The sequence below is a fragment of the Salvelinus sp. IW2-2015 genome, linkage group LG18 (assembly GCF_002910315.2).
Source record: "Salvelinus sp. IW2-2015 linkage group LG18, ASM291031v2, whole genome shotgun sequence".
Lineage (NCBI taxonomy): Eukaryota > Metazoa > Chordata > Actinopteri > Salmoniformes > Salmonidae > Salvelinus > Salvelinus sp. IW2-2015.
The window spans coordinates 32,287,107-32,400,603 of NC_036858.1; the positions used below are offsets into that span (position 1 = coordinate 32,287,107).

The window sequence follows — 113,497 nt, forward strand, 5'->3', positions numbered from 1 at the left end:
GAAGTGAGCTTCATGATTTTGGTTTACAAGCCTTCAACAAAGTGACATGAAATCAGTAAAAAGACAAAACATGTACTTACAGTATGTAGAACATATATTCATAATACGTCATATGTATGAAATCTCTACAAAAACCTTGATTCATAACAATTTTTGAGAAACCATTGAGAGACAGCAAAGTGGGAATCATAACTATATATTTTCTTATACTTTGACGGCACCTTAGATGTGCAGTTTGACCGTCTCAGACTTTGGCGAGTGTGTTTAAGTACTCTTCCAGGGTGCCTTCAACCTCCTCCTCATTGTAGTCTCGCACCCGGAACAGGGACCCGTCATCGGCCCCTCTGATCATGCCACTGGACATGAAGATAGAAGACATATCATACAAGGTCAAATCAACATAAAGTTGTGACTGTTTCAAATGTGTGATTGTTTAACTGTTTACAGCTTGCCGTGATATTTATTATGGAATTAAATTACACTTATGATGCTAATTTTAAAATCAATGACGCACCAAATACTAATCGTTACTGGTTACTAGGTATTTTTTCTCAAAGTCTTACTGTAATCTTACATTTTCCAGAAGGCGGGTCGGGCAAAGACAGAGGATCTTCTTGTGCATGTCCAGTGCCCTTCCCAGCTCGTACCCGACTCCAAGAGAGGGCTGTGTCACTTCAGCTATTATCACTCACATCAGAGAAGAGTGAAGTTTAGCTGGCTTTGAACCATTTACTTGTAACTGAATGATAGAGCCAAACTTCGCTATTCTGAAATAAATCTCTTGAAATTAATACTGACAAGAGTAGATCACTAATGCATGCACATTCAATTTAAAAAAAAGACAAGACATTTAATCATTTTCATTTTAGGCAAACTTGTCCTCACCACCAGACATCACAAGCCATTCCATATCTTGTTGTGGATCAACTTCTCTCCGTCCTACACAGCATCCTCAGTTAGGACAATCTGGGCGCAAGGTTCAAACCAATGTTGACAAGTTCATAACCACCACAGTACACAGTTTAGTCATAATGCAATAAATTAGTCAAAAAATGCTTAACTGTCCAGAAAACAACAAGCAAGTTGAGCTCAAGCTGGTAGCAAACTACACAAATTCTTACAGGAAAATAAAGAACACATTTCTGTCAGACATTTGTGGCATAGATAATTAAGATGTCTTATCTACATAATATGCTTAGATGATTGAACTGTTGAACTCTTGTTATTAGAATGTATCCCTTTGGACTCTGGCGTTGGCAGTTGCACTTCCTCCCTCATATGGGCCTCAGTCACCTGGGGCCCAGAGAGGGRAGAAGTCAGGCTTGTCTATCACATGTCCCTGGTGCTATGCAGAATATCAGAAAGAGAAGAGGACAGGAGGTAACATTGTCTTCATATGTGAATGTGTCTTTACCTATTTTAAACCATTTGATTCATGGGGAACCAATTACTTGTCTCCACAATGTCTGTGCGCCATTCACTCCCTCCTTTGGACTTCGGGGAGAAGTGGTGGTTAATTTCTTTACTATCAAAATAGGAGAGACAAAAGTCAGAGTTAGCCCCGAGACAAAAGTACAAAGGCATTTTATAGCCAAGATACACCCCTTTCAACCTACATGACGAACAACAGATGTATAGAATGGGTCACAAGGTTAAGATTTGTATGAAAGATACTTATAATTCACAGCAGACAGTATCTGCTGTGTCAACAGTTTTCTTTCAATGTTCAGACCAGGGTATGGCCCTGGGGTCATCTCTCCCTGGTACCATAGAGAACAGAAACAGTAACTCATGCTCTGGAATGCGGTCTCTTTAGGTTTTATCACCCAAAAGACATTGTAAATCTCCTGTCAGTGTTATCTCCCAGAGGCCCATCCTCAGTAGAGCACACACACAGATGAGCGTTCTAACAACCCCTTATTCTGTTGCATAAAGCAACCATTTGATGCAATAAAAGTATTATAACATAATTTTGCAATTTTCCACCATAGAGATCAATTCTGAGACAAGATGTGTGGGGGAGTGTCTGGAACCATTGTACGTAATCTCGGATGTTGCACCTATCCTGGGATAGTGTATTTTTATCTCATCCGTATATTTATATATTCTTACTCCATTCCTTTACTTAGATTTGTGTGTATTAGGGTTCTGTTGTGGAATTGTTAGATTACTTGTTAGATACTGCTGCACTGTCGGAACCAGAAGCATAATAATTTTGCTACACTCGCAATAACATCTGCTAACCATGTGTATGTGACCAATACAATTTCACGACTGCCTTGGTGTGTTTGGAGGAACAAGGAACTAAAAACTCTCGACCCGCTCCACTACAACCCCGTCGATGTTAAATGGGGGCCTGTTTGGCCCGCCTTTTCCTGTAGTCCACGATCAGCTCCTTTGTCTTGCTCACATTGAGGGAGAGGCTGTTGTCCTTGCACCACTTGCCATGTCTCTGACCTACTCCCTATAGGCTGTCTCATCGTTGTCGGTGATCAGGCCTAGAACTGTTGTGTCGTCTGCAAACTTAATGATGGTGTTGGAGTCGTGTTTGGCCACGCAGTCGTGGGTGAACAGCGGGTACAGGAGGGGACTAAACACACACCCCTGAGGGGCCCCAGTGTTGAGGATCAGCGTGGCACACGTGTTGTTGCCTACTCTTACCACCTGGGGGGCAGCCCGTCAGGAAGTCCAGGATCCAGTTGCAGAGGGAGGTGTTAAGTCCCAGGGTCCTTAGCTTACGGATGAGCTTTGTGGGCACTATTGTGTTGAACGCTGAGCTGTAGTCAATGAACAGCATTCTCACATAGGTGTTTCTTTTGTCCAGGTGGGAAAGGGCAGTGTGGAGTGCGATTGAGATTCCGTCATCTGTGGATCTGTTGGTGCGTATGTATGCGAATTGGAGTGGGTCTCGGGCATCCAGGATGATGCTGTTGATGTGAGCCATGACCAGCTTTTCAAAGCACTTCATGGCTGCCGACGTGAGTGCTACGGGGCGGTAATCATTTAGGCAGGTTACCTTCACCTCCTTGGGCACAGGGACTATGGTGGTCTGCTTGAAACATGTAGGTACTACAGACTCGGTCAGGGAGAGGTTGAAAATGTCAGTGAAGACACTTGCCAGTTGGTCTGCGCATGCTTTGAGTACACGTCCTGATAAACCCTTCTGGCACCGCAGCTTTGTGAATGTTGACCTGTTTAAAGGTCTAGCTGACATCGACTACCGAGAGCCTCGAAGCGAGCATAAAAGGCCTTTAGCTCATCTGGTAGGCTCGCGTCACTGGGCAGCTCGCAGCTGGGTTTCCCTGTGTAGTCTAATGGTTTGCAAGCCCTGCCACATCTGACGAGCGTTAGAGCCGATGTAGTACGATTCAATCTTAGTCCTGTATTGACGCGTTGCCCGTTTGATTGTCCATCGGAGGGCATAGCGCAATTTCTTATAATCTTCCAGGTTAGAGTCCCGCTCCTTGAAAGTGGCAGCTCTACCCTTTAGCTCAGTGCGTATGTTGCCTGTAATCCATGGCTTCTGGTTGGGGTATGTACGTACGGTCACTGTGGGGACGACGTCCTCGATGCACTTATTGATGAAGCCAGTGACTGATGTGGTGTACTCCTCCATCAGAAGAATCCCGGAACATATTCCAGTCTGTGCTAGCAAAACAGTCCTGTAGCTTAACATCTGCTTCACCTGACCACTTTCTTATTGACTGAGCCACTGGTGCTTCCTGCTTTAGTTGTTTGTTTGTAAGCAGGAATCAGGAGGATAGAATTATGGTCAGATTTGCCAAATGGAGGGCGAGGGAGAGCTTTGTACGCGTCTCTGTGTGTGGAGTAAAGATGGTCTAGAGTTGTTTTCCCTCTGGTTGCACATTTAACATGCTGGTAGAAAAACAGATGAGTTTTCCTGCATTAAGGTCCCCGGGCACTAGGAGCGCCGCCTCTAGGTGAGCATTTTTCTGTTTACTTATGGCCATATACTGCTCATTGAGTGCGGTCTTAGTGCCAGCATCGGTTTGTGGTGGTATGTAGACAGCTCAGAAAAATACAGATGAAAACTCTCTTGGTAAATAGTGTGGTCTACAGCTTATCATGAGATACTCTACCTCAGGCGAGCAAAGCCTTGAGACTTCCTTAGATTTTGTGCACCTGCTGTTGTTTACAAATATACATAGACCGCCACCCCTTGTCTTACCAGAGGCCGCTGTTCTGTCCTGCCGAAAAAGCTTAAAACCCGCTAGCCGTATGTTTTTGTTGTCGTCTTTCAGCCACGACTTGGTGAAACATAAGATACAGTTTTTTAATGTCCTGTTGGTAGTATATACACGTGATCATAGTTCGTCTATTTTATTATCGATTGATTGTACATTGGCTAATAGGACGGATGGTGAAGGTAGATTACCATCTCGGCGGCGGATACTAACAAGGCACCTGGATCTTCGTCCACGATACCTCCGTCTCTTTCTCCTGCGAATTACGGGGATGAGGGCCTTGTGGGGTGTCTGAAGTAAATCATTCTCGTCAGACTTGTTGAAGAAAAAGTATTCCTCCAGTATTGGGTGAGTAATCGCTGTTTTGATATCTAGAAGCTCTTTTTGGTCATAAGACACAGTGGCAGAAACATTATGTACAAAATAACTTACAAATAATGCAAAAAAACATACACAACCGCACAATTGGTTATGGGATCGTAAAACGGCAGCCATCTCCTTCGGCGCCATTTTGTGTCACAAAGGGTGATAAAAAAAAAACTCTCGACCAGTTAAATAGGTCCTAAAACAATTTAGAACTGGACCGCGGAGGCCAACCCACCTCTCCAGTCTGTCCAGAAGCACATCATGGTCAACAGTGTTGAATGCGGCACTTAAATCCAAGAGTACAAGGACAGAGATTTGTTTGGCATCTGTGTTGGCTCGAAGATCATTTACCACTTTAACTAAGGCTGTCTCTGTGCTGTGGTGGGCCAGAAAACCATATTGGAATTTTTCAACAACAAAAAATTCAAATACAGTTGGCACTTAAATCATTTTGCAGTTTGAAAACAAATTTCTCCAGAATTTTGCTTAAGAATGTAAGGTTGGAGATGAAAATTGACAAGAGCTGAAGAATCTAGGTTTCTTTTCTTCAGAAGGGGTTTCACCATAGCAGTTTTTAGGAAGTGATTAAAAATAGCTTGCACTTTTTCAGATATGCAATTAAAAACTGTTTTGAAGAAGGTGGTGGGGATAGGATTGAGAAGGCAGGTTGAAAGCTCAAGTTATGATATCACTTTCCTCAGCATGTCTGTATCAACCAGGGAAAATAAATCCATAGTGCCTTTGCGTGGTAGGCTAGGGTACATATCAAACTTCTCATCAGGTCTTGCCTGACTGATAACCCGCCTAATGTTTGTTATTTTATCTCTGAAATATGCCGCAAACTTAAAAGTTCACATAGGTTTGTGGGGGTAGGATTTATCAGGTCATTTATCAGGCTTTTTGTACCGTGAAGACCTCTATCTAGTCTGTTGTCCCCTGCAGAAATTGGACAGTTTGATGAGCTGAGCTGGTGATCCCTCTTCTCTGCATCTGGGKGCATGGTGTAAACAGGGCACATATCATCAGCCTGAGGTAGGAGGAGAATATGGTCAGAGGGAGAGTTACTGGGTGAAAAGGGGTTTCTCTAGCCAATTGTGTCAAAATATATTGGATGGGAATTATGACCAGACTACGCCATTGTAAGTCAAACGCTTGTGCAACTAGAGAGATATAAAACATGCATACATTCACTCTGTTTACCTTCTGAGCTGCCTTGTGGAGAGGGTTGAAGGCTCACTTGTCTGTGGCATTCACACATTTGTTGAACTTGATCAGGAGGCCATGTGCTGTCGAAGAGACAGAGAAGAGAGAACAGAAGAGACAGGAGAGGAGTGACAGAGAGGAGAGGAGCGAGAGAGAGAGAGGACATGACACTCACSCCAATGAGGAAGTATGGTAAAAATCATCCCTCTTTGCAGGGCTTCCTCCTGGACGGCATCCTACCGTTGTCTTTGTTTCCTCCATTCTTATTGCAGATAAGATACCAACCAATTAAAGGTCGCCAGGTGGGTAGGGCTGACATGCTGCGTCTGAGTCAGATCACCTGAATATATATCAAACCGCAGCACACCCAGTGCCACACAATAACATTAATACTGGAGCAGTATTCATAGTTCAATTCACACTCAATGTCCAATTACTACTCATGTTGAATAGTTATGTTGCAGCTGCGACAGTCACAYCATACAGTAAGTAGTCCTGCAGAAGGGAGAGGGAAAGGGCACACACACAGGTGGTTATCTGAGCATTTTAAAGAGATGATAAATGAATGGTCTTGTCTTGGTTTGAAGCCCACTCACCACGTCAAGGTAGTAGACAAAAACAAAATGTTAGTTAAGAACCACAAGAGGTTGGTGAGGGGAGGACGGCTCAAAATAATGGCTGGAATGGAGTAAATAGAATGGTATCGAACACATGGAAACCATGTGTGTGATGTGTTTGATACCATTCCATTCATTTAACTCCAGCCATTACGAGGAGCCCATCCTCCCAATTAAAGGTGCCACCGGCCTCCTGTGTTAAGAACATTGATGCGTTAAAGCGATTCACCAAATCAAATGTTTCCAGTTTGTCTCCTACTGACCTCAAGTTACACTTGAGTGTTCTGGGTGATTCCATCACAGTGTAGTTGTGTTCAGGAACATAAAGGGTGTCCTGAACGGCATAACCATGATCGATAGTCTGACACCACACTTTACTCACATATGTCCACCTTCACAGCTATATCATTGTGATGTAGGCCTACATCTGTATTTAATAGGCTAGAAAAGGAAGCAATCCTTTTTCTTATTAGTGGCATAGCCGTTTCAAATTATACTAAACATTTCACAAAGAAAGTCCAAACTCCCTGGTGACAAATTAAACAAACAGTGAAATGGTTACCAGTAGAAGTACAGTGTCTTCCRAAAGTATTCATAGCCCTTGATTTATTCAAAATTTTGTTGTGTTACAGCCTGAATTCAAAATGGATTACATAGATTTTGTCTCACCCATTTACACACAATACCTCATAGTTAAAAGGTGACGGCATGTTTTTAGAAATGTTTGCAAAACCCCCAATCTCATTTACATAAGTATTCACACAAAATCAAATCAAATTGTATTGGTCACACACACATTTAGCAGACGTTTTTGCAGGTGTAGCGAAATGCTTGTGTTCATAGCTCCAACAATGAAGCAGTATCTAACAATTCACACAAATCTAAAAGTAAAAGAATAGAATTAAGTAATATATAAATATTAGATTGCTCAATGTCGGAATGGCATTGACAAATGCAGTAGAATAGAATACAGTATATACATATGAGATGACTAAAGCAGTATGTAACCATTATCCAAGTGACTAGTGTTCCATTATTAAAGTGGCCAGTGATTCTAATTATATGTATATAGGGCAGCAGCCTCTAATGTGCTAGTGATGGCTATTTAACAGTCTGATGGCCTTGAGATAGAAGCTGTTTTTCAGTCTCTCGGTCCCAGCTTTGATGCACCTGTACTGACCTCGCCTTCTGGATGATAGCGGGGTGAACAGGCCGTGGCTCGGGTGGTTGATGTCCTTGATGATCCTTTTGGCCTTCCTGTGACATCGGATGCTGTAGGTAGTGGGCAGGTAGTTTACCCCCTGTGATGCGTTTGGCAGACTGCACTACCCTCTGGTGAGCCCTGCGGTTGCGGGCGATGCAGTTGTTGTATCAGGCGGTGATACAGCCCCACAGGATGCTCTCAATTGTGCATTTGTAAAAGTTTGTGAGGGTTTTAGGGGCCAAGACAAATTTCTTTAGCCTCCTAAGATTGAAGAGGCGCTGTTGCACCTTCTTCACCTCACTGTCTGTGTGGGTGGACCCTTTCAGATCGTCAGTGATGTGTACGCTGAGGAACTTAAGCTTTCCACCTTCTCCACTGCGGTCCCATCGATGTGGATAGGGGCGTGCTCCCTCTGCTGTTTCCTGAAGTCCACGATCGGCTCCTTTTGTTTTGTTGACGTTGAGTGTGAGGTTATTTTCCTGGCACCATTCTCCCAGGGCCCTCATCTCCTCCATGTAGGCCGTCTGGTCATTGTTGGTCATCAGGCCTACTACTGTTGTGTCGTCTGCACACTTGATGATTGAGTTGGAGGTGTGCGTGTCCAYGCAGTCATGGGTGAACAGGGAGTCCTGGAGGGGGCTGAGCACACACCCTTGTGGGGCCCCAGTGTTGAGGGTCAGCGAAGTGTAGTTGTTATTTCCTACTTTCACCACCTGGGGGCAGCCCATCAGGAAATCCAGGACCCAGTTGCACATGGTGGGGTTCAGATCCAGGGCCCCAAGCTTAATGATGAGCTTGAAGGGTACTATGGTGTTGAATGCTAAGCTATAGWCAATGAACAGCATTCTTACATAGGTTTTCCTCTTGTCCAGATGTGATAGAGCCGTGTGCAGTGCGATGACGATTGCATCGTCTGTGAATCTATTGGGGCTGTAAACAAATTGAAGTGGACCTAGGGTGTCAGGTAAGGTAGAGGTAATATGATCCTTAACTAGCCTCTCAAAACACTTCATGATGACAAAAGTGAGTGCTACAGGGCGATAGTCATTTAGTTCAGTTACCTTTGCTTTCTTGTGTACAGGAACAATGGTGGACATCTTGAAGCAAGTGGGGACAGCAGACTGAGATAGGGAGAGATTGAATATGTCGGTAAACACTCCAGCCAGCTAGTCTGCACATGCTCTGAGGACGCGACTAGGGATGCCGTCTAGGCCAGCAGCCTTGCGAGGGTTAACACGCTTAAAAGTCTTACTTACATCAGCCACAGAGAAGGAGAGCCCACAGTTCTTGGTAGCGTGCCACGTCGGTGGCACTGTGTTATCCTCAAAGAAGGTGTTTAGCTTGTCCGGAAGCAAGACATCAGTGTCCGCGACGTGGCTGGTTTTCCCTTTGTGATTGTCTGTAGACCCTGCCACATGCGTCTCGTGTCTGAGCTGTTGAATTGCGACTCTACTGTCTCTGTACTGACACTTTGCCTTTTTGGTTGCCTTATGGGGGGAATAACTACACCGTTTGTATTCGGCCATATTCCCTGTCACCTTGCCCTGGTTAAATGCGATAGTTCGCACTTTCAGTTTTGGGCGAATGCTGCCATCTATCCATGGTTTCTGGTTTGAGTCAATACAATAGTCCTGAGTCAATACATGTTAGCGATTTACAGCTGTGAGTCTTTCTGAGTACGTCTCCAAGGGCTTTGTACACCTGGATTGTACAATATTTGCACATTCTTTTAAATATTCTTCCAGCTGATAGTTGATCATTGCTATACAACAATTTTCAAGCGGTCAAAACAGTAACTAGGCCACTCAGAAACATTCAATGTCTTGGTAAGCAACTCCAGTGTATATTTGGACTTCTGTTTTAGGTTATTGTTCTGCTGAAAGGTGAATTTGTCTCCCAGTCTCTGTTGGAAAGCAGACAGAACCAGGTTTTCCTCTAGGATTTTGTTTGTGCTTAGCTCTTTTCCATTTATTTCTACCCCCCCCCCCCCAAAAAAAAAAACGCTGTAGTTCTTGCCGATGACAAGCATACCCATAACATGATGCAGCCATAACTATGCTTGAAAATACGAAGAGTGGTATTCAGTGATGTGTTGGATTTTCCCCAAACATAACGCTTTGTATTCAGCACATAAAACACTTTTTTAGACAATTTTTTTGCAGTATTACTTTAGTGCCTTATTGCAAACAGGATGCATGTTTTAGAATATTTATATTCTGTACAGGCTTCCTTCTTTTCTCTGTCAATTAGGTTAGTAATTACAATGTTGTTGATTTAACCTCCGTTATTAAAGTCACCATTGGCCTCATGGTGAAATCCCTAAGCGGTGTCCTTCTGATTTAGGAAGGACACCTGTATCTTTGTAGTGGCTGGGTGTATTTTTACACCATTCAATGTGTAATTAATAATTTCACAATGCTCAAAGGGATATTCAATGTCTGTTTTTTTATTTTGTTTTCTCCCACGATCTATCAATAGTTGCCCTTCTTTGCGAGGCATTGAAAATCTACCTGGTCTTTGTGGTTGAATCTGTGTTTGAAATTCACTGCTCGACTGAGGAACCTTATAGATAATTGTATGTCTGGGATACAGAGATGGAAAGAATGTTAAACTCAATTATTACACAGAGTGAGTCCATGCAACGTATTATGTGACTTGTTAAGCCAATTATTACTCCTGAACTTATTTAGGCTTGCCATAACAAAGGGGTTGAATACTTATTGAAGCAAGACAATTCTAAAACAATTTCACTTTGAAATTAGGGGGTATTGTGTATATGCCAGTAACACAAAATCTTAATATAAATCTATTTTAAATTCAKTCTGTAACTAGGGCTGGGCGATATATGGAATTAATTCTAATTTATGTTTTTGTCCTATATTCCAAATTACTGTATCGCAAACTTGTGGGCAAACTTTGTAATTAACYTGGCATTCTCTGGATTGATGGTGCTTTCAAGACAACTGGGAACTTGTAAAAAACAAGATTGAATCATGACATCAGCGATCTTCATGTCGGCGCTCTAGAAAAGAGGCCCGAGTTCCCAACCTGGAATTCYGAGTTGGATGACCGTTCTAACCGTTCAGTACGAGCTTGTTTTTTCCCAAGTTCCCAGTTGTCTTGAACTCACTGAAGTCTGAGATTTCCCAGTTCCGAGTTTCCAGTTGTTTTGAACACAGCAGAAGTCATGCTGGATTGACAGCATGGCCAATGTATAAAATATTTTCTGGCCCATGGTGTTGTGTGTAAATGTTTATACTTTTAAGCTTGGAAAAGAGAGACCCCTTCAGACAGATGGTTTAAATCCTTAAACCCAGACTTGGACCACACTGCTTCTCCACCGAATAGCAGGCAGGGGAAGAAAAATAGTGATTGCTTTGCGGCTTGCAGGTAGTCATCGATTCCTTCCAAACCACTCATTGTTGAATTAGCGATTTCCGACTTGTTGTGTAATGTTTATGTCCAATGGCCGATGAGCASCTATACGTTTTATCTAGAATTTATCTTCAAAATGACAAGGATTGAAAAGCATTTGCCAGTAGATTGTCAAAGTGATTCATGATGATGACTGCTTGTCTGGCTTGCTAGCTGAGCTTGTGAAAGTATGACGTTGACATGATCAGTCCAATCAAAGCTACAAYGTAATTTGCCCTCATTTTATCTGTGGCCAATGACCTTGAGCCTTCTTGGATGGGCMCTTYTAATGTAAATCTATGGCAGCACCCACGGGGTCWTGAACTGCCTAGCTCTCCCTGTAGATTTGGCAGTGATGTGGTGTCCCCATGAGTGACAGAACACTGAGCCAATCACAGCGCAACTAGAGAACATTACCAACCCCTACGCTCTGTATATTCCGCTAGCTGCCCCACCACCACAGAAAGCACTGAGCTAGGCTGAAACACCTGCATTTTGGGCAGTTGTTGTTGCCATCCTGTACCTGTCCCGCAGGTGATGTTCGGCTGTACCGATCCTGTGCAGGTGTTGTTACACGTGGTCTGCCACTGCGAGGACGATCAGCTGTCCGTCCTGTCTCCCTGTAGCGCTGTCTTAGGCGTCTCACAGTATGGACATTGCAATTTATTGCCCTGGCCACATCTGCAGTCCTCATGCCTTCTTGSAGCATACCTAAGGCACATTCATGSAGATGAGCAGGGACCCTGGGAATCTTTCTTCTGGTGTTTTTCAGAGTCTGTAGAAAGGCCTCTTTAGTGTCCTAAGTTTTAATAACTGTGACCTTAATTGCCTGTAAGCTGTTAGTGTCTTACCAACGGTTCAACAGGTGCATGTTCATTAATTATGGTTCATTGAAAAAGCATGGGAAGCAGTGTTTGAACCCTTTACAATAAAGATCTGTGGATTTTTACGAATTATCTTTGAAAGACAGGGTCCTGAAAAAGGGACGGTTTTTGCAAAACAAGCCTTGAATGACGGGTCACCACTGATTGTATAAATGTGCAATAAGCATAAAACAATTATATAAGGAATTGGAAACTCATTCGCATTCTGAGCAATAAGGTAGGCCACTTGATTTCAACATCTGAACCAAGTGGACAGGCTAACATGCTTTTCAAACAGTTGGAAACAGACAGAAGGGTGTTTTCATAACAATTCAACTGTTCAACCTTGTTAGCTTGCAAATAGATCCAAGTTGGCTAAACTTGAAATATAAAGATTAGCTGGATAATCACTAGCACGTGGGCTTGAGAGATTCATTTCATTTTCTATAGCCTAATGCATGCTACAAGAAGTTATCATTATTAGTGAATGTGCATTATGCATGATTCTACACTGAACAAAAATATAAACGCAACATGCAAAGTGGTGGTCACATCTTTCATGAGTTGAAATCAAAGATTCCAGAAATGTTCCATACGCACAAAATGCTGATTTCTCTCAAATTGTGTGCACAAATTTGTTTACATCCCTGTTCGAGAACATTTCTCCTACGCCAAGATAATTCATCCACCCGACAGGTGTGGCATATCAGGAAGCTGATTAAACAGCATGATCATTACAGAGCTGCGCCTTGTGCTGGGGACAATAAAAGGCCGCTCTAAAATGTGCAGTTTTGTCACACAACACAATGCCACAGATGTCTCAAATTGAGGGAGTGTGCAATTGGCATGCTGACTGCAGGAATGTCCACCAGAGCTGTTGCCAGATAATTTAATGTTTATTTCTCTACCATAAGCCACCTTCAACGTCATTTTAGAGAATTGGGCAGTACGTCCAACAGGCCTGACAACGTCAGACCACGTGTATGGCATCGTGTGAGCGAGCGGTTTGCTGATGTCAACGTTGTGAACAAAGTGCCCCATGGTGGCGGTGGGGTTATGGTATGGGCAGACATAAACTATGGACAACAAACACAATTGCATTTTATCCTTAGCAATTTGAATGCACAGAAATACGATGACGAGTTCCTGAGGCCCATTTCTTCTAAGGTGTCTGTGACCAACAGATGCATATGTGTATTCCCAGTCACATGAAATCCATAGATTAGGGCCTAATGAATTTATTTAAATTGACTGATATTCCTCATATGAACTGTAACTCAGTAAAGTCTTTGAAATTGTTGCATTTTGTGTTAATATTTTTGTTCGGTATAGTTACATTTGTAACAAAAAGGGCATAACAAAAAATCAACATCGAAGACAGTTCATTGAAAATTGTCTTCTCTAATGGGGACGTCTATTGGAATTGTCTTTCTGGGCTCGGCGTCAGTTAAACTGCAGTACCACCAGTCTCCTATGGGTACATGGGATGGCGTACTTCCCAACCGGAACCCTGGCCTCAAAACGTGATGACTTCAAATCCGCCTCAATTTCCGTTTCATTGACATACGGGAACAGGAACCACAACAGTAGCTGGCTGGTGGCCCAAAACATTGAGAAAAATCTATCTTTCAAAGGTTAGTGAAATGGGGGTTTATAATAATCTCACCTGCATATGGTGTGTCCCTCATCGGGCAGTCTGTCTGTCATCCTATATGAGCTAGCTAGCCGGTTAGCTAATGACGTCTAATAAAAGCTATCGTCTTTAGCTTGCAGTCTAGCTAAATCAGTCTTATTTAGCTATTCGATAACAGCAGGTAGATGGAGATGGATTGACAGAACTTAGATTAGCATCTGTATCCATGCTCGTGCATGATTCCCTTCGAGTCAATAGCCTCAGTTCCGGATTTAGTACTGTATATCACTGCTGTGCAGTGTCACAATAACACTCTACCCCACCACATCCAGGGCTTGTGCCTGAGTCCAACCTCCGTGGATGGAAGTGGAGATTGCGTTCGAGATGGGTCCTGAGAGAATCTTACCGAACTCTGAAGAGGAGCTAGGTCAGGAGCGGCCGTCGGACGCTGGGGTGCCTGAGGTGGGCGGGGAGTGGAGTGGAGAGGACGAGGGCGGTGTGGGAGACGAGGAGGATAATGGAGGTTACTATTACCAGCCACTAAACCAGGACCCTGATGGACTAAATGCTGCACCAGGGGACCATCCTGAGGATATGCCCCCAGTAGCAGAGCAACTGCAAGAAGTCCAGGAGAGAATAGAGGTATCGAACCCTATATTCTGAATATGATCAGTTTAGTTTTTCAATCAGTGTCATGTGTTTATCATCTCTATAAAGACAAGTCGGTGAAATGTTAGCTGTCATGTTGCTTGTCAAGACATTTATCAAACTTGATTTCTCCACAGTCGATGGGCTTGCATCTTCCCCAGCCCCCTCCCCCAGACGGTGATGAGGACCCAGAAGGAGCACACCGCAGCGCAGCCTCCATCCCCATGGATGAAGGTGAGTACGCAGCCTTGCTTAGTTCATCCATAGTACCCCTACATACAGGGGTCAGGGGGATACTCATACTTAGGATTGACCATAGCTCTTAGAATCAGGAAGTTTCAATCAAATGCTCTCTGAATGTAGTGCCTTGTACTGATGTCCATTCCTCTCCTTCAGACCACGTGGAGCTGGTGAAGAGGACCATGGCAGCAGTGGCCCTGCCCTCTCTGGCCATCCCGGCCTGGGCTCAGGAGATCTCAGACGACCAGTGGAAGGACATGGTCCAGCAGACGCTCCAGACTCGCCAAAGCTCAGAAGGCCTGAGGCTAGAGCGCAAATAAGACTCAATTGCCTCCTTCCATCAGTCTGTCTTTAACTCTGCATTTCACCAACACACTTACCCCAGGGGAGTCTGCGCTGAGGTCCTCTCTGAGCAGGTCTTAGGTGTCTCAATTCTCAAGAGATTGTGAACTCCTCTACGTCCAATTCTTATTAGATGATATCTCTGATGAATATTTGTTTTTCAAAGGAGGCTCTTGGTACCTACTACACCTTAATGTCATTTGTAGGGTTTAATGTGAAGGAGTTTGAATGAGTATAGTATATTTTGTCTCAGATCAGGCAAACTCTTACTGTTTCTGCTCTGGAAGAACTTGAATCAGTGTACTGGACTACATGAGGCTCAATGACAGATAAAGCACTATTATTCCCCCCCCCCCCCCAAAAGCTTCCTGAGACATTCCAGTGTACAGTCATACCACCCTTTCCAACACCAGATCGCCTTTGTTTGTTTTTGTGATTACCATATTATAATACTATTAAATCAGTCTTTGTTGAATGTAATATATGCACTGTCCAGTTTATTAGGTACACCACCCTGTTCACRAAAATTGATCGTTTCTACAGACAGTGAGTCATGTGGCTGTGGCTGGCTATATAAAGCAGGCATTCAGTTAAATGTTAGAATGGGCTAAGCGACTTAGAGCGTGGTATGATTGTCAGTTCCAGTATCTCAGAAACTGCTGCCCTCGTGGGCTTTTCACGCATAAGTGTTTAGGGCTTACTGAGAATGGAGCGACAAACAAGAACATCCAGTCAGCGACAGTCCTGTGTGCGAAAACATCTCGGAACACACAACTCTGGGATCCTTGTCACAGATGGGCAGATGCTAAAAACAAGAAGTGGCTCCTCCAGTGGGCATGCGATCACCATCACTGGACAGTTAGTGATTGGAAGAATATTGCCTGCTCCGACGAAACCTGGTTCCTGTTGCGTCATGCTAATGGCAGTCAGGATTTGGCGTAAGCATGAGGCCATGTACCTATCCTGCCTGGTGTCAATGGTAAAGGCTGGTGGCGGTGGTGTGCCGCCGTCCAATCTGCAGCAACTGCATGATGCTACAGCGTTAGCATGGACCAACATCCATGTGGTACGTTTCCAACTCAGAATCCACCCCCAGAATAATTCAGGCTGTTCTAGAGAGAAACGGGGCGCCGACCCGGTACAAGATGGGTGTACCTAATAAACTGGCCGGTGAGTATATGGGCGGCATAAATTAACAATTGAAATTTCCTAGTCTTTCTTGTACCATGAATTCTGCATAGGGTCATTAGCTAATTCAATCAATGATGGATATTGTTTGTGAGGATAACAGATTCCCAAACTCAATGGATGTCCACTATTTTTGACTTTATTTTGTTCTGTACATTCATGAACATCTGTACAAAATATGACTTTCATACTATGTAATGCTCTACCTAATTAAAGTACAACATATGTACATATGACCTGGAAAGCAGCTTAAGATTAGTGTCAGACCTGGGCAGGAGGGGGGGGAGGAGGGAGTGGTGTGGAGAGAGACCCTTTGTTTAAAAAGTCCTCTTCAGTTTGTGTGTGGTTGCTGGACAAACTGAGCCGTTTCATGTCATCACTCAACACCCAGCCATGGCATTGTAGTGCCCTGGTACAATGCTACCTATCTCTTGTAGTCTGGAATGTCTCAACAGCTACTTTTTGGAAGCATGGCCAATAGGAATGCATGTGCCTTGCTCAGTCATGTGAGAGAACAGTAATACATTATTTCTATTAAGAATGAATATTTAAAACTATATTGCGACTTATTGATATACTGCTTATAAATACAAATGTCTCATGCACAGGTAACATTTTCAAACCTCACCAGAAGACAATTTAGAGCATAGGTCTTCGGTGTAGACGAGACATGGCAAATCCAATCTGAGCKGATGAGATTTTTGTTCCACCGAGGGAGAATGTAGAGGTTATCGCTACTGTGATTACAAAAAAAGTGTATTTTTATGTGTAAGGATAAACATGTTAGGAATCCAACTCAGATGATATAAAAAAGCAGCTCCAAATAGCTTGGATTTAGACTGCTCTAACATTATTACTGTAAGGTCATGTTGAGGGAACTCTTTGGCAGCCAGCCTCTAACTAAGCATGTGTGAGATGACGACTCAATTTGCCCAGCAGCCTTAGGAGTGAGTAATCCCCCACTGGTGGGAGTGATTGACAGACAACTCAATAGACRAGACCATACGACAAAGAAATGACCTCACGCAGCAAGTGGAAGAAGACAAACCAGAAACAAAAGGAGGGAGGAGTAAGGGGGGGGTGAGTGGTAAAGCGATAAGTGGGATAAACCTACAGGACAAGGGAGTGGTAGGGGTGCAACCCTAAGCAATATACATTACAATATACAGTACACATTTGCAACAGTAACGGCAGCCTTTCCTTTCTCCCCCATATGTGCTAGTAAAGCAATTATAATTGTTTTGATCTGTAGATAGTCCTATGGAGGAGGATTGTTTTGATCTGTAGATAGTCCTATGAGGAGGATTGTTTTGCGCATTTCCATACACCATTCAAGTGCACGAAATCGTTTCAACTAAAAATATTGCTTAGGCTAGGAAAGAGACCTATTGAATCAAGCCGGTTTAGAGGAGAAAGGGGAATAGGATATTTTGTAGAGATTCCCTACACTTGAACCGAAATAACACTTTCCTTTCCGCAATGAGGCTACCTCAACAGAGGTGCATTTTCATCAATAAGAAACATAAATCCACAAACACATAMGATAGAAAGGCCAGAAGATGGCTACAGAGGAATAACTAAAGAGGCAGAGGGGATGTTACCCATTGGGACAGAAACATGAATAAACACAATATAATTATGAAGGAAGGAATGGATAACAATCATGACAGTCAGAGTCTGGACAGAGCAGAGTGAGAAGGTTATCTGTAAGAAAACTGAGAAAAGGATGGACGGACACTACAGCAGCTTATGGTTGCCTTTCCTAAAGACCAACAACTTGAGGACAACATTACCCTGACATCCTATCTTATTCTTATTGTGTTACTTTTGATTTTAGCCTACTTGGTAAACATTTTCTTCTTCTTGAACTGCACTGTTTGTTAAGGGCTTGTAAGTAAGCATTTCACGGTAAAGTCTACACTTGWTGTATTCGGCGCATGTGGCAAATAAAGGTTGATTTGATTTAACCGAATTATTTTCTGAGGTTTCTTTTTGACACAGCGACACAATTTTTTTTTTAGCTACACCTCCAGTTATAAAAATACAATACACATTTTTCAACGGGAGCTCTATTACAAGTTTAGACATTTGTTCAAAACTTATTCTCTTGTATGGACAATAGCTAATATATCCTTGTTTTGTATCTTCAAGTGCATTATAGTGGACCGGCCGGCTAGGAATTAACATATGAAAAGCCATATCAGTTCTGTGAACAAGTCTCAAAAACCGACCAAAACAAAAAACACCTCTTAGAGCAAGATGATGATTGTGATTGTTTTCTCATTGATTCTGACATATGCCGAGGGCCAGCCCTAGCCTTTTGGGGGAACTAGGTGAGATTTTGGTAGGGGGGGGTGGGCAGGGGGTGCACCTCGCGGGCAAAACAATAGTATAACTCATTCCACTCTTTTTGCCATGGGGAAGAGAGAAATGTGCAATTTTACAGCTAATTTCCTGCAATTCTACACATTTTGCCATGACTTATGCCATGTTAATATGATATCTATAGTTAAGGGGGCCCCCTGGAGGTCAGGGCCCCTAGGCAAGTGCCCTTCATGCATGGTCTCTAATTTGGCCATGATTACTACAAGTTTAGATAGCTGGGTAGACTAACTTACCATTCTAAAAAAAGTTAGCGGACATGGGCTAATTGAGTGACTGTCAGTGACTGACATAAGCGGAAAACGGCTGATGCACAACCAAATATCTCAATTGCACCTTGGGTATTCTACTATTCTAACACTCAACAGTAGATTAGAGCCCCGGACTGACTGCCCTGCATACACCAATTATCTAGGCTTACAATCATGCTATTAGCTTACGACTAATCAACAGGGAGAATGTAATTCAACAGAATGCTGTAAGGCCATGATTTAATGACGCAAAGAGGTGACTTCATGAAGCTACAACTACAGTACTAAAGAGTGAGAAAAAAMTGGTTCATGGAAGAGACTGACATACAGTAATTACATTAAGATAAAGGCAGCCATCTTGATTCCTAGTCCTCTCATGTCATTGCTTTGCCTTGTAAGCTTTGTGTCCCAGACTTCGCTTCCCCAAAATGTACTATGCTGCCTGGACATGAACTGAGAGCTAGGTAYATATATTATTTTTTAACAGAGCAGAACCAGTACTTCATCCAGACATCCAGCTAGACTAGAGCATGGCCCTATTATACACCAAACCAATCAGATAACCCACACCCCCTCACTCCAGACAAGCTAGCGGGACCACCACTCACTCGACTGCCCTCTATAGGTAATGCTTTGGTCGTTCCCTTTCAGCACAGCAGATCACAGTAAGAGGGCAACCAAAACCAATCCGAAAGGAAACAGAAACAAAACAAAGAAACATGCGTCACAGATGCTTACACTTAATACTACTGTTGTATAATGGTTGTCCTCGTGCAACCTAACAAAATCGGCCCACTGTAGTCAAGTATTCGTGAGTATTTGGAAGTTGGAACAATTTGTACGTCTGTGTGTAGATCTGTATGTTCCTATGTGTGCGTATAGGCGTGTGTGTGTTCTTGTCTAACTCTGATGGCCCTGGTTTTCTGCAGATGGGGCTCTCCGGCAGAGATGGAGGGGGAGGAGAAGCGGAGGCGAAGAGGTGGCTGTCAGGTGTACAGTAGGCGACTGTTTGGACGAGAGACGGACAGGAGGGGGGGTTGTGGGGGGAGTTAGGCATGGAGGGTGCCACTGCTCCCTGGTCAGAGGGCCTCCTCGTTGGCCGTCAGGTACTCCTCTGCTCGCTTGTGTTGCTCCAGGGCTTTTATAGTGTACACGTCCTGCGGCAGCTCCGACTTCCGCCGCATCAACACCTTGTCTTTCTTGATGTCCTTCATCCCCTATGGAAGAATATACGTAGAGCAAAGTGAGACTGTTAGTTCGAGGCCATATCCAACACAGCAATGAAACCTCTCAAACGGACAGACGGGGTCTGGTGAATTCTGAAACGAGTTGAAGAATTCGTTTACAACTTCAAAAACGTAGAAAGACAAAAAGAAATGAACGTGTGAAACAAAAGTGTTGATTTTTCTTGATTCATTGATTGGCTGGTAGGTGTATTAATACTAGGCTGGGACAACAGCCTGCAGGGTGTACTGTATGTGGCTACGGGGGGTGTGAGTACATACCTGTGATTCAACAAATATAGGCCTTGACGATTCATTGATTAGTAAGTAGGTGTGTTAGTAAGTTACTAGGCTGGGAAAAAAGCCTGCAGGTGGGCGTATGTAGAGAGTGGTGTACCTCGACGTGTGCTGGTAGTTGTACCTGTGTGGCCTCTGTCTCGACAGTCTTCTTCAGCAGCTGAATGTCCTCAGCAGTGGGCGTCTCCGTCTCCATGGAGTACAAGGGCACCCCTCCCAGACTCTCATTGTACATCATGTACTGGAAAATTACAGATAGAAACAAATGAGTTGGATCTGGTCTGGATACCGACTGTGAAACACACCCACGAATGTACCAAGATCAACGTCAGACAGCCCATTGAATTCAGTAAGAAAAGAAGCAGACCTCTTCTTGTGGGTGGAGACCAGGTCGGAGTTTGGTAACCTGCAGATAAAGCATAGGTTAAACGACAGATATTTCCTCTCCCCCAGTCAGACACTAGGCAGGTTTCCATTGACCCAGGTTTAATTGACAAACGCAATGTCGCAACAACAAAGAAACATTGCGACGTGTAATGCAAACAGCAGCTATCAGAGAAATGTTCTATCCGTTTTTTTCATTTGTCAAACTTTCCTTATTGCGACAAATGATGGAAAGTCTTTTGCAAATAAATGATTGCTGAATCATTTTTGAAGGGACGCAGGGCACGTCAGCACGTGACTACAAAGCTCCACTCCACATTTATTTTCTAAATGCCTACTGCTTTCTACATCTATATTTCAACTTTAAAAATGATGTTTCTATGCAGGACAACGATTGTCTTGACTTTCAAGAATGCCCGAATTGCTTTGCCTTGCTTTTCTGGTTGGCAGGATGCAAGTTTCACCATTTAATTATATCAGATCTACAGTAGTGGAAGTCTCACCATGCCACGGACCGATGCCATACGCTTGCACATTCGAATTATTAGAATATGGCAAATATTAGTCAATTCTTGCATTCTTACCATGCTGGCTTTTGCGGGCTACGTGACACGAAACAGATAGGTGGGAGGCCATACAGGCTGTTTGCAAATGTATTAATTGCCTAAATGGAGAATAGAAACACTTCAACCATCATTTTGTATTTGAAAATCTGGGTTTTTGCTGATTTAGTTGTTGTTGTGGGGGTGGGGTCATTACATCCAGCTGTTTTTAATAAACACAAGACAGTTACGGTAAATGGTAACACACCGTAGCAGGCAATTGTGGCATCTATTTTCTATGCGAACGTTCGAAAATGTTAATGGAAACATAGCTACCAACACACACACGCATATCTAGGATACATTCACTAAAGCACAATTCCTCTTAATTAAATATTCAGCTCTTTGTTCCTGAGCCCTTGGAGCTGGGAATCAGTCACGAGAGATGATCAATGGTGATAATTAGATGTGTCTGGAACAAAAGGACTTTATAAAGTCAAATTAATTCGAGCATAACCCTGTTTAAAACCCCCCAAAAAAACTCCTCCACCTCTTACTGTACAGACAATTTCACACACAACCATAGCAACATAATTACTGAGGACCGGAGTTTTTTCTCCCTTTCAGTTGCTCCTGGCGACAATGATATTATGGAATGTATTTGGAGAATAATGAGACAGGAAGCGTGTTGCTAGGGACCATTCTTTTGATACTACATACAACACACTATTATGCAGTGTCCATCTACAAATGTCTAATGTGGAAATAAATAGCATAGTCTAATTTCCTGAGCCTACTCCCTGGAACAGTGTGATGTGAATGGTCCATAATGCATGTGGATGGGGTTGTGTTGTTTTTGGCATCCTGCAGTAGGGATCACCTGAGGGTTATGCTTGGCCAGCTCCTCGATCTTGTGCCAGACCTCCTCACGCTCCTTCAGCTTGTACTTCTCTCTGAAAACACATCAGCAGCAAAAACAACTTTGAGTTGGAGCCAACCAGGAAATGAGCTGGCTTGGCATTTTACTGTGCTTTGAGGGAGAGGATCAATAGTTCTACATGGGAAAAAAGAGAAGTCGCTGATTTAATAGAGGACCATGCAGATCTCTGAGCATGCCCAGTGGACTCACTTCTGTTTCTCAGCCTTGTACTGCTGGGTGCAGTCATCAAACAGCTTCTGGTTCATCTCCATGAAGAGCTTCAGGGCGTTGTAGATCAGCCCATGGATTGTCCTAGACATAGGAATGGCATTTAACACAATGCAATATGTGCAGGTTAACATACAATGAATCATTGAAATGGATCTTTCAGTGAGTGCTGGACATACATTTTTTTCTGGATTATATTCAAAAGGATCAAGTATCCCATTTTTTAGGGGGAGAAAAATATTTCTGCACAAAGGGCATTATCTGTTCTTCCATTACAACAATGAATTCTTCTCTCAAAATGCGAACCCAGCTATGACAAATAGTTGCCAGGCTTGTTTTGGAGGCACATCAGTTCAGCAGGAGCATTGATCTTTTAAATTGACTTGGATGCAGGGGTCATACTTGTTCCAGTGGCTCTTGGAGTTCTTGTAGAGAGCAGGGAACATGATGGGGAGGATCTTGGCGGCATTGTCACTGATCAGACTCATGATGTACTCGTTGTTCCAGTAGTACAGCGCCCTCTCTGCCACCTTGAGCACCCAAAAAAGGAGGCCATCAGAAAATACGCCCCTTGTAATCTACCAAGGCAGTCTTCTTCCATTGTGGGTACGGTATAGTTCCTGTTTCTTGTTCACGACAGAATATCGCACATGATTCTAAGACAAATTACTTTCTAATTGGCATGATGTTATTTTTTCCTTCCTGAAGGCAATGCCATATTATTCTGTTATGTTTGGGCCAGTGAAGCTGAATGAGTAAACACAGCAGTGTGAGTGAGCATGAGGCAGGTCGTAGTGTACCTGGAAGTGTGGACTGGAAACACACTTGGCCAGCTGTCTGAACAGCGGCTCCATGACCTTGACGAACTCAGACGGCTCGATGACGTCCAGGATCTCCTCCAGCTCGTTGAGGAACATCACCTCTTTGGGGCTGTGGGTCTTTGGCCAGAACTTCAGCAAGCCCATGATCACCTGGGGGGGGGGTCAAATCATTTACACAACATTAACATTCACTCTGTATATAAAACCATATATTACCCAGCTAAGAACCTTTGGCTGACAATTCCCATTTGAAGACGTGCCAAACTCACCGGTTCAGTTAGACTGCTGTCCTTTTCCAAGAACTGCACGACGCAATACGCCAGCTGTGGAGAGAGATAGACGAGTCGTGCGAGTAAGTGCATTTCAGCAGGAGCTGATATAGGAGAGTCATGTCTGACCCTCACACTGTGTGAGGGAGGGGGCCTTTCAGAGCACTATGGTACCTGTGGGTGGTAGACGCTGAGTGACTTCACTTTGTGAAGCGGCAGCAGCACYCGAATCAAGAACATTTTGTGCTCCTCTTTCAATGGCAGGGCAAAGCCGTTGATTATGCTGGGGATAAAGGACAAGGGAAGACTTGTTTTAGATTAATCTTTTTTTATTTATTTTTTATTGTAAAAGAGATTATGTGTTGACGGGATAGTACACCGTGCACTCACCTTCCTAARATTTCTAAGAGCTCGGCGATTCCATTGTGATGCTCGGTTTCATATATAAACCTGCAATATGAGAGCAGGCCAAGGTCAACTAAAATGACACAGACAACAGATATACTGACACGTTTTCTACATACAACCTCAACATTTGACAACCTTGCAGGTCTTCTGTGTTGCAGTTACATGATCTATTCTCCACAAGGACTGACAGACTCTCTCAAACTCTGAATAGATTTCAATGGCGAGACAGACACATCGAAATAGAATAACTAAAAACAGGCATCCCACCCCCGAAACAAGTCAACGTCCTGTGCCGGGTGGACCGCCAGCCACATGGAGTGTACCTGTAATTCTATTTCTATGGAYCGACATACCTGGGGTGAAAGGAGGTATAAAAATCCATATCTCTCACCTGTAGAATATGTTGTTGATCTGTCTGCGGATGTAGGCCCGGAGACCCAGGAACTTGCCGTAGATCCTGTGGAGGATGGTTTTCAGGAAGTCCCGCTCCCTGGGGTCTTCACTGTCAAACAGCTCCAGTAGCTGTGGGKACGAGGCATGATCAGGCATCTAATGTGTCAAACATCAATGCATCGGTATTCGAGAAACTAGCACTGTATTCAATACAAAAATACAAAAATGGGATGCTTGCAATTGTAGGAGTAAAAAAACTTGAAAATCAGGCAAAGGTCGAAAATACTCCTCATCAGACAAAACACACACGACTTTCATTGACCAACACGCTGAAGTGTTCAAGACAACGTAGCACACAGTATCATGTGGTGCGGTGAAAACAAAATTAGATTGCTATGAGATGTCATAGCGGCTGGGTCTCCCCATAACATAATGCAAAGCAATGCGTGTTTGGAGCCCACGCCAGCACTCAAAGTGAGTAGGCTGACTAAAGTCCTTATTAATATTCATTCCCAGCAGCGGTGGATGGGAAGCATCATGTGGTCAGATGGAGAAGAGTGATCCCCGCTAATTCCCTCTCAGCTCTCTCTACTGTGTGGGAGGGAGACGGAAGCTGGCCAGGGTATGAGTAAACACATACACAGACACTTAGAAATTCTACACACACATCACTCGATGGCTACCACCCGGTTTCTCAACCCTGCACCTTTGAGGCTGCTGCCCTATATACATAGACATGGAATCACTGGTAACTTTAATAAATGGAACACTAGTCACTTTAATAATGTTTCCATACTGCTTTACTCATTTCATATGCGTATGCTGTATTATATTCTACTGTATTTTAGTCAATGCCACTCCGACATTGCTCGTCCTAATATTTATATATTTTTTTGTATCGTTGTGAATTATAAATACTACTGCACTGTTGGAGCTAGCCTTTCGCTACAAGCCTTTCGCTACCCCCGCAATAACCTCTGCTAAATATGTGTGASCACTAAAATGTGATTKRATTTCATACACACACGTAAACAGCATCATTGCTGACTGCCTGGGCGCTAGGATTTTACGCATATTGCCAAGTAGTGGCAGATTTAGACACTGATAAGTGCCTAAATTGGAACGCAGTGGCTGTACAGTAACATGCTAGAAATGACGTCAGAGCTCAGGCTCTGCGCGTCACAGCGCGGTGTGTGTTTTGACGGACAGCCGATCTGAACCTGAGCGCCGCACGCGACAAGTAGTTCCCGCCCCTCCCGTGAATTGGACAACTTTTGCAAATCTTTTGTTGTCGGAGTGAGGGAAATGCTGTAAAATGAAGAGGACTCAATGGACTTTGAAAGATGAGACCTTGAGGATTACAAYAAATACCCCTTTGATGTCATACAAGCAAGCCAAATACACATTTCCATATCGTAAAACTCATGTCGTAACGTTTTCGACCACTATGCTCGACGTGCAGTTTACAAGATGACATGGCGTCATACCCGGAGTAGTTCTGAACAGAACGAGCCCGTTTGTCTATTGTGAAGAAAATGTGCCGCAGAACACACACCTGAATATGCACTCATGACTTTTGCTTCTATTCGCACCAATATTACAATCTGTTTCTCTGAATTGTCTTTTGAAAGCCTAACACTAAGATCTAGTCATGTTGGCAATAGAACAAGCTTTTCAACAATGCCCACCTGACCCAGATTGCCATTTTTGGACGACGTAAACAACAGTAATTGTGTGATGGCGGGGATGCAGGGTTGTGTTCCAAACAAAACAATATTAGTGTACTTGCTTTAGTTGCTCAACGGCATAGCTAGGAGAGCCCAAAAAAGCACCTTATCGTTGGAGACGTGTCTTTAAGTCATAAAAGTGCATTGCAATTGCTTAGGAAATGTGCACAGTTTGGAGAGGTGTGTGGCCATTTGGAGACACCAGTTAGTCCTCTCACTCAAAGCCTTGTCATTATTTTGTCTTATGTTGCACCWACCAAACATTTCCTAGGAATAGTCTTATATTACTGAATGTATCCAGAGGTTTTTCACATTTCGTTATCAACAAATGTGGCAAAAAAGTGCAGTAAATGTAAAATGCACATAATGTCCTCAACTTTGGTCTAATAATTTCACCATAATCTCCAAACTATTATTTTGTAAAAAACATTTCAATTTAGCTCTATCCATATAGGTCAAGTCCCACGAGTGTAAAGGGTTAGCTATTTCAACAGCTCAGAAGTTACAGGGAGCACAGTTTGTGTTGTACCCAGAGGGATACTTACAGACAGTACAAACTTTTGGTCAATGTATTTTTTGGCGACATTAGGCTGGAAATCAGGGGACTCCAGGAACCGTAAGAAGAATTCATACACCAGCTGGAGAGAAGAAGCAAAAGAGGACAAACGTTGGTGTGATTTGAGGCTGACAATACTGCATGGAAATAACTTTTTTCTAGTCTTAAAATTCAAAAATTCAAGAAAATAACAAAAACGTCACCTGTAGGTGTGGCCAAGCAGCCTCCAGTGTGGGCTCGTCCTCTTCTGGGTCAAACTCAGCCCCCGTGGGGTTGGACGATGGTGGTAGGGTCCTGAACAGGTTGATTGAAAACTGAACAAGGCAGAGGAGAGGTGTCAGTCAACATGTCAACAATCAACAACGCTAAAGCTATCATCCGATTGCACATTTAGGAAAACACAGCACAATCCATCCGATAGTCTTATACCACACAAAAGGAATGACATTCATTAGATCAGAGCACAAATCAATTTGACAAACGGGTGGTGTCGAGAGAGGACCCAAGTGGGCCCTGGTAGAAGCCGTTTAGGTTAGCCCTGCTAACACTGCCACTGGGAGAGCTGCAGCTGAGCAGCATCCTTCTGCCAGCATCCCTGCAGCTAACATAAAGCAACGCTTCCCCAGCACCTAGTTCCTGTCTGGGCCTGAGAATGCCACCGCACAGAGCCCCTCTGGCACTGAGGAAAGAGAGATGCTGGAAATAGCCTGCCTGGCTCCACAGCCGCACCTCAGCATCATTACAGAACACTCACCCCGGGAGAGAGAGGGAGAGACGACAGCAGCGAGATGAAAGGGAGAAGGTGGTGGATAATTGATCATCCCCCAGCGCACACTTATTACTCGTTGAGCACAGCGCAAAAATGTGTCACAAGTGGAGAGGGAGAGAGTGCCTCAGAGGTAGACAGGGCTCTAACTTCTCTAGCTCCACAATGAGATAGGGTGAAGGCCAGGCAGCAGGCTGTTAGCCAGCCTGGACAACCTAAAATTGCCCTTTTCTGCCAATTTAAAAGTAAAACATTTGGCGGCAAATGTTTTACTTTTAAATTGGCAGAAAACAGAGAGGCTAGTTCTAGGTCCCAAGATACAAAGAGATATCGTGTTGGATCTGACAATTAATCTTGATGGTTGTACAGTCGTCTCAAACGAAACCGTAAAGGACCTGCCGTACATACCTACACATATGCTACGGTCACAAGACGCAGGCCTCATTGTCCCTAGAATTTCTAAGCAAACAGCTGGAGGCAGGGCTTTCTCCTATAGAGCAACATTCTTATGGAATGGTCTGCCTATCCATGTGAGAGGTGCAGACTCGGTCTCGACCTTTAAGTCTTTATTGAAGACTCATCTCTTCAGTAGGTCCTATGATTGAGTGTAGTCTGGCCCAGGGTTGTGAAGTGAAGGTTGTTGTTGTGAAGGGTTGTGAAGGTGAACGGAAAGGCACTGGAGCGACGAACCGYCCYTGCCTGGCCGGTTCCCCTCTCTCCCCTGGGATTCGCTGCCTCTAATCCTATTATGGGGGCTGAGTCACTGGCTTACTGGTGCTCTTCCATGCTGTCCCTAGGGGGGGTGCATCACTTGAGTGGGTGAGTCACTGACGTGATCATCCTGTCCGGGTTGGAGGGGGGCTCGGGTTCGTGCCGTGGGGGAGATCATTGTGGGCTATACTCGGTCTTGTCTCTTGGTAGTAAGTGGTTTGAAGATWWMCCTCTAGTGGTGTGGGGGCTGTGCTTTGGCAAAGTGGGTGGGCTTATATCCTGCCTGGTTGGCCCTGTCCGGGGGTATCGCCGGATGGGGCCACAGTGTCTCCCGACCCCTCCTGTCTCAGCCTCCAGTATTTATGCTGAAATAGTTTGTGTCGGGGGCTAGGGTCAGTCTGTTATATCTGGAGTATTTCTACGGTCTTATCCGGTGTCCTGTCTGAATTTAAGTATGCTCCATCTAATTATCTCTCTCCATCTGAGGACCTAAGCCCTAGGACCATGCCTCAGGACTACCTGGCYGATTGACTCCTTGCTGTCCCAAGTCCACCTGATCGTGCTGMTGCTCCAGTTTCAACTGTTCTGCCTGCAGTTACGGAACCCTGACCTGTTTACCGGACGTGCTACCTGTCCCGGACCTGCTGTTTTCGACTCTCTCTCTCTCCACTGCACCTGCTGTCTCGAACTCTGAATGATCGGCTATGAAAAGACAACTGACATTTACTCCTGAGGTGCTGACCTGTTGCACCCTCTACAACCACTGTGATTATTATTATTATTATTTGACCCTGCTGGTCATCTATGAATGTTGAACATCTTGGCCATGTTCTGTTATAATCTCCACCCGGCACAGCCAGAAGAGGACTGGCCACCCCTCAGAGCCTGGTTCCTCTCTAGGTTTATTCCTAGGTTCCCGCCTTTCTAGGAAGTTTTTCCTAGCCACTGTGCTTCTAAATCTGCATTGCTTGCTGTTTGGGGTTTTAGGCTKGGTTTCTGTATTGCACTTTGTGACATTGGCTGATGCAAAAAGGGCTTTATATATACATTTGATTGACTGATTGAGGGGAGGAGAGAACTACAAGGGGAAGGAGGGGTGTACAAAATACCTCAGTAGGGAGGAGAGAGGGAGAATACCCCAGGAGGTAGGATAAAACACCCCAGCAGGGAGGAGTTAAGAAAGAATACTCCAGGAGGCAGGAGAGAGGGCAGGTGTAACTCAGAGGGGAGGAGAGAGGGAGAGACGCCGGGCTTAAAGGCTTCCGGAGGGATTTGGCTCGATCTGACTCATCACCAAAATAAATAATGGACTTTGGATGCTCCTCATGGTTTTGATGTTGATTCTCTTCCCCCCACTGTGCTGGGTGGAATCCTGAGCGAGGCCAGGCAGAAGTCATGACAGAGTCAGGATGTAGCATGGTGAGGTGACAGCATGTTTACACCCACGTGATTAAATGTTGGCCCTTCCACACTGTCAGAGTGTATTYGGAAAGTATTCAGACCCTTTCCCCTTTCCCACATTTTGTTACGTTACAGCCTTATTTACAATGGATTAAATAGATGTTTTCCCCTCATCAATTTACACACAATACCAAATAAAAATGAGCAAAGCAAAAACATTTTTTTTTTTTTTTTTTTACATTTTTTGCTAATTAATACAAAATTTAAAAAACGGAAAATATCACATGTACATAAGTATTAAGACCTCTTTACTCAGTACTTTGTTGAACGCAGCGATTACAGCCTCGAGTCTTCTTGGGTATGACCAAAGCTTGGCACACCTGTATTTGGGAAGTTTCTCTCATTCTTCTCTGCAGATCATCTCAAGCTCTGTCAGGTTGGATGGGAGTGTTGCTACACGCTATTTTCAGGTCTCTCCAGAGATGTTCGATCAGGTTCAAGTTCGTGCTTGGCTGGGACACTCAAGTACATTCAGAGACTTGTCCTGAAGCCACTCTGTGTTTGTCTTGGCTGTGTGCTTAGGGTTGTTGTCCTGTTGGAAGGTGAACCATCGCCTCAGTCGAGGTCTGAGCACTCTGGAGGCAGGTTTTCATCAAGGATCACTCGTTCATCTTTGCCTCGATCCTGACTAGTCCTCAAGTCCTCTGCCACTGAAAAACATCCCACAGCATGATGCTGCCACCACCATGCTTCACCGTAGGGATGGTGCCAGGGTTTCTTCCAGAAGTGACGCTTGGCATTCAGGGCAAAGAGAATCTCGTTTCCTCATGGTCTGAGAGGTCTTTAGGTGCCTGTTGGCTACCTCCAAGCGGGCTGTCATGTGGCTTCTGTCGGGCCACTCTACCATAAAGGCCTGATTGGTGGAGTGCTGCAGAGATGGTTGTCCTTCTAGAAGGTTCTCCATCTCCACAGAGGAACTCTAGAGCTCTGTCAGAGTGACCATTGGGTCTTGGTCACCTAGCTGACCAAGCCTCTTCTCCCCCGATTGATCAGTTTGGCTGGACGGATAGCTTCTAGTAAGAGTCTTGGTGGTTCCAAACTTCTTCCATTTAAGAATGATGGAGCCACAGTGTTCTTGGGGACCTTCAATGCCGCGCAGAACTTTTTTGGTACCCTTCCCCAGATTTGTGTCTCGATCAATCCTGTCTCAGAGCTCTACTGACAATTCCTTTGACCTGATGGCTTGGTTTTTGCTCTGACATGCACAAGGGCATGGTTCAACACCTTTCCACAGGAACAACAACGCCTAAGGCACACAGCCAAGAATGCAGGAGTGGCTTCGGGACAAGTTCTCTGAACGTCCTTGAGTGGCCCGGACAGAGCCCGGACTTGAACCCGATCAACACATCTCTGGAGAGACCTGAAAAAAGCTGTGCAGCAACACTCCCCCCATCAACCTGACAGAGCTTGAGGGGATCTGCAGAGAAAATGGGAGAAACTCTCCAAATTACAGGTGGTGCCAAGCTTGTAGCATCCTAACCAGAAGAATCGAGGCTGCAATCAACAAAGTACTGAGTAAGGGTCCTGAATACTTATGTAAATCTAAAACATTTCTAAAAAAAACAGTTTTTGCTTTGTCATTATGGGGTATTGCGGTGTAGTAAAAAAAAAAATATATATATTTAATCAATTTTAGAATAAGGCTGTAACGTAACAAATGTGGGAAAAGCCAAGGGTTTGAATACTTTCGAATGCTCTATGACTGTGTTGTGACTGCATGCATGTTCACTAGAGCTTGTGGTGTGTTTGTTCTCCTCTTACCATGATGAACACCCTCGGGATAGATGGACTCGGTGACCACTTCCGCGTTGTGCGTGATGTACTCCACCATCTCATTCAGACCAGCACGCTTCACTCCTTGTACTTCAGTCGCTTAGGGGGTCCGTGACAAAAGTCAAGAAGTACGCAGCACTGGCGCAGCTTCTGCACAAACAGCTCTTCCCGGTCAATAAAGAGGTGCATCTGAGGATGAGAGAGAAAGAGAGAGAGAGGCGAGCAGGGGGTGAGATCAATGGTATCCTGCATGTCTGGGGGTTAGGCTAGATCAGGCTCTCCAACCCTGTTCCTCGAGAGCTACCGTCGTGTAGGTTTTCGCTCCAACCCCAATTTAGCACGCCTGATTCTAATAATTAGCTGGTTGATAAGCTAATTCAGGTTAGTCACAACTGGGGTTGGATCGAAAACCTACAGGAGGGTAGCGCTCCAGGAATGGGGTTGGATCGAAAACCTACAGGAGGGTAGCGCTCCAGGAATGGGGTTGGATCGAAAACCTACAGGAGGGTAGCGCTCCAGGAATGGGGTTGGGGAGCCCTGGGCTAGCTAGTGATTCTTAACTTCAGAAAACATTATACACTTGGTCTGTCATTTTGTGATGCCATCATTTTGTCCATGGCTAACATTGAGGATACAGGGTCAGAGTCATATACAACCCCCCACCCTTCTCCTGGACCATGAAGGTCCATCAAGGTCTCCTGTAGTTGTCAGCCCCTTCACGGACCTGAGAAAAATGACACTAACGCAGAGGGCCCCACACTGTACCATGGAGGAATTCAGACTCCTCCTCACACACAGGCCTATGGGTGGGTCAGTCTATCTAGAGCAGGGATGTCAAATTCATCCCATGGAGGGCGTAGTGTCTGCTGGCCTTTTCTTTTTTTCCTTTCAATTAAGACCTAGACAACCRTGTGAGGGGAGCTCTTTACTATAGTGACCTTAATTCATCAATCGAGTACAAGGGAGGAGCGAAAACCCGCAGACACTCGGCCCACCGTAGAATAAGTTAGACACGTGATCTAGAGTGTGTGACTAGTGTGTTGTTGCATAATGGTAGCCCTTCACACTTAAAAAATTGCAGATTTGGGCACTGATAAGCAYCTAAATTGGAATGCGGCGGCTGTACGGTAACATGCTATAAATGAAATTCGAGCTCAGGCTCCGCGCTTCAAGGGTTTTGACTGACAGCYGTTCTGAACTTGAAAACCGCACKCGACAAGARGTTGCCCTTCACATTTCCATATCATGAAACTCACGTCACGTCAACGTTTATGATCACTATGTTTGATGTAGAGTTACAAGATGACGTGTCGTCATACCCTGGGTTGTTCTGAACAGAATGAGTCCGTTTAGCTATTGTGAAAAAGGTTTGCCGCGGAACACGCACACGAACGCACTCGTGACTCCGACGCACACCAAAATKATGATCRGTTTCTCTGAATTGCCTTGTGAAAGCCTAACACCGTAAGATCGTATTTTACAACTTAGCTAAGTCATGTTGGCAATCGAGCAAGCTTTCAAATGATGCCCACCTGACCCAASTWCAAGTGTGCTTGCTCTAGTTCCTMAAAAGCACAACTAGGAGAGCTCAAAGACGCATTTTACAGTGAAAGACTCTTCTTTGAGTCATAAAAGTGCACTGAAATGACCTATGAACTGTATACCAGTTTAGTCCTCCCACACAAACCCTTGTCATTTCTTGTGTTGCACCTACCCCACATCTTCCAGGAATAGTCTTATCATGTTACTGAATGTATCCAGGGTATTTTCAGATTTCGTGATCGACAAATGAGAGTACAGTAAATATAAAATGCACATAAAATCAACAGTGTAATGTTTGGATTCAGCCTTGTGAACTGTTGTGTCTTCAACTTTGGTCTAATAATTTCCCCATAATCTCACTTTTAATTGCTACCATGCTTACGTATTTCTTCTGTAAGTAACATTTCAATTCAGCCCTAGCCATATAGGCCAGCGTTTCCAAAACTAGGGGTTGTGACCCCATGTGTGGTCGTCTGCAGGGCCTAAAATTAACATTTTGGTCCACCAGCCACTGTGGCAGGTAGACTCAAAAATCTATCAGCCAGATATTTTACCAGACAAAATATTTCTTCGCCATAATTACATAAAAAAACAGATGACTATGCTTTGTAATGTTTCTAAAAAAAGAAATGTATTAGTAAGAAGTAATGTGGCATATTGCTCAATTTCATTTAATTTGTGACCCGAGTCTTTTAATCAAAATATCAGAGACAAAATGTTCAGCTGCCCCTTTAAGGGCGGGAGGTTACCGTGGTAACGGGGGTCCTGTTACCTGTGTCTGTGTGTGTGTGTGTGTGTGTGTGATATTTGGGATCTGACCACAGACTTTCTAAACCCAGAGATTCAACATCGTGAGACTTCCGGGAACACTTGTGAAGCAGACTAAGTAGGCCAGACCGGGGTTTGGAGTTTGAGAAGTCAGTTGTTCATTTTCTCAAAATCTAAAGGCACAACCTAGATTTGAGCCAATGTCTTAATCATAAGACTGGGCGTACAGCTAAGAGCCGTTTGGGTGCGACCGTACCATGTGACACATCCCGTGTTCTACTATCTGCCACGTATAGAAAGASGTTGTACTTTTTCTATAAAAGCCGAGACCCAACTCTGTTCGTTGGGCTCTTAACTCTGCACCATTGAGTGATTGTTAACCGCTCCATTTTTGCAAATCGTATATTAAAGTTGTTGTTTGAAGAATATAGTCTCTCTTCCTTTTGGTTAGAATTTCCACAACAATCCGCTCGTAAGGCGCTACAGAGGGTAGTACGTACGCCCAGTACATCACTGGGGCCAAGCTTCCTGCCATCCAGGACCTATATATTAGGCGGTATCAGAGGAAGGCCCAAAAAACTGTCAAAGACTCCAGTCACCCAAGTCATAGACTGTTCTCTCTGCTACCGCACGCCAAGTGGTACCGGAGCACCAAGTCTAGGTCCAAAAGGCTCCTTAACAGCTTCTTCCCCATAGCCATAAGACTGCTTAACGAATGAATTATAAAAATTAATCAAATGGCCACCCAGACAAATTACATTGACCCCCCCTTTTATTTTTACAGTCTTGCTACTCGCTGTTAATTATCTATGCATAGTCACTTTACCCCTACCTACATGTATAAATTACCTTGACTAACCTGTACCCCCGCACACTGACTCGGTACCGGTACCCCCTGTATATAGCCTCGTTATTCTTATTGTGTTACTTTCTATTACATGTTTTACTTTAGTTTATTTAGTAAATATTTTCTGAACTATTTCTTGAACTGCATTGTTGGTTAAGGGCTTGTAAGTAAGCATTTCACGGTAAGGTCTGAACCTGTTGTATTCAGCATGTGTGACAAATAAAATGTGATTTGATTTTAAGTAGAAAAATATGTTGATTCACCCTACTTGTAGAGAAACGTCCTCCTCTCTTTAATGTTGATGAAACGGTCGATCACTGTCATACCATACACACTTAAAATGTTTTGATGTCCGATGTCTACCTGGCTAAAATGCTTGCTYGCTAAGCCTAACTTCCGTTCTTGGGCAACGTTAGCTAGTTAACATTAGCCTTCTACATCAAGCTACATTTGGAACTTTCATCCTCTAAGGCCAGGGGCACAACAATGTATGAATTAAATGGTTGGAACAGAACTGCCGTTATAATCATTGGCCAGTACGGAGAATTAAGTAAAACCACAAGTCCAAATCCCTAAGGGCAWATTTGAGCTACCTGGTTAACTAGCCACCGGAGKRCAACACAACAAGATGCAACAACTCAAGTTTTTCTGTCAAATGACTAATGCTGTCAATGGGATTTGAAAGGAGCGACGYCAAATCCAAGCTGACTTCCTTTGACACTTTMTTTTGGTGCGCCAGGACCCTTCACAGTTGAGCTCGCTCAGTTTAGCTCGAAGCAGATAAAAATAATTGCCTATACATGTTTTGACAGAGGTCAGATGTTCGCTGGCTTCACTTGCCTTAAATGCTACAGGCTGCAACAAATGTCAAACTCGTTTAGACTAGGCAGCATCAGATAGATAGACTAAATGTAGAGACAGAGGGGCGCCGTTTCGCTCGCTCTTGATACTTTCTCCTGGGAGATACCGTGCATTTAGAAAGTTACTGATTTTTATTTCACCTTTATTTAACCAGGTAGGCCAGTTGAGAACAAGATCTCATTTACAACTGCGACCTGGCCAAAATAAAGCAAAGCAGTGCGACAAGAAAACAACAGAGTTACACATGGGATAAACAAAACTAGTCAATAACACAATAGAAAAATCTATATACAGTGTGTCCAAATGGAGTAAGAAGGTAAGGCAATAGAAGCGAAGTAATTACAATTTAGCTAATTAATTCAGACCCCTTTACTTTTTCCTAATTTTGTTACGTTATAGCCTTATTCTAAAATGGATGAAAACTAATTTTTACCTCAATCTGCACACAAATCCCCATAATGACTAACGGAAAACAGCTTTTTAGAAATGTTCGCAACTGTATTAAAAAACAAAAACAGAAATACCTTATTTACATAAGTATTCAGACACTTCGCTATGAGACTCGAAATTGAGCTCAGGTRCATCCTGTTTCCATTGATCATCCTTGAGATGTTTCTACAACTTGATAGGAGTCCACCTGTGGTAAATTCAATTGGTTGGACATGATTTGGAAAGACATACACCTGTCTATATAAGGTCCCACAGTTGACAGTGCACGTCAGAGCAAAAAACCAAGCCCTGAGGTCGAAGGAATTGTCATTAGAGCCCAGAGACAAGATTGTATAGAGGCACAGGTCTGGGGACTGGTACCAAAACATTTCGGCAGCATTGAAGGTCCCCAAGAACATAGTGGCCTCCATCATTCTTAAATGGAAGAAGTTTGGAAAAACCAAGACTCTTCTTAGAGGTGGMCGCCTGGCCAAACTGAGCAAACAGTGGAGGACGGCCTTGGTAATGGAGAAACTGATGGTCACTCTGACAGAGCTAAATGGGAGAACCTTCCAGGAGGACAGCCATCTCTGCAGCGCTCCACCAATCAGGTCTTTATGGTAGAGTGGCCAGACGGTAGCCAATCCTCAGTAAAAAGGTACATGACAGCCTGCATGTAATTTGCCAAAAGGCACATAAAGGACTCTGACCATGAGAAACAAGATTCTCTGGTCTGATGAAAGCAAGATTGAACTCTTTGGCTTGAATTCCAAGCATCACGTCTGAAGGAAACCTGGCACCATCCCTATTGTGAAGCATGGTGGTGGCAGCATCATGCTGTGGGGATGTTTTTCAGCGGCAGGGACTGGGAGACCAGTCAGGATTGAGGGAAAGATGAACAGAGCAAAGTACTGAGAGATCCTTGATGAAAACCTGCTCCAAAGCATTCAGGACCTCAGACTGGGGTGAAGGTTCACCTTCCAACAGGACAGCAACCCTAAGCACACAGCCAAGACAACACAGAAGTGGCTTTGGGACAAGTCTCTGAATGTMCTTGAGTGGYCCAGACAGAGCCTGGACTTGAACCCAAATGAACATCTCTGGAGAGACCTGAAAATAGCTGTGCAGCAACACTCCCCATCCAAGCTGGCAGAGCTTGAGAGGATCTGCTGAGAAGAATGGGAGAACTCCCCAAATACAGGTGTGCCAAGCTTGTATTGTCATACTCGAGGCTGTAATCGCTGCCAAATATCCTTCAACAAAGTACTGAGTAAAGGGTCTGTAAATAAATACTTATGTAAATCTGATATTTCATTTTAACATTTGCAAACATTTCTAAAAACCWGATTTTTCTTTATCATTACTGCAAATTGACAACAAGAAGCCCAAACAGATATAATGCTAGACTAAAACGTAATCATTTAAATCCTTGCTTACATTTGTTTACAATCACACGTCTCTCTATTATGCGTAGGAATACTTGAACAGATTTCATGAATTAAAATCACTTGGAGCTGATTTCCTGGTGTTTTTTTACAATTTTTTCAAATAAGTAGATTTTTGGGGGCTCAGGAACACTTGGGGGKGCCAAACATGGAAACCTTGCTATAGGCTATAGGATACAGTCAGGTAATGAACACATTATACATACAAATTTAATTTGATTACAATTATTTGTCAATAATTATTGAATTAGAAAAACAAATATTCTACTTTATTGACCTATATACACACACACATCACATAAATTAAGTTTTACCCTGTAGATGATAGGGATCGGATTGCAATTTTTCCAGTTCTGCATTCACTTGACAGACCTAACTTGAATGATTATATACAGTAGCCTATCAAGTGTGGTCTATGATATGCCTTTTCATATTAGCTAATATTTTGTTAAAGCTTAGTTAGGCAATACATTTAAGCAATTAACTGATTATACATTATACATTTTTTGTTAATAATGCTGTTATTTGTTTGTTTATCAGTAAAAAGTTCAGGAAAAAAAAAAAAAACTGACAAGATAGTGTCCATGATTATAAAAATTAACATTATCCACATTCTTTTTCCAAATAACACAGGAAGGATTTCCTCGTGTAGGTTTTCACTTGGATTAATAGAACTCTTGAAGCACACATTAGGCCCAGTGCTTGCACAGGTGCGTATTACAATGTGGTAAAGTACTTATTTATTCCTTCTCACTATTTATGAAAAACCCTCTCACTTGGTATCAATTTGGAGTCAATGTTGGTTTTTTGGGGGGGGGGGGGGGGGGGTTATTTGTCAATTTTTTTGATCACCTCACTTTTCTAGAAAATAAATAAATCAGTTCAAACAGTAAATAAACTTTGTTCCTGCTTTAGCAATCTAGCTAAATGTTTTGAGTTCCCATTTCCTCAGGTGGTGAAAAATATAGCCTATAGCCCAATATACACAAAGATGTCGGCAAATTCTCAGAAGAGCCAAAAATAAATTAGATAATTCTGGATCCTATTTTGACAGGTTRCACATCAAAATATATAATCATGCATTCCCTGGATATGTTAGATGAAATTTCATACTATTTTTGTGTTGTATTTATTGTCCATATAGCAAAAAAAATTGTCAATTTATCACAATATGGATTTTTCCCATGCTCTAACACAAAACACACACAAGCGCGCTCTGGGGAGGAATGTAGCATAACACACCAATGTGACCTCTGACCTATATGGGCTGAGATCTCAGGTGCTCTGAGAGATCAGCCGTATGGATCAGTTATTGTATCATAAGTAATCCTAGTTCACTCCCCATTCTTTCACAGAATTCTCTCAAACGCATAATGCACTCCAAGTGGCTAGCTAAAACAACCAAGCGGACCTATAATTTATTCTCTGCGTGCATTTGCGTCCACGCTTCAAATCCTCTGTGATCTTTGAAATACAACTGTAGACTTTAATATGCATGCCATGGGAAGCTGCGAGAGAGGGAGTGTCTGTAGGGACATGTGTAACACAGCCTCAGGCACTAGACAGACGCACACAGCAGCAAGGAGCCACTGGACAATATCACTGTCTGTTGGGAAAAATTGTCCTAATGCAAAACCCATGGCTGAATCGCCCTGGCGAGGAACAGCAGACAAACACTGACCTTTCTCTGTGAGATTACTGTCATAACACTGCAGTGTGAAGCAGATGTTTGTGATCAATAAAGAAAATCAATATAGCTTATGAAGGGCTAAAGCAACACATAATAACGCTACAGCAATAAAGTCTCTGCTGTACATGCATTTACACCATTTCTTTGACTACAGCTATAAGTGAATTCATCACAAGCCCATCAGAAGTGTGTGACCCATGTTGACTGCACAGCGTGTATGGAACAGGGAAATGTCTGCAGCCACATCCAAACAACAAATCTGAGACTGAGAAACAAGCATCTACTACAGGGTTAAAACATAATAATAATAAAAATAACAAGTCATTTATTTAAAAAAAATGTTTTACTTATTTTTTTCTCTCAGTTTAACTGYTGCGAGGTAGAATAGTAGAATACACAAGGTGCAATTTCAAAATGTGGTTTTGCAGTCACTGATAGTCACTCCATTAGCCTGTCTGCTAACATTTTTTAGATTGGTAAATTAATCTAGTAGCCAGCTAATTTACCAATCTAAACTTGTTGTAATCAAGGTCAAATTAGAGGAAATGTGGCCCCTCATGATGAGTACAGATTTTTGTGGCCCCAACCCCATCAAAGTTTCCCATCCCTGATCTACTACAAACCACACTTACATAATTTAGTATTTGTTTTTGTTTTCTAAAAAGAGACACCGTGGGCTTTGACCATAGCCTATGCACTTATTCTATTTGCTGGTTAACAAATCATTTTCATATCAAATTCAATTGCGGTGGCATTTATCTTGAACTAAAATCATAATTCACCAAAATATGTAAATCTTCAGGTATTTGTCAAAAAGACTAAGTTGTAGAGTGAATGTGAGAAGCGGCTCTGCCTAGTCTGCCTGCATTAGGGTTGAATGGCGGGAAACCCGGTTACCGAGATTTACTGCCCAAAACCACTCCCTTTTCCCGGGATAAATAACTGCAAAAAAACAGTAAATTATAATAAATTATTTATATGAACAGCATGGCATGAAATGGAACTGTTAAATGATATGCGATGTCCAAATCTGCCTTCTCTACAGCCTTCTCTACAGCCTTCTCTACATCTGCTGCAACATAGCCTATGCTACAGTAACAAAGACCGAATGCTGGTCTAATTTACCTATCTCCATCTGACTTTCGGGGGTCACATTTTGTTAATTGCAGCTGCATGGGCACTCTCTCGCAGTTTCTCTCGCTCCCCATAAACTCCATTCAAATAGCATCCAAAACAGATAATCCTGTTCTAGATTGATATATAGCCCTAATATATACAGTACCAGTCAAAAGTTTGGACATACCTACTTATTCAAGGGTTTCTCTTTATTTTTTACTATTTTGAACATTGTAGAATAATAGTGAAGACAAACACTATAAAATAACACATGGAATCATGTAGTAGCCAAAAAAAGTGTTAAACATCTGAAAATATATTTGATATGTTTTAGATTCTTCTAAGTAACCACCCATCGCCTTGACAGCTTTGCACACTCTTGGCATTCTCTCAACCAGCTTCACCTGGAATGCTTTTCCAACAGTCTTGAAGGAGTTCCCACATATGCAGAGTACTTATTGGGTGCTTTTCCATCACTCTGCGATCCAACTCATCCCAAACCATCTCAATTGGGTTGAGGCCAGGTGATTGTGGAGGCCAGGTCATCTGAATGACTAGGTGTGTCCAAACTTTTGACTGGTACTGTATGTCCTAGTCTACCTTTCAGGTAATACACTATTCAAAAAAATAAAGGGAACACTTAAACAACACAATGTAACTCCAAGTCAATCACACTTCTGTGAAATCAAACTGTCCACTTAGGAAGCAACACTGATTGACAATAAATTTCACATGCTGTTGTGCAAATGGAATAGACAAAAGGTGGAAATTATAGGCAATTAGCAAGACAACCCCAATAAAAGAGTGGTTCTGCAGGTGGTGACCACAGACCACTTCTCAGTTCCTATGCTTCCTGGCTGATGTTTTGGTCATTTGATGCTGGCGGTGCTTTCACTCTAGTGGTAGCATGAGACGGAGTCTACAACCCACACAAGTGGCTCAGGTAGTGCAGCTCATCCAGGATGGCACATCAATGTGAGCTGTGGCAAGAAGGTTTGCTGTGTCTGTCAGCGTAGTGTCCAGAGCAGGAGGCGCTACAGGAGACAGGCCAGTACATCAGGATACGTGGAGGAGGCCGTAGGAGGCAACACACCAGCAGCAGGACCGCTACCTCCGCCTTTGTGCAAGGAGGAGCAGGTGGAGCACTGCCAGAGCCCTGCAAAATGACCTCCAGCAGGCACAAATGTGCATGTGTCTGCTCAAACGGTCAGAAACAGACTCCATGAGGGTGGTATGAGGGCCCGACGTCCACAGTGGGGGGTTGTGCTTACAGCCCAACACCGTGCAGGGACGTTTGGCATTTGCCAGAGAACACCAAGATTGGCAAATTCGCCACTGGCGCCCTGTGCTCTTCACAGATGAAAGCAGGTTCACACTGAGCACATGAGCACGTGACAGACGTGACAGAGTCTGGAGACGCCGTGGAGAACGTTCTGCTGCCTGCAACATCCTCCAGCATGACCGGTTTGGCGGTGGGTCAGTCATGGTGTGGGGTGGCATTTCTTTGGGGGGCCGCACAGCCCTCCATGTGCTCGCCAGAGGTAGCCTGACTGCCATTAGGTACCGAGATGAGATCCTCAGACCCCTTGTGAGACCATATGCTGGTGCGGTTGGCCCTGGTTCCTCCTAATGCAAGACAATGCAAGACCTCATGTGGCTGGAGTGTGTCAGCAGTTCCTGCAAGAGGAAGGCATTGATGCTATGGACTGGCCCGCCCGTTCCCAGACCTGAATCCAATTGAGCACATCTGGGACATCATGTATCGCTCCATCCACCAACGCCACGTTGCACCACAGACTGTCCAGGAGTTGGCGGATGCTTTAGTCCAGGTCTGGGAGGAGATCCCTCAGGAGACCATCCGCCACCTCATCAGGAGCATGCCCAGGCGTTGTAGGGAGGTCATACAGGCACGTGGAGGCCACACACACTACTGAGCCTCATTTTGACTTGTTTTAAGGACATTACATCAAAGTTGGATCAGCCTGTAGTGTGGTTTTCCACTTTAATTTTGAGTGTGACTCAATCAGACCTCCATGGGTTGATAATTTGATTTACATTGATCATTTTTGTGTGATTTTGTTGTCAGCACATTCAACTATGTAAAGAAAAAAGTATTTTATAAGAATATTTCATTCATTCAGATCTAGGATGTGTTATTTTAGTGTTCCCTTTATTTTTTTGAGCAGTGTATATTAATGCAGTATCAGCCTTATATTTAGCTAATTAATGATGGGTTATTTATAATAAGCGTCTAACTTACAGCCTCTGTCTCTTGCGCAATATGCAAGCGCCTGTGCTCCGCTGGCCTCTCCTTAAAAAACGCTCCATAGCTCTTGGAGTCCCATGCAGGAAAAGCTAGACTAGAATATCTTGCTGGACATAATTTTTTGCAGCATTTCTTACACCAATAGACGATTCGAAGAGGGACGCAAGCTCTCTATTGCTGAATGTTAAATAAAGCAGCCAATAGAACTCAGGTAGTTTGAAAGAATAGCGAACGCACGATGTCGGTAGGCTATAGCAGTTATTTATTCAGACCCGCAACCATTCAATCTTCGTGAAGAGAAGGGAATGCCATCTGCATCTAACTCTAGTCCTATATTATTCAAGGATGTCATTAGAATGACGAAGATAAAACACAACGAAAAATATTTCATTTAACTGTGGAAAGCGAGGAAGGAAAGAAGCAACAATAGAGAAAGAGAGGAGGTAGGCTATTAACATTAGGGGAACTATTATGAAAGGTATATATGCGTCAGCCTACTAATTATACAAATATGCGCCATTATATTTAAAAATGTTGATCTAATTCACTAGCCTATACTTGTAACTTAGAAGGATGCATGTGCTGCACCAGTATTGCATGTTCTCTTCTGCTTTATCATAGTTTGAATGATGTGCATAATTCCAGACCATAATCATAACACATTTTATTTGTCAAATGCGCAAAATTCAACAGGTATAGGTAGACCTGACAGTGAAATGCTTACTTTAACCAAAAATGCAGTTAAGAAGAAAACCTATAAAAAATAAGAGCAGCAGTAAAATAACAAGAGAGGATATATACATGGGGTACCAATATAGAGTCAATGTGTAGGTGCACCAATTAGTCGAGGTAATTGAGGTAATATGTACATGTACGTAGAGTTATTAAAATGACCGTGCATAGATAAAAAAATATATATATATTAAATGAGTAGCAGCAGCGTAAAAGAGGGGATGGGCGCAATTCAAATAGTCTGGGTAGCCATTTGATTAGATGTTCAGGAGTSKTWTGGTTTGGGGTTAGAAGCTGTTTAGAAGCCTCTTGGACCTAGACTTGATGCTCCGGTAACGCTTGCCGTGTGGTAGCAGAGAGAACAGTCTATGACCAGGGTGGCTGGAATCTTTGACAATTTTTAGGGCCTTCCTCTGACACTGCCTGGTATAGAGGTCCCGGATGGCAGGAAGCTTCGCCCCAGTGATGTACTGGGCATACGCACTACCCTCTGTAGCGCCTTGCGGTTGGATTGGCCGAGCAGTTGCCATACCAGGCAGTGATGCAACCAGTCAGCATGCACTCGATGGTGCAGCTGTTGAACCTTTTGAGGATCTGAGGACCCATGCCAAAACTGTCTTGGTGTGCTTGGACCATGTTAGTTTGTTGGTGATGTGGACAAGCATTTAACCTGCTCCACTACAGCCCCATCGATGAGAATGGGGGCATGCTCAGTCCTCCTTTTCCTGTAGTCCACAATCATCTCCTTTGTCTTGATCACATTGAGGGAGAGGTTGTTGTCCTGGCACTACACAGCAAGGTCTCTGACCTCCTCCCTATACGGTCTCGTTGTCAGTGAACAGGCCTACCACCGTTGTCAACAGAAAACTTTATGATGGTGTTGGAGTCGTGCCTGGCCGTGCAGTCATGAGTGAACAGGGAGTACAGGAGGGGACTGAGCACGCACCGGAGGGGCCCCCGTGTTGAGGATCAGCGTAGCGCATGTGTTGTTACCTACCCTTACCACCTGGGGGCGGCCCATCAGGAAGTCCAGGATCCAGTTGCAGAGGGAGGTGTTTAGTCCCAGGATCCTTCGCTTAGTGATGAGCTTTGAGGGCACTATGGTGTTGAACGCTAAGCTGTAGTCAATGAATAGCATTCTCACATATTCTCACATGTTCCTTTTGTCCAGGTGTGAAAGGGCAGTGTGGAGTGCAATAGAGATCGCATCATCTGTGGATCTGTTGGGGTGGTATGGAAATTGGAGTGGATCTAGGCTTTCTGGGATAATGGTGTTGATGTGAGCCATGACCAGCCTTTCAAAGCACAGGGACTATGGTGGACTGCTTGAAACATGTTGTTATTACAGACTCTGACAGGGAGAGGTTGAAAATGTCAGTGAAGACACTTGCCAGTTGGTCAGTGCATGCTCGGAGTACACATCCTGGTAATCCRTCTGGCCCCGCGGCCTTGTGAAGGTTAACCTGTTTAAAGGTCTTACTCACAAGGGGCCATCCGGTGTGGCACAGTGGTGTAAGGCACTGCATCACAGTGCTAGCTGTGCCACTAGAGATTCTGAGTTCGTTCCAGGCTCTGTCACAGCCGGCCGCGACCGGGAGACCCATGGGGCGGCGCACATTTGGCTCAGCGTCGTTCGGGATAGGTGAGGGTTTGCCCGGTAGGGATGTCCTTGTCCCATTGCGCACTAGTGACTCCTCTGGCGGGCCGGGTGCAGTGCACGCTGACACAGTCGCCAGGTGCACGCTGTTTCCTCCGACACATTGGTGCGGCTGGCTTCCGGGTTAAGTGGACATTGTGTCAAGAAGCAGTGCGGCTTGGTTGGGTTTCGGAGGACGCACGGCTTTCGACCTTGTTGCAGCAATGAGACAAGACTGTAACTACCAATTGGATACCACGAAATTGGGGAGAAAACTGGGTAAAAAAAAAAAAGATAAAAAAAATAAATAAAAAAAATAAATTGGTCTTACTCACATTGGCTACGGACAGCATGATCAAACAGTCATCCGGAACAGCTGATGCTCTCATGCATGTTTCAGCGTTACTTGCCTCGAAGTGAGAATAGAAGTCATTTAACKCGTCTAGTAGGTTCGTGTCACTGGGCAGCTCGCGGCTGTGCTTCCGTTTTGTATTCTGTAATATTTTGCAAGCCTYGCCACATCCGACAAGCGTGGTTCGTMGGAGGGAATAGCAGGATTTCTTATAAGCTTCCRGGTTAGAGTCCCGCTCCTTGAAAGCAGAAGTTCTACCCTTTTAGCTCAGTGTGGATGTTGCCTGTAATCCATGGCTTTTGGTYGGGGTTTGTACGTACAGTCACTGTGGGGATGACGTCATCATTGCACTTATTGATGAAGCCAGTGACTGATGTGGTGTACTCCTCAATGCCATCGGAAGAATCCCGGAACATATTCCAGTCTGTGCTAGCAAAACAGTCCTGYAGCTTAGAATCTGCTTCATCGGACCACTTTTTTATTGACTGGTGCTTCCTGCTTAAGTTTTAGCTTGTAAGAAAAAAATCAGGAGGATAGAATTATGGTCAGATTTGCCAAATGGAGGGCGAGGGAGAGCTTTGTACGCGTCTCTGTGTGTGGAGTAAAGATGGTCTAGAGTTGTTTTCCCTCTGGTTGCACATTTAACATGCTTGTAGAAATTAGGTTAAACAAATTTAAATTTCCCTGCATTAAAGTCCCCGTCCACTAGGAGCGCCGCGTTTTCCTGTTTGGTTATGGCCGTATACAGCTCATTGAGAGCGGTCTTAGTGCCAGCATCGGTTTGTGGTGGTAAATAGACGAAAACTCTTTTGGTAGATATGATAAGCTGTAGACTACACTGAAATACTCTACCTCAGGCGAGCAAAACCTTGAGACTTCCTTAGAAATCGTGCACCAGCTGTTGTTTACAAATATACATAGACTGCCATGTACTGTACAATACAGTAATACAGTTCACACTCAAAACGTTTAGCCTCCTGGAGCTAGTTTCACTTATTTACACAAGAGAGCATAGGCTATAGCTAGCTACATCGATGGGCTTTTATGTCTTTCTGCCGTGCGTAATGTGCTGTAGCCTATATCATACTGTATATGCATTGGATAATGGCACACTCATTTGAGCTTTTTTGGGCTCATTAAATGTGATTAGTGTAGAGCTCATAAAATGTAATTAATATATGGCTCATCAGGCTCAGGTAGCATCAGGTTAGAATGTTAATAACACATAATTAGTTAAATAAAGTCCACCTGTGTGGAATCTAAGTGTCACATGATCTCAGGATATATACACCCGTTCGGGAATTGAGACAGGGACGGAGGTTCACCTTCCAGCAGGAAAATGACGTTAACTTCTTATGGCTGCAGGGGCAGTATTGAGTAGCTTGGATGAAAGGTGCACAGAGGTGCCCAGAGGAAGCGGCCTGCTCCTCAGTCATAGTTGCTAATATTTAAATAGTATTATTAGTATTGGATAGAAAACACTCTGAAGTTTCTAAAACTGTTTGAATTATGTCTGTGAGTATAACAGAACTCATATGGCAGGCAAAAACCTGAGAAGTTCCACTTCCTGTTTGGATTTTTTCTGGGGGTGCTAGATTTTCAACCAAGCTCTCATTGAAATTACAGCGAGATATTGATGAGTTTTCACTTCCTACGGCTTCCACTAGATGTCAACAGTCAATAGAACTTTGTCTGATGACTCTAATGTGAAGGGGGGCCGAAGGAGACAGGAATTAGTCACCACTGCCACGAGCTGACCATGCTTTGACCACGTGCGTTCACGTGAGAGGCAGCTCCGTTCCATCGCTCAACTGAAGTCAATCTAATTCTCCGGTTGGAACGTTATTCAAAATGTATGTCAACAACATTCTAAAGATTGATTCAGTACATCGTTTGACATGTTTCTACTGACTGTTATGGAGCTTTTGGACATTTCGTCACGTTATAGTGGATGCGCTTTGTGACTTTGGAATTGTTTGCCAAACGCGCTAACCAAAGTAGCTAATTGGACATAAATAACGGACATTATCGAACAAATCAAGCATTTATTGTGGACCTGGGATTCCTAGGACTGCATTCTGATGAAGTTAATTTCTGAAGGCACTATCCGTGTGATTAATTCGAGGGAATACAAGAGATACAGTTCTGCCTTTTGAAGTACTGGTATGAAAGGGCCTACATCCATGTACATCATCATACTCCATGACTGATGCAAGTGGTAGGGATCTGACAAAAATAAGCAAATAAAAGCTATTGCCAGTAAGTACTCATAGAGATGCTAAATGATCAACATTGCTTATGTGTACCTCCCTGATCATCAAAGCCACCACAGGTCGAATAATAAGTTCTGGGTGGAGTGAGGGGAGAGGATGTAGGATATATGGGTGTCTATGAATAGGACACAGTTATTGTGTCCCCAAGCTTGCACTTGTACACTTCCCATCATGAATTTAAAAATGGTGAAAACCTCCTCCAGCCAATGTTAAAACCAAGCCAATGCTTTTAAATCTGTAAAGGGAACAGCACAATTGAGGAGAAAGGTGGAGAATCAGGATGCAGCCAGAGAAGCTGGGGGGTTAGTTGGTGATACCTTTGAGGGCAGGAAGTTTCTGCAGCTCGCGGTTCTTGGCGAGGTTGAATCGTGACGAACTCTGGCGACGCTCCTTCTTGACGATCTGGGGACCGCTAGAGTACTTGATCTTGTTGAGCTGAGTGGGTGGTGGGGTGCTATTGCTGGGACGCTTGCTGGCAGTCTGCTGCTGCGCCGCCTATGGACAAGACACACAAAAAAAATCACAATGAGCTCGTTGAAGTATGTTGAGGCTTGGAAAAGTTTAAACCACTGAAAATGAAATTCAAGATGGAGGTTAATGCCAACTAAATGCATAATATTGTCCTCCTGAAACTTTGAGTAAAACATCACTGCCATTTCTTGGGAGTGACATTTACTATCAAAGTAGCTCAATCTAGTAGATTTATTTTTAAAAATACATTCAATCTGGTAAAGTGTTTCTCACTAGCTGCTTGCCCATATTACAGTCACCATACAGATAACAATAAATGACTCCACAAAGACTCATTGGCTTGGTCTAATGATGCGTGTGATGTGTGTGCCTCTTTATCACAATCAATCAGTATATCTCTGCTCAGAGGGCCTTAGAAATCATTTTTGCAGAGAGAGAAGCTAGTGTGGAAGGAGTTTTCTGAATATGAGGATCATGTCTCAGTCAATTCAGAGTCTGACAGTGAGTTGGAAGAAGAGAATGAGATTGACCCTCAGCCTGCCCCAGGACCAGCCGGTCAGCAGCCAGCCCCAGGACCAGCCAGTCAGCAGCCAGCCCCAGGACCAGCCAGTCAGCAGCCANACCAGCCAGTCAGCAGCCAGCCCCAGGACCAGCCAGTCAGCAGCCAGCCCCAGGACCAGCCCGTCAGCAGCCAGCCCCAGGACCAGCCCGTCAGCAACCAGCTCATCAGCAGCCTGGAGGAGGACAAATATAGATGCCCAAAACATTGTGAAATTGAAATGGTCTTCTTGCCCAAGGAATGAGCCACCCCACATGGCTGCCAATGTGATAAGGATGCAACCAGGGCCGACGCAGATGGCGGTTACTCATGTGCAGAACATAGTCTTCATTTGAACTGTTCATCCCAGGCACCATCCAGAAAATCATTCTGGACTGCACTAATTTGGAGGCAAGGCATGTTTTTAGAGAGAGATGGACCAAACTAATTTACATGCATACTTTGGGGTTCTTATCTTTGCTGGTGTTTTCAGGTCCTTGCTGGGAATCCACAGAATCCCTGTGGRATGCAGAAACTGGCAGAAAACTTTCCGTGCAACGTCTCTGGAAAACGTCCACTTTATTTCCAGGATTATCCGCTTTGATAACTGAGACACCAGACCAGCTTGGCGGCAGCAAGACAAGCTAGCTGCAATCGGGTCAGTGTGGGACCAGTGGGTGGACCACCTTCTCCTGTTCAACAACCTTGGGCCCAACGTTACTGTTGATGAACAGCTTATGCCATTTAGGGGCTGCTGCCCCTTCAGGCAGTACATACCGTCTAAACCCGCAAAATATGGAATCAAGATCTGGGCTGCCTGTGATGCTGCTTCATCATATGCGTGGAACTTGCAAGTCTATACAGGGAAGCCAGATGTAGGAGCCCCTGAGAAGAACCAAGGGATGCGGGTTGTCCTGGACGTGACACAGGGACTCTGTGGCCACATCATCACATGCAATAACTTTTTTACTTTGCGCAAGCTGGGACAGGAGCTCCTCAAGAGGAAGCTRATGATGGAAGGAACATAACAAAAAAACAAGCCAGAGCTGTTGAATACACGGAACAGGCCTATCAATTCCTTTAAGTCTCTGTTCACAGCCGAACACGTCCCTAGTGTCCTACGTGCCAAAGAAACTGTATAGGGATGGGAGAATCTGTAGCCAGGAACATCAAAAAGCAAATATCATAATCGATTACAATGCCACAAAAGGACGGGTGGACAATTTAGACAAGCTGGTGACTGGCTAAAGCTACAAAAAAAAGAACCTTACGCTGGCCACTTGTGATATTCTTCAACATCTTGGACCTCTCGGTGTACAATGTGTTTGTCATCTGGATGGCGTTGAACCCAGATTGGGACAGAGGGAAGCTCCGGAGGAGACGGCTCTTTCGAGGAGCTGGGCAAGTCATTGGTAAGACCTCAAATACAGAGGAGGTAACATATCCCAAGGACCTCAGCTTCTGCAGCCATTGTGAGGAGGATTCAGGAGGATGCTGGTGCCCCATCTGCCTGACCCACAGAACCAACAACTCCAATATCGGAAGTGATGCTGTTACATGTGTGTGTCTGACTCTCCTACCTTGGCCTGCTGTAACTATACATGTGAGTGAGATATTAGTAAAATTCCTGAACTAAATGTTTTCATCGTTTTAGATTGAGCCGGTAGCAGCAAAAAGAAGCGCTGCAATGTGTGTGGACCCAAGGACAGGAAGACACAGTACACATGCATCAAGTGCAAGAAATACATACACACCCAAAAACTCTGTCCCTCATGTGGTGTGTAGACCGGCCTTAATTTGTGTTTAATGGGGCTCATTTACCATTTCCATAAAATACTGTATGTAAAATGTGTTATTCCAATGTTCAGTTCAGTTCAATGCAATAAACATAAATTAGTGATGAAAACCTTGTAWCATTTACATTTTTTCAAGATAAACATGATTTATTCCACCCATGTCTTGATTATAATTGATTTGTTTACAAAAATCACAGCGCTTTTATTGATAAATGTGATCTAGCAGAGGTAAACGGTAAATATTAACCATGTATGCTGTCTATATTGCTTGTAAATGATATGTCAACAACTAAGTATTTTTAGGTAAATTGTTATGGCTGTATTGTTTTAAAAACTCAATAATGTTGTGGGTCCATCAGACCCGCGAACATTGGGTGAACCTGAGTCTTTTAACCAAAACGTCACAGACGAGACAAAAACATTAACCTGCCCCTTTAAAGGGCGGGGGTTACCATGGTAGTGCAAATAGTCATGTTTGTGACTGCTCTATTGAGTCTGACTAGTAGAAGCATTGTCTTCTCTTCCCTAGCAGTTGAAACTCAAACATAGAAAAACAACCTTGCTTGTGAACAAAACAATGCCAAGAAACACAAGGACAAAGTCACACTTTCGTTTCAAGTAAATTAGACAATTTTTTTATGCCTGTGGTGTGGCCAGCACACTTAAAAATGAATATTTCACTCTCACCCCCAGGCAGGCAATGTCGCAGCGCGAGGTGGAATAGGCTATGTAGGATTCGTAGTTATTTGACTTTGTGCGRTTAATTTACCAGCTATGAAGCAAAGTGGCAAAATACTTTGAAAACAGCAACTGCCGCATTTATTTTACTATAAAATGTATTCATACTTCAATTTTTTTATTAACAAATACAAGTGAAATGCTCACGTTGTGGATCCCTGACCACCCGCCAACGTGGCTGGTGAAATAGACATCTTACCCAAAAATCTACCCGCATTTGGCTTGTAACAGGTGTTAATTTTAACACAATATTAGGAATTGAATTTAGGCCCTGATAATGCGTCTTGGAAATTGTAGTTCTATGCCAACCTAAAATTCTCTATTCGCATATAATTCTTAGACAAGCTTGTCATTGGATATGCAGGTGCTCTTGTAAATAGAAGGGGAAAAAGTAAATAGGTTTACTGCTCTCATATGGTCCATGCTGACTGACTGGTCCAGAATCAAGTGGACAACCACGTCTTTCTACTTCATTTGCACTCGATTATGCATGAGTAACACAGGGCTCCATTCAGGAGTAACATCAGCAGCTCCTTTGTAATAGTAAAACAGTTATGTGGAGGTTAAACTGTAAGTCTCTTGGCTTTACAAACCACTTGCAAGGCCCCTGTTCCCGTAAAGGCCAGTTCTCCATCCCTTACATCCTTGCTAAGCCTGCCCAGTGGTCGTGCCATGAGCGTTAAACACTCTCTGCCATCAGGCTCAGGCTTACAGGGGCATTTCCTGTCTAGTTGAGACCAGGAGAGATTCCCTGAGGAAGTTACCTCTACGCTTAAAAAGGTCATTCCATTGAATAAATTGACTGTAGTATCCTGTTGAAATAGAAACACATGCAGTTTCAAAAGGTCCCATGTTGAAGGTAAAAGCGGTCTCAATAGTTGAGTCAAATGACACTCCAGTCGAAAGGTCTGAGTAAAAAAAAAAAGTTAATGTACTGTAAAATGGTGCAGATTAACGTTACTCAAGCAACTGCAGTACTCTCGTTGAAGTACAGTAAAGGGATCTGTACTATTGATTAGCCTCTGAAAGGGCTTCCCCCTTCTTACGAGACCATGGGAACGGATCAATCCAGAGGTGGATAATAACAGCACCATCAAAGGGCGGTTCTTCATACTCAAGACAGTGTAAAATACCTATCCAACTGAGCAACACGTTATATATTGGCCTGCAAAGATCAAGTATGGTAATTAAGCCAGAATTATACATTTTCAATTACAACTGTGCATGGCTTCATTTAGGCCTACATCTATTGATTTATCGTTATCATGACCAGACAGACATGTAGACAAATTCTAAACAGCAAATACAACAATAATGGTATAAGCACTGGGTCTGTCTTCCAAAACTCCAACAAGGCATCCTTTTCCTCAGCTCCTTACTCACATTACCTTTTGACAGGTGGAGATACTGGACACGTTTTCACTATGGACCTATCAAGATCAATGATGCAGACAGAAAGGAAAAAGGTTGCCTTCTAAACGGTTGACCCAGCCTTTATCATTGCATACTGTATAATGTTTGAGAGTGCAAAGTCTGCATGCAGTGCATTCACACATCTGGGCATGTTTTTGAAAACCTCTGGTAGTGATTGTTGTATGTTATGGACCATTCCCATCAGACACAGGTTGGCGCTTGCCCAAGGCATGGCAGAGATGGCCTGAATAGGCGGGTTTGCACGACTGAGCCGATCTCAAAATAGACCCAATCAATAGCCTTTCACCCCACGCAAAGTCAAACCCTAAGCGCCCTGAGTTTCCCGTCATCAATACCGTTCTCTGGACTGTGGGATGTTTTGAAAGCGCAAACACTATCGTTTGTTAAGGTACACACGCTTATACGAGAGGTTAACAAACCACAGCGACTAATGGAGTGTATCCAGTGTCTAGCCAATGTTAATGAGGTGTAAAGTTCCAGGACATGGTGATACAACACATACAATACTTGCTTATACTATACAGCCGTGTTTTTCAACCCTTTTCCTGCGGACCCAAGTTTGTGCTCACATTTGTCTTCTAAACGAGCACTAACACGACTCAACTTATCAACTAATTACTAAGCCCTGGATTTGTTGAATCAGGAAGTTGATTAGTTCAATCGGGTGTGGGTAATCCTATATGATTGCAATCACTTTCTGACTGCACCCCTTTTGATTTGAACGAAACCTTTCATACATGTTTGCCCATTGTGGAAGTGGTCAGAAGGTGACTTCTTGGAACTGAATGACAAAACATTCAGGAGATAAGTGCTCAAAGTTGACCCATATACCCCTACCATGAGACGCCCATGTCTTAAATCACTGAAAAAGATAAATGGTTGAGTTTGATATCATTTGAAAGCTTACAAAAACAGGTTTGTCGAACTATTCTATGATTTCTTGAGAATGTTTATTTTTATATATGTAATTTTTTAAGCTTTAACATCAACTATCTAAAAATCTCAATTGGGTTGAGGTAGGGTGATTGTGGAGGCCAGGTCATCTGAGGCAGCACTCCATCACACTTTCTTGGTCAAACAGCCCGTACACGGCCTGGAGGTGTGTTTTAGGTCATTGTCTTGTTGAAAAACAAATGATAGTGGGACTAAGTCCAAACCAGATGGCATGGCGTATCGCTGCAGAATGCTGTGGTAGCTATGCTGGTTAAGTGTGCCTTGAATTCTAAATAAATCACAGACAGTGTCGCCAGCAAAGCACCCCCACACCTCCTCCTCCATGCTTCACGGTGGGAACCACACATGCGGAGATCATCCGTTCACCTACTCTGCATCTCATAAAGACACGGCAGTTGGAACAAAAAAATCTCAAATTAGGACAAGTTTCCTCCGGTATAATGTCTATTGCTTGTGTTGCTTGGCCCAAATGAGTCTATTCTTCTTATTGGTGTCCTTTAGTAGTGGTTTCTTTGCCGTAATCCAACCGTGAAAGCCTGATTCAAGCAGTCTCCTCTGAACAGTTGATGTTGAGATGGGTCTGTTACTTGAACTCTGTGAAGCATTTATTTGGGCTGCAATTTCTGAGACTGGTAACGCTAATGAACTTATCCTCTGCAGCAGAGGTAACTCTGGGTCTTCCTTTCCTGTGGCGGTCCTCATGAGAGCCAATTTCATCATAGCACTTGATGGTTTTTGCGACTGCACACAAGAAATGTTAAAAGTTAACTGATCGTCTTAAAGTAATGATGGACTGTGGTTTCGCTTTGCTTATTTGAGCTGTTCTTGCCATAATATGGACTTGGTCTTTTATCAAATAGGGGTATCTTCTGTATACCACCACTACCTTGTCAAAACACAACTGACTGGCTCAAACGCATTAAAAAGGAAATAAATTCCACAAATTAACAAGACACACCTGTTAATTGAAATGCATTCCAGGTGACCACCTCATGAAGCTGGTTGAGAGAATGCCAAGAGTGTGCAAAGCTGTCACCAAGGCAAAGGGTGGCTACTTTGAAGAATCTCAAATATAAAATATAGTTTGATTAGTTGAACACCTTTTTGGTTACTACATGATTCCATGTGTGTTATTTGATAGTTTATGTCTTCACTATTATTCTACAATGTAGAAAATTGTTTAAAAAAATAAAAGTAAACCTTGGAATAAGTAGGTGTCCAAACTTTTGACTGATACCGTATGTGACCCCGTTTCATTTGAACGTTTTTCTTTTTTTGCCTTTAAAAAAAATCAAAATGTGTTTTTATGCAGAATTGCCTTCTGGAAAATGTTGACTTTCATGTGCCTTAATAACACACTTGTATGCCATCTGTAAATACAAATCCAATTGTTAAATTACGAGCCTAGTAGGTTAAGCCACAGAAAAATACAGGAACCTTCTCGCGAGCCATGATGGCTGATATAATGGAGGGGTTGGACATGCTGACAGATTCATTTCAGATCGGTCTGCCTTGTAACATGCTTCTGTCTATCACATGAGCTGCTCAGTATATGTCTATAATCCTGTCTACCGCAGCTTTTTAATAAAGATATCATGAAGACCTGAAAAAAAGTTTTGCTTGATTTAGGGAAATGCATTTTAATTGAACCAGACATTGTAGAGTCTTCTGATGACAATGGTGGGGAAGAAACGGTATCGTTGTCACGGAAGAATTTGACCGAGTTTTGAAATCAGTAGAATGCCCGGTGGAAGCAGAGAGATGATTGCCAAATGCGGAGAGTCCAAAAAGAGAACACAGAAATAAGGATGTGGTCCCGTGTGGCTCAGTTGGTAGAGCATGGCGCTTGCAACGCCAGGGTTGTGGGTTCATTCCCCACGGGGGGACCAGGATGAATATGTATGAACTTTCCAATTTGTAAGTCGCTCTGGATAAGAGCGTCTGCTAAATGACTTAAATGTAAATGTAATATGGAGACAGGTGTTTCATACATCTTCAAACTAAGGGAAACCATGGCATCCATGTCAGAGGGAGAGAAGTTCATTTTCAGATATAGGTTTCTAATTTAGTCATAAAGTCGTTTTCATTGAAAATGAAAGTGCATTGTTAGCTAGCTAATGTTACGTGTATGATCTGTGAAGTAATATTATTTGCATCTCAGAAAGACATTTTCATTGCTAGTTATAGCCTAATGTTAGCCAGCTAGCTAACATTGAAACTAGTTGGTTAGCTTTAGCTACCTGCAGATTTATGCATGGTAGTATTGCCGCGTTCAAAACAACTGGGAACTCTGAAATATACGAGGTCAAATCATGACGTCAGTAATCTTCAGGTCAGAACTCTAGAAAGAGATCCGAGATCCCAAAGTTGGAGTTCCGTGTTAGATGACCGTTCAAAGCGATTTTTTCAAGTTGGAGCTAGTTTTTTTTCTAATTCCCAGTTCTTTTGAACTCGGCATTAGAGTTGGGATTATGGTTCATTGTTAGCTAGCTAGCTACAGTTGAAGTCGGAAGTTTACATACACCTTAGCCATATACATTTCAACTCAGTTTTTCACAATTGCTGACATTATATCCTAGTAAAAAATCCCTGTCTTAGGTCAGTTAGGATCACCATTATATTTTAAGAATGTGAAATGTCAGAATAATAGTAGAGAGAATTATTTATTTCAGCTTTTATTTCTTTCATCACATTCCCAGTGGATCAGAAGTTTACATACACTCAATTAGTATTTGGTAGCATTGCCTTTAAATTGTTTAACTTGGGTCAAACATTTTGGGTAGCCTTCCACAAGCTAGATGGGTAAATTTTGGCACATTCCTCCTTACAGAGCTGGTGTAACTGAGTTAGGTTTGTAGGCCTCCTTGACAGATGCTTTTCAGTTCTGCCCACAACTTTTCTATAGGATTGAGGTCAGGGCTTTGTGATGGCCACTCCAATACCTTGACTTTGTTGTCCTTAAACCATTTTGCCACAACTTTGGAAGTATGCTTGGGGTCACTGTCCATTTGGAAAACCCATTTGAGACCAAGCTTTAACTTCCTGACTGATGTCTTGAGATGTTGCTTCAATATATCCACATAATTTCCCACCTCATGATGCCATCTATTTTGTGAAGTGCACCAGTCCCTCCTGCAGCAAAGCATCCCCACAACATGATGCTGCCACCCCCGTGCTTCACGGTTGGGATGGTGTTCTTCGGCTTGCAAGCCTCCCCCTTTTTTTCTCTAAACATAACGATGGTCATTATGGCCAAACGGTTCTATTTTTGTTTCATCAGACCAGAGGACAGTTCTCCAAAAAGTACGATATTTGTCCCCATGTGCAGTTGCAAACCATAGTCTGGATTTTCTATGGCGGTTTTGGAGCAGTGGCTTCTTCCTTGCTGAGCGGCCTTTCAGGTTGTGTCGATATAGGACTCGTTTTACTGTGGATATAGATACTTTTGTACCTGTTTCCGCCAGCATCTTCACAAGGTAATTTGCTGTTCTGGGATTGATTTGCACTTTTCACACCAAAGTATGTTCATCTCTAGGAGACAGAACGCATCTCCTTCCTGAGCGGTATGACGGCTGCGTGGTCCCATGGTGTTTATACTTGCGTACTATCGTTTGTACAGATGAACATGGTACCTTCAGGCATTTTAAATTGCTCCCAAGGATGAACCAGACTTGTGGAGGTATACAAATGTTTTCTTTTTTTTTTTCTTGGCTGATTTCTTTTGATTTCCCCATGTTGTCAAACAAAGGCACAGTTTGAAGGTAGGCCTTGAAATACATCCACAAATACACCTCCAATTGACTCAAATGATGTCAATTAGTCTATCAGAAGCTTCTAAAGCCATGACATCATTTTCTGGAATTTTCCAAGCTGTTTAAAGTCACAGTCAACTTAGTGTATGTACATTTCTGACCCACTGGAATTTTGATACAGTGAATTGTAAGTGAAATAATCTGTCTGTAAACAATTGTTGGGAAAATTACTTTTGTCATGCACAAAGTAGATGTCCTAACCGACTTGCCAAAACTACAGTTGTTAACAAGAAATTTGTGGAGTGGAAGAAAAACGAGATTTAATTACTCCAACCTAAGTGTATGTAAACTTCCGACTTCAACTGTACATATCCTAACAAAAGACTCCACTATGCAAGTAACCATTTCACTGTACCGTTTAAACCTTCTGTATCTTGCGCATGTGACAAATAAACCAACATTTTATTTGATGTTGTGTGTGTTTATGAGAGACGGTAATGTGAAGAACAACATTACCTGCACCAAAGTCAGATTAGGATAACGGCCAAGAACTAGACAAAGTGTATTTTTACTACTACTTTTGGTACAACTTTCACAACTTTTAGTCTTGAAATCTTCGGTTGTTTACTACACTGTGAATCCTCAAAGAGATGGGTGGGGCTAAGGCTTAAGCGGGTGTGAACGATGCTGAATGGGTAGAGCATGAACCTGCAGGAGCAGGTCACTGCTTTGATGTTTGCAGAGAATGTCAGGGTGTTGTCCAAGGTCACGCAAAGGTTCTTTGCACTCTGGGAGGGCGACACTGTGGAGTTGTCAACCGTGATGGCGAGATCATGGAACGGGCAGTCCTTCCCCAGGAGGAAGAGCAGTTCAGTCTTGTCGAGGTTGAGCTTGAGGTGGTGGGCCGGCATCCACGTTGCAATATCTGCCAGGCATGCAGAGATGCGTATTTCTACCTGGGTGTCAGAAGGGGGAAGGAGAAAAGTAGTTGATTGTCATCCGCATAGCAATGATAAGAGAGAACATGTGAGGATAAGACGGAGCCGAGTGACCTGGTGTATAGAGAGAAGAGGAGAGGGCCTAGAACCGAGCCCTGGGGTACACCTGTAGTGAGACTGTGGTGCAGACACAGATCCTCTCCACGTCACCTGGTAGGAGCGGCCTGCCAGGTAGGATGCAATCCAAGAGTGTGCAGAGCCTGAGACGTGGAGAGGAGGATCTGATGGGTCACGGTGTCGAAGGCAGCGGATAGATCTAGGAGGATGAGAACAGAGGAAAGTCAGCTTTGGCAGTACGGAGAGCCTCCGTGACACAGAGAAGAGCAGTCTCGGTTGAGTGACCCGTCTTGAAGCCTGACTGGTTAGGGTCATGAAGTTTGTTTTGAGGGAGATAATGAGAAAGTTAAGAGACAGCACGCTCAAGTGTTTTGGAAAGAAAAGAAAGAAGGGATACAGGTCTAACGTTTTTGATGTCAGATGAGTCGAGTGTTGGTTTCTTGAAGAGGGAAGCAACTCAGGCCATTTTGAAATCAGAGGGGATGCAGCCAGTGGTCAGGGAGTTGATGAGGGAAGTGAGGAATGGGAGAAGGTCTCCCGAGATGGTCTGGAGAAAGGGATGGGGTCGAGCGGGCAGGTTGTCGGGTGGCCAAACCTCACTAGTCGCAAGATGTCACCTGGAGAGAGAGGGGAGAAAGAGGTCAAGGCGTAGGGGAGTTCTGTGTGAGTGAGACCAGTGGACTCAGTAGTCTGAGTAGCGCATAGCCTATAGAAATGTTGCACAAGATGAGCTCATGTGCTCTCCTGAAGTGTATGATTAGATTTTTGAATACATTTGCATTGATGTCAGGGTGATTAGAGCAAGTTTGGTAGGCTACTAATGACCATCAGCAGCAGCAGAGCTTGGAGAAGGCTAATTACCATGACTAAACGGTCACAGGGAATTTGACTGCAGTCATGACTCGTGACCACGGGTGTGGCGGTAATATGGTCCCCGTAACCCGTAACAGCCCTAGCTGAAACTGTCAGTGAAAAGTAGAGCGGCCCAGTCAGGCATATCGCAATATTTCGAAATTAAATTACTGGAAAACATCATTTGGAAAGCAAATGGCTACTGTAAAGAGAAGACAACGAAAATACTAATCTGTCTTTTAGTTATCAAAATTCTCAACTTAAAAATTGGGCCTATAGCCTATCTTACTGGTACCAGCGGAGCGCATAGGCCATATCCCCGGTGAGTGCGCACATTCACTCTTTAAATCGCTGGGTCAGTGCCACTTAAGTTTGTTTTTGGACAATCATTTCTTCCTCCAGTTTAGATGGATGTCCTTCTATTTATGTCTCCCCTTCTAGTAGGCCTATTATATGGACAGCATTGTAATTTGTCCTATTCAAAAAATATTATGCCTCCAGTCACAGTGTAGTAGAATTGCATGAAATAGGTTTTTCCAGTGCAGAGAAAGAAGAAACGTATCGGATATAGCCTACAGCCCAGGACACTACGCTGTACGCGCTCAGCAATGAAGACTTTTTTACGATTGAGTTATACGATTAGACTAAATTATGACCATCCAATTTACTCATCACATTACGAGTAGTAGTCCATCTTACATAAGTCTGCAAATCCAATGAAGCATGGAATGTTTTATTATAAAAGGTGCATTTTTATGGTGATTCTCCTCACTTGAAACTCACGCGCCACCTATGCGTAGGTTAGGGATTTTGCTGTTCTTTACTCATCTTGTTGGCTGAGGAAAATTAATTGCGGACAGTTATTCTAACATCTTCAAAGTGCATGTTCTGTTAAGATGAATTACCATAATCTAAATGTGATTTCTGTCATTCTGAGCACCGTGGGTGGACGCCCAAATCAGGTTACACAGGTGGAGCACCTCTATGTCCTGAATGTTTTGTCATATTCAGGTCACTTTTTGACTACTTCTACCATGGGCAAACATGTATGGAAGGTTTCATTCTAATCAAAAGGGGTGCCTTTAGAAAGTGATTGAAATGATATGGTGTGTTAGGGCTGCACTGAGAAAGAATTATTTAAAAAACACTGCAAGATCAAAGTAATATACAGTGCTTTCGGAAAGTATTCAGACCCCTTCATTTTTCCAAATTTTGTTATGTTAAAGCCTTATTCTAAAATTGATTAAATTAATTTAAAAAATCCTCAGATATCTAAACACAATACCCCATAATGACAAAGCAAAAAGTTGTATTGTATTTTAGCAAATGTTTTAAAAATAAAAACAAATACCTTATTTACATAAGTAGACCCTTTGCTATGAGACTCAAAATTGAGCTCAGGTGCATCCTGTTTCCATTGATCATCCTTGAGATGTTTCTACAACTTCATTGGAGTCCACCTGCGGTAAATTAAATTGGTTGGACATGATTTGGAAAGGCACACACCCATCTATATAAGGTCCCACAGTTGACAGTGCATCTCTGAGCAAAAACCAAGTCATGGGGTCAAAGGAATTGTCAGTAGAGCTCCGAGACAGGATTGTGTCGAGACACAGATCCGGGGAAGGGTACAAAAAAAGTTCTGCAGCATTGAAGATCCCCAAGAACACAGTGGCCTCCATCATTCTTAAAATGGAAGAAGTTTGGAACCAATAAAGCCTTTTCCTAGATATGGCCGCCCGGCCCAACTGAGCAATCCGTGGAGTAGGGCCTTGGTCAGAGAGGTGACCAAGAACCCGATGGTCCCTCTGACAAAGCTCCAGAGTTCCTCTGTGGAGATGGGAGAAACTTCCAGAAGGACAACCATCTCTGCAGCACTCCACCAATCAGGCCTTTATGGTAGAGTGGCCAGACGGAAGCCACTCCACGGTAAAAGGCACATGACAGCCCGCTTGGAGTTTGCCAAAAGGCACCTAAAGACTCTCAGACCATGAGAAACAAGATTATCTGGTCTGATGAAAACAAGATTAAACTATTTGGCCTGAATGCCAAGCGTCACGTCTGGAGAAAATCTGGCACCATCCCTACGGTGAAGCATGGTGGTGGCAGGTGTGCCAAGCTTGTAGCATCATACCCAAGAAGACGCTGTAGTCGCTGCCAAAGGTGCTTCAACAAAGTACTGAGCAAAGGGTCTGAATATTTATGTAAATGTGATATTTCTGTTTATGTAATAAAAGTGCAACATTTTCTATAAACCTGTTTTTGCTTAGTCATTATGGGGTATTGAGTGTAAATTAAGGGGGGAAACTATTTAAATACATTTTAGAATAAGGCTGTAATGTAACAAAATGTGGAAAAAGTCAAGGGGTCTGAATACTTTCTGAAGGCACTGTATCTAGTTGAAACTCTAACAGCTACATTTGTTTCTGTAGGGACCCAGGTGGCCATAAAGCATGTACAGTAATCCCTCGTTTATCGCGGGGGTTACGTTCCGAAAATGACCCGCGATAAGTGAAATCCGCGAAATAGAAAACTTTTTTTTTTTTTTACAATTAGCAACTATTACATGTATACAAATACAGTGACTCACGTGTAGGCCGTTTCACTGCTCTTCAGACTGGGCCGCTGCATCCTGACTGCGCTCTGCAGTGTTCTCTTCTTCTGAAGCCCGCGGTGCAGGTGTGTTTGTTCGGGAGAAGAACATAGTGATAGGCAGCTGTTGTCGCTCTTTTTTCTTCTTTGCAAAAAGATCCTTGTACACCGACATGCCACCATCGATTACGTTGGAGAACTGTAATGAACGGCTCATCAAAGGGTCCCATTCCTCAGCTACTCGCTTAAGTTCAGTGGCCATTCGCACCATGGTTGCTAAGCGACCAAGCGTTAGTCCTTCCTTCCTTCCTGGCCAACTTAATGTAAATTTGCCAAGCTGTTTTATGTACGTACACATAACTGCACGAGACGACAAAATGATAGCACAATTCGTAGCATGTTTTGATACAAGAAGCGGGAGTGAGTTTTTAGCGAATCAGAATGCAGAGCACAATGCACCAAAAAAAAAAAAAAAATGCATTATGAAAATCCGCGAAATAGCGAATCCGCGATAAGTGAACCGCGAAGTGGCGAGGGATCACTGTACCTACATTGTTATCTAGGAGTTATCTGTGGGCACCTAGAAACCTGCTGTCACAACAGCAATCGTTTGCATACTGAGTGCAAAGCCATTTGAAACACTTAGAGGCAAACAGGTCAGTGTTTGCCTACAAAGATGAATGATCTTATTTATCTGGCTATACCAAATCCGATATAAACAGTCAGATCAATTATATTCGGAGGTAGCTGAACTTACACTGCCTCTCCTGCACAGTTTTTCCATCTCAGAACATGTTGGCTAACCACAACAACACAAGAGTTCAGATTAGAGGTCGACCGATTCATCGGAATGGCTGACTAATTAATGCCGATTTCAAGTTCTCACAACAATCGGTAATCGGCATTTCTGGACGCCGATTATGGCCGATTATATTGCAATCCATGAGGAGACTGTGTGGCAGGCTGACCACCTGTTACACGAATGCAGGCAGCAAGGAGCCATGGTAAGTTACTAGCTAGCATTAAACTTATCTTATAATAAACAATCAATCTTAACATAATCACTAGTTAACTATACATGGTTGATGATATTGCTAGTTTAACTAGCTTGTCCTGCGTTGCATATAATCAATGCGGTGCCTGAAATTGTGTCACTTCTCTTGCGTTCAGTGTAAGCAGAGTCAGGGTATATGCAGCAGGTTGGGCCGCCTGGCTCGTTGCGAACTGTGTGAAGACCATTTCTTCCTAACAAAGACCGTAATTAATTTGCCAGAATTTTACATAATTATGACATAACATTGAAGGTTCTGCAATGTAAGAGCAATATTTAGACTTAGGGTTTCCACCCGTTCGATAAAATACGTAACGGTTCCTTATTTCACTGAAAGAATACATGTTTTGTTTTCGAAAGGACAGTTTCCGGATTTGACCATATTAATGACCTAAAACTCATATTTCCGTGTGTTTATTATATTATAATTAAGTCTATAATTTGATATTTGATAGAGCAGTCATTCAAACCGAACTTTTCTCCGTTTGCCAGCAGCTTTTCGCAATGCTTGAAGCACAGCGCTGTTTATGACATCAAGCCTATCAACTCCCGAGATTAGGCTGGCAATACTATAGTGCCTATAACAACATCCAATAGTCAAAGGAATATGAAATACAAATGGTAGAGAGAGAAATAGTCCTATTATAACTACAACCTAAAACTTCTTAACTGGGAATGTTGAAGACTCATGTTAAAAAGGAACCACCAGCTTTCATATGTTCTCATGTTCCGAGCAAGAAACTTAAACGTTAGCTTTTTTACATGGCACATATTGCACTTTTACTTTCTTTCCAACACTGTGTTTTTGCATTATTTAAACCAAATTGAACATGTTTCATTATTTATTTGAGACTAAATTGATTTTATTTATGTATTATATTAAGTCAAAATAAAAGTGTTAATTCAGTATTGTTGTAATCGCCATTATTACAAATATATATATAAATAAAAATCGTCCGATTAATCAGTGTCGGCTTTTTTTGGTCCTCCAATAATCGGTATCATAAATCGGTCGACCTCTAGTTCAGATTCAAGGATGTTTATTTAGATTTATCAAACCAAATTTAAAATAGGAAGGTCTAACTTCTACTTTGACAGGACACTGTATTGGGCCGTAAGCAATGGAGAAGTTACAGCCTCTATGGCGGTCTATGCAAAGAGCTTAGCTGCATACAGAGAGGTCTGTCCACAGAGGACAGTCGCTCCCTTCCTGATAAAACGGCTGGAGTCTGGATCCAACACAAGCTCCATAATAAATAGCCCCCCTTAACAATGTTCCAAAGGAACTCAACTGTGTACTCAACCAGCAGGCCTATATGGCTGAACAGACATCAGCCATGTGCCATTATGCAAAGGCCTAACATTATGTTTAGCTCCTCTCCGTTATCTTGGCCTAACCAAGATGAAGGAAAAATATTGACACTGATGCAATATTATCTATGTAGCATTGAAGAAAAGAAACAAGATTAAGAAACAGGAAATAGCGTGTCAAATAAAATTACGTTGGGTGCATGCATTAGGCCCCTGATCCAAATAGACAGTTATAATACCTCAAAATAAACCCTAATTATAAGTTGATAGACATGAATAAATCTGAAAAATCCATCATCACAAATAAACTGCAGGCTACAAATAAAATAAAAAATACTGTCAAAGAATATCTTACCTCATCTGCATTTTCAGTTCCTGTTTCTTTCCCACTAGTGGCATTACTGTTTTTAGTGCTGCTTTTGGCAGATTTGGTTGGTTCCTGTGAATGACAACAAGCCATAGTTATTTTACCGTATTCACAACAAACACAATTGTCGTAGGACCATACTCAACTCACATCCTCTGTTCTATGGAGTTATTGTACATTACACATAAATGTAATTTCCGTGGTTAAACAGGTCCCGTTGGTAGGGTGGCTACAATTACCGTAATTGCGCTACCTTTAAAAAAAACTGTTGGAATGGATTCTTGTGGCCTTGACTGTCGCATTTGTAAAACAGACTATATGGAATTAGACTTAAATGTCCCCTTAGTGGAAAAAGACAGAAATTACACTCTGGTCAGGCAACGATTAAGCACAAGCGAGAGACGATCTTAAAACATTGTAGCAAGCTATTTGACAAGAGACCATCTTATGAAGAACAAGACTAAATTTAACTTGTAACTATCAACTTGATAATCTTACGTTTATTAACGAATGTAGTCTAAATGCACGCAAGTTTAGCTGTTAACTCACTATCAGCGAGAACTGCCTAGGCTCACGCTCGTGCATGTTTGCAGTTCATATTCTCACAACACATTCATTAAACCATATGCCATTTCTAAAAATCAACATTTTACGACATCAACAGATTTGAGAATATAAATAATGTAAAAGTTAAAACGCATTGTTGCTGTATAAGGCTAGTCTATCGGTAGCTCTCAAGAACCCAAGTAGGGTATACCCAGTTTACAGGCGGCCCTCCTTGTGTTCTCAGCTGATGGTAGGCTTCTGATCACAGCTGGCTTCCTCATGAATAGCTACATATTGTATGCCACATACGTGATAACCATGTTTGCATTACTGGTCGTTACAGGTTAGCGTATACAAAAAGCTGCCATAGATGTTTCAATTTACCTACTCTTGGCGATAGTCTTCGTACTCGATTCGGGAAAAATGTATCTTATAAATGTCCGCGTCCAGTTGCAGGTGGTTCTACAAAAACCAGACAAAACTCAACGGTATTACACCCCTTTGGTCACACTGTGTGATGCACTGTCATCTACATGTGGCCGCGTCGCATAGAAAGATCAGTTCCTGCAAAGATTATGGAAAATCCTAAATGTGCGGTAGCTAAAATGGCAAGGAACCTCCTCGCGCGGAGTTTTGTCTGGTTTTTGTAGAACCACCTGCAACTGGACACTTACATTTCAGATACATTTCCACCGAATCGAGAACCAAGACAGTATCGCCATGAGCAGGTTAGTTGAAACATCTATTGCGGCGTTTTCAATAAACTAACCTGTAACGCCCAGTAACGGAAACATAGTTATCACATATCTGTTTTACAATCACAACCCTATGTTTAATCCCGACACTTTGTCTGAATTTAAATTAAAGTACACCTCACATCCGATACGGGTTGGGAAATCTTTGGAATTTAACATTCATATAAGCGAGAAAGAATCTTTAAAATAATAAAGATACACATATTGTGTGCAGTTTAGCAAAGTTGCACCTGACACTTTTTTTCACTCACCAGCTCGGCTATGACATCCCCTTACCTTGCGCTCTCAATACCATTGCGACCATTCCACATGTCCTGTGTTACTCAAAATACATCTGGGTGCAACTTTCCTAAACTGTGTATACAGTAAGTGTATCTTTTGTATTTTAACTGTGTCGCGTACGAGGCGTATTTGCGTTTAGACAGAGCATGTGGGCAGCGTCGAAACATCCGCGAAATCCCCTCAGGCGGCAAACAGCTTTGTCAATAGACGGTATAACGTTAAGATTGACCGTCTATTTTAATAGGCTTGTATATCGTTATTAAATCAATTTAAGAATTTAATATACAGGGTAATGTAAACAATGATAAGATCACATATGTTGTTGGCTGCTGATGTCTTTGCATAGTCTGAAAATGTATCTGCTCTGCTAGGCCTTACGGTAATAGTACAACATCTAGTTGTCGTATTAGAATACAATTACGAGATACGGTCTATTTCCTCTGAATATTTGGCAACAATATTTGCATTGTTGCGATCAGTACGTTACCTTTTCCTTTTTAGTTTTATTCGGCATGTTGTGGCTGTTGATCTTTTTCACGGTGACTCCGTGACAGATTTCCCCGGGACTCGATCGCTGCCACTCGGTTACCTTCAGCTCCCTGCGCCCTTCTAGGCCAAGAAAAAGATAATTGGCCAGCCACACGTTATACTGCCTAGTGACGGGCCACTGTAATTATTTCATTGGGTGGTTATAGGATGGGCGGATTGCACTCCTCGTCTAGGCTGGAGGCGTTGAATGATGCACTTTTGCCCTAGCAACAATTCATGAATGAAGCTCTTCTTCTTCTTCAGTATTGTGGTGGTCTGTAAATAAATGGTATAGGTTAATGCCGCCACCTACTGTACAATCCATTATATTTGGTGATACAAAAAAGGGAAAGTTGAATTAATGCCTAGTAGCACTATATTGGATCATTGGCTCAAACATTGGATCAAACATTTCTGCAGCATTGAAGGTCCCCAAGAACACAGTGGCCTCCATCATTCTTAAATGGAAGAATTTTGGAACCACCAAGACTCTTCCTAGAGCTGACCGCCCAGCCAAACTGATCAATCAGTGGAGAAGGGGCTTTGTCAGGGAGGTGACCAAGAACCCGATGGTCACGCTGACCGAGCTACAGGGTTCCTCTGTGGAGATAGTTGTTCTTCTGGAAGGTTCTCCCATGTCTGCAGCACTCCACCAATCAGGCCTTTATGGTAGAGTGGCCAGACGGAAGCCACTCCTCAGTAAAAGGCACATGACAGCCCGCTTGGAGTTTGTCAAAAGGCACTTAAAGGACTCTTAGATCATGAGAAACAAGATTCTCTGGTCTGATGAAACCAAGATTGAAGTCTTTGGCCTGAACCCCAAGCGTCATGTCTGGAGGAAACCTGGCTACGGTGAAGCATGGAGGTGGCAGCATCATTCTGTGGAGATGTTTTTCAGCGGCAGGGACTGGGAGACTAGTCAGGATCAAGGCAAAGATGAACAGAGCAAAGTACATACATAGAGATCCTTGATGAAAACCTGCTCCAGAGCACTCAGACTGGTGCAAAGGTTCACCTTCCAACAGGACAATGACCCTACGTACACAGCCAAGCCAGCACAGAAGTGGCTTCGGGACAAGTCTCTGAATTTCCTTGAGTGGCCCAGTCAGAGCCCGGACTTGAACCCAATCGAACATCTCTGGCGAGACCTGAAAATAGCTGTGCAGCAACACTCCCCATCCAACCTGGCAGAGCTTGAGAGGATCTGCAGAGAAGAATGGGAGAAACTCCCCAAATACAGGTGTGCCAAGCTTGTAGCGCCATACACAAGAAGACTCAAGGCTGTAATCGCTGCCAAAGGTGGTTCAACAAAGTACTGAGTAAAGGTCTGAATACTTATGTAAATGTGACATTTCATTTTTTCTCTCTCTCTCTATATATATATAAACAGTTTTTGCTTTGTCATTATGGGGTATTTTGTGTAGATCAGGATTTTTTTTAAATCCATTTTACAATAAGGCTCTAATGTAACAAAATGTTGAATGCACTGTAAGTATCGTGATAATATTATATTGTGAGGTCCCTGGCAATTCCCAGACCTAGTAGTTAAGGTTATGTAACCTTATTTAGTCCTACCTGCTATGGTGGGTTTTAAATGAATTGGTATTCACGTTTGTTTTTTTAGATAGAATTACTGTCATGGGCATCCCGAGTGGCGCAGCGATCTAAGGCACGGTATCGCAGGGGTTCGATCCCAGGCTGTGACCGGGAGTACCATAGGGCAGCGCACAATTGGCCCAGCGTTGTCTGGGTTAGGGGAGGGTTTGGCCGGGGGGGGCTTACTTGGCTCATCGCGCTCTAGTGGCTCCTTGTGGCGGGCCAGGCGCCTGCAGGCTGACTTCGCCTCTCCCGAGCCCGTTGGGGAGTTGCAGCAATTAGACAAGATTGTAATAATGAAATTGGGGAGAAAAAGGGGGTAAAAATTGCAACAAAATAAATAATTACTGTTATTGATGCCAAATTTCAAACCTTATTTGCACCTTCTGTATTCCAAAACCAATGTGTGTGCCTGAGTCTTATCACCTCTCAACTTGGTAAACTATTTCAACCTCGAACACTATTCTTTGGTCTGGTTCAGTCATTGCAGGAAGTCCTGAAGAGCAGGAGTTTGAAGGCTTTTGTCCCAGCCCAGCTCTAACACTTGGTCAACATAGTCCATTGACCATAACATTGACCATAATGTCAGTGGGATGAGGGGGATTCATTTTGATGGTATTGATATATAACGCATGCTCCACTCTCAAGTTGGACTTGTTGACTGATGCCAAGGCGGTGGTTGCTAAGAAGAAAGGAGCAGCTGCGAAACAGAAGATTGCAGCCAAGGCAGCACTGGTCCACACCTGCCTTGTCTGTCGGGTGAGTAGTATTGGTTGGTACTGTATGTGCCCTTTAGGTTCCTCTCCATGTGTAGGGTATTGTTCTGGCCTGTGTGGTAGTTTTTCATATGTGTAGTAGTTTGTTGCATTGTTTAGTTTATAATTTGTGTCAACTTTGAATTCAATTCTAAGCCACAGATTTCCTCCATTTTGTACTTGACCTTTATAGATGCAGACCCGAAGACATTCAAGCAGCACTTTGAGAGCAAGCATCCCATGTCTCCAATGGTCCCAGTACCGGTTGATGTGCAGACATAAGTGACCACACACACTCAAATGGACCTATAGCTGGGGTAGATTCTTCCATCGTTCACACATAGTAGATATTGTGTAAAGCACCATGTTGTCAACAAAATGCTGTCCTCAATGCTTAAGTTGTATTGTCTATGGCTTAATTTGTGGAAATGCTGTGATCACTCATCGCCATTAATGTTGTGATTCACAGACACATGGTGACCACTATTTGAATGCTTACAAATGAGATGGAAGGACGTGACCTCGAGAATGACTGGACATGGGCTGGATATTTGTGACAACCTAAAAGGTGTGCAGACGCACACTAGCACCCCATTTTATGTTTATTCCATAGCCAATCATATCTCTAGCTAACCCCTTATTCCACACTATGTGGTCCCTCAACTTCTGACACTTTGGAACTCTCCATCTTATCTCTATAAACCCACGCTACCTTCACCCATTTTCCCTATGCTGCTTCCTTCACTTATTATTCTCCTGATTTGATAACATTTAGACTCAATAACATGTTTCAAGGTGCTTACACATGGGCGGTGGTAAGCGGTGTAGAGACCAGTGATCCAGGTTGTTGTCAGCTTGAAAGTTGTCATTAAAACATTGTTTGATTGGTTGACCAGATGAACTCTGCTCATTGGTCAACCATGCATGGCGGCAGCTCAAGACTTCAGCTAATGACATCTTTTGGTGCCTCGGGCTCCGAGCCAGCTTCGCCGCTTATGGGAGCGAGTACCACGAACAGGGCCGCTTGCAAAACTGCTTTCATTTTGCCGCCAGCCGCTCTACTCCAATTGAAGTCTGTAACCTTTGCCGCTTACCATGGCCTGGTACCTTTTTGTGGTGTACTGTTTTTGCTACCTTCAGACTGAATGCCGTGGTAAATGTGTTGCTCACAGTTGACAGCCGCAACATGGACCTGTTAAATTGATAAGGGTGTTGATATAGTTGAGTTTAGGCATGGCTTCCTTTTTTTGAGTCTGTTAAGTTTGTTTCTCATTGACCTAGTATTTTATATCAAATCAAATTTATTTATAAAGCCCTTCTTACATCAGCTGATATCTCAAAGTGCTGTACAGAAACCCAGCCTAAAACTCCAAACAGCAAGCAATGCAGGTGTAGAAGCACGGTGGCTAGGAAAAACTCCCTAGAAAGGCCAAAACCCAGGAAGAAACCTAGAGGAACCAGGCTATGAGGGGTGGCCAGTCCTCTTCTGGCGGTGCCGGGTGGAGATTATAACAGAACATGGCCAAGATGTTCAAATGTTCATAGATGACCAGTAGGGTCAAATAATAATAATCACAGTGGTTGTCGAGGGTGCAACAGGTCAGCACCTCAGGAGTAAATGTCAGTTGGCTTTTCATAGCCGATCAATCAGAGTGTCTCTACGGCCACTGCTGTCTCTAGAGAGTTGAAAACAGCAGGTCTGGGACAGGTAGCACGTCCGGTGAACAGGTCAGGGTTCCATAGCCGCAGGCAGAACAGTTGAAACTGGAGCATCAGCACGGCCAGGTGGACTGGGGACAGCAAGGAGTCATCAGGCCAGGTAGTCCTGGTCCTCAGGACTATATATCAAACCCACAGTACCTTACACATCCAGTTGTTTCTCCATTTGTAAGTCACCCACCAAAAATCACAATATGCTGTTTTACATGTTGTGTTATTTGTGCTGGTCTAATTCCTAAAATGGAAAAAGCAGAAGAATCTGTCCGCTATCGGTTAGTAATAATAGTTCTTATGGTGCTCTTCGATGTTCCAGGTTTGTGGCATTGATGAATAATTAATTTAATCTTTACAGATGTTTACAGTTGTGACCTGTCATTCAGGGCAGGTGGGTTTTGAGCCCCACCTGTTTAGCTAAAAAAAATAAAGATGTATAACTTATTTTTGCCTGTTTTGCATGTTATTCTGACATTAATACAGTACGTGTCACATATCAGTTTGCAAACAATGTAAAAAATTTATGAAAATCATTGAGTTAATAAAGCCGCATACCAACATTCTCTTTTTTGCTTTCTTGAGAAAGGCAGCACCAAAATGGAGGTGTTTCAGGCTAGCTCAGTGCTTTCTGTGGTGGTGGGGCAGTCAGCGGAAAATACTCAGTGAAGAGGTTGGTAATGTTCTCTAGTTGCGCTGTGATTGGCTCAGTGTTCTGTCACTCATGGGGACACTACGTCAACGCAAAGCCTACGGGGAAAGCTTGAAAATTGAAGACCCTTGGGTGCTGCCATAGAGTTACATTAGAAGTGCCCATCCAAGAAGGCTCAAGGTCATTGACCACAGATAAAATTACGTCAAATAACGTTATATCTAGAGTGGCTTTGATTTGACTGATCATGTCAACATCATACTTTCAAAATCTTAGCTAGTGAACTAGCAGTCATCATCATGAATCAAGTCGACAATCTACTGGCAAATCCATTTCAATTCTTGTCATGAAGAGAAATAATGAAGAGAAATTATAGATAAAACGTATCGGTGCTCATCGGCCATTGGACATAAACATTACACAAGTTTGAATTCCGCAAATTCAACAATGAGTGGTTTGGAAGGAATCAGTGGCTAACCGCAAGCATTGCTAAGCAATTACTAGCCTGCTATTCAGTGGAGTGGATGTCCAAGTCTGGGCTTAACGGTCTCTTTTCCAAGCTTAAAAGGATAAACATTCAACATTGGCCATGCTGTCAATCCAGCATGACTTCGACCGCTTTCAAAACAACTGGAAACTCGGAACTGGGAAATCTTAGACTTCAGTGAGTTCAAGACAACTGGGAACTCTGAGGAAAAAAAGAGCTCAGACTGGGAAAATACGTTTTGAATGGTCATCCAACTCGGAATTCCAAGTCGGGAACTCTGGCCTCTTTCTAGAGCTCCGACCTGAAGATCACTAACGTCATGATTCAACCCTGTTTTCCCTAGAGGTTCCCTAGAGGAAAACCTGTAGTTCCCTAGAGGAAAACCTGGTTGTCTGCTTTTCACCAGACACTGGGAGATACATTCACCTTTCAGCAGGACAATAACCTAAAACACAAGGCAGTAGCGATTTTAGCATTTAAATCTTGGTGGGGCAAAATCCCCCAAAATGTTTTAGATGCATGGCAGCAAAGCCATTACACAACACAACACTAAACAATACATTAATTGCACTATAACATTGAAAACCCGGCCCACAAACTGTTAGGGCCTACATAAAGCTGTCTCAAGAGCAGAGTTCCAACAGCACCTTACCACTGCTACACCTGGCTATCAGTGGAGCCTTGTCTGGCAGCGAAACAGTTAATACAGCCTCATTTACTGCCTATCTAAAAAACATAGCTGATATGGCTGACTTTCTTAAACAAATGTAGTTTCTACTGATAATTGAGATGTACAAACTATGGCATAAGGGGACAACAAGCGGATGAGGCAATCCGTAATTTCGATTAAGACATTAATGAGCGAGCTAGGATGGACGTAGTCAATATAACTACTTGTTCAGCACTTTGAAATGTACAGCAACAGAATTCAGATCATGGGCTGTTTTTACAGTATTCTCCCTGTACACCAAGTCAGAACAGTAGGATAAATAAAGAGGGCATATAAGCAGACAATGAAAGCTCTTTCTCTAAAACATGCTATAGGCTACATGTGTGCCATCAAGTCAGAACAGTAGGCTAAATTATGAGGGGATAAGGCACCAAATTATTAGGGTGGGGCACATGGGCTACTAACAGCTTACTACACGATATACACTTAGTATTACTTTCTTAGCTACAGAATACATCTCCCTGGCATATTACATCATTTATGCAGCAGCATACAAGACATTTTTGGACTCACCTTGTTGTGCTCACTTGAACAGGAAGGTGGCGTGGCGACTTTGTGGGCAAATTTTGTCAACAAACGTTGTCATCAAAGTCTGGCATTCTCTGGATTTATGGTGCTTTCAAGACAACTAGGAACTAAAAAAAACAAGGTTGAATCATGACGTCAGTGATCTTCCGGTCGGAGCTCTAGAAAGCGGCCCGAGTTCCCAACTTGGAATTCTGAGTTGGATGACTGTTCAAGACGTATTTTCCCAGTCGGAGCTCGTTTTTTTCAGAGTTCCCAGTTCCGAGTTTCCATTTGTTTTGAACACGTAATAAGTCATGCTGGATTGACAGCATGGCCAATGTTGAATGCTTATCCTTTTAAGCTTGGAAAAAATACCCTTAAACCCAAACTTGGACAACACACCCACTCTACTGAGTAGCAGGCTAGTGATTACTTTGCAATGCTTAGCCACTGATTCCTTCCAAACCCCTCATTGTTGAATTTGTGTTATCCAACTTGTGTAATGTCCAATGGCCAATGAGCATCAAAGTCTGGTTTTCTCTGGATTTATGGTGCTTTCAAGACAACTAGGAACAAAAAAAAAAACAAGGTTGAATCATGACGTCAGTGACCTATACGTTTAATCTATAATTTCCCTTTATATGACAAGGATTGACAAGGATTTGCAAGTAGACTTGATTCATGATGATGACTGCTAGCTTGCAAGCTAAGATTTTGAAAGTATGATGTTGACATGATCAATCCAATCAAAGCTACTGTAGACATAATGTGATTTGATGTAATTTTATCTGTGGCCAATGACCTTGAGCCTTCTTGGATGGGCACCTCTAATGTAACTCTATGGCAGCACCCAAGGGTCTTCAAATTTCTAGCTCTCCTGTGACATAGTGTCCCCATGAGTGACAGAACACTGAGCCAATGACAGCGCAACTAGAGAATATTACCAACCCCTACGCTCTGTATTTTCCACTGGCTGCCCCTCCACCACAGAAAGCACTGAGCTAGGCTGAAACACCTCCATTTTGGAGCTGCCTTACTCAAGAAACCAAAAGACCATGTTGTATGCAGCTTTATAAACTCAATGATAATTTTTTTTAATTAAATTGTTTGCAAACTGATACATGACACGTTATAATGCCAAAATAACATGCAAAACAAGCAACAAAAATAAATAAATTACGGTTCGCCACTGACACAAGGGCAAATATACAGTTGAAATCGGAAGTTTACATACACTTAGGTTGGAGTCATTAAAACTCGTTTTTCAACCAATCCACAAATTTCGTGTTAACAAACTATAGTTTTGGCAAGTCGGTTAGGACATCTACTTTGTGCATGATACAAGTCATTTTTCAAACAATTGTTTACAGACAGATTACTTCACTTATAATTCATTGTATCACAATTCCAGTGGGTCAGAAGTTTACATACACTAAGTTGACTGTGCCTTAAACAGCTTAGAAAATTCCAGAAAATTATGCCATGGCTTTAGGAGCTTCTGATAGACTAATTGACATAATTTGAGTCAATTGGAGGTGTACCTGTGGATGTATTTCAAGGCCTACCTTCAAACTCAGTGCCTCTTTGCTTGACATCATGGAAAAATCAAAAGAAATCAGCCAAGACCTCAGAAAAAAAATTGTAGACCTCCACAAGTTTGGTTCATCCTTGGGAGCAATTTCCAAATGCTTGAAGGTGCCACATTCATCTGTACAACAATAGTATGCAAGTATAAACACCATGGGACCACGCAAGCATCATACGGCTCAGGAAGTAGACGCATTCTGTCTCCTAGAGATGAACGTACTTTGGTGTGAAAAGTGCAAATCTATCCCAGAACAACAGATACAAAAGTATCTATATCCACAGTAAAACAAGTCCTATATCGACATAACTTGAAAGGCCACACAGCAAGGAAGAAGCCACTGCTCCAAATCCGCCATAATAAAGCCAGACTAAGGTTTGCAACTGCACATGGGGACAAAGATCGTACTTTTTGGAGAAATGTTCTCTGGTCTGTTGAAACAAAAATAGAACTGTTTGGCCATAATGACCATCCTTATGTTTGGAGGAAAAAGGGGGATTCTTGCAAGCCGAAGAACACCAACCCAACCGTGAAGCACGGGGGTGGCAGCATCATGTTGTGGGGTTGCTTTGCTGCAGGAGGGACTGGTGCACTTCACAAAATAGATGGCATCATGAGGTAGGAAAATTATGTGGATATATTGAAGCAACATCTCAAGACATCAGTCAGGAAGTTAAAGCTTGGTCGCAAATGGGTCTTCCAAATGGACAATGACCCCAAGCATACTTCCAAAGTTGTGGCAAAATGGCTTAAGGACAACAAAGTCAAGGTATTGGAGTGGCCATCACAAAGCCCTGACCTCAATCGTATAGAAAATTTGTGGGTAGAACTGAAAAAGCGTGTGCGAGCAAGGATGCCTACAAACCTGACTCAGTTACACCAGCTCTGTTAGGAGGAATGAGCCAAAATTCACCCAACTTATTGTGGGAAGCTTGTGGAAGGCTACCTGTTCTATTGAACACAACAAACTTTACTTCCTAACAATGTGATACACATCATACAACTATAGTCAAGTTAGAGATTTCAACAATTTAGTCAGACATGAACAAATTCACCAAATGCTTTAGAAAGTATGTGTATTGGTGTGTCATAAGAAACATGAATCATCTTCAATAAACTGTCATCATGGATTCCGAGTATACATACTGTATGCAGGCAGCTCTGGAATGGAAAATAATCAATACTAGCTGCAGTTCATAATCTCTAGAATAGTATGTTGTTCTGAAATGGAGGATTAAAGTTATGACTATCCATTACCTTTATTCTAAACAATATTGGGTCTATAGGAAGATTTTGGGTTTACCAGAGTAATCCCATACTGTATATGAGGAAGGTTTGGCATGCATGTTGGACATTTGTGCATATCTGTGCAGCACACCACTGGAAATAAGGCACAAACAAGGTTTCAGACCTTGGCAAGCTATGCAGCCTACAAAACTATAGCCACAACTTACGTAACCACTTACTACAATGTACTTTTACTTGTCAGAAAACCTACTGGTAAAAGGCTAAGTGGTCTCAGGGTCTGTAGTCTCAATGCACTTGACCAGCACCACCTACTGGACATGTTCCATACTTCCTTTGGGGCTAAAGAGGAATCACATCTATGTGCATGGGAAAGGATGTCAAAATGTGCCTAACTTGTAAAAAGATCGTAAGCATGTTATTGGCATTGATCAGTATCCTTTTTTCACACGTGACATTATCAACATGACAATGGGTTTGCCTTCAAAATATTTTATTTGACAAATGAAATGACTTTGGTTTGTGCAAGGTTTTAAAACAAATACATAAAGGTAAATTAACCAAACATTTGAGGCCATGTTTCCGAAGACCAGACAATGCGCAATTATTCACATATGGTATCATAGGCGATAGAGTTAAACACAGTCAGTGTAATAAATGAATAGAAATGGACATTTCAGTACAGCTGAATAATTCAGTTACATTGTAGACCGTATTATGAGACAGAGATCAGCAACATCCTCTGATATCCTTACCTTTTCTGAAGTGAAGACTGATGTCCCAGCAGGCTTTGTTGAAAATTACATTTAGTAGAAACTTCAGATGTTTTTTGCCAGACATCTGATCTCAAGGCCAATCACTGGCACTCAGAATTATATCATTCTTAAAGTAGCATACAGCATAACTAGACTCCTCTTACCTTTGCTATGTTACTTATATAGGTTCTGCAGAAAAGATAAAGAAAAATAAAGAAATCGCTGTCAGGTCAGACTAATTGGACCCACAATGACGTTCATCATTAATTTACAGTGCCTTCGTAAAGTATTCAGACCCCTTGACTTTCCACATTTTGTTATGTTGAAGCCTTATTCTAAAATTGATAAAATATTATTTGATTTAGCAATCGACACAATACCCCATAATGACAAAGCGAAAACAGGTTAACATATTTTTACAAATGTATATATAAAAAAAAGAAATACCTTAAGGTATTATACCTTATAATATGTTAACCTGTTTTCGCTTTGTCATTATGGGGTATTGTGTAGATTGCTAAAACAAATAATATTTTATCAATTTTAGACACTTTGCTATGATACAAAATTTAGCTCAGGTGCATCCTGTTACCATTGATCATCCTTGGGATGTTGCTACAACTTGGAGTCCACTTGGGGTAAATGCAATTGATTGGACATAATTTGGAAAGGTACACACTTGTCTATATAAAAGGTCCCACAGTTGACACTGCATGTCAGAGCAAAAACCAAGCCATGAGGTTGAAGAAAATGTCCGTATAGCTCAGACAGGATTGTGTCGAGACCCAGATCTGGGGATGGGTATCAAAACATTTCTGCAGCATTGAAGGTCCCCAAGAACACAGTGGACTCCATCATTCTTAAATGGAAGAAGTTTGGAACCACCAAGACTCTTGATAGAGCTGGCTGCCTGGTCAAACTGAGCAATCGGGGGAGAAGGGCCTTGGTCAGGTAGGTGACCAAGAACCCGATGGTTACTGACAGAGCTCTAGAGTTCCTCTGTGGAGATGGGAGAACCTTCCAGAAGGACAACCATCTCTGCAGCACTCCACCAATCAGATCTTTATGGTAGAGTGGCCAGACGGAAACCACGACAGCCTGCTTGGAGTTTGCCAAAAGGCACCTGAAGGACTCCGACCATGAGAAACAAGATTCTCTGGTCTGATGAAACCACGATTGAACTCTTTGGCCCGAATGCCAAGCGCCATGACTGGAGGAAACCTGGCACTATCCCTACAGTGAAGCATGGTGGTGGCAGCATCATGCTGTGGAGGGAGTTTTTCAGCGTCAGGATCGAGGGAAAGATGAACAGATCAAAGTACAGAGAGATCTTTGATGAAAACCTCCTCCAGAGCACTCAGTACCTCAGACTGGGGTGAAGGTTCACCTTCCAACAGGACAACGATCCTAAGCACACAGCCAAGACTACGCAGAAGTGGCTTCGGGACAAGTCTCAATGTCCTTGAGTGGCCCAGCCAGAGCCCGGACTTGAACATCTCTGGAGACCTGAAAATAGCTGTGTAGCAACGCTCTCCATCCAACCTGACAGAGCTTGAGGATCTGTAGAGAAGAATGGCAGAAACTGTGCCAAGCTTGTAGCATCATGCCCAAGAAGATTTGAGACTGTAATCACTGCCAAAGGGTCTGTGAGCGTCTGAATACTTGTGTAAATTTCACTCTTTTTTCTTTTTATAAATTAGCAAAAATTTCAAATAACCTGTTTCTGCTTTGTCATTATGGGGTATTGTGTGTAGATTGAGGGGAAAAAACAATTTAATCAATTTTGGAATAAGGCAAAATGTGGAAAAAGTCAAAGGGTCTGAATACTTTCCTAAGGCACTGTATATTAACATTGTCCTGTTCATTTCAGAGTTGCCCATTGCAGCCACTCATAGTGAGATTTTTCTTCAGAATTCCTTTCGACTGCAAGGGGCATACCATAGTGATGCTTTATGGTTACAAGGTCCGACTACAAGGTCTGAGAAATAAGAGAAAATGTTGTGGTCACTGACATTTATTTGAATTCTACTTTAGCAACAACAGTTAAAAGGACAAACAGTTTGATTATTTTCACTAACTAACACAGAATAGCATTGCGCATAGTACAATCAGTGAACCAATGGAAAGTTTTTTTTAAAAGAGCAACAATTCCAAGGTTATGTTCATGAGTATATATATATATATATCCACATCTTCTTTTCTGGAGGGTGCTGTAAAGAGTGACAGATATTACATGACACAATTGTAAAAGAAAACATTGTTCAAATATTTTGGTCCATGCTGCACTACCTTACCAAGTTCTGTTTTCTTTTAACCTTTTCTCTTGTTCCTGTATTAAAATACCTTTCAATCATTTAAAGAGAAAATAACTTTTTACTTAAGAGGCTGAAAATGGATACACACAAAACCATAGTAATCAATAAGCATGGTACTGTACATTACCTTAAGTTAAAAAAAGTTGAGATGAATGAAGAAATTATTCAACACAAAAAGAACTGCAGCACAAGCTTCAACATTTCTGAAGATTCATCACTTAAGAATGTCTCATATCTTTCAGTGGGAGTTTCATTTCCTTATCCATTCAAGTTCGAGCTGCCTGCTAGGGCCACTAAATTACGCAGGTTGGCATTTATTGGGATGATTCATGTACTGGAGGCAACTCTGCAGTGGTCACTCGGTGGCACAGCCACAAAGTCATAAAATCTAACCTTACATTTTTACGATATAGCCAATTATGACTTTGCAGTTGGCCCATCTAGCGGAAATCACTCAGTTCTGCCTCCAGGGCAAGATTCATGACAATAAACATCAACCTGCCCAAGACAACTGGGCTTAGTTTCCTAATCAGAAGGATGTGTTGGTTACTATTTGTTCCCCTCTAATGTACACCCTAATCCCATCAACTACCTAAAATACCCACCCTCCAATGGCCTGCGTTCTAGTGGGATCTGTTAATCAAAATTTAAATCAAACAGATCTAAGCCCAGCACTTCTGTTGGGAGATCCAGGGTCTCTGTTGAGATACCCAGAGTATCTGATGGGTTATCGAATTGTATGGGGTCATTCTCAGGCGCATCTTCCTGGGGCTGTGGGTCAGACCCACGCTCAGTCTCCATTGACTCCTTTGTGTCAGTTTCAATGGTGTTACTGTTGTCAAGAGCTGGGAGCTCAGGTTGGATTTGCTCTGTTTGTGGGGCAGTAGCCTCCAAGGCGTCGCTGTTCTTTAAGTCAATCAGAGCAGCTTTGGACTCTATGACTGTTTTAGTGGACATGGCAGTGCTGGTGGTGGATGTGGTACTGGCTGTGGTACTGCTGCTATAAAATATGTCAAATAAATCTTGTGCTTTTGCGGCAGCTAGGCTAGACTTCGGTTTTTCTGATTTCTTCATCACCTCACTTGGGGGTCTCTGCATGAAAGGAGGGGGTGTGACCATCACAGGGACATTCTGCTCACTCTCAGGGACTCCTGGTGCAGATACATCCGACTCCATGGTCATCATGATCAGGACAGGCGGGGGAGGCAGGGGAGTCTTGAACTCTGACATCACTGCTGAAGGAGTGGATGTGTGGGCTTGACTAACAGACTCCATTGTGGAAGCTTTCTTTATGTCTGGTGTAAAATTGGGACCTGGCTTCCCGGTGCCATCTGCTGACTCCACTTCCTCACCACAGAACGCCTTGGAAATGATGTCTGCTGCCAGTACAGGGTCCTTTTTAGGCTGGTTCTGTATGACAGGCAGGGGCGTCTCTCCACTGGCACCGGGTGGTCTGATAGAGGGGAAGGTGTTGAGAGGGGCCGGTTTAGCATAGACCCAGGGCCCAAGTCCGGAGGACTTTCTCAGGACCATGGAGGGAGCAGGAAGGTTTGGGCGTATTTTCTCGGAGTTGAAGGGTACCCATGTGTTAGTTGGGGGGATGACTGTCTTCCCTGACAGCTTGATAGCAATGCTCTTGGCTGCGGCCACAGACTTTGAAAACGCATCCGGGTCGTCATCCTCTTCAGCATCTGCCTCATCTTCCTTCAGGAACTCAGCAGCCACTCTCTCGGCCTCCTTCGCAAGCTCATTTTCAATTTTTTTCTTCCAACTGAACTTTCCAAAAGCAGACGGAGCCTTTGGCTCTACTTTGGCTGTTTCCTCACTTTTCTTGCGCAGCTTTGCTCTCAATGCTGGATTAGGCCCACAGAACACTTTGGGAGGCTCACCGGGTTTCTCAGGCTCAGACTGCTTTCTAGATCCTGACTTCTCATCTTCCCTTTGACGCTCACCCTGGTCCTTCCTTGATTGTCTTTCCTCCTTTTCATTCTTAGGCTTCCCATCCTCCCTCTCTGATCTACACCTCACCTCCTCTTTCTTGCTATATTTGGGGTTGGTCTCTTTCCCCTTACCATATCTGGACCGGTCTTCCTCCTCCTCATTATGCCTCCAACTAAACTTGGGTCTCTCCTCTACCCTGCTAGACCTAGGCCTCTCTTCCTCCTCCCTGCGATTTTTTAACCACTCCTCCTCCTCACTATGCTTGTATCTCTCTTCATCCTTCTTACTGTACTTGGGCCACTCTTCCTCGCTATGTTTATATCTCTCCTCTTTCTTGCTGTACAAAGACCTCTCATCTTCCTCCTTTTTGCTATACTTGGCCCTCTCTTCCTCCTCCTCCTCCTCCCTCTTGTTATATTTGTACTTCTCCTTTTTGCTGTGCTTCGCCTTCCCCTCTTTCTCCATGTGTTTGATCTTCTCCTTGTCCTTTCCCTTGTCCTTGTCCTTTTTGCTGCGTTTATGTTTCCCTTCCTCCTTCTCTTTGCTCTTTTTGGATTCTTCCTCTTCGTGTTTGCGTTTGAGCTCAGAGTGCTTTTTGTCACCAACTTCCAACGTGAGTCCTGCCTGACGATCCAGGTTCCGTCTCTGTTCGTAGAGTGGATACTCATACATTCGTTTCTAGCAGAAGGACCAAACACATATGTAAAACATTAAAGTGGATTTTTTTTTTTTTTTTTTAGGGACAGTTCATCCAAGTGTTCTTCCCTTGTAGGCAGTGTATGGACAAGGACAGAGTGCAATCCACAATGAGTTTGTTTACCTAGCCACCAACACCAAACACTAACCATTAGAATTTTCTAACCAAAAACCAACGTAAATCAATGTACCCAATATTAGCATGTATGAAATGTCATTCCCAAATAATTTCAAATTCAAACCAAGTCCTTGAACTTTAGACTTGAAATGAAAATGCTTAAATTAGCAGTTGGTGACAGTGGCTAGGTGAACATACTTAAACTTGTATTGCAACCTCTACTGTAGGAAAACATAGTTCCCCTAAATTACAAACTGATATATGTCTAAGCTATCCAAAGTAGCAGACCAGGGTTCAAATAGTATTTTAAATACTTTGCTTGAGCCTGCCTGGAGTGTCAAATGAGCAAGATTTGTGGTACTATTTTATGATTTCTATTGCACCAGGCAAGCTAATTTTAAACATTTCAGATAGTATTTGATCATAGGCCTGCAAAGTAGACAAAAGACTACTGTGTGCACAAAGCAGTAACAAAATGCGGCAGGAAACCGAACCAGGTTTCCAAATGTCTAATTTGTAAACATCCTTAATGTAGCCCTAGTGAAATAATGTCCTACTCCCAACTAGTAATGGCCTACCTTGTATTTCTCATTGTGAGTATGACTCGTGGCATGATCTTCAGCACAAATTGCATCCCCGTAAAACTCCTCGCACAGCTGGCAATAATATCCCCTCACAGGCACCAAAAACTCAGATCCTATGAGAGAAAAAGAGAGAGAAGTTGTTTAAAATACCTAATGGTCACAGGAAACAATCATTGATTATTACCTTTACTGTGCTCTCCATGGAAGAACCTGTTATAAAAGTAGATTGTTATAAAATGTAGGTCCGTTACTTGGAGAGTATAAGAAGTACATTCAGTAAACATGGACATATAAACATCAACATTTGTAATTGACTAACGGTTACCCAAAATGACCCCCTTTACATTGCATATAGAAATCAATGTTTATTTCTTACTTCTTATGCATAGTTTTGTATTCAGTGACTGCAAACTGTGGTAGTGATCCAGCACAAAGAGCCTAAAAGTAAAAGATTGCTAACAACGTTTAACAGTACATTACACATATTTAGAAAAAGGGAAATGTATAAAAACAGAAATTAAGTTGGTACCTTTAGCAGGTTTAGTCATTTTCTCCCCTGAAGAGTAAATCTTATTAATCTCATTGTTGGAGGAACTTGACGTCCATGGTCGATTGTAAGGATCCTGAGTCTGCACAGTGCCAATGAAAAAAGAATGCATAAGCAATTTGCTGTAAAAATACGAGACTGCACAATTCAAATAACAAAATGCAAGGTTGGGAAGGTAAAGGAAACTCGACCAGATATGGGGACAAAGAACAAAAACAGGAGACCGCATTTTCATGATAGTAAACAAAAGCTCTTCAATTCACTGACTGAATGACCAAGAAGGGTCCAGCTGCAGCCAATAAGTCCTTAGCAGAGAGCACAAGAATCCTTGCCGAGAGCAGCCAATAGGCTTTCCACATCACATTACATTCAGGAGTCTACTGCGTTCCTTTCAAGGTAGCTAACTAGCGGACTTCATAGCTAACAGGGCCTGTAAAGAGATGTGTCCATCCAAGTGTTTAATAGATAGCAATTTAATTAAATGTAAACTTCACTATCTAACTAGCTAGACAGGATGAACTGAAGTGTTGAATTGGATGATCATACCTTTCCCAACACAATGCTAGCTCATAATTCATTATTAAAAATAGTTCCGGCCATGCAATCTAATTGATTATCTTGAGCTCCAGCTGTGCTGGTAAAGGCATGAACAGCACGGCTACCTGACCACTCAATCGCAAAATGTATTATTAAGACTTGTACATTAAGCAACACTGTCTAGCTAACACATTTCTTTATTGCGTAGCCTAGCAAGGATGGTTTGGTTGTTCTCTGTAGTCTGTACGTTATGTGACTAGTTCCACAGTAGGACTCCGGAACTGCTGTAGCTGGAGTCTTATTGAAACATTCTATAAAATGGTAAACAAACCTTTCGGTGCGATTTGCTGTGCAAGTGTGTGAAAAAATCGAACATGGAACCACAAGTGACATTGCAGCTTTTGCACCAGTGGTTCCCAGCGTCATAGTATTCAAACAGGTCTGCTGGATGCTCGGGAGGCTGGGTACTGGCTGGGGCTTTCTTAGGAGAGGCTCTTAAGGACAATGATGCTGCCTAATGAAGAACAGAAGTTACAAGTCAGCAAAAGAGCTAAATAAGCCTAGAGGAAGCAGGCAAAAAAAATACTGAAAGACGGTATTAAAAAGACAAACAAAGATAATTTTACGATGTTCCCCAAACATGGAAATTACAAAAACTCTCACCTTGACAACATAGGCGATCTGTGTTCCAGCCATGAGGGAGTTACTCAGGTTGTCAGAGAATCCTGTTTTTAAGGCTAATATTTGACTCGCATTGTCATATTCCTGTACGCTTATCCAATTAATGGTCAAAATTACATTTTAAATACTGATCTGTGAGTTGCGCAAAAAAGTGGTGAGAAATGAGTGGTGTTCAGAGACCATGAGTGGAGTGGAAAAACATCAAGTATGATATTTCAGGAGATATACTCCTCGCAACAAAACAGCTACAATTGAGAGTTGAGTTTCCAATGAGATCCATTTGACTTTTGTGTATTCTCATCTTCAAATGTTACATATTTTCCATATTCAATCAATTATTTTAATTGAATACCCATGTTTAAGTTTTCTAATAAATTAGAAATACACCATCACCCTATTAACAAATTAGAAATAATTTGAGCCAGTGGAAAGGATTAACAGTCCACATTATTGGGATCCCTCTCTGTATGCAAAGTATTCATCCCAACTAATCGCTGCACTCCTAGCTAGCCTACATGTTGATGGTGAAAATGCTCTTATGAAATGACAGTCAAATTACAAAGAATGATGTTAATATTTCAATCTATGAAAGTAAATACCCTATATCCAAGCTTCTAACAAACATCTTACCTGAGTTTGGCATCTCCAGAAACTCTTTCAGAGAATAAGTTTGACATGGTGGTGGTCTTTCATAAACAAATACTGTGCACTCTGAAAAATATTGTATATTGTTGGGTGAGACATCAGAGAAGATGTACCCCTATGCTTAATCACAACTGTTTGCCATATGAAACTGAACAGGTTTCCACATAAGTTGCAGGTTAAAAACACAATTTGTAAACATGCATGCATTTGTAGACCAGTTTTGAGATTAGTTGGGTCAGACATTGGCATACAAAGAGGGAACTTTTAAACCGAGGAGTCAAAGTCTGCCTCTTGGACAACACCAACAGATGACATAGCACACTGTTTGTCCAGGTAATCCTGAGCAGTTTGTGCACCACACATTGTTTAACCCCATATATGATGTATAAGCAAAAGGCTGAATGCCAGGTATTCAAAGTACACTTTATATACAAAAGTATGTGGACACCCTTTCAAATTAGAGGATTCGGCTATTTCAGCCACACCCGTTCCTGGCAGGTGTAGAAAATCGAGCACACAGACATGAAATTGCCAGAGACAAACATTGGCAGTCGAATGGACAAACTGAAGAGCTCAATGACTTTCAACGTGGCACTGTCATAGGATGCCACCTTTCCAACTAGTCAGTTCATAATTTCTCCCCTGCTAGAGCTACCCCAGTCAACTGTACGTGCTGCTATTGTGAAGTGGAAACGTCTAGGAGCAACAACGGCTCAGCCGCGAAGTGGTAGGCCACACAAGCTCTGTCCTCGGTTGCAACACACTACCGAGTTCCAAACGGCCTCTGAAAGCAACGTCAGCACAATAACTGTTCGTCAACAGCTTCATGAAATGGGTTTCCATGGCCGAGCAGCCGGACACAAGCCTAAGATCACCATGCCAAGGGTCGGCTGGAGAGGCGTAAAGCTCGACACCATTGGACTCGGGAGCAGTGGAAACTCGTTCTCTGGAGTGACGCTTCACCATCTGGCAGTCCGACGGACAAATATGGGTTTGGCGGATGCCAGGAGAACGCTACCTGCCTCAATGCATAGTGCCAACTGTAAAGTATGGTGGAGGAGGAATAATGGTCTGAGGCTGTTTTTAATGATTTGGGCTAGGCCCCTTAGTTCCAGTGAAATCTTAACGATACAGCATACAATGACATTCTAGATGACTGTGCTTCCAACTTTGAGCCAACAGTTTGGGGAAGGCCCTTTCCTGTTTCAGCATGATAATTCCCCCATGCACAGAGCGAGGTCCATACAGAAATGGTTTGTCAAGATCGGTGTGGAAGAACTTGACTGGCCTGCAGAGCCCTGACCTCAACTCCATCGAACATATTTGTGATGAATTGGAACACCAACTGCGAGTCAGGCCTAATCGACCAACATCAATGACCAACCTCACTAATGCTCGTGGCTGAATAGAACCAAGTCCCCGCAGCAATGTTCCAACATCTAGTGGAAAGCCATCCCAGAAGAGTGGAGGGTGTTATAGCAGCAAAAGGGGGACCAACTCCATATTAATGCCCATGATAAGATGTTCAACGAGAAGGTGTCCACATACTTTTGGTCATGTAGTGTAATTACTGCTTACTGGTATTTAATGAATCAGACAAGGGCAAGTATACATTTAAATCAAAACCGGACCTTTTGAATAGTTATTCATGAAGTCATTTAGACTCATATCCTAAAATAAAGCAAAGTTGACCTGTCACTTTCTGCAGAATAATTACGTTTCTGCAGCAATAATGTACATGTTTTTCTAAGGTTTTACCAGTACTTCAGCTCTCTGGCTTGTGCCGGGAGCAGCTTACGGAATTCTACCTTGGCAGAGGCCTGGAGCCCAGGTGATACCTCTCGGCTGCGAGCGCGCTCCTGTTTCTTCTCCTTGTCTGGAGGTGGTGGGTGTGTTGGATGCTCAAGGTCTCCAGAAGCCCTACCCTCTCGCCGGGGCTTGTCAGTTGGTTGTAGACCGAGAATAAGAGCCACTTTGTCAAGCTCGCATCGTTTCTTCTCTGCTACCTCGTGCTCGTTGCGGAGCACAGCAATCTGAGACATGACCTCTTCCTGGAGCCGACTGATCTCGGACAGTAATGGGTCCTTGTGGCCATCCTTTACACGCCGCTTTTTGCGCAGCAGTTCCCCTACAAAGTCAACAATAAAAAATTTAGCCAACTGTGCAACAACCTTCTGAATTAAAAATAATAATAATAATCATTAACAAATATAGAAAAGGCTTTGAGATGAAGTACCTTGCTGTTTTCGCAATCTCTCCAGTTCCTTCATGAGATAATCTTTCTTCTTCATGCGGATCTCTCGGTCTCTTCTCAGTTTTTCACGTTCTTCAAGAACCTACAGAATGCAGGAGAATCATTAGAGAACTAGTGTATGCCAAAACAGCATCAAATGACAATACTGTAGGCTTCATTTGAATTTCAGTGGATAGCTGAATACTCCACCTTTTGTTTTTGGCTTTCATTATTTCTCTCTTCTAAAACCCTCCTGTCCTTGCCATTATCCTGAGCGGCCATCTTTGATGATGCTATACAGGAATAATGTACAAAATTAGACAGGAGTTACATCATTAAAACTACTGCTTACAGTATTTTCAGAAAGTATTCAGTCCACTTGACTTTTTCACATTGTTACATTACAGCCCTATTCTAAGATGTATAACTTTTCTTCTTATCAATCGACAAAATCCCCCATTATGACAAAGCAAAAACAGGTTTAGAACTTTTTGCAACTGTATTAAAATTACAAATAAAATATCACATAAGTGTTCAGACCCTTTATTCAGTACTTTGTTGAAGCACCTTTGGCAGAGATTACAGCCTTGAGTCTTTTTGGATATGACGCTACAAGCTGGCACACCTATATTTGGAGAGTTTCTCCCATTCTTCTCTGCAGATCCTCTCAAGCTCTGTCAGGTTGGATGGGGAGTGTTGCTGCAAAGCTATTTTCAGGTCTCTCCAGAGATGTTCGATCAGATTCAAGTCCGGGCTTTGGCTGGGCCACTCAAGGACATTCAGAGACTTGTCCCGAAGCCACTCCTGCGTTGTTTTGGCTGTGTGATTAGGATCGTTGTCCTGTTGGAAGGTGAACCTTTGTCCCAGTGTGAGGTCCTGAGCACTCTGGAGCAGGTTTTGATCGAGGATCTCTGTACTTTGCTCTGTTCATCTTTCCCGTGATCCTGACTAGTCTCCCAGTCCCTGCGGTTGAAAAACATCCCCCACAGCATGACGCTACCACTACCATGCTTTACAGTAGGGATGGTGCCAGGTTTCCTACAGACGTGACACTTGATATTCAGGCTAAAGAGTTCAATCTTCATCAGACCAAAGAATCGTGTTTCTCATGGTCTGAGTCCTTTAGGTGCCTTTTGGCAAACTCCAAGCGGGCTCTCATGTGCCACTACCATAAAGGCCTGATTGGTGGAATGCTGCAGATGGTTGTCCTTCTGGAAGGTTCTCCTATCTCAACAGAGGAACTCTGGAGCTCAGTCAGAGTAACCATCGGATTCTTGGTCAGGGAGGTGACCCTTCTCCCTCGATTTCCCAGTTTGGCCCGGGTGGCCAGCTCTAGGAAGAGTCTTGGTGGCTCCAAACTTATTCCATTTATGAATGATGGAGGCCACTGTGTTCTTGGGGACCTTCAATGCTGCAGAAATGTTTTGGTACTCTTCCCCAGATCTGTGCCGTAGGAGCTCTACGGACAATTTCTTCGACCTCGTGGCTTGGTTTTTGCTCTGACATGCACTGTCAACTATGGGACTTTATCTGGACAGGTGTATACCTTTCCAAATCATGTCCAATCAATTGAATTTACCACTCAATGGACACAAAGTCTTGTAGCAAAGGGTCTGAATAGTACTGTTTTTATTTTCTATACATCTGCAAAAATGTCTAAAAAGGGGCCTCCCGAGTGGCGCAGTGGTCTAAGGCACTGCATCGCAGTGCTAGCTGTGCCACCAGAGATTCTGGTTCGAGTCCAGGCTCTGTCGCAGCCGGCTGCGACCGGGTGGCGCACAATTGGCCCAGCGTCGTCCGGGTTAGGGGAGGGTTTGGCCAGCAGGGATGTTCTTGTCCCACCACGCACTAGCGACTCCTGTGGCGGGCCGGGAGCAATGCACGCTGACACGGTTGCCAGGTGTACGGTGTTTCCTCTGACACATTGGTGTGGCTGGCTTTCGGGTTAAGAGGACATTGTGTCAAGAAGCAGTGCGGCTTGGCTGGGTTGTCCGTACGGGAGTTTCAGCGATGGGACAAGACTAACTACCAATTGGTTACCACAAAATTGGGGAGAATGAAAACATATTTAAAAACCTGTTTTCGCTTTGTCATTATGGTGTATTGTGTGTAGATTGATGAGGAACATGTTTTGATTTAATCCATTTTAGAATAAGGCTGTAACATAACAAAATGTGGGAAAAGAGAAGGGGTCTGAATACTTTCCGAAAGCACCGTATGTGCTGCAGTTTCATTGATCACCAACAAAAAGTATTTATTGAAGAGGAATGAACAAGTAATTAAACATCCACTTATTCAATGGTTTGTTCTCACCTTTTCTTTCACCCCCCTGGTGTAACTCTGGCTGGATGACGTTTAAGTATGGTCTGTCAAACGGCGGGGCGTTCGGAAAATCTTCAGTGGGAGATTGAGGCAGCATGCCCATAGATGGAGGTGGGTACATCGGCCACTGTTGGGGCATGTACGGCCAGTTCCCATACTGCCCAAAGCCATGAGGTGGATAGTTGGGTGGTACCAGACCATGTGCCTGGGCTTGGGCGTAGGCAGGAATCGAGATAGAAGGGTGGGTGGGTGTCACTGGAGTAGTTTCAGTCTTCACCTCTCCGCCGCCTCGAGTCTTCCCATGGGTGCTGCGCCTGCCAGATGGGGGTGACTTCTTCTGGCTCCTTCTGTTATCAAGGCTGCTGCTCAGGCTCCTGCTACGACTCGGGCTGTGGCTTTTGCTACGACTGCTACCACTGCTGGAGCTGCTCCCACTGTTGCTCTTACGCCTGCTCCTGCCTGAGCTTCTTGAAGAGTCACGGTGACCCCGCCTCCTCCCAGGACAAGGGGAAGGGGTTTTCAGAGGGGGCCTCTTTCCATGCAGACGCTCTTGAGTCCTGGCAGCCATCTTGCTGATCTCCGTCACCCCCAGATCCAGCCCAATGGTTTTGAGGAGGTCCTGGATCTTCTCGTACTCCTCCACGTCTTGCTTCTCCTTTCCTTCCAGTGGTCCTGTTCCTAGTGGGTAGTCATTAGGCTCTTCAACCTTGATATTATGGTCAGGGGTGGCAGAGGACCTGCTTTGATGCTGAAACCTCCTGTCCACCTGTTGCTGACGAGAACTTCTCTGATCGACAATACCAGGATGGCCCTCTAGGTGCTGTGAGGCGCCACTCATAATATCACCATAGAGCTCTGACAGACCATGTTGACGGGGAACTCCTGCTGGAGTCGGAGACCTGCCCTTCTCTAGATCATCTTCATCACCATAAAGGAACTTCTCCTCATCGTCAATGTCTGGTACCCTCTTCCTTTTCTCCTCCTGCCGTGCAGATGCACCTCCCAACAGGCCAAGGATACCTGCAATCCCACTGGGATCAAGTCTGCCCTGGGCCATGCGTGGGTCATCTCTCAGTTCTCCCAGCATGGTGGCCAACATGTTAGGGTCCATGCCTTTCATAGCTGAGAGGAGACGCTCTGCCTCAGCACCAGGGGTAACTCTTGGAGAATCACTGTTCTGCAAAACAAAAACGAAAGAACAATATATGTTGAACAAATTAATCATGATAATCATTTGGATAAAAGAAAAAAGGTCATTGTGGGATGACAGGGTTAGAATGAGTATGAAGATCGGTAATACACTACACAATTAATTTAACACAGTAATAAAATGGCATATGTCCCCTACCTGCACAAATGAGGGGGAGTCAGTCTCTGAGTCCATGCACCTCTTCAGGATGGACTTTGTGGGCATGTTCATGTCTTCCATCTCTTTGTGGCGACGGGCCAACTCCAGCTCCTTGAACCTGCTCATCTTCTTTATCTTATTACAGCCTCCCCTGCTGCTCCTGCTACTGCTGCTACTGGTACTGCTGGTACTGCTGCTACTGACACTGCGGCTCCTGCTCTTGTGTGGACCAACACTCTTTGCTCTGCTTATACTGCGGGCCTGTCCATAGCTCTGGCCACGACTCCCGCTCCTGCTTCGGGACCTGCTTGGCGGACGGCTCTTGCTCCGTCCCCCCATTTCAGGGCTGCGGCTTCGGGCCCGGCTTTTACTCTGTCCCCCCAATTCAGGGCTGCGGCTTTGAGTAAGGCTTTTGCTCTGTCCCCCCATTGCAGGGCTGCGACTTCGGGCACGGCTTTTACTCCGTCCCCCCATTGCAGGGCTGCGAGTTCTGGCACGGCTTTTACTCTGTCCCCCCATTGCAGGGCTGCGACTTCGGGCACGGCTTTTACTCCGTCCCCCCATTGCAGGGCTGCGAGTTCTGGCACGGCTTTTACTCTGTCCCCCCATTGCAGGGCTGCGACTTCGGACACGGCTTTTACTCCGTCCCCCCATTGCAGGGCTGCGAGTTCTGGCACGGCTTTTACTCTGTCCCCCCATTGTAGGGCTGCGACTACGAGGACGGCTCTTGCTCCGTACCCTGATTCCCGGGCTGCGACTACGAGGTCGGCTTCTCCCTCTGCTGGGACTCTGCCTCCTGGGGCCACGGTCGTCAGGGCCATCATAACTGGACCTCTTTGGCAGGTAAGGAGGGTAGTCTCTTGAGGGTAGCCCTGCCCCAGGTGGTCCAGTCAATTCATTGCCCACAGTGATTACCAGACTGTGGTCTGTGGGGATGCAACCACGGGGAGAAGATGGAGATCTCTATTGACAGAAACAGGTTTGTAATCAAATTCCTTAACTGTAATCAGTTTCATTACAATAAATAGTTTGACAGGATTTAAGTTATTAGACACAGCATTTCGGCAAATTAATGCATTGCTCCAGTAAAAAGGAAATAGGAGCCAGTGCAAGGGACGGAGCAACGTCCAGTTCCACTGTAAATAAAAATTGCACCTGCGCTTGTAGCTGGTTAACAATAAACAGTGACAAATAGTCATGATAACTAGCCTAGTTAGCTAGCTAACCAATGCGCTATGCAAACAGACAACATGCACGAATTGTTTTTGAAAGCTACATTTACCAATGTAATTAGCAAGTGGTAGACAGTATCCCGCACATAATTATTGCACTTACTTCTCTTGGGGGAGGGCCGCTGCCCCAATATTCACTGCCTGGAACTCTGTGACTTACTGAACCGGGAGAAGGATACCTCCTGAGCGGTGGAGAACGCCTGTACGGGTCTGGAGGCCCGTCGTGGTAACCCTGAAACGGAGGTCTGGGCCTGCCTCTTTCTTCTCTAAACGGTGGCCCAGGATAAGGCCGGACAGGAGTAGGACCACGGTCCTCGCACTGATGCGGGTACCCTCCTCGAGGTGGAAGAGGCCGACCACGATACATATTTCACTGTTAAATTGGCCCTTTTCTATCAATTACAGCTACTTACTACCGCACTGATTCTATGCACATTTACTTTTTCTCTTACTTACTGTCTGCAGTTGGTGATAACAAATGCAAGCTACCATGTAGCTATTTGAATTTGAGTGTTTGACGAACAACTCAGCGCTCAATGTGTTGTGATTTCCGGCCTGCTTGAACCTTCTTCTTTGGTATTACTGGCGGTCCGCAAAACAACGTGAAAGATGCATGCCGCCACCTACCGTGCTGAAGTGTGTGGTTGAAAAAGGTTTACATACTGTAAATCCTCCTACCTAATCCCGTACTACTAAGAAAATAGCAAGAGACATATTAATTCCAGCCATCGCCCGTAAAAAAACAGGCCCCAAATCCATCTCAATATCTCTACACCTCATTGCATTGGTCTGAATAATACGCGTCTAATGTAAACCCAGACCAATTGATACAAGCGCAAGCAAGACGTTTCTATTTTGGGCTGAAAAGGGGTAACATTTTTGTTTAAAGTGAAACACTGGGTTTGAGTTGTATTCTATTTGTGTGATCATCAAAACCTCTAACTTTTGTCTAACTAGTTGAATTCAGACAAGCAGTTTTAGTCATGTCAGCTGCATCCCACTGCTGGCTTGCTTCTGAAGCTAGCTTAGCAGGGTTGGTCCTGGTCAGTCCCTGGATGGGAGACCAGATGCTGCTGGAAGTGGTGTTGGAGGGCCAGTAGGAGGCACCCTTTACTCTGTTCTAAAAAAATATCCCAATATCCCAGGGCAGTGATTGGAGACATTTACCTGTGTAGGGTGCTGTCTTTCGGATGGGACATTAAACAGGTGTCCTGACTCTCTTGGTCAGTAAAGATCCCATGGCGCTTATCGTAAGAGTAGGGGTGATAACCCTGGTGTCTTGGCTAAATTCCCAATCTGGCCTTCATACCATCATGGCCACCTAATCATCCCCAGTTTACAATTGGCTCATTCATCCCCCTCCTCTCCCCTGTAACTATTCCCCAGGTCATTGCTGTAAATGAGAATGTGTTCTCAGTCAATTTACCTGGTAAAATATATATATATATTTTTTTATGGCAATTAATTTGAGTACGGTGCCTATAGAAAGTCTACACCCGCTTGAACTTTTTTTCTCACATTTTTCTGTCTTAAAATTAATTCAATGTTTTACCCCTACAGATCTATCTACACAACCTACTCCATATTTTCAAAGTTAAATAAAGTTAGAACATTTTCCAAATTAAGATATACAGTGCATTCGAAAAGTATTCAGACCCATTGACTTCATCCACATGTTGTTACATTACAGCCTTATTCTAAAATGTATTCAATTGTTTGTTTCCCTCATCAATCTACACAAAATACCCCATAATGACTAAGCAAAAATAGGTTTTTAGAAATGTTTGAAAATGTATTAAAACTGAAATATTACATTTACATTGGTATGCAGAACCTTTACTCAGTACTATGTTGAAGCACCTTTGGCAGCGATTACAGCCTTGAGTCATCTTGGGTATGACGCCACAACATTGGCACACCTGTATTTGGGGAGTTTCTCCAATTCCTCTCTGCAGATCCTCTCAAACTCTGTCAGGTTGGATGGGGAGCGTCACTGCACAGCTATTTTCAGGTTTCTCCAGAGATGTTCAACCGGGTGCAAGTCCGGGCTCTGGCTGGGCCACTCAAGGACATTCAGAGACTTGTCCCGAAACCACTCCTGCATTGTCTTGGAAGTTTGCTTAGGGTTGCTGTACTATTGGAAGGTGAACCATTGTCCCAGTGTGAGGTCCTGAGCACTCTGGAGCAGGTTTTGATCAAGGATCTCTCTGTACTTTGCTCCGTTCATCTTTCCCTCAATCCTGACTAGTCTCCCAGTTCCTGCCGCTGAAAAACATCCCTAAAGCATGATGCTCCCACCACCATGCTTCACCGTAGGGATGGTGCCAGTGTAACCGATGTGAAATGGCTAGCTAGTTAGCGGTGGTGCGCGCTACTAGCGTTTCAATCGTGATGTCACTCGCTTTGAGACCTTGAAGTAGTGGTTCCCCTTGCCCTGCAAGGGCCGCGGCCTTTGTGGAGCGATGGGTAACGATGCTTCGTGGGTGACTGTTGTTGATGAGTGTAGAGGGTCCCTGGTTCGCGCCTGATTCGGTGCGAGGGGACGGACGTAAAGTTAAACTGTTACACCTACAAATTTTCTATTGGATTGAGGTCAGGGCTTTGTTATGGCCACTACAATACCTTGACTTTGTTGTCCTTAAGCCATTTTTACACAACTTTGGAAGTATGCTTGGGGTCAATGTTCATTTGGAAGACCCATTTGTGACCAAGCTTTAACTTCCTGACTGATGTCTTGAGATGTTGCTTCAATATATCCACATAATTTTCCTTCCTCAAGATGCCATCTATTTTGTGAAGTGCAGAAAGCACCCCCTACCACCCCCGTGCTTCACGGTTGGGATGGTGTTCTTTGGCTTGCAAGCCTCCCCCTTTTCCCTCCAAACATAACATTGATCATTATGGCCAAACAGTCCTATTTTTGTTTCATCAGACCAGAGGACATTTCTCCAAAAAGTGTGATCTTTGTACCCATGTGCAGTTGCAAACCGTAGTCTGGCTTTTTATGGCGGTTTTGGAGCAGTGGCTTCTTACTTGCTGAGCGGCCTTTCAGGTTATGTCAATATAGGACTCGTTTTACTGTGGATATAGATACTTTTGTACCGGTTTCCTCCAGCATCTTCACAAGGTCCTTTGCTGTTGTTCTGGGATTGATTTGCACTTTTTGCACCAAAGTACATTCATCTCTAGGAGACAGAACGCGTCTGAGCGGAATGACGGCTGCGTGGTCCCATGAAGTTTATTCTTGAGTACTATTGTTTGTACAGATGAACGTGGTACCTTTACCATTTTGGAAATCTCAAGTCTCATCTTGCTATTGGTATCCTTTAGTAGTGGTTTCTTTGAAGTGATTCAACCATGAAGGCCTGATTCATGCAGTCTCCTCTGAACAGTTTATGTTGAGATGTGTCTGTTACTTAATCTCTGTGAAGCATTTACTTGGGCTGCAATTTCTGAGGCTGGTAACTCTAATGAACTTATCCTCTGCAACAGAGGTAACTCTGGATCTTCCTTTCCTGTGGTGGTCCTCATGAGAGCCAGTTTCATCATAGCACTTTTGATGGTTTTTGCAACTGAACTAGTAGAAACTTTCAAAGTTATCAAAATGTTCCGGATTGACAGACCTTCATGTCTTAAAGTAATGATGGACTGTAGTTTCTCTTTGCTTATTTGAGCTGTTCTTGCCGTAATATGGACTTAGTCTTTTACCAAATAGAGCTATCTTCTGGCACTTTTACTGAAACATTGATTAATGTGCACTGTCCCTGTAAAGATAAACTCAAACTCACATAAGGAAATCAGTCAATTGAAATGAATTCATTAGGTCCTAATCTATGGATTTCACGACTGGGCAGGGGCGCAGCCATGGGTGGGCCTGGTCTGACTTAGTAGCCAGATCCAGCTAATCAGAATGAGTTTTTCCCCCACAAAAGGGCTTTTTTGAATATCACTGTCCATCAATGATTCCCAACCAAATTTATGAGTTTGCCCAATTTTGACAAAAACAATGGCTATACTGTGTTACCCTAAGAGTTGTGCAATGTTGGTAGAAATGTATTCCAAATGAGTCACAGCTGTAATGACTGTCAAAGGCGCTTCCACCAAGTATTAACTCGGGGGTGGAGACTTATCCAATTATATCAGTATTTTATATTTTCTTAATTTGTAGGTTGCGTAGATCTGTAGGGGTAAAATAATCAAATTGCATCCCGTTTGAATTTTAAGGCAGCAAACAGATTTCTTTAAGGGGTGTAGACTTTCCATCCATGTATTAGCCAGGCTACGCTGAAAACGTTCTGTGTTTGTGTCAAAGTAGTACCAACATGGAATAGGTTCGAGTAGCCTGTCAATCTAATGTATAATTAAAGACACAAGTCATATTTTCATAATAGTCTGGTGTTTATTATCACACCATAGAAAGATGATCTTTCAGGATTGAAACGAATTAGAATAGCAGTACGTTTAGTAACAAGCCTTATGACAGAGGTGTACATGTATTTTTAAGAAACATTCCTTCAGCGACTAAACACACTACAAAAAACTTACCCAGATGCAATTTTTTTATGTTCTGAAAATAATCTTTAGGATGCATTTTCATCGATCTTGACGCTCTGTGCACTACATGTTTATCTCAACAACGTCAGATGTCACAACATGCACACCTCACGGTCACCTATGTACATCATTTTATATTTTGATCAAAATAATACAGAAACATCACAGAAAAGTATGGTAACAGAACTTCCAAAATTACATCTGGAATAGAGTACTACACTGTACATCAACACTGGATTGCACAGATCTTTGTAATTGAATGCTGTGTCATTTCCAAAAAGTGACAAAAAGAAAAATGTTCTCTTTTTAAAATCTAATTCAGCTGAACTTGTGTTACCTTTGCTATGTTGGATGTTCAAAACCTAGTCCTGAGATCATCCTAGAAAATGGGCAAAGATAGAGACTCCTAGGTAGGTAGGAGGGAAAAAACTTGCCGCTGGTCAGCAACAAGCAACCTTACAGCTTGGATAGTAAAAAAAGAAAAAAGAATAGAACATTAAGTTACAGAAATAAAAGGTAAAGTAATACATAAGAGAACCCTGGAGTGGCCAATCTGCTAGCTAACTACTACACTAGAAAAGCTCTAGCAACAGTGTACAAACAAAAGTTACCTCTTGTATACCTGTAGAATTTCCGTTGGATATTTGTGTACTTGCACAATAAAGTCATCTTCCTTCTTCTTCTTCTGCAGTTAACTTAAAAATTGAGTGAGTATATGTTTTGACAAGAAAGAGACAATGTTAGAATTTCCACTCAACTAAAAGACCTTCACTTTTACCGCCATCATTTACAGACAACCTAGTTTGAAAGCCTCTTCTAACACAAGTTTCATATCTCAGAGGCTTCAGAGCCGAATGAAATGCCAAGCACGTGATATTTTCCAATTATCTAGTTTATTTGTTTCTGTCCAACAAAATTCATACAATAAGTAAAAGTCTAGCATTTTATGAATAAACAACATGCTAATCATCAGTATGCTAAAACTTAAAAAAGAAAAGATTACATACAGCATTTAATCAAAGTGGATACTACCATAACAGAATGTATTATTTGCAATGAAGTAACATTACATCTAAAATCAACCCGTAGGTTGGTATCCAGCGCTCCAGCACAGTAAGGTAACTATGACAACAGAGAAATGAAAATAAAAACACCCCCAATAAAAAACGAATTCATTGGGCATTTCTTAACTCATCTCAGGACCATTGCTTGCCTCGGTCTCCCACTTCTCCAAAAAGTCCTGCAAGTTCAAGTTGAAAGTATCAATACCTTTACCAGACAGATGAACACCATCTGGCCTGTACAGGCCTGCGTCTGAGCCACACATGATGTTGTCATGGGTCAGAGCAGTGCCACCTAGCTCAGCGATGATGGTGTGAACTCTTCTGTTGATGGCAGCCCTAACATTGTCCACTGTGTCGCTGTCCTCTGTGTGCCTCCAGGAAATCCGGGGCAAGATGTCAGACCAGACCAACAGGCATTGTGGGAAAATGCTCCTCATGGAGGTCAGGTCCTTCTTCACAGATGCCAGAAGGGCCTCAGGGTTGTGGGTGCCCAGGTCATTCCCACCCAGGTGCAGGATAACCACGTCTGGGCTGGGCCACTTGATCTTCAGCTGGTCAAGCTGGGGCAGCAGCTGGGCCCACGTCATGCCCTGTGTGCCCTTCCACCACACCCGCACACTGCTGGGGTCCATGCCCAGCTGCATGCCAATCTCGGGCGACTTGGCCCTCATCTCTGCCCAATATATAAGGGAGTGGCCACAGATCCACACGTTCCTAGGCTCTGTGTTTGCAAAGGTAACTTTGGGAACTTTTCCTGTAAAAACGCAACAATAACACAGGGTACATGTGTGGGTTAGCATCACAGGGGCTCTGCGAGGTTGACGTTACTGACGCACCGGCTCTTGGGACTCCGCAGGCTGCTGGTTGGCTGTTAATCTTCCACCTTTGGCTCAGAACTGACGGAGCTGACGCTCAAGACTATGTTCTCCTGCAGTTAGTTAACCTAGTCTAGTACTATAAAAAAAAAATATCCTAATGAACTGAGGTATAAGAAATATTTGACACTAAAGATAGCTTATACACTAAAGCTAAATAGCAAATGACCACCATCTGCAGTCTGACCTAGCTTATTACTCTTCTTAACGTAGCACTACCACACCCTCATTTCCTCATTATTCAGGCCCTAGCTAGTTGTCAGATTGACAGCAGTCCCAATATTTATCCCTGTTTTATAGTAAAAACAACACTAACAAGTCCCCCCCATTGAAGTAAAAGTTTCTCCCTAGCAGTAGAGATTGGAACACCCACTCCCCTAATCAAGAAACATATAGTAATTCTAATATTGCCAAAAAAAGTCCTAACACTTTTGCGGACTTCCTACAGCTTACCTGATCCCTGTTTCTGTACTACACATAAACAATAATGCAATTCAACAGCTTAAGACCGGTTGATGCAAACTCTGCTAAAATACTTACCTTTATCTGTTGGAGAAATCATTACATGTTAAAGCTAGCTAACATTAATATCTGTCTTTAGAGCAACTCCTGTCCAGAGTAAAGGAACATGGGAGTCTATGCCTATCTATTGTTTCTGTTAGTATTAGTTTATCTGAGCAAAAAACACTTGAGTCTTGAAGACAACATGCTTAAAAATGTGTATTGCATGCGCAACGAATAAACAGATGTTTTAATACTTCTTTATGAGCATAAACCAAGTATGGGTACTCATTTTCCTACTAGGACATACTTGCATTACACAATTCAAGACAAGTGCCAAGCTGGTAAATCGTTACAGGGCCAGCGCTTTCAAAGCAAATATATAGGAACACTTAAAAACCTAGCCCTAACACAAGGATAAAAACAGAAAATGTACATCTAGGAAATAGAAAAGCTAAAGCTATCTAAGATATCACTGAAACCTGATTAACTATGGCTGGAATAAGAGCAAGTAAAACCTACATTAAACCTGTCTAAATGAAGCCTCAAACCTATCTGTGTTCCCTCCATGGCTGGTTCTTGACACCTACAGTATGGTATCATCTCATCCTGTACTTTAAATGTGTGTTTAGTGCCCAGTGTCATTTAAGTTGGCTAAAGCTCTTGACTAGTTCTGGTATCACCTAATCTTAACCTAGGCTACAATGTTTGACTGGACACCTCTCTACACTTCAACCTCACTAAGGGTTACCTGTTGCGTTCTTCTTCCTACTGTCACGAGTATCGTTCATTCTTTGCTGATTCTTCTGTCTCATCCGCAGGTTAAACTGCTCCAGCTACAAAGCGACACACACACACACACACTGTAAATACAGTCAACTCCTAAATGCAGCAGCTTTGGGCTGACTTGCCAGTGTGCACTAAATCCAGAACATTAAGTTAACAGAAGCAATTTAATATGACATAATTGGGAATACAAAAAGTGTGTACACACACTGAACTTTCCCAAAGTGCACTATCAGGAATTTACAATTTCAAACAACTACCCAAAAAGCTTTAAAATGGCCTATAATGCAATTCAAATGTCAACAACACCAAGGACTGATGGTGGGTTGCTGGCTTGTAGATTATACACAAACCTAACATGATCAGACAGGTACAACTTTTTCTAATTTCTACACATGGAATGAACAAAAACATAACATACCCTTTTCTTCTGTTTGGCCTTGATATCGTCTTCCGTCACTGGTGGACCCGGAGTCTCTGGTGATAGAGGGGGAGGCGAGGCCTGTCCAGCTGCAGCATCAGGGCTTTGTGTGTTGATCTGGAGAGGTATGGTGATATTATGTCTTGGCGAATCCTGCTGTGCACCGGACCCACTTTTGACTGTTTCAATCACCTTGAGGCATCTAGACTGGCTGGTGACTTGGAGGATTTGACTCAAGACATCCATTGTGGGATTCGATACAGTCACCTGATTCAATATATTCACTTGTTGTGTGAGCTGAGTCTTTGCAAACGGTATCATGGGGGCACCAGGATGCCCATAATAAGCGGTGGGCAAGGCCGTGGGTAGGCCAGGGGATTGTCCCACAGGCGAAGTATAAGTATACACCCCAGCTGCTTGTTGACCAGCTGGAACATGAGGTGTGTTTGTCAAGGATGGGACAGGGGAAATATTTTGGGGGGGACTTAAGGGACCGGGCGGCAGTGATGAGAGATAGTTTGTACTAGACCCCTTGCTAGGCCAACCCTTAGGAGCAATGGGCTGTGTCTTCTCAGGGAAGTTCCACTGTGTGGTGGAATAGGATGTGCCAGGATGTGAGGAGGAGGTGGGAGAGGTGGTGGGGGGCGAGACACTCACTTTCTTGGTGAGGCTCTGCATCTGCCTTGCCTTCTCCAAGGCAGCCTCCTCTTCCGGGTCAAGGAACCCTCCATATTCCGGGGTGTCTTGGGGGCTGAGGTACACCTCCTGCTGGGAAGACCTGGAGGGCGAGGCCGACCGGAGGCGTTCGGAATCAGATGAGTTGGTGTTGCGTCGTCGATGCCGATCTCCCCGCCTAGATGAGTGCTTCGTCTCTCTCTCAGAGGAATCTGATGAGTGTTTGGATGACTTTGTCCCGTAGAGGCGCTCCTGGGTCCTGTCTGCCAGCTTGGTGACCTCGGAGGTGTTCAGGTTCAGGCCGATGGCCTGGAGCAGGCTCTTGATCTTGTCGAAGTGCTGTGTCTTGTCCTGACTCTCCTGCTTCTTGGTCTCCTCCACCGGGGCTCTGGCTGGGCTGGACCTCCCGTCATCCCTGGATCTGTCTGTGCGCCCAGGTTTCTCATAGCGCTCCTCAGCCACTGCTGCTGGGGCTTTACCCCCATAGAGGAAGTCATCCTCTTCTTCCACACGTTCAGGTTCTCTCAGGAACTGGGTGTGGGACGTCATTCCTAGAATTCCGGAAAAGCCACCACTGTCCTGGATTGCTCTCTCGTGAGGCAGCAGCCGGTCTTCGTCTCTGGGGTCATCTTTAGAGTCGGAGGTCTTCACTCGCTCCATGTCGAAGGCCCTGTGCGGGCGCTCTGGCTCCTCCTCTCTTCCCCTGTAGGCATCCTTGTACTGATCTTCACCCCCACGTTCACGCGACCCACGATAACACTTTTGAGGTATGGAACTATCCTCCTGAATACCAGCAATCTCCTCTCGAGACTCCTTGACCACAGTGGACAGCAGACCAGCATCCACACCTTTGTTGAGGATGTTGAGGAAACGGGCGAGCTGGGTGTTCAAGTTAGGGTTCTTTTCCTGAGACTCTCGGCTGGGAGGAGGTCGATTTGAAGAATGAGGGTCAAGAGGTGTTTGGAGAACTGGAGAAGGTTGTGATGGGTGCTCTCTAGAAGTCTGCTCATATGGATCATACTTTGCAGATAGGTCAGGAGCAGGATGTCCAGCAGGTGAACCTTCATAATAGGACTTCTGACTGGATGTTTGGGTGAAGGGTGGATGGGCAGAGTGTGGTTTATAGGGCGTCTCAACGTCATAACCGTACTGTTCCACAAGCCTTTGATCAAGAGGTTGAGCTTTAGGGGGTTCAGTCTGCAAAGAAACAAAATAATTTCCCACCACGTCATACAAATCAAAATTGTCTCATGTCGTGCTGATCACAATAATATTGACTGTAATAGGTTTCTTATATTGATATATGAAAACTATATAAAGCACAAGCACCCCATGGAATATAACCAGCTCTTGAAAACAAATGATTCTCTAACTGAAAGAGAAGTTTAGAAATAACAACTGACCTGAATTGGGAAAAGTGGCCCTGTGACATTGTCTGGGCGCTTCTTTAGAATGGACTTGGGTTTGATGTCAGTGGGTGGTTTAGGTTGTGGAGGAAGCTCTGGCATTCCATGATTGTAGTCAAAGCAGGTCTTCTCCATAGGCTTCCCTTCTGGCAGGAAATTGGGAACTCCACCATGTTGCTCCATAGCGACCATGGCTCTCTTGCGGTATATCAACTCATTGAGCTCATCTAGTTCCCTCTTCTTTCTTTCTAGCTCATCGTTCATTCTATCTGGAGGTTTACTTCCCGAGCTTGAACCGTTCTTGGAGCTCCTCTGACTGCTTCCATCTCGCTCCTTGCTGTGGCTCCTTTTCGAGGATGTCCTCTCCTTGCTGCTGCTCCTGTGCTTGGAATCTTTTCTCTCCAGACTGTGGCTTCGTCTCCTGCTCCCACGGCTGCTCCTCTCCCTGCTCCGACTCCTGCTGCGACTGCTCCTGTACCTGTTGCTACCACCCCGCTCTCTGCGCTCCCTGCTCGTGCTCCGCCTTTTCTTCACCCGGCCAAACTGGTCTAGGCTGGGGCTCCGGCTTCGGCTTCTGCGCCCGTATCGCCGCCGGCTGCTGTCTGAGTCCTTGCCACCAGATCCAGAGCCAGCAGTTTTTGACCGCAGAGTTTTTACGACTGCTTTCATCTTGTCCGACTCCTCCAAGGAAGGTTTGTCGTTGCTGGGGCACAAAATAATGAGGGAAATGACTTTGAGCACATCTGTTAAACGTTTAGATTTCAGGGTACGTGTGGCTTGAGCTAACAAATGCCATCCAAAATCGTCACACAATGATACTTTACCTTGACTTCATGTTGGAACCAATACTACTACTAATCACAATCAAACTCACGGAAAATCATCATCTTTGTGCTCTACTTTGACACCTGTGCCCTTGATGAGCAGTTTTGAGTCTCTCATCAGTTTGATGGTCATCTTCTTCTGTAAGACAATAGGCAATTTAATACAACATAGACAGCAACATGTCTATCCCCTAAGTCAATATGATATCCCCCAGCACTAATCATCATTGACCAAAGTCACAGGCTTTTGTTCCATCATAAACCGACCTTTTCTTTTGCTGCCACGCCCACAAGCTTGGGCACACGGGTGAAGACACTGTCGATAAAGCGTTTGATCCTGATCGCTTGGTTACCTCCTTCAGCTGTTTCAAGCTAAGAGAAAATGGAAGGCGTTAAAATGCCCAGCGCAGGTGTTTTTATCTCAAAATCAATTCTGGGTAACAATTAGCTAAGTAACTTATTGTAACAGTTTTCTGTTAAAATTGTCAAAAAGCAACAAAAATAGCTTTTTAGCTAAAATCTCATTCTCAATCAAGGTTTTTGAAAAGACTGTCTGGTCTGAGGGGAGTGGGGAAGGGCACCAAAGCGCTGCATTAACCACAGTTAGGATTGTGGCGCGGGAATCACAATCCACCAGAGTGGAGGGGCTTAAAATATGTAACCTGAAAACGAACTGTTATTTGCAGAGAGGTTTTGAACTTGCTTTGTTAATGGTCTATTAACTTATATTGCCAACGTTGCAAAACCTGCTGATTAGAAGGTCCTGTGGTGATTGTATTTTCAACCAGCAAGTATAGGGAAATAAAAACGGATCACATTTCGTCATACTTTTACAGTGCTAGTTTCATCAGCTGTTGCACAAGTATGATACAAAACACAGGATAAAATCATTTTGACTGTTACTGGGCCTTTAACTTTTGTCTTTCTTTTGAAAAGAATCATCATGTGAACCAGACTCAGTGGAGGACAGCATTTAAATCGATCCATATGACAGCAGCAGTGTGGGTTATATGGAAATGTAACTGTGTGCTCCTCAAGTTGGAAACAACTGGTCAAAAGAACTACATTTCTCTAAATAGCTACTTGCATGTACAGTATACCAATAGATAGTAATTTCCCCATGCCAATCGGATCACAGCTCCAGGGAAACTTACCGGAATGACACTAAACTCCACCTTCTCTGAGATGTCCAGTTTCGTCTCCTCCATGACCTCAGTCAGATGGAAGAAGAGCAGCTGGGGGCTCTGATGGCACTTAATGGTCCCAGACAGCTCCCCAGCTTGCACCACCACACCCTAGACGGGAAAACACTTCACTTAGACATACTGTGCAAATCCATTAAGGCATTACATAAAACATCCCATCCTTCTTTAGTGTGGAAAAACCTAGCCAGCCTCAGACTTAAAGGCATCATGTACCACATGCTAAACATGATCTTACAGTTCTGCGTTGCTCTGTTGACTCCTCAAACGTCTCGGAGAGAATCTCCACGTTGACGGCACGCTCCTCCTTGGTCTCACGGTTGGTGGAGATGTTAAAGTGAACCTTGTCTCCGTCGAACATGGTGGCGTCAGTCAGAACGTCAGCGGCTTCAAACGATAACGGTTTCTGTGTGCCACACACCCACGCCTCCAAAAGGCCCTGCTCCTGGATGGAAAAGGAGATAACATATTCTAAAATCCATGATTTGACAACCCAAAATGTTTTCCAACAAGAACACATAATAATACTGTCTGATTTATACTTTCAATCTTTTAGTAATACACCGTACCTGCTTCTTGTCGGACACCTTGGGGACAGCCTTAACGACCGTTCCTGCATACTGCACAGTGCTAACGTCCTCAAACACCACAGTCCTCTGGGGCAGCACAATCTCCACTGGGGCCACTGGCTTCCACTGGAGACAGTAATAAGGACATGATTGGGTATGTCACAGATGAAAGTACTCAGCTCTGAATGACAGGACATTTTCCACCACCTATCAGATTTTGCACTGAACTGTGCCCCACCTTGTCTTTTCCTGCAGTGTCTTCAACCTTCTTCTCCATGGTATCTTCCAGTGTCACCAAGCACTTCAGCTTCCTTACTCTGATGGCCTTCTCCTTCCCTTTGATCTAATGAAAACAATGACATTATGTTAATGTGACATGTATCAGTCAATCAACAAATAATTTAGACACTGCTATACTTAGGATCAAAACCTGCACATTTAGAGGGTCCTAACATCACTCCCAGGTACAAACTGATCCTAATTCAGTGTCAACAAACTCAATTTGCCACTCAATTATGTGGATGGGAAAGACACAGTATACTCACTGTGACGACTGTAAAGTCCACCTCATCCATAACCGCGAACTCAGTTAGACTCATGTTCTCTGTGGTCTCAAAGGGCAGGTTGTTCTGGTTCGCTGCCATTATGGTGCCAGAGCCACCCTTTACGCTCATTATCACACCCTGGTTAAAATAAAATAAAAAGATAACAGCTAGCTACAGTAGGGATGGCCAACTCTGGTCCCACTGGGCCACTTTGTTTGCAGTAGTTTCTTCCAGCCCAGCTCTAACACACTTGATGTAAATAATTGTGGTCTCAATTGAAGATCTTGAATAGATTATTATTTGACCCGGGTGTAGTCATACTGTGCTGGATAAAAGGCGTGCAGCTCTCCAGGACCAGAGTTTACATCCACATTTTTTACCAAAATTAAAGTGTAAGAATATAGGTGTGCCACTCAGACTTACCACTTCCCTCTTCTCTCCAGTGATCTTAAAAGTCTGTGGTGTCTTCGGCCGAATACTAGTGGCTCTAACGTTTTGGGAAACTATGTCGGTTAATAAGTTGAACGTCACATGGTCCCCTTGCAACAGGGTGATGGTGCTGTCCTTCTCTGAGTAAAGCAGCGCTCTTGTCTTGCCATCAATGTTGGCCTCAATTTGGCCAGGTTTCTGCTTTGCACCAGGCTGTGTGGGGGCACATACATTCAGTTAATACCAACTGGGACATTTTTAAACGAGATGCCAAGTATTAGTCATAACAAGCCAAGCATAGAATCAAATATACTTACAATAATCAAAACATCTCATTCTGGCAGTGATGAAAATGTTCATAAAGTCAAGAATTAATACATGTTTTCTTTGTGCTACAGAGTTCTCTCACCTGCTGCTCCGGGATAGCATTGCAGACAAAACCTTCAATAATGGTGGAGTCAATCTCCTCAGTCCCCCCTGGAGGTACAGATACATCGGTGGCACACTCCCCTGCCTGGGTTTACAATACAGGGAAGTATAAAAAAGGCAAATACAATGAAAACCAATGGCTCAAACTCCTCCGACGAATGTTTCCCTTTTAACAATATCTAGCAACATTTTTCTAAAGTGACCCACCTTCTCCTTATAGGCTGTAAAATGCACCCTGACTCCAGGTATCATGTTCTTGGGGACTCCCAGAAACGCATCAAAAGTGAAGGAATATTTTTTGAGATCGTCTCTTTCGATGTAGCCATAAGTTGGCTGTGGACAGGAGAGCACAATTTGAGAATGCAATGTTTACTAGTGGAGATTAAGAACCTTCCATTCAAGCAGGATTCTCAGCATTTGGACTTACCCCAATGAACGAGATGACCCCCTTGGATCTTCCAGGTGGAGGAGGCCTATGAGTTATAAAAATATATGCGTATAAACAGAACTTCCTGAACAACTAATGTAACGTATGGAAGATCCAACTACTGTATGCAATCAAACACTAATCGCACAGTGATGATGACACCTAATTTGTTGACATAATGACCATTACTTGTCATTGTAGCTCTTCTTCCCTGATGATTTTTTGTCCTTCTTGGACACTTTGGTCTTCTGTTCATCAGTCTGGGGTGGATCAGGCTGAGGGACCTCGGAGCCCCGGCAGAGTCCCCACACATCAGGCACTACAGTCGTCTCAGTCGGAAGGGGGGCTGTTGTCGGAACGGGCTGTTGTCGGGAAGAGAAAAGGAGCCAGTGAAAAGGTGAAGGTAAGTAGCAAAATGCTATTGAAATTGTATCATAGTGATGACAAGACAGTACAGACACAGTGGCACTTACCCACGACGGCGGAGGAACAGCATAAGGGTTTACCTAAAGGACGCAGACCTGATGTTAGGGATGATTTTTTATTTAAATATTTTATTCATGAAGAACAAACTAATTGTTCTTGATTGCACATTCAAACCATGTCATGTTATTATAACACGAAGACATTTTATTTTTTTACAAGTTTAACATTGAGAATTTGCCATATGCAGAAAGCACAAGTTGTCTAGCTAAAATTACCTCGCTTTGCCAGGGTGGAGGAAAGCCAGAGTTGTCCACCAGAGGCGGGACCATGGGCGGCATACCTGGGGGAGGAATACCAGGGGGCGGAATACCTGGGGGGGGCATAACTGGCGGGGCCATAACTGGGGGGGGCATTGGTCCTGGTACATTCCCCATCATCGGATCATATGGTCTGGGCATACCTGGACCATACCCGAATCCTGGTCCATCCATCGGTGGCCCATCAAAACATCCATCCATAGGGCCACCTGGACCCATTGGCCCATATCCATCCATGGGGCCTCTTGGCCCATATCCATCCATGGGGCCACCTGGACCCATTGGCCCATAGCCTGGCCCATATCCGTGATAATCAGGGGGCATGGGGCCTTGCATCATTGGATCTCCCATAAAGTTAGGATGTGGACCGGGGCCACCGTGAAAAGGACCAAAAGGTCCAGACGGCCCACACCAACCTGGTCCTGGGCCCATGTCAAATGGATGAGGCCGCCTTGGTCCCATGTCAAATGGAGGAGGTCCATTGCCTTTTCCACGCTTCCGACCACCTCCTCGTCCCATTTCGAAATGTTTTATGAAAGCTAGCTAGCTCGCAAGCTAACGTAAGCAGAAAGAACTCTTCAAAGGGGACGCGAACGTTGAAATGCTGGCTAGATTACCATACTAGCTAGGTACATATCTCTGATATTGCTATATATGATGGTGCACGTATTCACTATTGCAAGTTTGTGGTTTGATAGGTAAATGTTCGGTTAACGTTATATGGAAACTCAAACAACTCCCGTTAGCGGGATAGCTATATAGCTAGCTATATAACCTCACCACCAGATACGAGCGAACTTGTTGCGGATATTGTGGCTGTGGAGACATGACGTATATCCGATGTAGATAGCGCCAAATCCATAGACTGTGAAAAAATCGATAAAATCATATGAAAGGGTCGCCACTAGTTTATACAATTTATCTTCTTAAAACGTGATTTTAAACATAACCCTAACCACACTGATAACCTTATGCCAAAAATGTACCTTAAATTAAGACCAAAAAGCACATTGGTAACTAGTCACAACCCCCCTGCCCTGACCAACCAAATATCCCCCCCCTCACTGCAACTGCATTGAACTATTCTCCAGCAGCCTATGCTGAAATTACGACGTTAATAATAGCTATATAGCAGATACCTTTTCAGGACACAGACGCTGACATTCGAGCTCAGAAAGGTCGAATACCGCCACTAACAGCACAGGTGGTGAAATTACATTTGAAATGAGAAGTTAGGTACTGGCAAAGACAGTACAGTATGTACTAGGTTTAGACTCTCTGTGGTACTAGCTAGTGTGTACACAGTTTAGCAGATATTAAAGCGGGTGCAGCGAAATGCTTATAATAGTGTGGACTACAACTAGCTAGTGTGTATTTAAATCTGTCCAATTTCACACATGTACCTGTGTATTAATATACTTGTGTGAATCGGACATGTGTTTTTCCATATCCCACTCCCTGAAAAGGGTCACGGCCAGGGTCTGCCACATCCTGGTCTATTATTCTGAACATAAATCGAAGACACTCCATCAGCCATGGACCTTAGAGGCTGCTGCCCTATGTACATAGACATGGAACACTGGTTACTTTAATAATGAAACACTGGTCCCTTTAAAAAAAAATAATTACATACTGTTTTACAATTTCATATGTACAGTTGAAGTCAGAAGTTTACATACACCTTAGCCAAATACATTTAAACTCCGTTTTTCACAATTCCTGACATTTAATCCTAGTAAAAATGCCTTGTCTTAGGTCAGTTAGGATCACCACTTTATTTTAAGAATGTGAAATGTCAGAATAATAGTAGAGAGAATGATTTATTTCAGCTTTTATTTCTTTCATCACATTCCCAGTGGATCCGAATTTTACATACACTCAATTAGTATTTGGTAGCATTGCCTTTAAATTGTTTAACTTGGGTCAAACGTTTTGGGTAGCCTTCCAAAAGCTTCCTACAATAAGTTGGGTGAATTTTGGCCCATTCCTCCTTACAGAGCTGGTGTAACTGAGTCAGGTTTGTAGGCCTCCTTGCTCGCACACGCTTTTCAGTCCTGCCCATAAATTGTCTGTAGTATTGAGGTCAGGGCTTTGTGATTTTTTTGCCACTCTAATACCTTGACTTTGTTGTCCTGAAGCCATTTTGTCACTACTTTGGAAGTATGCTTGGGGTCATTGTCCATTTGGAAGACCCATTTGCGACCAAGCTTTAACTTCCTGACTGATGTCTTGAGATGTTGCTTCAATATATCCACATAATTTTCCTTCCTCAAGATGCCATCTATTTTGTGAAGTTGCACCAGTCCCCCTGCAGCAAAGCACCCCATAACATGATGCTGCCACCCCCATGCTTCATGGTTGGGATGGTGTTCTTCGGCTTGCAAGCCTCCCCCTTTTTCCTCCAAACATAACGATGGTCATTATGGCCAAAAAGTACAAATCTTTGTCCCCATGTGCATTTGAAAACCGTAGTCTGTTTTTTTAGGTGGTTTGGAGCAGTTGCTTCTTCCTTGCTAAGCGGCCTTTCAGGTTATGTCGATATAGGACTCGTTTAACTGTGGATACAGATACTTTTGTACCGGTTTCCTCCAGCATCTTCACAAGGTCCTTTGCTGTTGTTCTGGATTGATTTGCACTTTTCTCACCAAAGTACGTTAATCTCTAGAAGACAGAACGCGTCTCCTTCCTGAGCTGTATGACGGCTGCGTGATCCATGGTGTTTATAGTTGCGTACAATTGTTTGTACAGCAGATGAACATGGTACCTTCAGGCATTTGGAAATTGCTCCCAAGGATGAATCAGACTTGTGGAGGTCTACAATTTCTTTTCTGAGGTCTTGGCTGATTTCTTTTGATTTTCCCATGATGTCAAGCAAAGAGGCATTGAGTTTGGAGTAGGCCTTGAAATACATCCACAGGTACACCTCCAATTTCCTCAAATTATGTCAATTAGCCTTTCAGAAGCTTCTAAAGCCATGACATCATTTTCTGGAATTATCCAAGCTGTTTAAAAGCACAGTCAACTTAGTGTATGTAAACTTCTGACCCACTGAAATTGTGATACAATAAATTATAAGTCAAATAATCTGTCTGTAAACAATTGTTGGAAAAAATGACTGTGTCATGCACAAAGTAGAGTCCTAACTAACTCTACAATGAGATAGTTTGTTAACAAGAAATTTTGAATGGAAGTGTGGAAAATTGAGTGTTTTAATGACTCCAACCTAAGTGTATGTAAACTTCCGACTTCAACTGTATATACTGTACTCTAGTCAAGGTCATCCTATTCAACTACTGCGGTACATATACTATTCTATCCTGCGTATTCTTCAGATATACTACATATTCTATCCACATACTGTCCATCATGTTTATACATCCCATTACACACACACATATATAAACACACATTATATACAGTACCAGTCAAAAGTTTGGACACACCTACTCATTCAAGGGTTTTTCTTTATTTTTACTATTTTCTAAATTGTAGAATAATAGTGAAGACATCTAAACTAAGAAATAACACATATGGAATCATGTAGTAACCAAAAAAGTGTTAAACAAATACTTTTTTATAGCTGTGCAGCGACGCTCCCCATCCAACCTGACAGAGCATGAGAGGATCTGCAGAGAAGAATAGGAGAAACTCCCTAAATACAGGTGTGCCAGGCTTGTAGCATCATACCCAAGAAGAATCGAGGCTGTAATCACTGCCAAAGGTGCTTCAACAAAGTACTGAGTACAGGGTCTGAATACTTATGTAAATGTGATATTTTCTAGTATGTGAACTTTGTGGAATATTTTTGGACCATTAGCTTCCCTGAAAACAGGTACTAACAGGAGGGGCAATATGAGTCTGCCAGAGGTCTTTACCCTGAATGGGGATAGTGATGGAGGCTTTGGTGGTCCACACAACAAAGAGGCAGGTGTCCCTTCCAGTGATGTGGAGCTGCCTTTGGACCTCACGGAGGCTGTAAGACCCTCCCTCCATGATATAGAAATATATAAATCCTTTGACTTCACTACCTCTTCAATGGTGTGGTCCCTTTTGCACCATAGGGACACTTGATCTCCACCACTGCTGTGGTGCCCACCAGACCATCCGGTAAGCCACCCAGGATCCCAGACCCCGTGACCCAAAGCCCTGACTCATGCACATCCATCTCTGTAGCCATTTTTAATGTCTTGCTGCCCTCCTCTTCGTTATCTGTGCCCCACTTTACAGACAACACCCCCGACATACAGTACAAAACAATTATCTAGTCTACGTAATAGAAACAAATGTTTTATATTTATACTGCTCTGCTAAACTACCTAGCTAAAAAGTGTAGTCAGTGGCTAGCTAAGACAGAGAAAAGGGATGTAAATTCATGGATTGGGCACAAAGGTCTCTGATCTCGCTGTTGAACGCTCCTGAGTGGCTCAGTGTTCTAAGGCACTACATCTCAGAGCTAGAGGAGTCACTACGACCCTGGTTCGATTCCAGGCTGTATCACAAACGGCTGTGATTGGGAATCCCATAGGGCGGCGCACAATTGGCCCAACGTCATCTGGGTTAGGCCGTCATTGTAAATAAGAATTTGAATAAATAACAATTTTTTCTTAACCGACTTGCCAAATATGGTAGCGAGAGGAAGCCAAGCCAGAAACGAGATGGATTTTGGCCAACGTTCTGCTAATTTACTCATCGATGAAACATTTGATCTCAATGCAGTTCTGGTCACAAAACTAGAATCTGTTATGCACAGAGTGGACGAAGTTATTTAGACTTTACCCTTTGCCAAAGTTTCAAAAAAATGATCGTTGTTTAGGAGTGCAAGGCGAATTGAATTATTGCACACGCGCACTTCACAGAGTAGGCGTTCCCCAACGGAAACATGCAAATATAGGCTACAGGATCTCGGTGGCTCGTGCTTGGCCCTCGTCATCCTCCTCTGCCAAATATTCCCATTTGAAACGACAGGTTGTGGTCTCTTGGTTTAGGGATACGCATCTTTGGTCGTATTTTAGGTCTTATCTGTTGCTAATTAGCATATTGTTGAGTAAATTGCGGCGAATATATTGAGAAAACTCACCTTGTCCAAAAGAGAATTACATGGCTATCAAAGCGTCACACCAGCCCACACGAAACACAGACTACATGAAGTAGTTCTAAACTCCCAGATGTACAATTAATGGAGAAAAACGATTGAAACCACTACCGGATTTTACCGCTAGATTGTATGGGTATTATGACGCGTCCACTGTGCCGGGCTATTGAGAGGCTTTCAAGCCACCATTCGGCCATGTTGGTACTGCCCAGTCGGAGCAGTCCTCCATAGGAATTAATGTAATTCTACATTTTTCAATTAAATGTTTCAAGGACAAAATTACATGTATTTAAATATTGTGTTGTAGTGGGGACAATAACATTAGTCTTCTCAAAAAAAGTGTACTTTAAGGAAAAAGTGTTATATTTAATTTTTATATTTATCTCATGTAATATAATTTAAAAGTATGTTTTAAGGTGTCTAATCAAAATAAATGCGGCAAAAACGAATGTAGACATTAATAAATGCATTTCAATGGTCTGTCAACATCACGAAAACGATGTGTGCGCTTCCATGGGGAAGAAGTTAGCCTGTTGTGATTCTGGATGGCCACATTGCTAGCAAGAATGACAAGAAACTGCCATGTGGGGAATGGTAAATAGCTCCATTCAGCTTGTTTCATAAAATAAAATACACATATTTAGCAGATGTTATTGCAGGTCTATCGAAATGATTGTGTTCCTAGCTCCAACAGTGCAGTAGTATCTAACAATTCACAAAAATCTAAAAGTAAAATAAAGGAATAAATATTAGATCAAGCAACCTCAGAGTGGCATTGACTAAAATACAGTAGAATATATCGTTTTTACATATGAAAATAATAAAGCAGTTTGTAAACATTAAAATGACTAGCTTTCCATTATTAAAGTGGCCAGTGATTCCAAGCAGCCTCTAGGGTGCAGTGTTGAGTAACCGGGTGGAAGCTGGCTAGTGATGGCTATTTAACAGTCAGATGGCCTTGAGATAGCAGTTTTGCAGTCCCTCGGTCTCAGCTTTGATGCAGCTGTACTTACCTCGCCTTCTGGATGATAGTGGGATGAACAGGCCCGTGGCACAGGTGTTTGATGTCCTTGATCTTTTTTGCCTTCCTGTGACATGGTGTGCTGTAAGTGTCCTGAAGGGCAGGTCATCTTATTGATACCATGTCTTGTGTGTAATGACTGATTTCATATTAATCCTAATGGCTAAAATTCATTAGCTAGCTGACCAACAACTGCAACGATGTATTTGAGAGAAGTGGTCATTGTGCAAATGTATGTTTTCAATAAATATTGCAGATGAAATATAGCTTACATGTCAACTATCTAAGCCAATCTCATCTGTTTTGCCCATGGTTGCGCACTGATCTACTTAGTTCATTGACTTTCATAAAAGAGAGGGGGGGAAAAAGCAAAAGTGGGTTGTCTCACTGGATGCTTCTAATTTAAATCAGGTAATACAGTTATGAAATCACTCAAGTACAGTAGCAGAAAAAGCATTTATTTAGTCAGCTGAAGATGCACAACTTCAACAATGAGATCAGAAAGATAACATTTTGGAAGATGCTCAGTATGAATAAGGATATCTCAACTTCAATGAGCAAAGTGTATGTTGAGATATCAGATACCTCTCAACCCATTAAACAGATGAACATTGACATGTACAAATTTCAAATGCTATTTCCAGCAAGATAAAATAGCATGTAGGTTTTCGCTTAGCAAATAATGCATGAGCTATGATAC

General features: G+C 43.2%; 4 protein-coding genes and 1 non-coding gene across 5 annotated transcripts; 2 read left to right on the top strand and 3 right to left on the bottom strand.

Moving 5' to 3' along the window:
* The first annotated feature begins 13,382 nt into the window (after positions 1 to 13,382).
* LOC111978227 (male-enhanced antigen 1) lies at positions 13,383 to 15,215 on the top strand. The gene is made up of 4 exons (XM_024008173.2): positions 13,383 to 13,506; positions 13,838 to 14,147; positions 14,291 to 14,387; positions 14,550 to 15,215. Exons 2-4 carry the CDS (start codon positions 13,866 to 13,868, stop codon positions 14,711 to 14,713), a joined length of 543 nt encoding a protein of 180 aa, XP_023863941.1. The 5' UTR covers positions 13,383 to 13,506; positions 13,838 to 13,865; the 3' UTR covers positions 14,714 to 15,215.
* An 831-nt stretch (positions 15,216 to 16,046) lies between these two features.
* Positions 16,047 to 66,274, bottom strand: LOC111977911 (serine/threonine-protein phosphatase 2A 56 kDa regulatory subunit delta isoform-like). The gene is given in 20 exon segments (XM_070448693.1): positions 16,047 to 19,773; positions 20,177 to 20,317; positions 20,444 to 20,482; positions 21,883 to 21,955; positions 22,132 to 22,233; positions 22,552 to 22,679; positions 22,950 to 23,120; positions 23,240 to 23,293; positions 23,414 to 23,522; positions 23,630 to 23,689; positions 24,039 to 24,169; positions 26,313 to 26,405; positions 26,527 to 26,637; positions 30,659 to 30,678; positions 31,023 to 31,115; positions 31,118 to 31,211; positions 31,213 to 31,223; positions 47,309 to 47,486; positions 63,891 to 63,974; positions 65,973 to 66,274. Coding segments are annotated over 20 exon segments (1,857 nt in total). The 5' UTR covers positions 66,000 to 66,274; the 3' UTR covers positions 16,047 to 19,635.
* LOC111978834 (small nucleolar RNA SNORA17) lies at positions 27,320 to 27,451 on the top strand. Its single transcript, XR_002879237.1, has one exon. It is a non-coding gene; the product is annotated as a small nucleolar RNA SNORA17 (small nucleolar RNA).
* A 12,145-nt stretch (positions 66,275 to 78,419) lies between the features above and the next one.
* On the bottom strand, positions 78,420 to 91,803 carry LOC111977520 (zinc finger protein 318). The gene is made up of 10 exons (XM_024006967.3): positions 91,338 to 91,803; positions 90,003 to 90,965; positions 88,646 to 89,831; positions 86,543 to 86,625; positions 86,336 to 86,435; positions 85,908 to 86,227; positions 83,105 to 83,287; positions 82,219 to 82,318; positions 81,684 to 81,802; positions 78,420 to 80,969 (listed from the first exon to the last, which is right to left on the bottom strand). Exons 1-10 carry the CDS (start codon positions 91,599 to 91,601, stop codon positions 78,987 to 78,989), a joined length of 5,301 nt encoding a protein of 1,766 aa, XP_023862735.1. The 5' UTR covers positions 91,602 to 91,803; the 3' UTR covers positions 78,420 to 78,986.
* A 4,970-nt stretch (positions 91,804 to 96,773) lies between these two features.
* LOC111977629 (uncharacterized) lies at positions 96,774 to 107,293 on the bottom strand. The gene is made up of 18 exons (XM_024007172.2): positions 106,643 to 107,293; positions 106,415 to 106,447; positions 106,131 to 106,303; positions 105,942 to 105,987; positions 105,722 to 105,847; positions 105,495 to 105,599; positions 105,080 to 105,298; positions 104,657 to 104,794; positions 104,350 to 104,454; positions 104,112 to 104,237; positions 103,781 to 103,987; positions 103,495 to 103,635; positions 102,608 to 102,712; positions 102,391 to 102,479; positions 101,514 to 102,219; positions 99,436 to 101,307; positions 98,980 to 99,064; positions 96,774 to 97,606 (listed from the first exon to the last, which is right to left on the bottom strand). Exons 1-18 carry the CDS (start codon positions 107,201 to 107,203, stop codon positions 96,975 to 96,977), a joined length of 5,469 nt encoding a protein of 1,822 aa, XP_023862940.1. The 5' UTR covers positions 107,204 to 107,293; the 3' UTR covers positions 96,774 to 96,974.
* Between the last annotated feature and the right edge of the window lie 6,204 nt (positions 107,294 to 113,497).

Excerpts from the sequence above, each read along its gene's own strand:
- LOC111978227 (XM_024008173.2), top strand. The coding sequence starts at position 13,866 with ATGGAAGTGGAGATTGCGTTCGAGATGGGTCCTGAGAGAATCTTACCG. Across the intron at positions 14,148-14,290 it reads AAGTCCAGGAGAGAATAGAG|TCGATGGGCTTGCATCTTCC; the intron begins GTATCGAACCCT and ends ATTTCTCCACAG. Across the intron at positions 14,388-14,549 it reads CTCCATCCCCATGGATGAAG|ACCACGTGGAGCTGGTGAAG; the intron begins GTGAGTACGCAG and ends CCTCTCCTTCAG.
- LOC111977520 (XM_024006967.3), bottom strand. The coding sequence starts at position 91,601 with ATGTATCGTGGTCGGCCTCTTCCACCTCGAGGAGGGTACCCGCATCAG. Across the intron at positions 82,319-83,104 it reads ACAGCAAATCGCACCGAAAG|ACTCAGGATCCTTACAATCG; the intron begins GTTTGTTTACCA and ends GGCACTGTGCAG. Across the intron at positions 80,970-81,683 it reads CTCACAATGAGAAATACAAG|AAACGAATGTATGAGTATCC; the intron begins GTAGGCCATTAC and ends TCCTTCTGCTAG.
- LOC111977629 (XM_024007172.2), bottom strand. The coding sequence starts at position 107,203 with ATGGGACGAGGAGGTGGTCGGAAGCGTGGAAAAGGCAATGGACCTCCT. Across the intron at positions 106,448-106,642 it reads CTCCACCCTGGCAAAGCGAG|GTAAACCCTTATGCTGTTCC; the intron begins GTAATTTTAGCT and ends TGCGTCCTTTAG. Across the intron at positions 101,308-101,513 it reads GGCCACTTTTCCCAATTCAG|ACTGAACCCCCTAAAGCTCA; the intron begins GTCAGTTGTTAT and ends GTTTCTTTGCAG.